This window comes from Anolis carolinensis, chromosome 6 (assembly GCF_035594765.1).
Source record: "Anolis carolinensis isolate JA03-04 chromosome 6, rAnoCar3.1.pri, whole genome shotgun sequence".
Classification (NCBI taxonomy): Eukaryota; Metazoa; Chordata; class Lepidosauria; order Squamata; family Dactyloidae; genus Anolis; species Anolis carolinensis.
Genome location: NC_085846.1, coordinates 39600710 through 39703754, shown reverse-complemented (window position 1 = coordinate 39703754; position 103045 = coordinate 39600710). Strand labels below are relative to the sequence as shown.

At 41.5% G+C, this 103045-nt stretch overlaps 1 protein-coding gene across 1 annotated transcript; it reads left to right on the top strand.

The window, feature by feature from the left end:
- Window positions 1–40740: 40740 nt before the first annotated feature.
- rnd2 (Rho family GTPase 2) lies at window positions 40741–102624 on the top strand. Its single transcript, XM_003222472.3, has 5 exons — window positions 40741–40950; window positions 44776–44863; window positions 89304–89413; window positions 93222–93356; window positions 95226–102624. The coding sequence occupies exons 1-5, from the start codon at window positions 40849–40851 to the stop codon at window positions 95472–95474; spliced, it is 684 nt and encodes a 227-aa protein (XP_003222520.1). The 5' UTR covers window positions 40741–40848; the 3' UTR covers window positions 95475–102624.
- Window positions 102625–103045: the final 421 nt, after the last annotated feature.

Below are 103045 nucleotides of genomic sequence, written 5' to 3'. Positions count from 1 at the left end.
CTTCCTTTTCTGAGCCCAACTTGGAATCTAGTATTCAGTGCTCTGCATATGATAAAGCCTTTCTTGTGAAGTCTTGAGATCACTTTACTTGTGTAGAAGAGCAGTGTAGTAGTCCAATGTTTGCTACAGTCCCTGATGTCCACTTTCTTGGGGATTGGAATGTACATTGTGCCCTTTCTGTGGACCACTATTTTTGTTGTCTTATTTGTTGGTAGATTTTTTTCTAGAATTTGAAAGGATACTGACTATGTAGTCTGAAATAGTACTATTAAAATAATTTAAAAATGTAAAAAGCACCCCCTTTAAGTAAGAATGTAACTTGTTTACCAATATATGTAGTGTAAGGTTGTAGTACTTTTGTTTTTGTTTATTGTAAATAATTTTTATTAGTTTTGCTGTTGTGAGTACATCGAAAGTGGGAGAACAACTATTCTTATAGAAAGAAAAAAGCAAAGAAAAAGAGAGAGAAGAGAAAAAGAGAAAAAGGATGGGAAAAAATAAAATAAAAATAAAAATTGGTTGACTTCCTTTCTACGTTTTAGGATCTTTTTAATTCTTTCCTTTATTGTTTTTATGGTTCTCCGAGCTCTCTGTTTTTAATAGTTATTTTTATAGAAAAGGCAGATCTGTTGTAAAGTCCATTCCTTTTTTTAACAAATTCTTTCAAGTTTGACAAGTCTGTTTTGTTTTTTCCCTCTCTTATTTTTTGTGTTAAACTGTCCATTTGTATTATGTCCATTATTTTGAGTATCAATTCTTCTGCAGTTGGAGTTTTCCTTTCTTTCCATACTCTTGCCAATGCCAGTCTGGCCACCGTGCTTATATGAAAAATATCCTATCCTGGTTATTGTTTAATTTAGAGTTTGTGAAGCCTAATAAATACATTTCTGGTTCCATCCTAAAATTGGTTTTCAAGATATCCTGTGTCATTTGGTGTATTATTGTCCAATATCTTTTGACTTTTCTACAGGTCCACCATTGATGATAAAATGTCCCCACTTTATTTCCACATTTCCAACATAATTTTGAATTTCTCTTATTAAATGTTGCGATCTTGTCTGGGGTGTAATACCACCTATACTGCATTTTATACCAATTTTCTCGAATAAAAATTGCTGCCATGTATTTTAACTTTTTCTTCCAAATTTCTTCCCATTGATCTATTTTTAAACTGTGTCCTACATCCTTGGCCCATTTTACCATGCACTCTTTAATTTGTTCTTCTTCCATTGACCATTGTAATAATTAAAAAAGACAACAGAGAATTAATAATTAAAAGACACACAGAAATTAAACAAGTACATAAAGACATAACTTAGTATCAATACTACCAAATAAAACTATGCTATAAGGAGGATGCTAAAAGAGGATTTAATCAAGAACAGGGGAGCTGGGATTTAATATTGCAAAGAGAAAAAAAGTAATAAAAGGGTAGTAGTACTTTTGGACTATTCTTCTTTTTACTCCTCTAACACAAACATAAGCACTTTGTTGTTGGACTCCCCTAAGCCAAATACTTTACAGGACTGGGACATCCTCTATAAATGCAGGAAAATTAGATTAAAATATTTGTGTATGTGCTACAATTTAGTCTCAATTTTTCCCTGCATCATAATGGGTTTATAATTAATGGTGATAATGACCTAAGTCAAGTGTTTTCTTCTCCTCCTCTCATGCTCAAATTTCGCCAGGAGGGGAAATATGTCATATATACATGTCATATATACAGCAAATGAAGCTTTCAGAATATATTGACCTCACAGCCTGCTTCATTTATGTTGTTCTTGGCTTTTAGGCTGCTTCTTCATCTTGCAACAACTGCCTCCTCTCACAAACCCAAATCATTACATTTAAGACCTTTTTAAAACCGTGCAAGTTGCTTGCATGTGGGGACACAGAATAACACCCTTTCAGCATCACTGCTCAGAACACAGACCGGATATCTCTTAAACAGCTATTCTAAATCAGAAGAATGAGGAGGCGGAGATAGAGAGAGACAGAGAGAGATTTGTTTGCAAACGCTGTGTGCTGTAGCCATGTGGAGCTTGGCGAGTGTATGAGTTCATTTACTAAACACTTCCCTCAGGCTGCAAATGGAGACATCTGTGATAATGATAAACCAGACATGCAAAATGTGGGACACAATCCACAGGGAATTTTTATCTGGATCAAGTCAGGCCCCAAGGAATAGCCCTCCTGGTTTGGCCACCTGGTACCTCTGAGTCAGAAAGACTATCCTGTTCCTAAGGGAACAGTCATGTGGTTAATCCTCAGGACATTGCAAACCAGGAGGAAAACACACAAACATCTGCATAAGTGACTGAAGCTTGACATTTTCAGTGGTAATGGTATAGTTTTAGGATAATTTTTTTTGCACTTTGCAGGCTAATTGTACCCAAAGCCATTCTCATTGAATAGTTTGCCCCAGAGGGCCAGTGCCGTGGTTTATAGGAGCTGCTAAAAAACAGTGCAGAATTGGGTAGCATGTGGATTGAGAGCAGAGTTTGGAAAGTTCCTTTTTAAAATAGTCATAGTTACCATTACAAGTTCCCCATAAATAAAGCAGTTGATTCAGATTAAGTAACTCTGCTTTCATATTTCCAAGCAGAAATTATTATTTTTTAGTTGGGAGTGTAACTATTACTCATATATTTCCCTTAACAATGGAAACCAGGTCAAGAACACTCTATGGGAATGAATAATCCCCCTCTCAAATTTCCTGCCAAAATTAAAAGAATGTGCACTCGCTCATTCTCTTTCTTTAAAAAAATCTAGTGGGAAACAGTACAGCGTAGGTGTCAGGAAAACTACACAGATTACTTAACTGTGGAAGCAACATTATTCATATCGAGTACAGAGAAAGTATATCAGTAGCAGGAATCACAGAGCCTTCCTTTCATTGTGTGTTAGGAACACTACACAATCAGAAAAATGAAAGGCAAAGCTCTTTGTCCAGAGATATTTTCCTTTTGAAGCTGAGTTCCTTCTGAGCAGGGGAATGTCAGAGGAGGAGAATGGGAGATATGAAGAGGGCACCAGCTTCTCAGAGGGAGCATTCCATGCTGCCGGTATCCAATTCAGTGCCAAATAAAATAAAATCCAAGCAGATCTTAAGGTTATGTACATGGATCTTAAGTATATACAGATCTGGCAGACCTCGCTCGGTGGGGGAGAGGAAACCATGCCAAGGTGAAATGTTTCCTTTCTTCCTCCACTTTTCCTAGTTGTTACATGTTTTAATGTTACTGATTTGTTGTACTGGACTTTTATCCACAGCCTGTGAGTGGGATGTAGAATTATCCCAGGTGGCCTGTGGGTTGCAAATTACACTTTTCAGTATGTTTAGTAGTTAGTAGTTCAAGGTTTGATGTACTTCTGTCTTTTTAATAATTCTTACTCTTTTTCTCCCACCCCAGCCCAATTTTATGCAGTATTTAGACCATTTTCTTTGGTATATTTTTAATGACGGCAACACAGCAATGGCAGGAATAAAATAGCTGTTGGATGCTGTGGGTAGAGGGTGAATGCTATCATTACCAGAGGTAAAAGGATACCCCATCAGAACCCAATAACCAGCAAGGGAACTTTCCTCATGACTTTTAGGGTATTTAGACCTTTTGCAATATACTACATTGGCCTAATAGATTGTTACACTAGCATAACGCACCAAGGCATTAGACTTATGAGACAAAAAGAGTAACTATGAGCACATTGCTCTAAATCAGTGTGGTCCAACTTGCGGGCACGGGCTGCATGCGGCCCACCTATTCATTTTTGTTGGCCCTTGCCTTTCTTACTGGAAAAATATTTTAATTTAACATTTGGGAAAATATTGTTTACCCTTCTTACTGCTTTAAGTTTTTAGAAACATTTCTTTCTGGAATGTCTCTGGCCCTCACATTCCTATACTAAAGTTTGGCCCTCGGGTAACTAAAGGTTGCTTCTTAAACTGTGGGACCTGACCCCAAATGTTGTCTCCATTGTTCCATGCTGGGGTCCTGAAAAATGCTGAATGCCACCTAGTGGCTGTTGTAGACATTTACACGGACAATAGGTGCAGTGTTTACAGTAGACTCTGCAGAAGATACTTCAGCTGTACTTCAAGAAAAATCAGTCTGTTTAGCAAGTCCTGTTTGATTTTAATACCTATTTTTATGCTTATATACCTGGGGTTATGTAAAAATTCTTGAGAGGAAAGGAGTCACGACTGGAAATGTTTAAGAAACCCTGCTCTAAATCATCCATGACCATATTAGCCACAGAGCTAAGCAACTGCTCATAGGACTGCCACAGATACAACAATGGATTTTATTGCTGACCCTCATCTACAATGCTTAAAGGAGGAATTGGACAAAGCAGCAGAGTTTGAAAGGTGTGCTGGAATTTATTTGTAATAGATATATCAATAATATTCCTGATGGCTTGTAGCCCATCTTTGTGGGGTGTGTTAATGTAAAGGATTTCTACCTCTGAGATATTCTGGAACATCAAGACATCAGTGGTGAGCTTTAAGTGCCTAATGCTGCTTATATGGCACATGGACAGGGGACAAAAGGCAGGGAGGAAAGTTCCACAAATGTATAAGCAGCTCTCTATGCATTCTGATGTTTTTAAGAGTATCATTACTGAACTTAAGGGTGCTAAAGAGGTCAGTTGGTGGGGCCAAGTTCATTTCTCACAGCCATGTAAGAGTAGTAGATAAAGCAGAGCTGGTTATAAACGGCTAGTTACCCATAATGTAATTCCATCTTCCATGTAACAAAAATATAGTTCCATAACACTATGACTGTGGCCCCTTTTTCATATAATCCACATTATCTATTTTGAACTGGATTATATGAGCCGACAGTGTCATAATCCAGTTTAAAGCAGATAATCTGGATTTTTTATTGCAGTGTAGAAGGGGCCTGTAATTTAATAAGAGATAATACTTTTAAAAATGTATCTACAGAAGCAGTGGCTAACGTACATAGTAGCTTCTCTCTCTCTCTCTCTCTCTCTCTCTCTCTCTCTCTCTCTCTCTCTCTCTCTCTCTCTCTCTCTCTCGCATCAAAGAGCAGAATACTTTGACTGACCTTTTGTTATTAGAGATGAGATTTTGTGTAGCCAGTGAGGAATGGGAAGGGCTGATCAGGAGAAATAAACAACCTTTTGCCAGTTTGACCCAACCCTCTTCCCCCTGGCTTTCCCCCTTTTCATCTTCCTTGTCATGTTTTCATATTTTATAAGACTTTTAAATGACAATTCAGCAGATGAAACGCTAAAAATTATGAAGGCCTTGTTCTCTTGGGGACAGGCTGGAATGTCTCTATTGTTTAAATGACTGTGGACTTTTAGGGCTGCGCATTTATGGCTTAGAAGATTAATGTGCAGAAATCAACAGATTTCCCCTTTATATTATGCCACAGAAACATAATAATTTTAAAACTGTCCACATGCTATTGACTGTGGTTAATGTTATTATCCTTCAGCATTTCACAGATGAAAACCAGGACAAATGTTGCTCAGCACATCTGGGTGTGGTCAAAATAGCAAATGTTATCAATGAGGAAGAATAGGCAAGCAAGTAGAGATTGCAGCAATTTCTTTTTGCCCCAAAGGGCAAGATTCTGTGTCCTTTTCTCGTCCCATTGAGACCAATGAATGCAAGCAGCTTTGTACTTTGAACTCAGTTTGCAACAATTGAAGTATAGTAGAGTCTCGCTTATCCAATGTTCTGTATTATCCAACGCAGTCTGCCTTTTAGTAGTCAGTGGTTTTGTAGTTAATGTTTTCAATACATTGTGATGTTTTGGTGCTAAATATGTAAATATAGTAATTACTACATAACGTTACCATGCATTGAACTGCTTTTTCTTTCGTTTTGTTGTAAAACATGATGTTTTGGTGCTTAATTTGTAAAATCATAACGTAATTTGACGTTTAATCTCTCCTTATTATCCAACATTTTTACTTATCCAACGTTCTGCCGGCCCATTTATGTTGAATAAGCGAGACTCTGTAAGTAGAAGGCTAAAGGCACATCTACACTGTATACTTAACATAGCTGACACCACGATAACTGCCATGGCTCAATGCTATGGAGTACTGAGGTGAGGCTACAGCCATAGCAATTGAAGTAATGTCAGACTGAATTCTACTGTGTAGATGCACCCAAAGAGGCAAAGTGGGAGTAGGAGAGAGAAACCTGGACATTTTAAAAGCAGCTGAAAAAAGTGGAGCTGACCCTAGCAATTCAGAAGGATATGACATATATAGAATTAGTATAAAGATAACTCCCTGACCAACCATTTCTACTGTTGCAAGTTGTTCTGATTTTTATTTTCCGCTGGGCAGCTTTCCTGAGAAATATTACATACTATAGAACTTCATTGATCCCATGACCATTGGCTGCTCTTTACCAAATAGTTTTATTCTGCATCCTTGCATCAGTCAGCTGAGAACATTTCATTCACCTAACATAGACTCTGATCCACACAAGCTTATGCAACAATAGGTCTGTTCATCTTAAAGTGTCACAAGATAGTTGTTTATTTCAGCACTAGAGAAAATCTGTTTTATGATCCCTTTGCATTTTCACTCTGATTTTGGCAACTCTTGTGTTACTCCGGAGCGCTAAAAGACCCAAACGGCAGGGGGCAAAGTTGGTTGGAGGAACTGATTACAGACCTAGCATCAACCCCACTGAGCAGGAAATGCCTGGATTTAAGTCATCCTTCTGTACACAGACAGATAGACACACACATTCAGGCACAAAGTGAAATTTGATCTTGAAATAGATGGCTTTGTTCTAATCAGGTTCAGCTTCTCTGAGGCTTCGTGCACTATATAACTGTCATTTCAAGTGTATTTTCTAATGGCTGAATTTGATCATACTTAGCAAGACAGTATCTGCAGGCAGATTATCCAACTTGTACAAAATCCTTTCTGTAAAATTGCTTTGTTTCCTTCCTGTTCAGATGGAAGGAGCTCAAGTCTCTAAAATTACCATGAAAGGGGTTATTTTAATCTGTTGACAACAAAACCAGTGAAGAATCTGGAAGTAACAAAGTACCACAATGCAACAACAACACCAAATCCACTTCTTTATCATATTTATCAACATTCCCCAAACCCAGTGCACACACATATTCCCCAGCTAAATTGCTCTCCATACCCACTAATCCTTGGCAATCTCCCACTCCTGTTTTAGAATCAGAGAATCATACCATTGGAAGAGACCAAAAGAGCCATCTAGTCCAACCCCCTGCCATGCAAAACACACAATCAAAGCACTCCCGACAGATGGCCATCCAGTCTCTATTTAAAAAATCACCAGAGAAGGAAATTTCAGTCTACTTCAAGGCAGAATATTCCACTATCGAACAGCTCTTGTCAGTGATACTTAAAATGGTATTTTCTGGACCAGAACTGATCTCTGGTAAATTTCCAGGAAAGGAAGAAACAGTTGTATGAAGTGGACATAAGCATAATGCCTGTCTCTGGCACATTGGGGGAAAAATAGATGGTTGTCCTCATTAGTCTGAAAAGCACTGCTTTAACCCTCCATGAAGGAATGCGCAATAATAAAAAAAATCTCTTACTCTTTACAACATTTTTAGAAATGTTGTAACCCACCTTGAGTTGTGAGGAGAGGCAGGTAAGAAATATCATCATCATCATCATCATCATCATCATCATCATCATCACTGCCATGCCTTGATTTTATACAACCACTGACATGTGGTTGTATACAATCAACATTATAATATGGGAAATGGCTGAAACTACAGCCATTGCCATTGCTTAACTCTCAGATATAGATGATCACCCCTTATCTGGAAATCCAAAATACTCCAAAATCCAAAATCTTCCCCAAAGATGGCTGAGAAAGTAGCATCTTTGTTTTCTGGTAGTTTATTATATGCAGTTTTTGTGTTCTGCACAAAATATTATACAGAATTACTTTTAAGCTATATTAGAAGGTACGTGTGAGACATTAAACGGATTTCATGTTGATATGTGGGTCCCGTCTTCAAAATATGTCATTACGTACATGCAAATACAGGTATTCAAAAATCCAAAAAGAAATCCAGAATTGAAAACATTTCAGGTCCCAAGTATTTCGGACACGGGATATTCAATTTGTATTCAGTAGGGTTTAAGCAGCTTCTCTTTATACCGATTGGCTACCTTAGCTATGCATGTACACATGCCTATGTCACACATAGTAAAAGAACTTCACTTGCATAAGTCTAATCTGATGAGCCCTAGCTGATCTTGATATGCTGTTTGCAACATTAAAAAATATTCCGTGACGCCACTGCTTTTCTGTTTCTCCTGTACTTGGCAAATTCGGCGTCTACTTCTTATTTGGAGGAAGAGAGCCAAGCTGTCTTTCTGGATCTAAAAGAGCTGTTAAAACAAATTCCACTGGCTTGGATGCCTTCCAGCTGAGGGCCTCCTAACCTACAGCTGGAGATGGACTGGAGGGGTGTTTTCTTCCTCTCCTTGTGTTTAGGGGATTGGTGGCCTGCAAGGTTATAGAAGGGGGAATGCTGCCCAAAGGGACTGGAGAAGGGTGGAGCCACTCTTAAGAAAGCACAGTGTTGGCCTGGCCTGCTTGGAGTCTCAGAGAGAAACCAAAGCTTCTCAAGTGCCAGAGTTTTGAGCCGGGCAGGGAGTGGTGTGGATAATAAGTAAGCCAAGAAATGGGGAACAAAATGCCTAAAGCGCTGGACCCAAAGCCTGTTAGCAAACAACACTGTCTGACCCCAAAGCCCTTCCTTCTCATCCTAGGTATGTGAAGGCTAGTTGCGGTTACTCCATCTGCGGTAGCCAAACATCTCCACCCAGCATTATGTGACCATTGGAATGTGTATAACATGGTTTTCTATGTCTTAAGGTTTTAACCCTAGATTTGGAAACGGATCCCTAGGAATGATTTATGTATGCGCTGAACTCTGAGTGGCTTCTAGAGTATTCCGAGGAATTTTTATGTTTACTCAGGTGCTCATCGGAGTTTTTTCAATTAAAGGTCAATAATCCACACCCCACAGATAGGTTTGCCTTAGGGTCACAATAACTGACACGATACACAATAACAGCAATCTGATTTTCTATGCTTTCTTGAAAGGCCTCCTGCTCTCCAATGCATCTATTACCTGCATAATGCATAATTCCAGGAGAGTTTGAAATGTATCCTACCTAGAATGCTACATGGAAATATAGTCAATCACCCACATTCACTGAGGTTGAAGGCACACCATAAAAGTCAAAAACCATGGGGCTCATGAAACATCAGGATACAGATAATTTGTCATAACTCTATGTGTGTAATAATGGATGTATTTATGAGAGCCAGTGTGATTTAATAGTCTGAGCATTGGACGATGATTCTGGAGATCGGGGTTCAATTTCTCCTTGCCTAAGAAAACCCACTGGGTAATGGGGGTTGAGTCATACACTCTTTCCCATAGAAAACACTGTGATAGTTCTGCCATAAATCAAAAGCAAATTGAAAGCATACAACAAAATTAATCTATACTACACGAAAGCAGGAGAAATGCTGGTATGATTTCATCCTGTTTCACATACCAAAATATCTTGATTGGCTTTGAAAATTTTGCTCCTTGACTTGGTTGCCATTTGCTACCTCTGCTTCGGGGACCCAAGTGTTTCAATCTGCCCTGAAATGTCAGAATGGGTTTTCAATCTGTCAGTCCCAGCCAATTAAGCAGCAACACATTTGGCAATGCCAGAATTTTATGTCAGGAGTGGAGCAGGTTCTGAAAGCAGGGCAAGGGGCTGGCATGGGATCATTGTCAACCTGCCATTCCAACAGGGCTCCCATGCTTTTGATAGTTGCTTGACAGGCAGCAGAGAGGGCAGGTATATCATCCCTCGTGGCTCAATTTCCATGTTAAGTACACCCAACAATAAAAGAAATCCAATAAGCTTTTCAGAGCAATATTATGAATTGCAAAAATTAGATTTCCTCTGAAATTTGAAACCACAGAAAGCAAATTAGATTTTCAAAAACCACTAATATAGTGGAAGACGTATTCCTTCTCTATAAAAGAAAAACATGAATTGAGTTTGCAAGACTGAAAATAATTTGAGAAGTTGAGACCTCATCAGAAACAAAATAAAATATGAACCTGTGCTAGAATTTACTCCCCTTTTCCTTTAGCTGAAACAATGGTTTTAATTGTGTAGATGAGGATTTCATATTTTATGAATGACTAGCATATATACCTGGCGTTGCCCAGGTTAGGCATTTTGTAATGCTATTTATTAGAAATACTTGTTCACTTTTCAATTGTATGCATGGTCCTATTACAAAATGCATATCTGTATTATGGGATTGTGTATAAAATTGCACAACTAATGGACAGCAACTCCCATCAGCCCCAGATCTGGCTGGGCTGTATCCTCAGATGTAGACTCCAACTCCCATCATCCTCTATTCGTTTTCCCCAACACCTGCCAGTATTTTAAGTTGAATCATGATGGGTATTTGTACCGTGTTTGGTCCAGGTCCATTAAGCCATGTAGGAGCCTTTGAAAATTAAACAGACATACATATTTTGAGTTTTATATGGATAGATAATAATCCATATATCTAATTTTGTTGTTGTGTGCTTTCAAATCAATTTAGGGTAACCTTAATGTGATCCAGGAGCCCCCGATGGCGCAGTGTGTTAAAGCGCTGAACTGCTGAACTTGCAGACCGAAAGGTTGCAGGTTCGAATCCGGGGAGCAGAGTGAGCTCCTGCTGTTAGCCCCAGCTTCTGCCAACCTAGCAGTTCGAAAACATGCCAATGTGAGTAGATCAATAGGTAAGCGGGAAGGTAACGGCGCTCCATGCAGTCATGCCGGCCACATGACCTTGGAGGTGTCTACGGACAATGCCGGCTCTTTGGCTTAGAAATGGAGATGAGCACCAACCACCAGAGTCAGACATGACTGGACTTAACGTCATGGGAAACCTTTACTTTACCTTAATGTGATCCTATCATGGGGTTTTCTGAGATTGAGTGTGACTTGCCCAATATGACCCAGTGGATTTCTGTGGTCAAGAGGAAAATCAAACCCTGGTCTCCAGCATCTCAGTCTAACACTCAAACCATTACACTATGCTGGTGTTTCATATCTACAATACTTAATTCAATACACAGGGATTGCATATTTCCGAAAGAACCTTGGCTTGAAGCTCAGATCTGGCTTTCCAAAACTCACACCACAGTTGGCCCCCTTGTGGCTATGACTGGTAATTGCTTGAACTCAGGCTCTAGAAGAGCTTTCCCTGCTCTGGCTGATTGCTTTCCAATTGACTGCATTGGAAACAATGATTAATTCACCCTTGTCAGTAAACCCACAAAAGATGTTAGTCTGCACACACACGCACACAAATGCACTGCTAGCTTGTCAGAGCAGAACCTTTTATTAGGCTGAGTGAAGTGGGTGCCTCAGGCAGCTGATTGTAGGTATCGTCAAAGAGAAAAATGTTAGGTAAATATGTTGCTGTTTATTATTGAGTTATTGTTGTCATTACCCCTGTCACAGAATAGGAAGGCATCCTCGTGGAAGCCCAAATAGTCTTGTTAGTTCTCACAGACTTCTTCATGGGCTTTAATGTCACTGACCATAGCCTCTTCCACACAGCTGAATAAAATCCCACATTATCTGCTTTGAACTGGAATATATGGCTGTGTGGCCTCAGATAACCCAGTTCAAAGCAGATATTGTGGGATTTTCTCCCTTGATATTCTGGGTTATATGGCTGTGTGGAAGGGCCCCATGATATCCACCTGAGATCAGCTCTTTCTGAAATTACTAAAGGTTTACTTTGGGGTGGTGGGATGGGATTTAAGCTGTGACTGATGGCATATATTGAAGCAGAAATTATGAATATGGAGAGCTGACTGCAAATATATGTGTGTTTCAGATTGCATTGCTAAATTATTTTATTTTAATTGTTATTGTTACCCCTAGATAATATTTTATATTATAATATTATTTATATTTTTTTTATTTGAGATGTTTTTGGTTAATATTTTTGTTTTTTTCTCTATTAATTTTCAATCCCGCTACTTCCCCAAACTTTTTTATTACAGTAGAGTCTCACTTATCCAACATAAACGGGCCAGCAGAATGTTGGATAAGCGAATATGTTGGATAATAAGGAGAGATTAAGGAGAAGCCTATTAAACATCAAATTAGGTTATGATTTTACAAATTAAGGACCAAAATATCATGTTATTCAACAAATTTGACAGAAAAAGTAGTTCAATATGCAGTAATGCTACATAGTAATTACTGTATTTACGAATTTAGCACCAAAATATCACAATGTATTGAAAACATTGACTACAAAAATGCGTTGGATAATCCAGAACGTTGGATAAGTGAATGTTGGATAAGTGAGACTCTACTGTACCTCCCACCATTTATCAAATTGATTTAATGGGTCTTCTATGATGCCAACCAGGTCATCCGCAAATACGCATACTTTATAGCTCTGTTTTTTACAAAGTATTAGTATGCTCATCTTGCCTCTCTTTTTCCTCCTTGTTTTCTCTTTATATGAAGCTTTTTTTAGGCTGGATCTACATTGCCATATAATCCAGATTATCGAAGCAGATCATCCAATAATAATAATAATAATAATAATAATAATAATAATAATAATAATAATAATAATTTCTTATAACCTGCCTCCATCTCCCCAAAGGGACTCGGGGTGGCTTACATGGGGACAGAGCCCTGAAAAACAACAATCGATATACACATTAAAACACAATACAAATTACAAGATTAAAATGCATAACAAAACAATTATTACAAACCTCTAAAATGCACAATGTATCATTTACAACAGAAGTGTGGGACTATTTAGGTTGCAAACATGGATAATAGAACCAGAGTGGGATAAAGTGCTAGGAACCAGCAGGGACAATTTAGGACTGTGTGATTAAATTACATGCTGGTTTATTCAAAGGCACATTGAAACAACCATGTTTTCAAGTCTTTTCGGAATATGGTCAGGGTGGGTGCTAATCTGATCTCCCTGGGGAGAGAGTTCCAGAGCTGGAGGGCCATCACCGAGATGCGCCTCTCCCTTATTATCTGTTTTGAACTGAATTATCTGAGTTTACACTGTCATATAATCCAGATCAAAGCAGTGTAGATCCAGCCTTAGAAGCATCTACATGTGGAGGAAGGTGAAAGACGGTTGGGAACACCTAGACTTTTGGCTTTGGGTTGCAACAGCTTGTCCATAATAAGCTGTGGAAAGGAACAGGACTCTACACCAGCTGGTCCTATTGAAGCTGTATATCCCTTCCTATAACAGGGAAGGTACGAGGGTTGAAAAGTAACGCCTCCACCTTCATAACACCTCAACAGATGGCAGTATTGGTATGCGACAGGTACTGGCTTGTTCAGTAGACTCTTCTCTACAGTTCAGTTTGGCAAGAAGTCTTAGCATTGAATGGTTGTGTTGTTAAAGTGCAAAGTATGGAATCCTGCACAGACAGCTGGTCAATGCAACTTAAGCAACGTGCAGTCCTTGAATTCTTGACAGCAGAAGGTGTCACCCCAAAGGAGATTCATCAGAGAATGCAAGCTGTTTATGGTGATTATGTTGATGTGAGTACTGTGCGTCGTTGGGTGAGTAAGTTTGAAGATGTTGAGGTGGGAACATCTGACTTGCATGACAAATAAAGTGTTGGACATCCTGTAACAGCAACCACCGAGTTTCACAAGCAAAAGGTTGACAGATTGATTCAGGAAAATCGTTGTATCACTCAGAGAGAAATTTCAAGCATAATCGTCATTTCACAAGAATGTGTGGGTCACATTATTGCTTTGCTTGGCTATCGGGAGATCTGTGAACGATGGGTACGGTGAGACGCTGGTTGTGGAAACAGAATGTCGATTTCTTCTGTGATGGCTTCAGAAAACGTTGGCAGAAATGTATCCAATTGTCTGGTGATTATGTGGAAAAGTGAATAATGGCAGTTAAAGAGGATTATTTCTGCATTTGATTTATTAAAATATTCCCATACAAACCCAAGTAACAAAGGTGGAGGCATTACTGTTCATTCAGCCCTCGTAAATAGAAGCTGTCCCCAGAATCCCTGAATAAGTGTGCATGAACTAAAAAGCAAAAAAGGAAAGAACCAAGGAAGCATATTAGCCTGTTTCACAAGCAAAACAAATCAAAATGCATAGATGTATAAATGTGCCTATCGATATGGAAGTCATAACAAATGTGGAGGCTGATAAAAGGGGGAAAAATCACCCGTGAATGCATCTTGGAAAAAGTATCCATCTTGACTCCTGAAGGTTCAAAATATTTCTCTTTACTTATGCGGGGTTCAGCTGACGTGGTTGTTTCCCTTCACAATGTATATATCATTACTTCTGAATAAAAGGTTTGCTGAAATATGTTGAAGTGTTCTTGTTTCTATGGTGTAGGACCTTATCCTTATTTATTCTATGTTGTTTTTGCCTCTGGTAATAAATTTTTCTGTTAAAGAAGTAATGCCCAGAAACATAACTACTCTGTTAATTGAAGTACAGTGCTCTTGTTTTTAAAGGTGTATATGTGTACTTTGAACCATGGGTGCACCAGTCCAGATAATACTGAAATGCCATTCCTGGCGGCTGGAAGAAACACGTACTCTCCTTCACTCTTTCTCGTGTTGGTCCTTGGATCTTAGAGAAGAAGAGAAATGAAACACTTCAAACAAAGAAATAAACCTGGCCAGTTTTTTGGCAGCCAAATCACAATCTTCACATATCGAAGTCACTATAAAATGTACCCTCTGGCACAAAAAGAGATGTTTTCCCTCTGCATTGAGTGAAAGAAGAAATGTGTTGGCATGGAAAGGTTGCACATGACTTAAAATTACTGCAAAGGCAAGAAGCTTTTAAGTATTTTGAGCAGCGCAAGGAACACCATCACCTGATGCTGTAATGCCGAAATTCTCCCTAGCAGCCTCCTTGGCATGCTAGACATGAAACAGCAAGCAAATGAGACAAGAGACTGCATTTGGCATGAATCAGTGCTAGCAGAATGCTTTCAAGGCAAGCTCAAGGTCCAAAATCAGTACCAGGAAAGGGTCTCTTGGTCTTAAAACAACAAAACCCTTTAAAATACAAAGTAATATACTATTGGATTCCAGCACGATGTGGTGGTTTGAGCGTTGGACAGGCTGGATTTACACTGCTATACAAAATCCAGGTTATCTGCTTTGAAATGGATTATATGGCAGTGTAAACACATATAATAGGGACTCCTTTTATACTCCTATATAAAACCCATATTACCTGTTTTGAACTGGATTATATGGCAGTGTAGACACATATAATAGGGACTCCTTTTATACTGCTATATAAAACCCATATTACCTGTTTTGAACTGGATTATATGGCAGTGTAGACACATATAATAGGGACTCCTTTTATACTGCTATATAAAACCCATATTACCTGTTTTGAACTGGATTATATGGCAGTGTAGACACATATAATCCAATTCAAAGCCGATAAAGTGGATTATCTGCTTTGATAATCTAGATTATATGGCTGTGTAGAAGGGGCCTCAGTTCAAGCAGATAATGTGGATTATCTGATTTGATAATCCGGATTATATGACATTGTAGTGCCAGCCTACAACTATGGGGCAGCACAGTTTGAATCCCTGCTCAGTTATGGAAATCCACTGGATGACTTTGGGCAAGCCACACTCTCTCAGCCTTAGAGGAAGCGATGACAAACTTTCTCTGAAATTATCTTCCCAAAATAAGCCTATTGCTGGATCTACACTGCAGCATAATCCAGATTATCAAGGTTATGATGGCAAACACGGAACCCTCTGCTTTTAATTTGATTTTGTCATGAATACTTTTAAAACAAAGGTTGAGATATGATGCTCAGACTGAACAGAATATCCCACTTCTGACACCAAAAATGTTATGAATAACTTTTCAATAACTTTAAAGCATAGGTTCTTTTTATTGCAATTTCAGTGTGAGAGGTATATCATAACTTTTACAGAACAACAAAGAATGACATTAGACATACAGACATACTGATTCTATTCAACTACATTGGATTTACAAACAACCTATGGTTACATTGGCTAACAAACAAACAAAGGGGGGTTACATTTTCACTCAGCATTCACACACAACATGCATCCATCTTCATGCATACAAATATTACCATATCCTTTCTCCCTCCTTGGAGAAGCACCTGCTTAGGCCAGACCTAGCTTCCACTGAAGCCTGCCAACACACAGTTCCAAAACGCCAAAACATCTTTCTCTAAGAACAATGACAAGGATCAGACCCTGTTTCCATACAGTAGAACTGACTCCCTGCAACACATCATGACTCCAAAATGCACTCCTTCCTCTTCCCTTGAGAAAAGGAGGCCCAAAAGTGACCAGATTGCTTCCCTGCAAATCTGCCACTTTCCAACTTTTAATTACAATTCAGCAAGCAGATAGTTAGTTTACAGACTGGTGTCTTCAAAATTATTAGCTCTTATTCATTCCTCTTCCATTCATACCCACACATATTATATTCATATTTTTGTCACAATTTGACCCAACTGGCCTGCAGCAGGGAGTTCCAAAGGCACGGGAGCAACCCACAACATGACATCGGCTCAGAATCTCTCCAGAGGCGCTTGCACCAACCGCAGCACCAGTAGAAGCTTTTTTTTCTTTCCCTCTGGCTCCCTCTTGCCACCTTGTAACAAGATCCCTTAATAAGAATGTATCCACTTCCTATCTTTCTGCTTACAGCAATGGTATTCGTAGATTTTTTTTCCAGCACCACATTTTGAATGAGTTGATTGGCTTCTTTCCAGCTTTCATCACTGTCCAGCTTCCAGAAATGAGCAATACATTGGCACAGGCCATCTTAACTTTAGTATTATATCTTTTATGTTATATCTTTACACTTCAGGATCTGGTTTGGTTTCTTCATAACTTCCCTTCCAAATCCGAGTCTTCTTATGCTTTTTTTTTTTACTGCAGTCTCTGATCTGGATAATGACTAAGAGTGCGTCTCTGCTGTAGAGTTAATGTAGTTTGGAAGTACTTTAACTGTCATGGCTCAGTGCTATGGGATCATGGGAGCTGTTGTTTACAAGTTCTTTGGTTTTCTCTGCCAAGGACAGCTGATGCCTCACCAAACTAAACTCCCAGAATTCCATAGCAATGAGCCAAGGGAGTTACATAGTGTCAAACTGCACGAATTCTACAATGTAGCTGCATCCTGGCTCAATTAGCCTTAACAGTGTAAATCTATTTTTATATTATCTTCACATTCTATGGGAATGTTCTATCAGTTGAATTTTGGCATGTTGGTTGGTTTAAGGCTCATCTTTAATGTTATTATTTTTTCTATTAGTGGTTTATGATCTATACCAAAATCTGCTCCTGCTCTTCTTTTTGCAGAGAGAATCAAACTTTTCAATATTCTAATTCCAAAGATGAAGTCTATTTGATTTCTGTATTGATCATCAGGGCCGGTTGTTACTAGGCGGCCGCGGACGCGGACGCCTCGGGCGCTGGCTGCTAGGGGCGCCATTCGGGCCTGACTTCCTGGTCGCGGCCGGCGATCGCCCGGGCGGTCGCCGGCCGCGACCAGGAAGTCAGGCCCGAATGGCCTAGCTGTGCTGTGCGCGTGCGCACAGCACAGCTAGGCCATTTTGCCCTTAGTAACAAACTAAGGGCAAAAATGGCTTCTCTGGCTGTGCGCACAGCCAGAGAAGCCATTTTTGCCCTTAGTTTGTTACTAAGGGCAAAATGGCCTAGCTGTGCTGTGCGCACGCGCACAGCACAGCTAGGCCATTCGGGCCTGACTTCCTGGTCGCGGCCGGCGACCGCCCGGGCGATCGCCGGCCGCGACCAGGAAGTTCCTGGTCGCGGCCGGCGATCGCCCGGGCGGTCGCCGGCCGCGACCAGGAAGTCAGGCCCGAATGGCCTAGCTGTGCTGTGCGCGTGCGCACAGCACACCTAGGCCATTTTGCCCTTAGTAACAAACTAAGGGCAAAAATGGCTTCTCTGGCTGTGCGCATGCGCACAGCCAGAGAAGCCATTTTTGCCCTTAGTTTGTTACTAAGGGCAAAATGGCCTAGCTGTGCTGTGCGCACGCGCACAGCACACCTAGGCCATTCGGGCCTGACTTCCTGGTCGCGGCCGGCGACCGCCCGGGCGATCGCCGGCCGCGACCAGGAAGTCAGGCCCGAATGGGCTATCTGCGCTGTGCCCGTGCGCACAGCGCAGATAGCCCATTCGGGCCTGACTTCCTGGTCGCGGCCGGCGATCGCCCGGGCGGTCGCCGGCCGCGACCAGGAAGTCAGGCCCGAATGGCCTAGGTGTGCTGTGCGCGTGCGCACAGCACACCTAGGCCATTTTGCCCTTAGTAACAAACTAAGGGCAAAAATGGCTTATCTGGCTGTGCGCATGCGCACAGCCAGATAAGCCATTTTTGCCCTTAGTTTGTTACTAAGGGCAAAATGGCCACGCTGGGCGGGGGCGGGGCCAACTGTGGCCCCGCCCCCCTCACTAATCGCCCTGGCCCCGCCTCCCACGCAGCGTGGGAGGCGGGGCCAGGGCACGCTGGGCGGGGCCAGGGCGCGGGTGGCGGGGGCGCTTTTCAGCACCCCCGCTTCCCATTAAAAAATATCTCCGGCCGGCCCTGTTGATCATTAAGTAACATTCATGCTTACAGTTGTCTCTTTGGCTGCCTGAAGAATGTGTTTGTGATGAACAAATGGTTGGCCTTGCAAAATTTACTCTTTTGCTTCATTTCTTGATCTAGGCCAGATTCTCCTATAGTTTTTGAAGGCTGCTCTGTTTCTTGTGGCTTTTCATAGAATCATAGAATAATAGAGTTGGAAGAGACCACATGGGCCATCCAGTCCAACCCCCTGCTAAGAAGCAGGAAATCGCATTCAAAGCACCCCCGACAGATGGCCATCCAGCCTCTGCTTAAAAGCCTCCAAAGAAGGAGCCTCCACCACGGCCCCGGGGAGAGAGTTCCACTGTCGAACAGCCCTCACAGTGAGGAAGTTCTTCCTGATGTTCAGGTGGAATCTCCTTTCCTGTAGTTTGAAGCCATTGTTCCGTGTCCTAGTCTGCAGGGCAGCAGAAAACAAGCTTGCTCCCTCCTTCCTATGACTTCCCTTCACGTATTTGTACATGGCTATCATGTCTCCTCTCAGCCTTCTCTTCTGCAGGCTAAACATGCCCAGCTCTTTAAGCCGCTCCTCATAGGGCTTGTTCTCCAGACCCTTAATCATTTTAGTTGCCCTCCTCTGGACGCTTTCCAGCTTGTCAACATCTCCCTTCAACTGTGGTGCCCAAAATTGGACACAGTATTCCAGGTGTGGTCTGACCAAGGCAGAATAGAGGGGGAGCATAACTTCCCTGGATCTAGACGCTATTCCCCTATTGATGCAGGCCAGAATCCCATTGGCTTTTTTAGCAGCCGCATCACATTGTTGGCTCATGTTTAACTTGTTGTCCACAAGGACTCCAAGGTCTTTTTCGCACACACTGCTGTCAAGCCAGGCGTCCCCCATTCTGTATCTTTGCATTCCATTTTTTCTGCCGAAGTGAAGTATCTTGCATTTGTCCCTGTTGAACTTCATTTTGTTAGTTTCGGCCCATTTCTCTAGTCTGTCAAGATCGTTTTGAATTCTGCTCCTGTCTTCTGGAGTGTTAGCTATCCCTCCCAGTTTTGTGTCGTCTGCAAACTTGATGATCGTGCCTTCTAACCCTTCGTCTAAGTCGTTAATAAAGATGTTGAACAGAACCGGGCCCAGGACAGAGCCCTGCGGCACTCCACTTGTCACTTCTTTCCATGATGAAGACGACGCATTGGTGAGCACCCTTTGGGTTCGTTCCCTTAGCCAATTACAGATCCACCTAACCGTAGTTTTGTCTAGCCCACATTTTACTAGTTTGTTTGCCAGAAGGTCATGGGGGACTTTGTCGAAGGCCTTACTGAAATCCAGGTACGCTACATCCACAGCATTCCCTGTATCGACCCAACTTGTAACTCTATCGAAAAAAGAGATCAGATTAGTCTGGCATGACTTGTTTTTGGTAAATCCGTGTTGACTATTAGCAATGACCGCATTTGTTTCTAAGTGTTCGCAGACCACTTCCTTAATGATCTTTTCCAGAATTTTGCCTGGTATTGATGTGAGGCTGACCGGACGGTAATTGTTTGGGTCGTTCTTTTTTCCCTTCTTGAAGATAGGGACCACATTCGCCCTCCTCCAATCTGCTGGGACTTCTCCCGTTCTCCAAGAACTCTCGAAGATAATTACCAGTGGTTCTGAAATAACTTCTGCTAGTTCCTTCAGTACTCTTGGATGTAGCTGATCTGGCCCTGGGGACTTGAATTCGTTTAGAGTGGCCAGGTGTTCCTGGACAACTTGTTTCCCTATTTGGGGTTGGATTTCCCCCAATCCTTCGTCCATTCCATGTTGCTGAGGTTGAAGATGGCTTTCTTTTTGTGAGAAGACCGAGGCAAAGAAGGCATTAAGTAGTTCTGCCTTTTCCCTGTCCCCTGTCGCCATCACCCCATCTTCTCCTTGCAATGGCCCTATCGCCTCCTTTTTCTTCCTTTTTCTACCAACGTAAGCAAAAAAGCCTTTTTTGTTGTTTTTTATGTCCCTGGCAAGCCTGAGCTCATTTTGTGCTTTAGCCTTGCGAACCTTTTCCCTACAGGTGTTGGCTATACGTTTGAATTCTTCTTTGGTGATTTCTCCCCTTTTCCACTTCTTGTGCATGTCACTTTTGAGCTTTAGCTCAGTTAGAAGTTCTTTGGACATCCATTCTGGCTTCTTTGCACTTGTCTTATTTTTCTTCTTTGTTGGCACTGTTTGCATTTGCGCCTTGAGTATTTCACTTTTGAAAAACTCCCATCCATCCTTAGCTCCCTTGTTTTTTAATATCGACGTCCATGGAATGCCGCTCAGTAATTCCTTCATTTTTTGGAAGTCAGCTCTCTTAAAGTCCAGAATGCGTGTTTGACTTGTCTTAGTTTCAGCATTCCTTTGTATTGCAAACTGCAGGAGCACATGGTCACTTGCCCCTAAGGAAGGACAAAGAGCAGGGATTTAAGAGTCTAAGGAAGATTAAAACATGTTATCCGCCCAAAGGCAACACATACTTGACCATAATCTCTACTTTTCATCATTGTTCCAACCCCTAATCCTGGGCACCTTGTTTCCTTATAAATTGTGTTTTATGCTGGGTTTACAAGAATAAAAGCAGCAAGCAACCATTTCTCAATTATTCTAAATTATGGTTTGCTTAATTCCTTTCAGAGTTAGCATTATGACAGGTTAAGATGAGGTGGGCTTCTCAGGTCCCATCTACACTGCCAGATTTATTTATCGTGTCCAAAGTAAATTGAAGGTACAGTTATAAGGTATTTATAAACACAAACAAAGTTAAACTTGGCATTATACTAAATGTCCTTTGACCAGAAGCTGGCCATTTAGAGTGCCTCTGGTGTCGCTGTGAGCAGGTCCTCCATTGTGCGTATGGCAGGACTCAAACTTCATTATAGTAAGTGGTCTGTGGTTTGTTCTTCTCTGTACTCACATGTCGTGGACTCCACTTTGTAGCCTCGTTTCTTAAGGTTAGCTCTATACCTCGTGGTCCCGAAGTGCAGCCTGTTCAGCGTCTTCCAAGTTGCCCAGTCTTCTATGTGCCCAGGGGGGAGTTTCTCATCTGGTATCAGCCACTAATTGAGGTTCCGGGTTCTAGCCTGCCACTTTTGGACTCTGAGGTTTTCCAGCAAGTATTTCTGTAAGTCTAAGAAAGCTATTTTTTTTTGTTTATTTAAGGCATTGGCTTGCTGGCTGATATCCAAACAGAGAATGGGCCGGAGATTTCAATGCCTTGGTCCTTTCATTACAGGCTGCTATTTCCTGGCAGATGTCAGGTGGTGTAATACTGGCTAAACAGATTATCTGCTTTGAACTGGATTATATGGCAGACTAATATAATTCGGTTCAAAGCAGATAATCCAGGATTTATCTGGCAGTGTAGATGGGGCCTCAGGTGCAAAGCTGGTGATATTTTATCCAGTTGTTGTGATAGTCCCTTCATATTTGTATTATAACTAGCTGTGCCTGGCCACGCGTTGCTGTGGCAAAGTATGGTGGTATGGGAAATAAAGTATTGAGGAACTGGTGGTAGTTAAGGTAAAGGGTAAGGGTTTTCCCCTGACATTAAGTTCAGTCGCAGCAATTGGATAAAAACAATTATTCCTCTCCCTCTAATTAGGACTTTATTTTTCTTTTCTTTTTGTTGTATCAACCTAGAGGCGTAGATGATGGGTTGTGTTGTCAATTTTTGAGGTTGTGGGGTGTTTAGTTTTGTTGTTTTGTCGGTCGCCGGGATTCCATCACTCTTTTATATATATAGATAGGGGACACACAAGCACACATAGCATGCTTCAAGGGAAGCCAAGGATTACATTGCCACTTCTCCTGCCCATTGCAACCCAATGAAAACAGGAAGCTGGAACCTTGTCTTGGTCCCTTCCAGTCAGGCCCTATGTCCCAGGACCTGATCCCAGATTTTCTGTTTTAAACTGAGTCCTCACTGCTTGATAATCTGGAATAAACAAAAAACCTGGTATCAGATCCTGGGATATAGGGCCTGTCTGGAAGGGCCCTTGGATTGTCCCAAAACATTTTAGTTCCCCAAGTAGAAAATCCAAATAGTACTCCAAACCCTCACAAATGTAGTCTGTGATGTGCCAGAGCCATCTGTCTCCCATTCAGCTCCTTTCAGTGATGCCCAATCCATTTGAGCAGAGTTTGAAAACATTATTGTTTTGGATGGCAACCCAGAATTCTCCAGTTATCATGTCCAACGACCGTTCTGGCGGAGAGTTTCTGAGAGCTGTCATCCAAAAAAGCAATACTTCCATTCCAAGCTCTCTATCTGTGCAGTATTGCCAACTGGAGGGGGAAACCAGCATGTCATGTTCCTATGTATTTATCTTGGCTTTATATAAGCATTATCATTCATATTGTCTATAGATCAAATCACATTTCTGTTTTGTTTAGTCATGTATAAACATAGTAAACAATAGATGCACAGAGTTTGGTCAAGCCAGGTAACTTCTTCCAAGGTCCATGTCATTTATAATAGTCCAAATTATTTGTTACATAGGTGGATATAATAAAGGTTGTAACAATACTCCAGTTTCATATCAGTGTCCAACTCTTTATTGTTAGTGCAGGTTTTCCTAGGGGGCAGCTCTTGCTTAGTTGTTTCCTTCTGGCCAGAAAGGTACTGACATTTATTCGTGAAAGATGAACCTGCTTTTAGAAATAAGGAACTGGATTCATCACCTCATCCATTATTAAATGTCCCAGGGCCAGCAGTACTGCCAAAAACATTTTAATCTTCACTCCATCAACACTGTGTATGCTTTAGATCTCTCAGTGTGTGTATTTTGTCCCATTCCTAACAAATTAAGGTTTTCCATTACGGTAAATCTCCAGAGTTCTCTCTCTATGCTTCATGACTCAGTCTGCCAGATATTAGCTCAGAGCTGACCCTCCCATCCCTCTCTCAATAAAGCAGCAACTCTACTAATTAAAATAGTGAGGTGTCATTTATAGACATTTGAGTGCATCTGATCAAGGAGGGCCAGAACTGCCATTAAGCGACATTAGATTATTCACTTTGGAGAAGAACAACAGAATTTAGCAAAGGCATTCAACCATTTAAGAGAGAAAGGGAAAGAGAAAAAACAAATGGTTGTCCTCAATCCTGATCAAACTTATGTAAAGGAGCTCAGAGTACTTCCGGCATGTCTGGAGTGGAAATAAATATGAACCTGCCTTCATAAGAGGAGTTTTTTTTTAATGTCAGGAGTGACTTGAGAAGCTGCAAGTTGCTTCTGCTGTGAGAGAATTGGCCATCTGCAAGGATGTTGCATGGAGCTGGAGCTGACAGAGGGAGCTCATCTGCATTATCCCCGGGTTGGATTCAAACTGGCAACCTTCAGGTCAGAAATCCAACCTTCAAGTCATCAGTCCTGCTGGCACATGACTTTAATCTATTATGCCACTGTGGGCTCCCATAAGAGGAGTGATCCTTCTCTATAGGCAAATGATACATTTCCTGTAGTGTAGCTTAGAAGAGAATGCAGGCATTATGCCCCTAAGAAGAATCCCCTGAAGACTTAACAACTTCTAGTGTTTCAGTAATTTAAACATTTACTTCAATATTTAGAACTTGAAATATTTAGTAGGTTTAGCCATCTAAAAAAAGGTACCAAGGGAATTCAATCACAGGAAACCTAAGAGCTCAGTCAATGAACAATTTTTAAAATTATATCTTCTGCTCAAGGTAGAAATGTGGAGACTAAAGGAAAATGTTATGAATGGTAGAATTTTCATTTAGAGGGCAAGACCAGCAGGAATGGAGGGACTAGATTTTGCCGTATCAGGGGTAGGCAACTGCAGTTGTTCCTGGGGCTACATGAAATAAACACACACCAAAACATGCCAAGGGTAACCAAGTCAGAACTATTCTAGATGAGAGATTTTAATGGCAAAAACTGAGCTCTAAGATGACCTTTTACTATATCTTGGGAAGCAAGGGTTGCATTACAAGGCGCAGCTCCTGATGACACAATTAAGAAATGCAAAATGCAGAAATCATACTACAGTAGAGTCTCACTTATCCAAGCTAAACGGGCCAACAGAAGCTTGGATAAGCGAATATCTTGGATTATAAGGACGGATTAAGGAAAAGCCTATTAAACATCAAATTAGGTTATGATTTTACAAATTAAGCACCAAAACATCATATTATACAACAAATTTGACAGAAAAACTAGTTCAATACACAGTAATGTTGTGTTGTAATTACTGTATTTATGAATTTAGCACCAAAATATCACGATATATTGAAAGCATTGACTACAAAAATGGCTTGGATTATCCAGAGGCTTGGATAAGCGAGGCTTGGATTAGTGAGACTCTACTGTATTTAAATACAAAACATCAAGATTAACAAATGAGGACAATACACTAACACACACTTTTTAAGACACTGCTCTTGCCCTAAGAGTCCTTCCAGGCCCTGAAACTCTAGGGCTGGGTCTATATTGTCCTATATCCCAGGATCTGATCCCAGATTATTTTTCTTACCTGGCAGTATAGACTCATATAATCCAGTTCAAAGCAGATAATCTGGGATCAGATCCTGGGATATAGGGCAGTGTAGATCCGTCTTAGGTCATGCTAAGAGCACAAGGGGGTAGGGGATAGAAACAGGGGAGGTGGGAATGCACACTTAGAAGCCACATCTGGCTTTGAAAAATAGGTATAGCTTATATATACAGGGTGTTTGAAAAAGAACTCCCTATTCACCATTTAAATTAAGTTATATATACATATACAGTAGAGTCTCACTTATCCAATACTCGTTTATCCAACGTTCTGGATTATCCAATGCATTTTTGTAGTCAATGTTTTCAATATATCGTGATATTTTGATGCTAAATTCATAAATATGGTAATTACTACATAGCATTACTGCGTATAGAACTACTTTTTCTGCCCAATTTGTTATCTAACATGATGTTTTGGTGCTTCATTTGTAAAATCATAACCTAATTTGATGTTTAATAGGCTTTTCCTTAATGCCTCCTTATTATCCAGCATATTCGCTTATCCAACATTCTGCCGGCCCGTTTATGTTGAATAAGTGAGACTCTACTGTACATATATATATATATATATAAACTACCTGTAAGCTATTTCAACATTGTTGGATGGGTTGCTAATTGTATCCTTGTCTGCTTTTGTGGTGAGGCATTGAATGTTTGCCTCTGTGTTTTTAGTGTGTTGTAATGCGCCCTGAGTCAACTGCCCTTTGCTCTGGTAACCCCACCCTCCCATTCACTAACATAGGCTGGATCTACACTGCCATATAATTCAGTTCAAAGTAGATAATCTGGGATCAGATACTGGATTATAAAGCAGGGAAGAAGTGGTCAAAGTAAAGATTGTGAGTGTCTTATATTGAGTCTCGCACCTCTCATTATCTGCAGTGGATAGGTTCCTTGGGCACGAAGCAGGAGTCTGTTAGGAGTCTGTGGTCCCATCTATACTGCCATGCTTAACAGCAGCGACACTGCAGTTATACTGCATTCTGAAACTGCATTATATGGCAGTATAGGCTCGGGCTGTGGCGCAGGCTGGAGAGCAGCTGCAATGAATCACTGCAATGAATCACTCTGACCAGGAGGTCATGAGTTCGAGGCCCACTCGGAGCCTATGTTTGTCTTGTCTTTGTTCTATGTTAAAAGGCATTGAATGTTTGCCTATATGTGTAATGTGATCCGCCCTGAGTCCCCTTCGGGGTGAGAAGGGCGGAATATAAATGCTGTAAATAAATAAATATAGATGAGGCCTTTGTTAGTATCAAGGCCAAACATTAAAAACCAACCAGTGACATGGAAGGGTTCAACTATATTAGTGACCTTGTAAGATACCTTTTGGGATTTGCTTGGCAGTTTGAATATGGGAAAAGATATAAAAGCAGAGAATAGACTAAGGGCCCTTCCAGACAGGCCCTTTATCCCAGGATCTGATCCCAGATTTTCTGCTTTAAACTGAATTATATGAGTCTACAGTGCCAGATAATCCCAGAAAACCTGGGATCAGGTCCTGGGATAAAAGGCCTGTCTGGAAGGGCCCTAAGGCAGTGAATTTTCCTTGTTGCTAACCTACTTACATAATTCCCTCAGCTATTGAAGGTGGAGTGGGTGGGGGAGTGATGGGTCTCATGTCTGCATTTTGGTTTTGTTTAATTTTGGACTATGTGGAGCTCCGTCTTCCATTGGCCTTGCCTGGGGGTGATACACCTCAGTCCAAAGGCTACATATATGTCTAGTAATGAAGATTTAATTTCCAGCCAAGGAATATGCCTGGGTAGAATTGGCTTGGGGGCCCATTGGCTGTGGGACCTGATCAGTAAATAGGCTGGAATGCTTCTCTGCTGTGTGCCATCTGTTGTATCATTTACTGTCAATAAAGCTTATGCTATAGCAGTAACGTGTGTCGGTGCTTGGCACCAAAAAAACCCTTGGAGGGCTTGTAAGTACACCCAATTCCAGAACAAGACATTGTCTAAATGGGCTATGTTTTGCAAGTGGATGATATTTCTCCATAATCCCTTATTGGAAAGGGCAAAAGATTTTTCCAGATACATTCAAGGAGATAATAGGGCCATTGCTCAGTAAGAATGGCAAAATGCAAACAGGGCACAGTATAAAAACTAGCAACACAGTACCCATTCTACTTCAGCTTTTTCTCCAAAAAACAGAACTGGATACTACTCCTCTATTGGAGCAGAAACCTTGGTAAGGGACCTGGATTGCAAATCAGTATTGAGAAGGTGTTAGTTAGGAATTGCCTAGCTAACCTTAAGGAGTTCAAATCTGCAAGTTTAGATGGACTGCAATCCAAAGTATTGAAGGAATTTTCAGATATATTCCCTGAATCCCTTGACCATATTTTTGAGAAATTGGGAAGGAACATCTTGATGGCAAGAGCAATTTGGAAATGGAATTAAGTCTCCTTTTCAAAAAAGACATTGCTGAAAATGCCATAACTGAAGATCTTACATTGTGTAGATGGCCCATGGGACCCCTAGAAATCGATGATGTTTAACCAGTGCTGCAGTGGAGCCTGGGTTCACAGGGTCAATGCATTGGTTTGGTTTTATTAGATGAACTCTGTTTCCTGAGATCAGCAGCTATGCTGAGAGTAGCTGAGCAGGTAGATGAGTTCGTCAACAATAATATATTTTGAGTTTCTCTAATCATGCAAAAAATGTGCTTTTTGTCATGATACAAATAATAATAATAATAATAATAATAATTTATTTATATTCCGCCCTTCTCCCTGAAGGCACTCAGAATGGATTATAGTATATATAAAACAGACTGAGACAAACATTCAATGCCTTAGTTATAATCATATACAATGAGACACACAACACAGACAAGGCAAAGGCTTCTCCTTTCATTTCCAGCTTTGGAGGCGGTGCTCATATCTGGCTCTGTCTTCTCCATTTTCAAGTCAAGGAGCCTGTGTTGTTACCTCCTGGTTGCGTGGCCGGCATAATTCCCTGGAGCATCTTTTGCCTTTCCCGCCAAAGTGGTACCTATTTATCTACTCACATTTGCATGTTTTCAAACTGCTAGGTTGGCAGGAGTTAGGGCTGACAGTGGGAGCTCACTCTGTCTCATGGAGTCAAACTACCAACCTTCAGGTCAGCAATTCAGCAGCACAAGGGTTTAACCTATTGCACCACCGCAGCTCCTATATATGTATGTATGCATACATAAACACTGAAATAAACTCAGATTATTGTAGTTCTCAGTATATTTGGACTCTTCTTGGGACCATGGCTACAGGGACTGCTATAATAAGTGGCAGTCCCTAGTTCAAAACATATCAGTATACCCACTGTACACAATAAATTAAAAAATGGGAAGACAGAAGATAGGTCTGGTTCTACTGGTAGATATCTGGATGACTTTCAGTAGGCTACAAGCTTAAGCAGGACCTTAACGTGGTTCGGGACTCCTTTGGGTTCTACATTTATCTGCTTCTCCAAAGAAACCGGACAATATGCATGTATCAAGAAGCAACTAATCAGTAATGTAATTATGATGTATTAATGTATGTGCTTTCCATACATAAATATATACCGCTGTCTTGGTCAGGGTTTCTGTCTATTTTGTGGTTTTGAGAACCCAGCAGCTTTTCATTGAAACTAAAATAAGTGTTTGTGATCTTTAAATCAGTGTTCATATCTGGTTGAAGCAGGCCAAGGACTTGACCCCAATTTTGAGGATAACAGTATGATTTATAAAGGAGGAGAAGATAAGGAAGAAGTGACAAACGGTTTTAACCCTTTGCACCCCACTGCAGACTCTGCCTGTATGCCCATGAAAGTTTCCTTGTGCAATGCAAATATTGATTTACTTATTGTTTAACTTTATATATCACTTTTCTCCTAAAACTGGACACAGAGTAGGAATGAGCCTAACACTCCCGATATGGATCAGGATGGAAAGAGGAAGCAAAGATTTAAGTCCTCCCTTAAGCCTTTTTGTTGTGGTCCCCTTGCCGGTGAGGATCTGCACCTGCTATTTAGTCTTCAAAAGCCAATCGTGCTATTGCTAATTGTCTAAATTGTGACTTATCTAGTTTGGCATTGTGAATTGTTTCTCTTTTTGCAAGCAAAATACAGGTGACAATTTAGTTGATGTAGAAGATGTCAGAGGTGAGAATACTGAATTTCACAAGATGCCTTAGGGATGGGGTGGAATTAATATATACTTTAATTTGAAAGAGACCATGTCTAAACTGCTGTTTGAACCTTCTTTGAACGATATTAAATTGTTATAAAGTCTTCTGCATAACTATTGAAACTGTTTCTTAGCTTTGTATACTGAGATTTAACAACGAGAATAGGGCTGTTTCCTTGGTTATAGTTTTGTCTCTGTGTGGTGCATTATAGGTAGCTAATTTCCTCTGGTTAATTTTTGGGCTGTTTTCCATTTTATTTGTAGCAATGAGGACAGTGAGACTAGCCTGAGCACAAGGCAGTGGAAAGAGTGAGAACAATAGACACTTATTCTGTTATTCTCACTGTGCATTGAAAAGCACTGGATAAATGAAAGGAAATAAATGGTGACAGGAACAGTTCTCCAGCTCCTCCTCCTCATATTCCAGTGGGAATTTGTTATTTGCTGCAGATGAAAAAGGCAATTCTTAGCATTGATAATGGATCCAGGCTGCACTTAAAGTGCTTTTAAGGCATGCGATCAGCAATAAATGCTGCACTTCCCTAATAAACATCATTACCAGGCACTAAAATGGGGCCAATCATAGCAGACACAGGGGTTTAAGTCTGCTCTGGTATAGTTACTGTTGAGTTCAGTAGAGTCAAGGAGAATCGGGGGGGGGGGGGGGGGGTAAAGAAACATGATGGTCCCTTCTACACTGCCATATAATCCAGATTATCTACACTGCCATATAATTCAATTCAAATGAGATAATCTGGATTTTGTATGGCAGTGTACATGGGACCTGTGATGAAAAATATTTTGTCAATGGCAATTGAGGTGAAGAGTATGGAAAGCTACTTTTTGAAAAATAATTTGGTTCTTTTACTCATTGTAGTGTCTAAAATTCGTCTATTCCTGTTACTAATCGCCATGTTGAAAAAAACCCAATTGCGTTAATTCTTATAATCATTTTTTCTACTAATTTCCATTACTTTTTGCAGAAGAGGGGCACCTAAGAATTGGTAGGAGAATGGCATAAATCGTGGGGGAAATCTTGTCTTAATGTCTCTATAAATGCTCTTTGAAAGTAACTTTTAGAAGCTGCTGGGAATTGTAGCTTGCTACACTAACAATGTGGCTTTGTTTGTATTCACTGAATAGGTTTTCAAATGTAATTTTGTTATACCCTTATTAACAATAAATGTAACTCAGCACTTGCAACTTCTGTTTGGGTGTAAGTATCCCTCAGAGACCCCTTCTACACTGCTATATAAAATCCAATCTGCTTTGAACTGGTTTATATGACTGTGTGGATTCATATAACCCAGTTCAAAGCAGATAATGATTGGATTATATGGCAGTGTAGAGGGGCTGAAAGGGCCAGCTTGATAACAATTACTTTTGGACTACAGGTCCCAGAATCCTCAGCTAGTTATAGTACAAATGTTGCTTTCCCAATTTTGAATAATTGCATTTATAACCTTTTGGAAAACACCTTTTGAGATCATAACTTATTAGAAAAGCATAACCTTTCAGAGAAGAGCCAAAAGCCCTTTAGAGTAGAATCTTCTCTTGTAGTATACAACAAGATATAATTATGCAAGGCAATGGTTTCAATTGTTAGAATGAATAGCCTGTTATCTCTGATCTGTTAGGAAAACAAAAATGAAGTAGACTTCGATAAAAATAACATATTGGTTTACTCACAACCTTAATGTGTTCAGCATATACAGGCACAAAACTTATCTGTTCATTTCAGATATGTTTGAGATAATTCCACACCTGGAATTTTGTGTCCAATTCTGGGCACCGCAATTGAAGGGAGATGTTGACAAGCTGGAATGTATCCAGAGGAGGGCGGCTAAAATGATCAAGGGTCTGGAGAACAAGCCCTATGAGGAGCAGTTTAAAGAGCTGGGCATGTTTAGTCTGCAGAAGAGAAGGCTTGGAGGAGACATGATAGCCATGTATAAATATGTGAGGGGAAGTCATAGGGAGGAGGGAGCAAGCTTGTTTTCTGCTGCCCTGCAGACTAGGACGCAGAACAATGGCTTCAAACTACAGGAAAGGAGATTCCACCTGAATATCAGGAAGAACTTCCTCACTGTGAGGGCTGTTCGGCAGTGGAACTCTCTGCCCCGGTGTGTGGTGGAGGCTCCTTCTTTGGAGGCTTTTAAGCAGAGGCTGGATGGCCATCTGTCGGGGGTGCTTTGAATGCGATTTCCTGCTTCTTGGCAGGGGGTTGGACTGGATAGCCCATGAAGTCTCTTCCAACTCTATGATTCTATGATTCTACTCTGTCATCCGGCCAGGACATCTCTTATAGCAAAACAGCAAGCAAGTAACCCCTCTGGTACTAATGTTGGAAAGTGGTTCCTGGGCAAAGTTGCCCCTGGTCAAAAAAAGATTGGGAACCATTGTTGTACATTGTAAAGACATGGGGCTGGTTAATTGATTTCAGGCAGCAAAATAAAAATCAATCTACTTTGGAAAACCAAAGTTAAAATCTAAGACATATAAAATATTAAGAATGCTTTCATGCATGTGCAGAGTACAGAACATTATTAATGTTTATATTAATTTGTTTTTATTGAATCTATGCTTGAGTAATATTTGGGCAGAGAGAATGGGATTGTGAAAATGTGTCACCTCTGAGAATGTTGAGAATATTGAGAAAACAACCTCTTCTGACAACAGGTTATATATCTTAGGCCATGTCTACTGCCATATAACCCAGTTTCTGAATCCAGATTTTTTTGCTTTGATCTGGATTATATAGCAGTGTAGACTCAAATAATCCAAAGCAGATAATCTGAATTCTGAAACTGGATTATATGACAGGATATATCCAGCCTTAGTCATTTTGACAGAACATGCTATCCACAACCTAACTGAAATAGGGAAACTGTAACAGAGTAATTAATCATAATGTGATACAATTAGGGACCCTTCCACACAGCCATATAACCCAGAATATCAAGGCAGAAAATCCTACAATATCTGTTTTGAACTGGGTTAGCTGAGTCCACACTGCCATATATTCCAGTTCAAAGTAGATAATGTGAAATTTTATTCAGCTGTGTGGAAGGGGCCAAAGAGTCTTGTTGCACTTAGAGTTCTGGAATACCTTTACTGGACCACTAAAATATAGAAGTGAGACCTTTTGAGTCCATAAGAATTCGTATCAGGCTGAGTGTTACAAAATTCAGGACAAGGTGGCAGAAACAGCAAACAGCAAAGACCAAACATTCAGGACAGATATTATAATTAAAGGGTGTGGAGTTATATTGACATTTCAAGATAGAAGTTGGCGATATTAAGTAACATCTTGAGTTAGAATGGTATCATTGTCTTTTCCCATAGCTGTCGACAGAGCACCAGCAGGCATACAATTAATTACTCAGTGGTTTTAGTCAAAGCACTTGGTTTCTTAGGCCCCCCTCTACACTGTCCTTATATCCCAGGATCTGATCCCACATTATCTGCTTTGAACTGGGTTATATGCATCTCCACTGCCATATAATCTGGGATAAGTAGATAATCTGGGATCAGATCCTGAGATATAAAGGCTATATACCCTGTTTCCCCAAAAATAAGACATCCCCGAAAAATAAGACCTAGTAGAAGTTTTGCTGAATTGCTAAATATAAGGCCTCCCCTGAAAGTAAGACCTAGCAACGTATTTGTTTGGAAGCATGCCCAGCGCCTCCCAAACAGAACACCAGAGCATGCAATATTGGTAAATGTATATACCAGTTGTACATGGAAATAATGGTAGTAACAAGAAATTCTTGATAGGATTCACAGTTTGTCTGGTTATGCTGATTTGTGATGACAACTACTGTACAGTATATACAGTTCATTTTTTGTTAAACAATAAATGTGAATTCTTCTTCATGGAAAAATAAGACATCCCCTGAAAATAAGACCTAGCACATCTTTGGGAGCAAAAATTAATATAAGACACTGCCTTATTTTCGGGGAAACACGGTAGAAGAGGCCTATATCGACTTGGAGGAGAAGCACCAGGTGACATGGCAATCCTTGTTTCAACAAATGAGAGGGGTTGGGTTTAGCCAGTAACCTTCAATGTATAAAGCATAGTCTTAAAGTGACAATTTTATCTGCATGTATTTTGGGAAAGAAGGAATACAGAACAACAAGGCCAAGTGTACAAAAAGCAGAGACTGTCCCATGTAAAATTAAAATAATTACAGTAGCTGTAAACAAAGCAGTTTGGTAATGATGCAAAACATCATGTTATTACTAACCAAATTACCACATATAAAAATAATAATTCCAATTTAAAATGCAGAGGATAGAAATTAATTTCTTGATAAATTGTAAGCATAAGTTGGAATTTTCCTTTTGAATTCCTTCTTTTAAGGACAGCAACATTAATATCAGTTACAGAGTGTGCTGGGAGGCTAAAATGTTCTCCTTACTGGTTTTTGCATCCGGCCTTTTCTGCTGCCAGATTTGTGTCTATTAATTCTTTTGTGTGCAGAGGCTAATCTGTTTAGAATGCAGAAGGGCATTGCTGGCAGATGATGGCATGTATCACACTGGAAGATGAGCAGCTGAATGAACCCCTGATGCTGCGTGTGACATATTAGCTGCAGTAACAGAATGCAACCCGATTAGCCAAGGGGATGCAAAAACTGGCATCTGAGCTCGCTGCAGAGTTTGCTTCCTGTGTTTATGTCTCTGTTATGTAGCTTTTGTGTTGTTTTTCTTAGATAACAACTTTTAAAAAACTTTCATAGCCATGTCCTTTCCATTTGAAAAAAAAGTGTTTGAGTTTCAAAAACAAATACAAACTAACAGTAATATACAAACAGGCTCAAGTTGTAGAGAAGGCACAAGTAACTCTCTTCATTTTTGACATTGATTAAATTGATGTGTTATCTCTAATTTCATGTTTAATGTGCAATGTATTATGACAAGCATTAAGTACTAGAAGCATTAATACTAGTTTCGATGGAAAGACAGGAATTGAATAAAGAAAGAAAACACATATAGTGGGTAGGCTATATTCTTTTTATTCATATATTTCCAGCAGCAGAGTTTTGGGAATTTCTTTATTTCAGTGTTTATAACATGCAAAGAGGGAGCCAGGCTGGTTTGTTTTAACAGCAGAAGACATAAAGGAGGTTCGATAGCACCTTTGAGTCTAACTAGGAAGAAGACATTTCTAGCATAAGCCTTTGTAAACTCTATCCATATATCAGTTGCATTTGATGAAAGAGACCATAAAAACTCTTTCTAAATCTTTCTTCCTCCTCCTTAGGGCCCTTCCACACAGCCCTATATCCCAGAATATCAAGGCAGAAAATCCCACATCATCTTAGTGTGGACTCAAATAACCCAGTTCAAAGCACATATTGTGGGATTTTCTGCCTTGATATTCTGGGATGTAGGGCTGTGTGGAAGGGCCCTTAGTCTCAAAGGTGCTGCTGGGTTCCTTTATTTATTTATTTTTATTTATTTCCAATATTTCTATCCCACCCTTCTCACCCGCAGGGACTCAGGGCGGCATACAATTGGCAACAATTCGATGCCAACATATAATTAAAAACAAACAGCATATAAAATCTATTACAAACAGTTAAATACAGTATAAAATATAAAACATATGGTTAAGATCCATTCATCCGATATCCTTGTGCTTTATGAGTTTTAATATTTCTAAGTTATGTTGCTTATTTTTATGATTGTCTTCAATGCTACAATAAAAAGCAGGCTGTAACTTTTTAAAAAACAAAAAAGGTAACAATAGATTAAATGAAAAAAATCATAATCATATATGGAAAATAGTCAATTTTAGAATTTTGTGGAGCCTGTGAAGCAAAACTATTACAATATGATGGAATTAGGGTTAAAATCATATGCCTACCTATGTAGGAACCCAATGGGATGTATTTACTTAGGTGATCCCTCATTATCCGAGTATGATGGCCTTTCAAGTGTAGAGTCACGGCGGTGGATACATAGGTGACTGTGGAGCCCTATTCTTGATCCACATGTTCCTCCACAGTGAGGACATTGGTTTCCAGGGGAAAGGCGGTCCTGGTCAGGGTTGGCTCAGCACACCTTCCTCTTGGTATGTTTCTCCCTTTCGCCTTCCAATCGTGCCTCTTCAAATTCCACAGCACTGCTAGTCACAGCTGACCTCCAGTCCAAAGGCCAGGGCTTCTTAGTTCTTGGTGCCTATGCCACAGTTTTTAAGGTTAGCTTTAAACCCATCTTTCCTGTCTACCAACATTCCATTTTCTCTTCTTGAGTTGGGAGTACAGTAACTGCTTTAGGAGACGGTGATCAGATAACGTGGCCAGGCCAGTGGAGTTGATGGCATAGGTGCATCGCTTTAATGCTGGTGGTCTTTGCTTCTTCCAGCACACTGACATTTGTATGCTTATCTATTTTTTTGTCTAATTTTTCAGGGTTTTTTTCAATCTGGTACCTTTTGTAAACAAAACCCCACAAATTAAAAGGAGAAGTGGTAGTGGTTTGACTATTGACTGCTTCTGGGGGCTGGATCTCTACTGCTGTACAATCCAGTTTCAGAAAGTGGATTAACTGCATTGATCTTGATTATAGGGCAGTGTAGACCAATATAAATCCCATTCAATGCAGATACAGTAGAGTCTCACTTATCCAACACTCACTTATCCAACGTTCTGGATTATCCAACACATTTTTCTAGTCAATGTTTTCAATATATCATGATATTTTGGTGCTAAATTCATAAATACAGTAATTACTACATAGCATTAATGTGTAATGAACTACTTTTTCTGTCAAATTTGTTGTATAACATGATGTTTTGGTGCTTAATTTGTAAAATCATAACCTATTTTGATGTTTAATAGGCGTTTTCTTAATCCCTCCTTATTATCCAACATATTCCCTTATCCAACATTCTGCCCGTTTATGTTGGATAAGTGAGACTCTACTATAATCCACATTCTGAGACTAGATTAGAGGGCAGTGCCAGGGCCTGTCCAGACAGTATCTTTATCGCAGGAGCTCCCGCAGCAATCAGGAGGGTGGCCAGATGCCGTTCCCTGTAAACCTGGAAGCAGTCGCTACAAAAGGCAAAAAACTTGAGATTTCCAGGTGAGGGAATATTACGGTTTTTAGCCGAATATACGGATCTTTGCATGTCTGTATGTCCCTGCAATTGGAAATCACATAATTTTTTATCTGGGTTTATTCCCAGATTTTAGATGTTTGTTCCTGATGGGTCAGTCCCTAAAAAGAAGGTGGGAAGAGGAACTTGAATCATAGAATAGTAGAGTTGGAAGAGACCTCATGGGCCATCCAGTCCAACCCCCTGCCAAGAAGCACCCTCAACAGATGGCCATCCAGCCTCTGCTTAAAAGACTCCAAAGAAGGAGCCTCCACCACACTCTGGGGCAGAGAGTTCCACTGCTGAACAGCTTTCACAGTGAGGAAGTTCTTCCTGATGTTCAGGTGGAATCTCCTTTCCTGTAGTTTGAAGCCGTTGTTCCACGTCCTAGTTTGCAGGGCAGAAGAAAACAAGCTTGCTCCCTCCTCCCTATGACTTCCCTTCACGTATTTGTACATGGCTATCATGTCTCCTCTCAGCCTTCTTTTCTGCAGGCTAAACATGCCTAGTTCTTTAAGCCGCTCCTCATAGGGCTTGTTCTCCAGACACTTGATCATTTTAGTTGCCCTCCTCTGGACACATTCCAGCTTGTCAATATCTCCCTTCAGTTGCGGTGCCCAGAATTGGACACAGTATTCCAGGTGTGGTCTGACCAAGGCAGAGTAGAGGGGAGCATGACTTCCCTGGAATAGAAGGCAAAAACTTTGTCCTGGGAAGAGGAACTTCATTCTTCACCTGTTTAATGAAGTTTGTGGCAGAAAAATGAAGCTCCTGGGATGCAACAAGTACTTTCACACTAAGTAGTACACAATGGAACAGGAACAGACACTCTCAAACCAGGAACAGAATGTCATCATTACTGTAGCTAATCAGACCTTGTTGTATGGCCATCTGTGCAGACAGGTTTCATGGTGTACTTGTGCTAGGGAACAACAGTATGATGTTGCTGGGTTATACATGTCAGTTCCTCATTGGGTGTATGCTGGCAACATGGGTACAGTTTAGTAAATGGCAAAAACTTACTACTGGCTGTTGGGACATGGATGTGCTGGAGAGGAATGTAAATAGTGAGAGCCAAGGTCATGCAGGTGGCTAATAGAAAAAGCCATGTATAACCCAGGATCAGCACCCTATTGTTCGATGCCACAAGTACACAACCAAATCTGTCTGGACAGATAACCAAGCAGCCAGGCTCTAAAAAGTGTCAATAATGACACAGCTCTGTTCCTGGCTTGAAAGTGTGTGTTCCTGTTTCATTGTGCAATGCTGACTTGGGCAGAAGTAGTCCTACCCCATTAGGTTTATTTGTGTGGCAGATATGTCATGAAACGTTTAGAGGGCACAATTTTTCTGGCCAGGACAAAGAACAGAACTTTTGCAGAGATCTGCATATCTGCATATCCGTATATCCACATCCTGGGCTTAAAAAAAAAGCTGCTGAGGTTTCCGGCGGAAGTCCCACAGTGGCCATCTTGGGAGCCTCTAAATCTCGGAACAAAGCAACAAGTGTGGACAACGGAAGGAGAAATCCCAGGACTAACAGGTCTGTATGTGGACCTCTTCTGAAGTCCTGGGATTTTTTGCCCCTGTTTAAAACTCGCAATTTAGTGCTGTCTGGAAGTGCCCCCAATCCAGCCAGAGACCAGGGTTTGAACCCTTGCGTCTTTGGGTGCACTCTCTCAGCCTCAGAAGAAGGCAAAGGCAAACCCTCTCTGAAAAAATCTTCTCCAGAAAATGCTGAGATTGGTTCACTTTTGACTTGAAGGCAGACCGCATTGAATGGGGAAAAAAGAGGATAGAAATGTTTGCGTTTGCTAATACATTTCACATTGATTAGTGCCAAATAAGAGGTTTGCTGAAAGATGTAGAGTTGTTCTTTTGTGGTATTGCCGCTTCTTCTTTCCAGGCCTGTCTCTCCCTCTGGTACGTCATGTTTCTGTTTTTAAAAAGCAATGCTCAAGGACACATTTATATTGTTAATTGTAACTGCATGAATTTTATCTCTTTCCAAAATCCTGGGAGAAGAGCCGTGGTACTCCCTCAGGTGGCCATAGGAGAAAAACACTACCATTCACAATAGGAAAGAGCGATGCTCGATCAATAATACCAGCTTCCTTTTTCCTTCCAAGGCTTTTAAGGCGCTCTCAAGTCTCTCCCGGGCATCCATTTCCCAGAGAGAAAGAAAAATATCCCAAATTGAGTGACAAAGAAAAGGGGGAGAAGCTGCCAGTCTTGACGACAGTTTATGGATTCCTTATTCGAGGGAAGCGTTCTCTGAGGGATAATTATTTAACTAGAGAAGTGTGAATAATCATTATAATGTTTTAAAAAGGCGAGGAAGAAATGCTTCCTATTCCCTCAGAATTCTGGGCGGGAAATAATTTGCGTGTGAAGAAAAAGAGAGAGGGTGAAAAAAAGCCTTCAGATAAGGTTTCCTTTGTGCTGCTTTATGAGGCTGTGGCCCCTTCCACACAGCTGACTAAAATCCCACATTATCTGCTTTGAACTGGAATATATGTCAGTGTGGATTCAGATAACCCAGTTCAAAGCACATATTGTGGGATTTTCTGCATTGATATTCTGGGACATAGGGCTGTGTGGAAGAGCCCTGAATCCACACAATGACTGCCTTCCATTTTGAAAGACATTGGGCCTTTCTACACAGCCATATTACCCAGGCCTCTTCTACAGAGTTGAATAAAATCTCACATTATCTGCTTTGAACTGGATTATATGGCAGTGTGGATTCTTCCACACAGCCATGTAACCCAGAATATCGAGGCAGTTAACCCACAATATCTGCTTTGAACTGGGTTATTTGCATCCACGCTGTGGTATATTCCAGTTCAAAGCAGATAATGTGGGATTTTATTCAGCTGTGTGGAAGGGGCCTCAGATATTCCAGTTCAAAGCAGATACAGTAGAATCTCACTTATCCAAGCCTCTGGATTATCCAAGCCATTTTTGTAGTCAATGTTTTCAATATATCGTGATATTTTGGTGCTAAATTCGTAAATACAGTATTTACAACATAACATTACTGCGTATTGAACTACTTTTTCTGTCAAATTTGTTGTATAACATGTTTTGGTGCTTAAAATCATAACCTAATTTGATGTTTAATAGGCTTTTCCTTAACCCCTCCTTATTATCCAAGATATTCGCTTATCCAAGTTTCTGTGGGCCCATTTAGCTTAGATAAGTGAGACTACTGTATTGTGGTTTATTCTGCCTTAATATTCTGGGTTATGTGGCTGTGTGGAAGGACCCCCAGAATATCCAGGCAGATAATCCACAACATCTGCTTTGAACTGGGTTAATGGAATCCACACTGCCGTATATTCCAGTTCAAAGCAGATAATGTGGGTTTTTATTCAGCTGTGTGGACGGGGGCTCAGATATTCCAGTTCAAAGCAGATACTGTGGCTTATTCTGCCTTAATATTCCGGGTTATATGGCTGTGTGGAAGGACCCCCAGACTATCACGGCAGATAAGCCCCAATATCTGCTTTAAACTGGATTATATGAGTCCACACTGCCAAATAAACCAATTAAATGTGGATTTTATACAGCTGTGTGGAAGGGGGCATTGTCCTCTATTTAAGTACAGTAGAGTCTCACTCATCCAGCACTCATTTATCCAACATTCTGGATTATCCAGCACATTTTTGTAGTCAATATTTTCAATACATCGTGATATTTTGGTGCTAAATTTGTAAGTATAGTAATTACTACATAGCATTACTGAGTATTGAACTTTTTCTGTCAAATTTGTTGTAGAACATGATGTTTTGGTGCTTCATTTGTAAAATCATAACCTAATTTGATGTTTAATAGGCTTTTCCTTAATGCCTCCTTATTATCCAACATATTCGCTTATCCAACATTCTGCCAGCCGGTTTATGTTGGATAAGTGAGACTCTACTGTAGATATCTGCTTCTGGCTATCTGAGAACCGCTTGAAGTGGTTGAGGAAACCCTTGAGGGGAAGCGAAAGCGGGCTGCTGTAAAGAACTCCCCTTGGAGTTTAAAGTGGGGTCAGAATGGGTTAATTGTACAGCGTAGATGCATTTGATCCTGAACCCCATCTACACTGTACAATTAACTCACTTTGACCCCAGTTTGATTCGCCAGGCCGAGAGACAAAGGGACACGCCCCCTGGCGGCCATCTATAGAGCCGCGCGCGAGGGGGCGGGGCCAGGGCGCGAGGGCGGGGCCAGTGAGCGAGGGGCGGGGCCAGGCGAGCCGGCAGAGGAAAGAGAGCCGGCAGCGGCCAGTTGCGATGCGGTGGCTCTGGAGGTAGCTGCTGGTTTCCGCGCCCGTCTATCTCGCTCTCTCGATCCCTCGCCATGGAGAACCAGCTGGCGCGCTGCAAGATCGTGGTGGTGGGCGACAGCCAGTGCGGCAAGACGGCGCTGCTCCACGTCTTCGCCAAGGACGCCTATCCCGAGGTATAAAGGGGCCAGGGCTAGGTGACGCCTAGGCGGATAGAGATGAGTTGGGAGATGGAGCCCAAAGGGGAGTCTCGGCGGGCTTCAAGGGATTTGAGGGTCTTCGACGGGAATAGGGAAGGCTTCAAGGGGGATAGTAGGGTTTCAAGGGAGAGAGGAGGGCTCCAAGCGAAACCAAAGGGGATCTGAAGGCTCCAAGAGATATAGAATGGTTTCAAGGGAAATAGTAGGGCTTATATGGGTTATCCAAGGGGAGTAGGAGGGCTGTCAGGGTCATATGGCGGCTCCAAGGGAGCTTTCAAGGAGGTTAGAGAGCTCCAAGTGGGACAGGAGGGCTCCAAGGGTAATAAGTGGAATCCAAGGTGGACCTGAGAGCTTAAAGGGGGGTATGGGGGGTCTTCAAGGGGTTAGGAAGGGCTTCAAGGGGGATAGGAGGGTTTGAAGGGAGAAAGAAGGGCTCCAAGCAGAACCTGAGGGTTTCAAGGGGGACCTGAGGGCTCCAAGGGATGTAGAAGGGTTTCAGGGAAGATAGTAGGGCTTCAAGGGGGCTTCCAAGGGGAGTAGAAGGGTTTCAAGGGGTTAAGAGAGCTTCCAGGGGGAATCTGACCTCTCGAAAGGAAATAGAAGGGTTCCAAAGGGGATAAAGGAGTTTTGGGGGGTGGGGGGATAGGAAGACTTCAAGAGGATCTGGAGGCTCCCAAGCAGCACCTGAGGACTCCAAGGGAAAAGGGAAGGCTTCAAGGGGGAACTGAGGACTCCAACGAGAATATTGGGAATAGGAGGGCTGTAAGGGTCATACGGCGGCTCCAAGGGAGCTTTCAAGGGGACTAGAGAGCTCCAGCTGGAACAGGAGGGCTCAAAGGGAAATAGGAGGACTTCAAGGCGAATCTGAGAGCTTAAAGGGGGGCATGGAAGGTTTTCAAGGGGTTAGGAAGGTCTTCAAGTGGGATAGGAGGGTTTCAAGGGAGAGATGAGGGTTCCAAGCAGGTCCTGAGGGTTTCAAAGGGGATCTGAGGGCTCCAAGAGATATAAGAGGGTTTCAGGGGAGTAGAAGGGTTTTAAGGGAGATTGTAGGGCTTCAAAGGGCTTTCAAGGGGTTAAGGAGGGCTTCAAGGGGGAATCTGAAATCTCGTAAGAGAAATTGGAGGGTTCCAAAGGGGAGTAGAGGGTTTGGGGAGGGGGGATAGGAAGGCTTCAAGAGGATCTGGAGGCTCCCAAGCAGCACCTGAGGACTCCAAGGGAAAAGGGAAGGCTTCAAGGGGGAACTGAGGACTCCAACGAGAATATTGGGAACAGGAGGGCTGTAAGGGTCATACGGCAGCTCCAAGGGAGCTTTCAAGGGGACTAGAGAGCTCCAGCTGGAACAGGAGGGCTCAAAGGGAAATAGGAGGACTTCAAGGCGAATCTGAGAGCTTAAAGGGGGGCATGGAAGGTTTTCAAGGGGTTAGGAAGGTCTTCAAGTGGGATAGGAGGGTTTCAAGGGAGAGATGAGGGTTCCAAGCAGGTCCTGAGGGTTTCAAAGGGGATCTGAGGGCTCCAAGAGATATAAGAGGGTTTCAGGGGAGTAGAAGGGTTTTAAGGGAGATTGTAGGGCTTCAAAGGGCTTTCAAGGGGTTAAGGAGGGCTTCAAGGGGGAATCTGAAATCTCGTAAGAGAAATTGGAGGGTTCCAAAGGGGAGTAGAGGGTTTGGGGAGGGGGGATAGGAAGGCTTCAAGAGGATCTGGAGGCTCCCAAGTGGCACCTGAGGGCTCCAAGGGAAAAAGGAAGACTTCAAGGGGGAACTGGGGGCTTCAAAGGGAATATGGGGTATCCAAGAAAAATGGAGCCCCAGTGGCAAAGTGTGTTAAAGCGCTGAGCTGCTGAACTTGCAGACCGAAAGGTCCCAGGTTTAAATCCCGGGAGCGGAATAAGCGCCCGCTGTTAGCCCCAGCTCCTGCCAACCTAGCAGTTCGAAAACATGCAAATATGAGTAGATCAATAGGTACCACTCCGTTGGGAAGGTAACAGCGCTCCACATGCTGGCCACATGACCTTGGAGGTGTCTACGGACAGCTCTGGCTCTTCAGCTTAGAAATGGAGATGAGCACCAACCCCCAGAGTCAGACATGACTGGACTTAACATCAGGGGAAAACCTTTACCTTTACCTTTTTACAAGGGAAATAGTGGGGCTTTAAGGGGCATATGGGGCTCCAAGGGAGCTTCCAAGGGAGATCTGAGAGTTTAAAGGGGGTTAAGAGGAATTTAGGAGGGACAGGAAGGTTCCAAGAGAAATAGGAGGGCTTCAAGGGGGAACCGATGACTTCAAGGGGGAATTGATGCCTCCAAAGGGGACAGGAGGGGCTAGTGGGCAAATCCAGACCGGCCTCCCAAGAGACTAAGGGCTCTATTTGAAGGGCACAGGCAGAGACTGCAGAGTAAGGAATACAGAACTGGGGAGGGGGGGGGGGGTAGGAAGAAGGCGAGACAAGTGTGTTTCCTTTGCTTTCTGGGGAAACCTGGGATAAAGGTGCGGCAGCTTTGAATGAAGCCCAGGTGCCGCAGGCTGTGTTCCAGAGGAAGGAACTGGCAAAACCACTTCTAAGCATTCCTTGCCCGAGAAACCATTATGAAATTCCTTGGGGTCACCATAAGGCGACTTGAGGGCACAAGGATAGAGGTGAGGAGCCTTAGTGTAAACGGATCTGCGGTTGGGGAGCTAGGAGGAGAAACCTGGAAGGCACACAGTGGAGAGAGTGATAGGCACTTTCTGTTTAGAGGGATCGTATGGGACCATGGAGCTGGGGTTCAGGGAGCCTGATTCAGACAAACTGGGATCCTGCTTTGGAAGTAGGTTTTGGAGATGGGGAGCTGGATCATGAAACAGAATATCCAAACAGTGAAATGTGATTGGTAGGAGGCACATGGATAGTTGCCTGCATCTTTATGTAGCTGGTACCAAAGACTGAAAATCACCATGAAGCATCGAATCCTCCCCCAACTATACATTCTTATTCTCAATTCCTGGGCTCAGCCGTCAGATGTTTATTTCATTTGTTGCATTTGTGTCCTGTCCCCCAGTCAGCACAAGGCAATATATGTGCCCCCACCCTTATCCTCACAGTACCTTATGAAGCAGGTCAGTTAGGGTGAAAGCGACAAGTCCAAGGTTACTCAATGTGTTTCATGGCTCAGCAGAGATATGAATCTGGATCCCCCAAGTCCAGGTCCAGCACTGAACCTTAGAAGTGATTTTTCCAAGAGCATATATGAGGCACTCCTAACTTGTCTCATAATTAAACACATCCAGAACTGTCAGACCTTGCATTTATGATAGGAAGCTGAGAATTGTTGGATGATGCTCCAGCTGCAAGAGCGACTGAAAGCAATGGGCATCAGAGGGACGTGTGAAATCACAAGCCCTGGAACAGGGTGTGAGAGGGTTCAAGTCCCCCTCCTCGGATAATAGGCTGAACCCCCCCCCCCAAAATCATAAGGTGTAGAATACACTCCTATACCATTGAACCCCTTAGAAATTATCCATTTAAAGTGTACCAAATGACCATGATTTTGCTATTACTTTCATGCCACCTTCATTTGGATAAATATAGAGACAATTTTAATGCAACGTGTTGTGCATTCATGGTTTTGTGAAAACAACTCTACAAGCAGTCAGCACTGAGAACAACCTGCTTGCCAATATTGAACTTAAAAACTGTGCTGGGGCCCCTCTGTGAATTCATGGGTTGGTAGCAGCAATGTAGGCTGGGTGGGGGAGATTGTATGCTTCTCAGCCATTAACTGCATCTGGCTCTGGTTTCATGCATTCCCTTGCTTTCCTCCTCAGAACTATGTTCCCACCGTGTTTGAGAACTACACTGCCAGCTTTGAGATCGAAAAGCAGCGCATTGAACTCAACATGTGGGACACATCGGGTGAGTGCAGAGCAAGGGGGAGCTTGTATTGGGAAAAACCTGGCTTATGGGTCTGGTGGGTGTATGTGTTTGTGTGGGTGTAACTAGCAGGGCACTCACTTCCTGTGTCTACAGGGAATGGGGAAAGAAGAGAATTGTATCTGTATTGAGTGAATTTGCCTCAAGACCTACTGTGAGGTTTTCGTGATTTATTGGTTTGTTTGTTGTTGTGTACCTTCCTGTCACTTCTGACTAATTCTAAAGTGAACCCATCACAAGATTTTCTTAGTAATACTGTATTTACTCGAATAAAATGCTCACCTTTTTTGGCTAAATGACCTTGCCAAAATTAGGGTCACTTTAGATTCATATCATGTGGTAATCGGAACCAAAGCAAAAGGGAAGACTTCTTCAGAGGCACCTGGAGCTCCTATTTGAGGGATGCCATCTCTAAATTCATGGCCATGGCTCAATGCTATGCAACTATGGGATTTGTAATTTGGTGAGGCATTAGCATTCTTTGACAGAAAAGGCTCAAGATCGTGTAAAACTACATCCCCAGTGATTCCATAGCATCGAACCAAGACAATTAAAGTAGATTCATTCTACAGCAAAGATATACCCCAAGGTTTTCTTTTCCATAGCTGGAAGCTTTGGTGTTCTGAATTACAAAGAGTGCACTTTTTGCTGCTGTGCATGACATTTAGCAGCAAATACTTTTTTCGGTTTCGGGGTTTTTAAAATTGAGGTGCGCATTAGATTCAATGGTGCATTAGACTTGAGTAACAAGCATGTGTTCAGATTGGGTTTGCCTTTACCTTCTTCTGAGGCTAGAAGAATGTGACTTGCCCAAGCTCACCCAATTGGTTTCATGGCTGAGCTGCAGTTTCAAAACCCTTTTCTCCAGAATTGACTCCTGCACTGCACCCCACACAGTTGTTTGTTCCGATATAGAAGGCATTCTGGCTTCTCCCTTGCCCCACTTTTTTCCTTTCTCGTGATCCCCTATTTTCTCTAACTCAGCTTCTACACACATGTTTTAAAAGCTTTTCTCACTAGTCAGAATGACTAGATTAAGCCAAAATTAACTTTGTATGTCACCAATACTTGCTTTTCTTGTTGTTACAAAGAGCATTAGCTATTTACTCGTTAGACTTTTTATCTCGCCGCCACTGCTGCTAAGTAGTCTAAGATCTTCCTTGGGATCAGTACTTGACTTACATTTCCTAGCAGTTTCCTTGTATAGGTTTCCTTGGACATTTTGCTACCTCACTCTTATATGTACTCTGCTCTGGACCTCCCCCTCTCCAATTCCTCTGTAATATCAAATACAGAAAGGAAAAGGTATTATACCTATACTGAAAAACATTCTTGTTTCCTGTGATGAAAGTTGTTTCAGAATTTAGTATGTACGTAGATTCTGGAACTAAATTACTGTAAATTCCAATACAAAGTGAAGCTTTTGTTTTGGTTATTATTTGTTGGTGGTTAGGTTATAATTTCTTGGTAGTTATCATTATTTATTTGTGAGTCAGGGAGACTTCTTGTATATATATATTCTCAGAATTCACTTATCAACACATAGCCTTTATGATGAGATATGCTACTTCCTGCCTCATATCCTATATAAAATATCCCTTGTATAAAGCCGTTTAGCTTCTGTATAATGGGACAGACAAATCTCTGTACTCTTCAATAGCTGAACAGAGGGTGGGTTGCCCCCCTTACATTTTTTTTCTGACGCCCTTTGTTATTGTTCTTTAATAAGACTATAGATTGGGCTAAAACAGCAGGGGCAGGAAGGAAGTCATTATGGCTGGAATTTGCCTTTTAAAAAAAAGATGATTCCACCCCACTTTGCCCCATAATTCAAACACTTCTCTAATTTCTCTGATTTGTAATCTTTCTGATGGGTGCTTTGTTTCCTCCTAGCACCTGATTACCTTTCAGAGGTAGATCTGAGATTCAGGGTTTTGGCCAAGTGAGAAGGAAATAGAAAACTGAGCTGTGGGTGCATTTGGAGGCCTCACCCCTGGGAGGAATGCATTGGCAGGAGGAAGCCCGATTCCACATTTTCTTGCCTGCAAAAAGGAAGGCTTAGACCTGTACACAATTTTGAATTACAGCTGGAGGAGATCTACTTTATTTAATGCTGACAGCTACGTCAACATTTAGGTAAATCTCATTGATTCAACAGCTCTACTCTAGTTTGAACTAACAATTATGGAGCCATTCAATTCTCTTGCTGAATATTAATCTCACAAATTCAGTGGGTCTATCCTAGCTTGAATTTAGGTATTTCTCAGGATTTTACCAGCAGCTATTATAAGGCAATTCCTGAGTTCATCATGGTAGCCCTTTTCACGTTTTGCTTAATATTCTTTCAAGCTTGTTTTCGGCTGCACTGGAGATTAAGAGGCGGAACAATGGCTTCAAATTACAGGAAAGGAAATTCCACCTAAACCTTAGGAAGAACTTCCTAATGGTGAGAGCTATTCAGCAGTGGAACTCCCTGCCTCGGAGTGTAGTGGAGGCTCCTTCTTTGGAGGCTTTTAAACAAAGGCTGGATGGCCATCTGTTAGAGGTGCTTTGAGATTTTCCTGCTTCTTTCCAGGGGGTTGAACTGGATGGCCCACAAGGTCTCTTCCAACTCTATCATTCTAGGAGACTAGACTGAACATTAGAAGATACTCCTTGGTGGCGAGAGGGGGTTTGGTGATGGAGTCAGTTACCTTGTAGAGGTGTCTCTTAAGCTGAACAGTTTATAAAGAGACATTACAGCTACCTGAAGAGATGCAGTAGTTCAGGGATGTCAAACTCATTTTTATCGACGGCCACGTCAGACTTGTGGTTGTCTTCCACAAGCCATTTAATCTACGGATAGAGAATCTGTGGATGCAGAGGCCCAACTATAACTTTTATTATATGGTGGTTGGTGCTCTTTAGTTTTTACCCAGTTTGGATCCCCAAATGTTATTGAACAAAATCTCTCATAACTTTTGATTATCCACCATACGGACTGGGGATAATGGGAACTCCAACCAAACTTGTAGCTCTGAGGTTGAGGAAGGTTAGTCAGACATCATATCCACAAGTGTTGTATTTGATCCATACTCCATGATCCTGACTGAACAGAACAAAATGTAAACTCCAGATGTTACTGTATAACAACTCTATCAGCGCTGGTCATGTCTAATGATGAGAAATACAGGAATTGTAGTCCATCGGGGAGGGGGGCACATAAAATGATATGGTGGTCTGGATTTGTTTCATGGCCTTGAGTTTGTCACATGTGAAATAGCTGGAATTCCTGTATTGAGCTTGAAGTGATTGGACTCAATGGCATGTGGGACTCCATGATTCTACGCATGGGGTAAATGTGTCTGATTTTTGTGTGATACAGGTAAAGAGTGTTCGGCATTCCAAACTTTCCTTCTCTGGTCCTAACTGCATTAGCTTTCCAGCATCGTGATTGGCATGGTACAACTCTTCCCTTAGTACAGTATCTCTCATCTGCTTTGTTGGGTTGTGTAAAGGGCTCTGTTGTGTGTCGCGCAGCTGTGGCACAATTGCTGGTGACTTCTTGGGAGACTGCAGAAAGACTCTTCTGTCTGGGTAAAGAAAAGTACTTCTCTTCCTTTTTAGCTGCAGAAGGATGAAGCAAGCAAACAATTCTCCTGCTGTGATAGGCCAGAGTGGTGTACAAAACAATAACAAAGGTTCAGCAGCTTCTAGTGTTGAACAAGAAAACGTGAGCATTGTCCAAAGCTGGGATATGTTCAGTGACAAGCTCGGCTAGCAAACGGCAGCCAAAGACTTTTGTAGTCTGGCTGGTTTTCCCCCCTCCCCCCTTTAAATAACAAATACCAGACCCATAGAATTGCTTAGTAATGATTGCAGATTCTGCTAGACTTGTAACAAATTAATGGGAGATGGGTCGATCAGAGTATATAAGTTAATGACTGAAAACTTCTTGGAGGAAGAGAGGGAGATGCCTCTGATTACCACATGTTAGCAATGAACAAGAAAGTGTAGCGGTGTCTGTTAATGTCATGTATTACGGCATCTGGTTGGCAGCAATTAGAGATTGGATAGCTGTTCAAGCTCATTTTAAGGGGCTTGTACAGGTCTGGTGGAGTTACTGACTGGGAATATGCACTGTGTGCACACACATACCTATATATACACATGCTGTGCCAGGCTGTGCTTTCTAAACCGAACTCTCTTTCAAATACAATGTAGAAGTGGCTGCTTGAGATAAAAATAGTGGGTCAGTTCAGATGAAACAATAACCCAGAATTCTATTTTCATAAACAAGCTGTTACTCATGCCTCAATTGCTCTCATTTGGCTTCTTTTGCTGTCAGGAGCAGCTAAATAAATCAGAAAGCCTCTATATTTTGGTTGGTTTAATATAAGAATAGGCAAGCTCAGGTTGAAAATACAAAAAAAAAAGTGGAAAGGAAAGGGAGGAAACCAATTTGGAAGTACAGTAGAGTCTCGCTTATCCAACCTTCGCTTATCCAAACGTTCTGTATTATCCAACACAGTCTGCCTTTTAGTAGTCAGTGTTTTTGTAGTCAATGTTTCCAATATATTGTGATATTTTGGTGCTAAATTCATAAATACAGTAATTACGACATAACATTACTGTATATTGAAATGCTTTTTCTGTCAGTTTGTTCCAAAACATGTTTTGGTGCTTAATTTGTAAAATCATAATGTAATTTGATATTTAATAGGTTTTTCCTTAATCCCTCCTTATTATCCAACATTTTCACTTATCCAATGTTCTGCTGGCCCATTTATGTTGGATAAGCGAGACTCTACTGTAATCAAAACCCCACTTGTCTGAGAGGTTGCTGGATTGTTTAGCTATTCACATTGGCAGAAGAGCCCAATAGGAATTATTAAGTATCATGGACTATAAAAATAAAAATAAGAGTTTATTTATTTATTACCTGCCTCTCCTTAGGCTTGAGGTGAGGCACAACATAGTTAAAATACATCATAATACTAAAATACATTCCATAAAAAGCATACATTAAAACACGTTTCTATAAAATACACATATTAAAATATATGGAGCAAAAATTAATTTTTTGTTCCATATATTTTAGCATGCTCAATTGTTCCTGATGTCAGAATTATATATGGTGGGCCAAAAGTCACAAAGGGCTTTCAGTATTTAACTCCTTCATTTTTTGTTTTTAATTTACAAGACCATAGCATCATGTACAGTATATATAAGATATAACTTTACATTACGTGTGAAAAATCAAATCTCGTAAATGGCATCCAGTATATACAGGGTGTTTGAAAAAGAACTCCCTATTCACCATTTAATTTAAATGAATAGGGAGTTCTTTTTCAAACATCCTGTATAGAACTCCTTCATGACTTTTGGCCTACCGTGTATAAATCGATAAGTCAGAGTATACCACAAACTTACAACACATTCATTAATGTTACTGTTCCCGCCATGTATGATAGAGTTCTAGCTTAGTTGGGATTTTAGTCTGATCTGGCAAGTCAATTCTAATACTCTTAGCTTGCAAGGACATGCCCTTGCAGTATCCTGAGACCTTTTTGTGGGGTTAATCAGGTCAAAATAATTTATTGAAGGTATATTTTAGCACATGTGGAGTGAGAGATGCCAGATGTTCAAGCTGGAACATATTGCAGATGACACCATAGTACTAGAAAATGGCAGATCAGTGAAGGAAGATAATAATGTTAGGCATGTAGAAGGCAATAGGAAAAAAAAGACTGCAGATAGCCATGTCCCTGAGTCTGCAAGACTTGAACACAGCTGTTGAAGATGATAATAATAATAATAATAATAATAATAATAATAATAATAATAATAATACAGTCCTAGACACTTGGGAAGTGTTCGACTTGTGATTTTGTGAAGCAAAATCCAGCATATCTATCTTGTTTGCTGCATTATACAATAAAATAACAACTTTATTTTTGTATCCTGCCTCCGTCTTCTCAAAGGGACTCGGTGTGGCTTAGTTAGAGTGATTTGAAGGTCTCTCATTCATGGGGTCACCATATGTCAAAATTCACTTGGTGGCAGTTAACAACAACAAATAATCTAAGTGATACCAAGAAATCAGATCCCAAATTATGAAATGTATAAAAGTATATAAAATATGGGACATGGCTCCAGGGGGATATGTAGTGAGTGCAGGTGCCCATGCCTTATGAATTGCCTTTGGGCTGTCTGAACTCACCCAGCTTCTTCCTTTAATTTCCATAATCCCTTCACAATGAACTGGGAGACATGAAGGTAGCTCATAATGAAGTGGCACCAGAACCCCTGGATCCCTTTTCCTGTGTTTCTTGATATGGTCAGGGCTATTGATGTGAAAGATCTCTCTCCCATGCCTCAAGCGAGCCTCACCCTCGCTTCACCCATTGAAATGGTTATCACCTTCAAGCACCCATTGTGTACTCTGAGTTAACTCCATTGTGCCCACCGGTGTCAAACTATTCAGCCCATCATAGATTCATTAACAATTGCCACACTGTATTTCTTCCTCACTGCACTCCTTTTCAGAGGTGGATCAATAAACGAATGGACACTTCAAATGCTCCAATGACAGTTTATCAAATTTTCCGCCATCATGAAGAGTCAACCAACGATGATGTCGGACAGAGCCCTGAGGGCACTCAGGGCATGGATCCTAGCCGGACAGTTTTCCAGCCAATCAGGCGGGTGTGGATTTATTGAATAGCTGTCAAAATGGAAAAAAATGCTTTGCATTCCCTGGTGTGGGATGTCGGTACTTTGGAGTGCTTTCTCCACTGACAACCTCTTTCGCTGTTGAGAATAAACCTCTGATTCTGCCTTTTGCCCATCTGTTTACGACCTTCTGGAAAGCTGGGTACACCGTACAACTGTGGCTTCCAAACCCACAGTTCTTGCAATAGCTGAAATCACTTGGCATAAGCATGGAAAGTGCAAAGTAGACTATTATTAACTGCTTAATAGACTGCTTTAAGAGTACTAGTGATCTCAAGTGGGAAGTGTGAAAACTGGAGGAAGAAACATCATTACTAGAAAATGGCAAAGACATGGCACAATTTCTGAAACTAGATAATAATGCTTGACAAGGTAGAAGGCAATAGGAAAAAATGAAGATTGCAGACTCATGCAGTCAAGCAAGATAGCTATGTTCCTGAATGTGCAAAGCCTGAACAAGACTGTTGAGGATAGGGTGATGGAAGGTCTCTCATTCATTACGTTGCCATAAGTCAAAGTCGACTTGGCAGCAGTTAACAACAAGAAACATCTTAAGTACAGAAACAGCAAAGTATACTAGTGTTAAATGCTTTATAGAATGCCTTAAAGGTATTAGCGATCTCAAGTTCAAAGTGATGCGTGTGTTAGGGGATGTTATCTTGCTCTTGAATTTACAGTAGCTGTTCCAATTCTCCATTGCTTGGAAATATATCCAGTTATTTGTTTTGTGAACATTTTAAAACAAACAGTGTTGAAGTAGGTGTTAACAGTGTATATCTGGTGAATTTAGTTTGATACCCTTCATTGCAAGTACTCATTTTCTGAAAGAATCAATGTTTGTATTTTGAACTGAAAAGTGCTGGAACTAAATAACTTTCTCTTGAATCCCAGATAATAAAGGAGTTGGGTGCTTTTATCGGCCAGAGAAAGAGCCTCTGTTCTAATATTGTTTCTTTTTTTAATCATTGCAGTCAAGATTCAGGGCTCAACTGAGAGAAGCTGTGCTTCACCTTGAAATGTTGATGTTATTTTCCACTTCTGAGCCTGCAAAGTGCTAGTAGGGCCTTCATAAACTCTGTAATTTTCACCTGCCAAGAAAGAGATTGTGTCCCAATGGTTTGTTCCAAAATTTGGGGGGGGGGGGGGGGGAAATCAGAGCACTTAGAAAGCAGTTCCAGTGCTAAGCCCAGGAAAAAGTGTACGTACCACAAATGAGGTCTTTCCAAATATCTCCCCAACACCACAATTCCTATAAAGTAGTTTTCATCCCCTGGCAAAACACAAGCCTGTGCATCTTTGGCTTTTAGATGACTGCTCTGCAGGTTGAAAGAAGAAGCAGGCTGTAATTCAGTTCTTAATTGAAATTCTCCCAAATTTCTTCCTGCTTTTAACTCCTAGCACTGGCTCATTAATGAAATGGCATGCAGTAGTTTGTCTTTTTCCGCCTCTCTTCCACTGTACCATCCTTTTAGTCCAAATGAAGTATTAATGAGTGTATACTGTTTCCATGTATTTTCTTCCCACGCACCAAATGAGCAATGCCATCTACACTACTGTGCTGTTTGTTTTTGTGATACTGCCTTTAGATCCTCCTTTCTCAACACAGGTCTCTTTAGAGACATTTTAGCAATAAGGGTTCAAATTTTCGACCATTGACATATGCATTTCTAAGGTTACAAAAACACTTGTAAAAAGAATTGAAAAAGTAAGTGGTGCCTCATATAATTCAAGAAGTTACTTTTTCAAGATGGTAAAGAGTTCATAACAGCGGATTACCTCAATAACATTGTGACACATAAAAGAAAATAATTACTTTAAAAAAAGTAATTTTGCAAGTTCTGTTCTTTTCACACAACATGATATGGAACAGTCATTCAAGAAGTGTTATTCAAGAAGTGTATTTAAGTGAAATAACTAGGAAAGCTTGCATCAAAGTTGCATTGCTGGACTAATGAGGAAATTAAGATGGAGGTAAATGAAGGAAGACAATTCCATAAGAGATTCTCGGACACTAAGTGGAGGAAAATTAAGTAGCCACAAAAGTTAGTGATTTACTCAATCACTGCCAATTTTGAAAAAGTTTTAAGCAGAAAACAGCAGAGTTTATGTTTTCCACGTTAGAGAAGTGTTCAGATGTTTTCAGAGGAACCAGAAGAGATCTCAACTGTTGATTCCAAGAGAGCTTGGCTGGGGTGAATTGGCTCGACAGTAGGCAACAGATCAGATGAGCACAAAGAGAGAGAAAGAGCAAGCATCAGGTTAAAACCACAGTCATCTGTTGTACCTTTCTCCAATAGACTTCCTAGGCCAGGAATGCCAAAAGGCTTTTTAATCAATGGATGGAGAATCTGGATACAGCAGGCCAACTATGATATTTTTACATAGTGATCGGTACTCTTTAGTTTTTACACAGTTGCTTCCCCAGATATCTCCATGCAGGCTGGAGATAATGGGAACTGCAGTTCAACAGCACTTGTGGCTCTGAGGTTGGAAAAAGGTTAAAGGACATGTTAAAATCAGACATCATATCCACAAATCTTGTATCTAAATTCAAACCGCACTCTCCTGACTAAACAGAATAAACTGCAACCTTCTGAATGTTACTGTATCACAACTCATCTGTTTTGGAAAACCAGAATAGCCATTTAGAAGCATGGCCCTTTTTGGAGATCAATTGGCATACACACTGTTTGGAATAATCATAACCTTTTTGTAAAGTCTGATCTTCCTGGGGAGAGTTAAAAACTCTCTTGAGTCAATCTTCTTAGTGGTAAATATCCACTAGTTCATGCAAGGCAATTTAAATATATCAGTTGTTAGAATGATATTCCCGGTTTTCTCTTTGAACTGTTAGGAACAATGCATAAAATATATAGCAGATCTTCAGACATGTTGTTTCAGTTGCCCAAAAAAACCTACTCTCCCATAAAGCATATTGCTTTTAAATCATGCTCTCAAGAAACCAAAAAATAAGTAGTCTTTGTTAAAAGTTAACATAGTTGATTTACTTACAAAACTTCATGTATTCAGCATACGGTTATGTTGCTTATTGGTTCAAAGTTTAAACAGTCTGATCTTTAAACATTCTGTTTTGATCTCTTCTCTGTTGCATACAGACTAACACTTCCTTTTGATACATACTGTACACGACTAACTTCAAATGCATACTGACTGACCTTTGTAGCATACTTGTCTCAACTGCATATTGTACAGACTGATGCATACTGATTTCTATACTGTACTCAACTGTACTAACTTCTAAAATGGAGTCTTAGTCTGAATAGTCCCAGATCTGGTCACATGGTCTGTAGTCCCTCCCACAACTTCAAACAACTTAGAGTTAAGGGAAAAACTGCATGCCAATACAGTAGAGTCTCGCTTATCCAACATAAACGGGCCAGCAGAACATTAGATAAGTGAAAATGTTGGATAATAAGGAGGGATTAAGGAAAAGCCTATTAAACGTCAAATTACTTTAAAATTTTACAAGTTAAGCACCAAAACATCATGTTTTACAACAGATCGACAGAAAAAGCAGTTCAACACACGATAACGTTATGTAGTAATTACGGTATTTACACATTTAGCACCAAAACATTGACTACAAAAACACTGACTACTAATAGGCAGACTGCATTGGATAATCCAGAATGTTGGATAAGCGAAACTCTACTGTATATATATACAATACAGTAAGCAATCACAATTATATACATAACAAATAACTAGTATGGGAGGCTTGTAGAAGGTTGTTATTTCCAACAATCTATACTATATTATCAGCTCTAATCATGATGTTGAATTATGAGGAATACAGGAGTGGTAGTCCAGTATTTGGAGGGCCACATAAAATGACATGGTGGGCTCGATTTGGACCACGGGCCTTGGTTTGATACATGTGTCCTAGGTGAAGAAAGCACATCAGGAGAGAGAATAGCAGCACATCTTTTACTATTCCCTCTCCAGCAAGCTTGCTAAGTGAAGAAAGCAGGTCCAGTTGCTCACATTGCACTTAATCAAGCAGAAGAATCTGCTTATAGCCACACCAAAACTCACAAGATTCCAATTTTGTTCTTCCCTTCCTGCCCCCTCTTCTAAGCAGTCAATTGGATCTCCTTGCAAATAACAGCATGATTCAAAGTTTCTTCCTCCTCCTAATACTCTTGCTTGTAAACAGACAAAGGAAACCCTTCCTTCCTTCCATCCATCCATCCAGACCAAGTTTACAATTGCCTTCTTCTCCCCATTCCCCCAACACATTGGATTAAAATAAATGCAGTCAAAACTCCAAACATCTTCGCAGTATTTTTTCTAGTGACTTCACCTCAATTTCTAGATTTCTCCATGAATTAATTCATTATAATTTACTAGGATGGATGCCTTTCTCTTTGTCACATTCAGGAAAATGGAGAGACCTGCTTTTCAGACTTGACATTTAGAAATCTTCCCTTGCCCTCAGCTCAGTATAGAAGGGAAGTGTTTGGGATCTTTCTGGCAGGTAGAAGTGAATTGTGAATCTCGTCAATAATGTTTTGATTATATACTGGAGAGGTTTCTATGATATTTTAATGTATAACATGAAATTATTAAATAATATTACTGAATTAGTTGGGTAATGCCTGGCCATGTATAGACAGAAAGTGTTTGGAATCTTTCAAGGGATGTGGATACATTATGTCTCTCTTCGGTGACTTTTCTCTCTATTGATTATTCCCTTGACTATTTCTATTTCTAGTATTAGTGAGGTAAACTGCAATGAACACCTTTGTAAATCATCACAATCTGAGGCTTGAACAATAAAACATTCCCCTCTGGCCCATTCTCCCTTTCTTTTTATTTTGGCTTCTCCTTGTTTTCTTTATCTCTACTCTTCTCATTTTCATTTTTATCCCCTTTCCCTCCTCCTCCTCTTCTTATCCTCCCCAATATACAATTAAGGTAAAATAGGTGTAGAGAATAGTGGGAGGTAACTGCTTATTACAACTGCAAATGCTGCAGATTGTGTTTGTGATCCTGCATGTAAAATGTGTGCTCTGCTAACTTATCCTTTTAGACTACATTTCTTAACTGGAAATGGGAGGCAGAAAAAAAGAAGAAATAATTAGCTGTACAGAATAAAATGTTCTGCATGTGCTCAGAGATTGAAATAAATCAGATTAAGAATTTTCTGCTTGTGATTCACTGACCAGTGTCGTTCTCTTATTGCTTTACTTGTGGTTTATCAGTATTTCTAATTCAAATAATCTCCCCTTATTATACTTTAACAAATAAGGTATTAGAAGAGTGAATGAAGTGTACATGTTGGGAGGGATAGAAAGAAAGAAGAATTGCAGATGAGTTACCAACTAAACTAAAGTGGTTGTAATATAAAATCCTTGGGACAGTCTTCCTCAACTTAACAGTTCCCAGATATGCTGGAGAGAGCCCAGTTGTGCATAATTTCATTTTTAATTTGTATTTTGGATCAAATTCGTTAAATTTGTGCATACAAATCGATATTAAAAACATGCAGGAAAAGTGGGGAGGATTTAGAAATTGAAACACTCACCAATAATTTTCATTGAGATTCTGTAACATTCGGATGCCTCCCAAGGTCAGTTTAATTTTCAGTGTAAGCATTAAGCAACATTGGGAAAGAACATAAAGACTTTAGCCAGTCATTTAGAGTCAGTCTAATAATAATAAATAAAATTATTGAATCTGCAAAGAGGACTTACTGTAAGTAAGTCAGTAATAGTATAGATCTGTGCTAAGTTGAAGTTATGTGGTTGTGTGTCATAAAGACAAATGCTGTTGTCGCATTTTGGGGGATAAATTGTTTTTGTCTAAACTTTTTAAAATCCCCAAAAGTCTATAAATGTGTGACTCTTTCTGAAACTTCTGTGGAGTAATGCCCTGATTATCTTTTGCATTGTATATAAAATTCAAGTAGATAGCTCTTGGTAGTTTTTTTTTAAAATGTTGTTTTTAAAAACTTTGAAAATTCCCCAAAAATCCATGGATAAGTGCAACGTTCTGAAATTTGGTGGGTTAACAGCAGTCAGTGTGTTCTACCACTGTAGCAAGTTTTACTCCAATAGCTTTAAAAATGAGGGAGAAATGAGCCCTTGAAGTTTTCCCAATTATAGCAATTATGCACAATTACTATGGGTATAACAAAATAGTAACAAGATTTTGTTACTCTCGCTATAGCAATGAATTTGTCACAAACTATACTTTAGAAACACTTTAGAAATGAAGCGTTAGCACCCCCCAGTTTGACATGACTTTTGAACCATTTTTTATGGATCGCACACGCCTGTTGCATCGCAGGCCTGGAAACCCCTATGACCACAGCACCACACAAGAGTATAGCATAAGTCCGCAAGCAAAGGTTTATGTAGTAAAACTTGAGCAATATAAAACAAGAACATAGAAAGCTTCCATGATACTTCAATGCAAAACCAAGGCTTGATTTGAAACAAGAACCAGATAACTCCGGCCTAACTTCTCCCTTGAATGCTACATTGCCTGAACCAGGGGTCCCCAAACTATGGCCTGCGGGTCACATGCGGCCCATTTATCTGGCCCCCGCGTGCACATTTCTCTCCTCCCTTGCCGGGCACACACCTTTCCTGCTGCCTCCACTGAGAAAGGCATGCATGGGGCAAGGAAAAGGTTTGCGCCTTTCCTCCCTCGCCCCACGGGCAGCTTTCCCGCCTCCATCGCCAAGGAAGGCAGCGGGAAACGTGCGTGCCGGGAGAGGGAGGAGAAAAAAGTGTACACCTTTTCCTTGCTCCACATGCACCTTTCCCGCCACCACCAAGGAAGATGTCCATGGGGCAAGGAAAAGGCCTGCACCTTTCTTCCCTCGCCCCGCGGGCAGCTTTCCCGCCACTGCCACTGAGGAAGGCAGTGGGAAAGATGCGCACCCAGCGAGGGAGGAGAGAAAGGTACGCTCCTTTTCCTCATCCCGCAAGCACCTTTCCCGCCGCCACTGTCGAGGAGACAAGCAGGGAGACAAACAGAGAGACAAGGCAAGACAAGCAGGGAGTCCGCTTCAGTGAATGACTGAAAGAATACTCTGCAGCCCTGTTGTGGATTCATTTTTCTTGAAGGCTAGCAATCTCTTCCAACCATGATTATTACAGTATTGTTGTTGTTGCTGTTGGTCAGGGGTGCTTTATGTTTTGGTGCACAAAGGTAGAAGGGGGTTGGACTAGATGGCCAAAGGAGTCTCTTCCAATCATGTTTATTAGGGTGGTATTATTATTATTTTATTGTATGACACAGCAAACAAGATAGATATGCTGGATTTCGTTTCACAAAATCACAAGTCAAACACTTCCCAAGTGTCAAGGACTGTGTGATGTATTTTCGGATGATGCCCGCAGATCCCAGTAGGGTGGCCTTTTGCAGTTGGCAGATTGTTGTTGTTGTTGTTGTTGTTGTTGTTGTTGTTGTTGTTGTTATTGGATGGCTATCTGTCAGGGGTGCTTTGATTATGGTGTGGTGCACAAAAACAGAAGGGGGTTGGAGTAGATGGCCCAAGGGGTCTCTTCCAACCCTCTTTATTATTTTTATGATGATGATGATTAACATTGAGGCTGTATTTGTTCCCTTTTTGTTTGTTTTTTACTTCAAAATAAGATATGTGCACTGTGCATAGGAATTTGTTCATAGTTTTTAAGAAATCATAATCTGGTCCTCCAATGGTCTGAGGGACCGGAACTGGCCCCCTGTTTAAAAAGTTTGGGGGCCCCTGGCCTGAACTAACTCTTAGGTAAACAACTTGCCAATTAATAGATACCCATGTAGTCATTTCATTTCCATGAAATCTCTCCCCAACTTTCCCACGTAGGCACTCTGACCGGAGCTGCCTATTTTCTGCTATAATCTGTGATGACTCATGGGCCATGTAGTCCCGTTCCTAGCGCTGTGGTGACAGATGAAGAGGAAAACTTGGGTTTTCCACCGTTTCAGCCAGAATTGGAATTTTCCCAGCCAGAATTGGAGCCCTTGCACCTGCAGGAGGTTTGTCTTCCAGAAAGCTGCCAAACAAGCCCTGAGTCAAAATCTCCCCCATTTTCTCGCCGTAACTATTATCAACAACAGAAAGGAGTTCAGCAGGCTAATCGCAGAAGCCTGAGAATCGCAGCCAGGCATTCAGCTGATTAAGACTGCTTTCATGAGAAATTTTAGGGAGTCATGCATCTGCACACAGAGATTGACTTTCGGTTCTGGTTCCCCAGAGAAGTGTTCTTTGGTGGGAAAACGAGACCCTATTTAGGTTCTTTGCCCTGAAGGGTTTTTGCGGAGTCAACTCGTCAGCAACTGGAGTAGGTTGTGTGTGGACAGCGCTACTCCGCTTCCAAGCCTTCGTTCCTGTTTCCAAGCCTTCGTTCCCGTTCCCAGCCTTGTTTACCTCCACGGACCTTGCCTTGCTTCCTAGGACTCAGCCTTGTCTTCCAGGACCTTGCCAAGTATTTTACCACGGATTTTGTCCCTGTTCCTCGTTCCTTGCTGCCTTGTATCAAGCCTTGTGTTCCAAGAATCAAGTTTACTTCCTAGCCTTTGCCTCAAGTTCCTTGGACTAAGAACCTTGTTATCTCCCCTCACTTTGCTTGGCAAAGTGAGAGTTTCGGTTATTGGATTACAACTTTGGACCTTAATATTTTATATTGGACATTGTTTTTCTGGACTATAATTGACCTTTCCTGAAAGGTCTTCTTCTGAACTACATTCTACACTTATTTTTATTGACTTTATATATTTCCTTAATAAAGATATTAGATAGATTCTGGCCTCTGTGTATGGTTATTGGTGCTCTGCAGCCTGGGTTGTGACATAATCTGTAAACGAAGACTTTTGTTGACCTCCATAGCTTCAGGTGTCTTTCCCTGGGAGCCTTCTGTATCACTTGACTGTCCAATTCCCTATCTAATGTTGCAGTTTCTGGCTTCTCTAACTGACCTTGAAGTCCTGTACTTTCTGAGTCAGGTTCTTCCCAGAGAGAGCCATCATTTTTCTGACTTGAATCTTGCTCACTTTGTGCTCCAGGAAATTTCACAGGAAATCCCACCATTCTCTCTAAGCCATCAGTGAACCCATCAGCCTCAGGCTGTACAACAACAATCCCTAGGAGAGAGACTCACTTTCAAACATTACATTCCTATTATGGGATTTGTAGTCAATGTTGGAAGCAGTTCCAGGTTACAGGCAGGCGATGTTCAAGGACAAGAGGAGACTTTTTGAATGAGCCAGGTCCTAATGACATTGCAGTGAGTCTCAATTACTAGCAGTTACGCTAGCAAATTAATGTTATGCTTGCGAATTAAAATCTAATGCTTTGCTTTATTGAATTAATTCTCTAACCTAATGTTGCAAGCTTTGTTCAGAACTGCTAGGTACATTTTCCTAACTGCAGTCCAAGTGCCCTTAAAAAAGTTATTTTTGGATGAAAAGTTTTGGGGGTTGTTAAAGGAGTTCTTTTCTAAAGCAGCAATTTTCCAGACTCGGAGCTTGAAGGCGTAGTACCATTTAAATATTTCATACCAAATATTATGGTTTAGGTCTGTGTCAGTGCTGACATGTTTTGGAGGATTGTCACATGATCACTGAGGAACATGGCATGTGGTACTCCAATATTAGTAGGGGCAAGTAAATACCTATTACTGTGTCAAATTGAGGATTTCAGAACCAGTTTTGGTCCATTCTACCACACTGGAATTATAAAGAGAGCAGCATATGACAAATGAAATAAGCTTTGATGCAATCCAAGAAGACAGAGAGAAGTTGGAACTGTGAATACACCGATTCATTCTCCACCTCCTAAGACCATATTTTGTATTTTAGTCAATTCTTCTTGTTTATATGGTTCTGTTATGGTACATGGTGCTTTACAGAACAAAATAAGCTTGAAAAGACTAGTATTTCCCCCAAGGTTCTTTCAGAAAATTGGACAGCACAAAGGGCAAAGGAGAAGTAATGCGAAGAATGAGTAAATGCAGCCTGGTTTGTTTTGGCTTGGGGACAGGTTGAGACGAAGGATTTAAGCTAAAGGCATCACAGAAGAAGTGAGTTTTAAGGTAAGATCTGAAAAAAACACTACAGATGTAGCATTTCTGGAAACAAATGAAGCATGAAAGGGAGAAAACAGGTATTGTAAGGGGGGGAAACTATTTTTTTCAGGGAGAATTGCAAATTATCTATATTTATTTTACTATTCTAATAACATAATTGTATATTGAATAACAGCATATAAAATTGTGCCACTTGCTACTTTTATGAAATTTGCAGGGTTGTTTTTATTTATTGAAACATTTTCCATGATTTCCTTTTAAGTTAAGAATGCATTTAAAGCAGTTGGTGTAAAATTATCTCAAACTCTGTTTCGTGACATATATACTAGTATATTTGGGCTGCAGTTTTAGCAGTAGAGTTGCTTTATAGTACAATTTTGGGCATGCCTGCTCAGAATTCACTGAATTCAATTATATTACTCCAAAGGAAGTGGCTGTGTATATATTTACGGCATTATGCCATTACTAGATGAGAAGCAGAGGTCAGGGGAACTGAAAATTAAAACTAGACTTTTTTGGAAAACTAAAAGGAGGGTGTTGTCGAAGGCTTCATGGCCAGAATCACTGGGTTGCTGTGAGTTTTCCGGGCTGTACGGCCATGTTCTAGAAGCATTCTCCCCTGACGTTTAACCTGCATCTGCGGCAGGCATCCTCAGAGGTTGTGAGGTCTGTTGAAAACTAGGCAAGTGAAAATTTGCTGCAAACAGACAAGAGTTCTTTCTCCCACCTGGTTATTCCACAGATATACAAACCCCATTTGCCTAGTTTCCAACCTCACAACCTCTGAGGATGCCGCCATAGATGCAGGCGAAACGTCAGGGGAGAATGCTTCCGGAACATGGCCATACAGCCTGGAAAACACACAGCAATCCAAAAAGAAGGGTGATATTTATCTAGAAACAATTTCATATTGCCACAATACTAACACTAACATCATATTTAGATATCAAGCTATGTTTTTTAAGAAATTGAAAACACTGAACTCAAGGGCATGTGTTTTCCCTGATTTTTTAGTTGTTTTTTTCTGTCTTCACCTGCAGGTCTTCACATTCCTAAGGAAAAAAGAACTGAATGAGATATGATATTACATGCATGATTGCATTTAATGTATCAATTTTGTTCATTTTTTATAACAGCCAGCAGAATGGTTTTTTTAAAAAAACATTCCTCTCTGATGAAAATTGCTGTTAGCCCCCTATAATTGCTATTGAGTTTGTGAAGGAAACTTAAGGGAGCAGAGGTTTAATCCATCATCACGCACTGGGTATAAATTGATCATGAATCTCACCTTTCCTCCAGCTGCTGTTTAGAAGAGCGGAGAAAACCAGCTAGACGCATTATGCAATTGTCTGTTTTGGCTCAGAGAGGTGACAATTCTGATGTGTTCATGATTGATTTGTCCCAAAGGATAGGTGACACAAAGTGAGTAAGATACACACACACACACACACACACACATATTATTGCAACAACATTACTTGACATTTTTGTAGATTGTTTTATATGAATTGTTGTCTTTACATTGTTTTTAGGCATTGAATTTTTGCATATTTACTGTAAGCTGCTTTGAGTCTCCTCGGAGAGAAAGGCGGGGTAAAAGTGATGTGTGTGTGTGTGTGTGTGTGTATATATATATATTTAAAAAAACTATGCAAGCTTTCAAGTGTGACTAAACACTTCCTCCAGCATGAATTGATAAGGTTGTTTTCTAGGCTTGTGCATTTCGACTGAACCTCAATCTGTTTCTGCTGGCTGGATACTAGTAGACACCCATATGCATTTTTACGTGCCTCCCAAAAACGGGCGTGCAGCCGAATGGTTGTTTTCAGACTGCAGCCGAAAAATACAGTGAGATTCGGCCCATTGGTGGCAATTGGAGGGAGGGAGTTCCCAGGCTCCCTTTCCTGTCATTTTTAGGGATATCAGGATGAAAATGACCACACTTGGAGGACACAACTACTACTGTTAGCTCACCAAGTTTCATAAGGTTTGGGTCATCCTCTTATTTTTAAGAATTTATTTTCTTTCTAGAAATAAAATCTTTAAACATTCCCCAAAGGGTATCCCCCACCCCCGGGGCTGGTCCCGCTGTGTAACTTCTCTAGGAGCAGCAGCAGGGCATCATTCCTGCCTGCCAAATGTCAAGCACTTCCACATCACACAGCCCAGTGCCGCACTATTACACTTTCTTCTTTACGAATAAAAAACAACAGCAAGCTAAGCAACTTCTTCTAAAGCTTTTGCATTTCTTGTTCTCATAAAACATACTGGAAGATGTTAGCAGCAGCAAGCAAGCATGTCCTCTTATTAGAAAAAAATACTCCTGTATGATCCACTGGAGGAAAACATTTTCAAAATGTATTGTGGGAAATCTAGCCATGTTTAGGAAAAAACATGTTTTGGGGGCATATTATTTTAGGTCTTAGCAGATCCCCAAATGCGCACGCACACCCCACCTACCCGTCCCGCACTTTCCCAACTCCCAGTCCCACTAAATAAAATCAAGAAAATAAAGGAAAATAAAAGAAAATCAAAAGATTCAATGCTAGAGAGGCCAAGCCAAGTAAAAAAATAAAGCTGACAGTGAGTGGCAAGACAATCGGATTGAAGCACCTCTCTAGAGCCAGGACGCAACTGAGAGCAATGAAGGTGGTCACCCAATTAAATAGATACAGCTTGCGTAAGACATGCCAGGGCGTTGTTCTATTCCAATTGGCCCAACAGGCAGGCCTCACAGGGAAACCCTGTGTGAGGAGGAGCAAGTAGCGGCAGCCTCTTTGTGCGCCACATGCTCTCGAAAAGGAGAGGAGGAGTCATGATTGGCGGCCACGTGATCCCCTTACAGATGAAAAACTGTGACAGCTGGGTCCTTGCCGTTACGGCCATTTGACCAAACCGAAGAAGCCAGATTGGCCGAAGGAAAATGGCTAAAACAGATCCGTGCACAAGCCTACTGCTTTCCTCTGGCATGAATGGATAAGGCTGTGTTTCCTCTGTTCTGTTTTCTTTTTGCTCCTTTATGAAGGGTACAGGAAAAAGTGTCTTTTTGGTGGCATCTTTGACTTGCATAGTAATTTGAGTTGACTTTCATAAGGGGTTCTGTGACACCCCCACATTCCCATATCCTTCCCCCACCCATTAGTCCAATACCATGTTCATTCTTGTTCCTTTCTGTTTTCTTATCAAGCCCTCCTCGAGCTGCTGCTTTATTAAGGCATAAAAATTGCTGGGCTCTGTCATTCTTGTTGACCTTCAAAAGATAGGTGAAGGAACCAAGCGGGGGAAACAGCGCAATTGATTCTCACCTCTCTTTTTGATCTCCCTAGAGAATGTATATAGTTGCTGAAATTGCTTAGATAAGGTCTGGGCTGATGGATGGATGCAAATCATGGTGTGCACAGAGCAGAAGGGAAGGTTGCCATTTCTCTTGGAAGGAGCAGTGAACTTGAAAAGGGCTTTATAGGAATAGGGCTGGAGTGGCAAATGTCAGAAAAACAGAGAAAACTCTACTGTAATTCGTCCTCGGCCAAGCAGGCCCAATGCAGAGTCTGATCTGAGGTCCAAAATTGAGTTTGGACGCATGTGAAGCATTAATAGAGAATAGTCTCTGGGTGCACCTACACTATAGAATTAATGCTGTTTGACATTGCTTTCATCGCTATGGTTGAATGCTATGGAATTTAGGATTTTAATTTGAGGCAGCAGCACTTATTGAAAGAGAAGGCTAAGCTCCTTGTAGAACTGCAACTCCCATGATTCCATCACATTGAACCGTAACAGTTAAAGTGGCTTTAAACTGTATTAATTCTATAATGTAGATGTACATTTTAAAGACCTACATAATGCAGGTGTAGACAAATGCTTTGGCATCATAGGGTGCTTCCAGGCAGCTTCAAAATGCAGGACGAAGAAGTGGGGGAAAAATCAAGGTACCGCACAGCAAGTCCAAGCACAGAGCTATAAATCTGGTAAATGCTCCCTCAGCATCCTGACATGTTAGTTTCTAGTGGATTTTAGAAATACGCAAGATGGACATGGGACATCTAGATGGAAGTTTATTTTTAATTTTTTAAATTGACTCTGCAAGATGCACTGGACTTCCTAAGTGCTGATGCAGATATCTAAATGTGCACATAAGCAGATTTCTAACACTCCTGACCCTCTTGCTGCCTTTACTTTTTCCCTCGTGAACCCTGTTTTCCTATGGGTCACTTGCTTCCCATGCTGGTGCCCACTGCATAAATTCAATATCTGTTTAATTTCATGAACATCAGAACAAAGGAATGGTTGCAGAGAGTTCTCATGGGAATTGCTTTCCAATTGTGCTTCCATTTAGCCACCTGTGTCCATAGCTTCATTGATTTACAGCCCTCATCAGTTGTTTCAGGATTTTTGCGCACATGCACTGGAGCAGTCCACACCAGCATAGGAATGAAGTCATGTGTTTTTCTTGAGTGCAGGGATATACAGTCATGTGAATAAGCACATTTTTCAGCCAAAATCTGGTTTTAAGTGCAGCTTTTTAACATTGTTTTTCAGCCATTAATGCAATCCAGTGTGCATTTTCAGCAAACATAATTTAATCACCCCTCCTTTTATCCCAGTTCCTTCGGCATTTTAGTGCCTGTGTGCCTGTGTAGAAGGGCTCATGGAGTGCAGCTATACTAGCAAGTGGATTACAGTGGCAATGGTGTCAAGAGGTTGTCCAGTCGTAATGTAACACCCAAAGGTTTCCATGAAGGGATCCAGATCACAGGGAGTTGCTTATCTCGGCATGTAGGGATTTAAAATATGATCAGATATGATCATTACATCACACTGGTTATGTAGGGTCAAGGCTCTTTTCCATGCTGGAAAGGATTGGAAGCCCGGCCACTAGTATGCTGACCCAACTGTGTTTCCCCTTTCCATCAAACTCCAAGAAAACTGTTTCAGTTCTGAGCCAACATCTGTCATCAGTAATAGATTGGACAAGGGAGAACTTATTGAAACCTGAACTAGGCAGAAGAAGGCCCAGTCAGTTACAAAGTGCAGTGTATGCCGAACAACACTTTCTTAGAAGATACACATTTGTTAGTTCAGTGCATTTCTAGACTCAACCTTGAGCCTGGCAGACCAGCTTTCTACAGGGGGCCCATTATGCTCATTCCTTGAGAGACCTGATCTGACTACTATGAACCATGCCTTAACTATATCCCATTTGCATTACTGTACTATGCTTTACATGGAGCTGTCTTTGAAGAGTGTATATAAACTTTAGTTGCCAGGACTGTAGCCAGGCTGGAACTGGTTGCTGGGACCCTTGCTTCAACCGTTCCCCTGTCTGTCAATTTGTCTTCAAAATGCTAGTTATAACCTATAAAGTCCTATATGGCTTGTGTCCAGGTTGCATTGACTCAGAGGATGGGAGGGATGCAAACTTAATCAGGTGACACCATCAGATAGGATGAAAACAAAATCACTGCAATTTTTTGTACAGTGTTTTATTAGAAATGTATTTTTTAAATAAAAATATATCCCTGCAGTTAGTTTATAACCACAAACACATTTTTATAAGCATATCTTATATGTGCTGGCTCAGTATATGTACCTACAAGGCTATAATTCTATGATAATATAACTTTTCAACCTTCTAATGCCTGTGTGTTCCAGTTAGCGATGTCATTATTACATACTTACAGTGATACTTTGAGTCATGTGATTTTCTCTGTACACAATATAAGCAACCACTGTTTTTTTTTATTGTTGCTGGGTTTGTTATAGTCACTGATTTTGTCTAATTTTCGGGTATTTTAGCAACAATATATTTTTATGGCCTGGTACAGTGGGAGGTCCATGCATGTGACACCATGAGTTACCGCACTGGGTGACACCAACCCTAGGGATGCCACTGCTAGGTTGTTATTCATTTTGACTGCTTGCAAGTATATATATTTTTTTACAAAAAAATGAAAACACAGTGTGGGCCTTCAACTTGCCTGTCACAATAAGTTCCATTAAAACAATTCTTCCCTCCAACTGAAGTTGGTAACACACTGAGTACTATGAATGCAATAGCAAAATTATGAACAGTATAATTCCAGTTAATAATTCCTAAGAAGACCTATCTATATAGGAGTCTTGGTATTCCAATTTCAGAGGAGTTGAACTGCTCAGCCTAATCTTAGGCAGTCTTGGACCTACTCCTTATTCTGGGTCAAGGTTAAGAACTGGAAGTTTTTAAAGAAAGGGCTTGGATAGGAGGCTGCCATCAAATAGCTAGTGCTGTAGGCAAATTTTCAAAGAAATATAGCCTACAGCACCTATGAGTATATTTCAAAGGAATACAGTCTACCTAAGAAAGCCCTCTGAAATTTCTGAGATTGCTTCAGCAGGCAGGTTGAATGCCCATAACTTACACCAGATTTAATTCCATTTTAAGGTTGATTGTTTTTACATTTTACAAACATTGTATTTTAATTTGTAAGGTGACTCTAGTCCCAGATTTGGTGAAAGGCATAGTGTAGACGATGATGTTGAGGATGGTGGTAATGATGATACACCTGCGTGAAAAATGTGAAGTGGAATTCTGATTTGGGCAGAAGATATTAAAAGTGCGGAGTTCTGATTTGGGCAGAATAAGATTGTGCAATCCGGGTAAACCTAGACCCATTTTGTGTCCTGGCTTTTGGTGGGGGGCCTGATTCGTGTTTTGGGAGTCTCTCAAAATCAGGAGGGCAGATATCTGTTTTTGCTCTGGGGTGCCCATAATAGGGGAAGAGCTTCCCAGACTCCCCTTTCCATTATTTTAGACATTTAAGCTCTACTCTAGAGGAGAGGTGCTCAGCTACAGGCATGCACATGCTTTAAGGAGGCATCTTTTCTATTTCTTACTCTAGAGAAGGTGCTTGGATGCATGCAGACACGCCCGCTTTCTGTGTCTGTACTCCACACACACTTTCCAAGGGAAGCAGGTAAATTTACTCCAGAGCAGGCACTTGGCTACAGGCAAATGCATACACTTTCTGGGTCTGCACACCACACGCACTTTCCAAGGTAAGGAGACAAGTTCTCCAGAGGAGGCCCTTGGCTGCAGGCAGGCACATGCGCTTTCTGGGCCTGCACGCTACACACGCACTCTTTCCAAGGCAAGGAGGCTGCTCACGAAAAGCAGGCGAGGAGTTGGGATCAGCTCCCGCTTGCTTTCGTGTCAAACTGATTTTTGTACCAGGAGGGGGCTTCCCGTTACGTGCTCCCGAAGGTAACGAAAGTACAGATGTATTGAAGGAAAACAATTTCGTGCACAACCCTAGGACATAAGATATTAAAAGCCAAGTCTTTGCTTTGGATGTGCTGCAAACAGGTGAACTTCAGTGAACAATTTGCCAGTCACAGGCAGAAGCCAACAACTGCATTACTGTTTTGAGAGCTTTTATTCAGGTAAAGGTGGATGGTTAGTTTATTAAATCTAACTCTCTTCAGCTCCAAAATGCTACATTTTAAAAAATGTGACTTTTCAAATCCAGGCCATGTGAAGCTGTCCCATGAAGTTAATTCTTCCTATGGATAATGTCCAGCATGCTCTCCCACACTTATAGGGACACAAAAATAACCATATCTGTGTGAGCTTAAGTGAAGTTAGATTAGTGAAGCATGGTTCCCAGGCAGAGTTGAACCTCAAACTTTTCTCTGTGGAATCTAATCTCTGGCTAAAGCAGCTTTATTTAGAAAGGCATCTCATATCCTTTTTTAAAAAAAATCTAACTCCAAACATGGAGAAAAGTCTGTGACTCTAGAATTCTTCCTGCCTCTCAGCCCTTTCTCTTGCATTAAGCATTTAGCCTGAAGAGGAGTGTGGGAACCTGCTGCTTCTGATAAAGGATCCCCCTACTTTTGGAAAGGGGGGGGGGTATAAGGAATGTTGAGGAATGCTGATGAGTTTAAGGAGACAAATAGAGACAGGGTGCTGGTAGCAGAGGAGGTGGCATATCTATGTGGCTCCCCAAGCATTCAGAATGGAGTGGTAGTACCACTGTTATCATGGAACAGAGGGACAGAAAAGGGCCCTGACCTTATATGCAACTCTGCCACAGAGAATGTAAATGGCACAAATGTGTGTCCTCTCAGTGCTGGATTTTGAAACAATAGTTACTATCAGTTGTACAGGTTGAGCACCCATAACTGGAAGTCCAAAATGCAAAATCGTCCCCATGAAGGGCTAAAATAGTGATACCTTTTCTTTCTGATGGTACACAGTACAAAACTTTGTTTCACAAATAAAATTATTATAAAATGACCTTTAGGCTATGTGTGTATTGTGTACATTAAGTTTGTGTTTAAACTTGTGTCCAAACTCCAAAATATCTTATTATGTATGTATAAACTTACAAGTATTCCAAAACTGAAATCCAAAACACTTCTGGTTCAAAGTATTTCAGATAAAGAAGACTCAACCTATAACATTAAAATAAGATAATTGTACAAGCTGGACACATACGGGATATCCAACTATCACTTCCTTCCTTGTCCTATGTTTGTCTTTTGCTTCTGTCAGTGAAAACTGGTGTCTCAAATTCATTCTGGTGTTGCATTTTCCATAACCCAGGAAATAACAGCACCTTTGTGGTTGAACAAGGTAAGGTGATAGATGGCTGCTCAGCTGAAGTGCGTGCAAAGCAATACCAAATTTTGCAGCAGGATTTGATTTGTGGTTTGCTTTCATGAAGGGGAAGCTGCCCTCTAAAATACCCTTGGTACTGTGGTGTGTCCATATATCAGCGTTTGGGGGGCGGGGAGAAAATCCTTTGGGTTGCTTGGCTCGGGAGATAAATGGTTGTCCTCCCTGCTAGACATTTGCATGTGGGGTTGCCATGACATCACTAAGGAAAGCCAGGAATGGCACAACCGACCAGATTGTTTCCTGTGGGAAAAGCACTGATCCTGCCACAATGCATCCTCTGTGGGTCCCACAGGGACCTTAAATATAGCCTTGGTTTCATTCTTTAGGGTCAACACTTCCTTTGACTAGACTGGGGCTTTGAGCCTTTAATAGATGGCACATATAACTACAGGACAAGTGTTCCCACCATTCCTCCATGCTGGCAAAATCTTACCTGTAGATTTCTCCCTGTTAAGAAATGGGTAAAGGCAGAGGATTCTAAGGATGCTCTGACTATAAACAATACAATTGAAGCCAGCAAGATAATATGGTATTTACTGTTGCTTCTCCTCTGACTTTATGGTTCTCACTTGGATGCTAGATTTTCCAACGCCCTCTAAGGCTGGATACACTGCCCTATTTCCCAGAATCTGATCCCAGATTATCTGCTTTGAACTGGGTTATATGAGTCTACACTGCCATATAATCTGGAATAAATAAATAATCTGGGATCAAATTCTGAGATATAGGGCAGTGTAGATCCATCCTAAGTAGTCACTTACATAGCATAAAAATGATAGTTTACCTTCACTCTTGCTGAGAGCCAGGTCCCTAAAAGCAACCGGTTATAATTCTGTATACCCTTTCCTTCTGCAAATGCACTTAATCAGATGATGGGGCAGAATTCAGCATCCTGGAACTCTTAATCTTTTGCTGTTTTGGAAACAGAGAAAGTAGCAGAGAAAACTTTAAAGACATATGACCCTGACCTGCACAAAGCGTGAACTGGTCTATTGCAAAAGAGTTTCATTATCCCCTGCTTTTGCACATGGTTACCAGAAGTGGAAATTCAAACTATACTAAATACAGCCAGCTCTCTTTGTCCACAGATTCATCCATCTATGCATACAACCCCCCCCCCCCCCAAAAAAACAGAAAACGTCATGCTTTGCAATGTACATGTATTTTATGGTGTTGTATTTTAATTTTGTTGCACTGGGCTTGGTCCCAATGTAAGCCACCCGAGTCCCTTTGGGGAGATGGGACAGGATATAAGAATAAAGTTATTATTATATTATTAAAATCCCAAAGAAAACCTTGATTTTGCCATTTTATATAAGGGATACCATTTTACTGTGTCATTGTGTAGAATAGGACTTGAGCATCCACAGGTCCTGGAACTTAGCCCCAAAAGATACCAAAGGCCCACTATATATATCACATTTGGAACAATGTATTCTAATTGGAGGCTTTGGCTTTTTATGCGGTAGCATATAAATATCCTTATTCATTAATTTTTTAATCAATGAACACATGGTACCCATTGGGGTACTAGTGAATTTGTTACCTAAAAAATAAATGTATACCAGGTAAGAAGTTCTAAACACCACATTTTAAGAATATAAGAGCACAAAAATGACTCTGGACCTTATTTTTCGGTGTAAAATCCTCAGTCACATATTTTCAACAATGGCCTGAGGGTATCGTATGTTGAAATATTTTGCATTAAACTTCACACTTTGATCAAAAAGAATGTTTGTCCTTTCAGGGAGACCCAATCTTCTAGCCATGAAGGCGCATAATATAGCTGAGCTCAAAGCATATGTTGAATTGCAAAGCAATGTGCACATCACTTTTATTAGATTTCGTGTCCATTCGTTGGAATGATTCTCATCAGGCAGTATGGTGGTAAAATGGGAGCCTTCTGTATGAAAACTCTGGGCATCTGAACAGTTCTTGTTCTCGTTGCTTTAAAAATCCCTGTTAGGATGGAGCAATCCAAATCTTTCAGGGGACTTGTGGCTTGGTAGGCTTTATATGGGGCCACAGTTGCGCAACGGGTTAAACGGTTGAACTGTTGAATCTGCTGACCTAAAGGTTGGCAGTTTGAGGCTGTGGGTCAGGGTGAGCTCCCATTGTCAGCCCTAGCTCCTGCCAACCTAGCAGTTCAAAAACATGCAAATGTGAGTAGATCAATAGGTACTGCTTTGGTGGGAAGGTAATAAAAGGCGCCCATACAGCTATGTCGGCAACACGATCAGGAGATGTCTAAGGACAACAGGCTCCTCAGCTGTTTGTACCGGGCCATGGCCAGAGTTGAGCACCACCTTTAGAAAGCCGGAAATGCAAAGAGAAGCCTTTACCTTTGTTCTGTATATTTGTATGTCATTGTTACTCCTGCTGTATTAAAGGCATTGAATTATTGCCTGTAAATGTATGTTGTAATCTGCTCTGTGTTTCCTCGGGGAGATAGAGCGGAATATAAATAATGTGTTGTTATTATTATTATTATTATCACAATTCTGCAGCTGAGGAAATAGATTTTGTTTAGAAAGCTTATGCTACCCCCTTCATTTGCTCATTTAGGTTCTAGGATACTACAAGAGCCTTTTGTATACTAATATGTCTTTGCACTCTGCCCCAGTTCTGCCGTAATTAACATCTTTGCAGCGAAACAGATTTTTGGTCCTTATGGCTTCAGAGAAGAGCTTCCACTTGTGAGAAAAAGATCTGGTAAGGGGGAGGGCCGGCAAAAGTTTATTTTCAAGCTGATGAACAGAGTTGTATGGAGGGAAACCCAAGTCAAAATAAAAATGCAAGATAGTAATATCTGTCATAACCATTACAGGTGAGGGGGCAGGAAAAGGCTATTTTAAAAAGGGAAGATAATAATTTCATTGCCATCTTTGTGGAGGGCATCAAGAGTTGTGGTGCCATCACAAAAAGAACTGGCAACAATCTGCTAATCTCCCAGGTCCCCAAGAAAGTGTAATTACAGTAGAGTCTCACTTATCCAACATAAACGGGCTGGCAGAATGTTGGATAAGCGAATATGTTGGATAATAAGGAGGGATTAAGGAAAAGACTATTAAATATCAAATTAGGTTATGATTTTACAAATTAAGCACCAAAACATCATGTTATACAACAAATTTGACAGAAAAAGTAGTTCAATACGTAGTAATGCTATGTAGTAATTACTGTATTTACGAGTTTAGCACCAAAATATCACAATGTATTGAAAACATTGACTACAAAAATGTGTTGGATAATCCAGAACGTTGGATAAGTGAGACTCTACTGTAACCATTACTATACTGAGTTTCTTTTTTGAAGATTCCATTGTGGGTTGTGCAATCTTCGCAAGACTTGCTCAAAGTGGGGGATTGCTTTTGCCAAGCTCATCCAGTGTGTTACCATGTCAGTACAGGACTTTCAACCTGGGCTCTAGAGTGGTAGTTCAGCAGTCAAACCACTATTACACACTGGTTTTTCATAAATAATACCATTAACAAATGTACATTATTCCTGCTTTAACTGCCTTTTTTAAAAACAAAGTTGATTTATGTGATCTACATTTGTATTAGAGCCCCCAGTGGTGCAGCGGATTAAACCACTGAGCTGCTGAACTTGCTGACTGAAAGGTTGGCAGTTCTAATCTGGTGAGTGGAGTGAGCTCTCGCTATTAGCCCCAGCTTCTGCCAACCTAGCAGTTTGAAAACATACAAATGTGAGTAGATCAATAGGTACTGCTTCTTCAGGAAGGTAATGGCAGTCCATGCAGTCATGCTGGCCACATGACCTAGGAGGTGTCTATGGACAACACCGGCTCTTCAGCTTAGAAATGGATATGAGCACCAACCCCCAGAGTCAGACACAACTGGATTTAATGTCAGGGGAAACCTTTATCTTTACCTTTACTACCTTTGTATCTTGTAAGAAGGTTCTTTACTGATATTCAGAAGGGTACTGTATGCAGTGCAAGCAAAAAACAGAGCTTGGGAGATTATTATTAATGGCAATCCTTTCTATAACCATGTTTTGTAATGGTGTAACTCTTGCTCATTGCAGTGATGAAAAGCAAAGACACTCATTATGTTCCTCATTGCATACACTACTCATTACTTTTCCATTACCTGGGATAGGGAAAAAAATCTTAGGCAGAAAACTTGAAAAGGTCTTTAACAATATCCTTTGCAATAGTTATAGAGGAGTGCAGTGCTTATAACTCAGGAGAATAACTAGCTGGAAGGGAATATCTTTTGAATCAGCATCCATATAACCCTACTATAGTGTGCTGTCTCTGTTAAATGGGCCAGACCTTTGCAGCAGTTTTAATTGGATTGTGTTTGGTATCACCACCCAGGTCACTTCCGAGAAATCCAGACATTGTGCACAATGGGAGGGAGGGACGTCCTTTCTCTGGCTACTGCTGGAGTCCAAGCAAGATTCTATTGACCAAAAGCCTTTGGCAAAACTGCCTTCTCCTTTCTTTGTGTTCACTGGTGTCTTTTCAGGCAGTATTTTTTTAAAATCCTCTGAAAATGCCTGTTGCCTTTACTTCCCCCTTGGCAGGTCTTGTTGTTCAGTACAATAGCATGGCTGTTTTGTATTTTGAGCTTGCAAGAGGGTGTGCTGTCTCCCTTTTACCTAGAAGGATGCTGCTGGCACTGAAAGTTGCGGAAACAGCTGTTAGTTGTGAAATTATGCAGTGTTATATGGTGGCTAGGTTGTAAGATGGAGTTGAAGCAAAAAAGTAAGCTCAGCATGAGTCCTTATTTCATTTTTAGTAGCTGATCTCTCCTGGAACCTGGAAAAGTTATTTATTGCAAGTTCTGTCTAGGCCAGGCATGGGCAAACTTTTTTGCCTTGAGGCCACATTGTGGGCCAGGCTGGGAGGGCCAGGCCAGGGTGGGATGGACCTAGGAGGGAGAGGGCCAAGAGGAGATGGGGCATGGCCCGGGTCATCCTTAGGTTGTCCTCCTGGCTGCTCACTCCATCCTTATACCGGGAGGAAAAAACGAGACATGTGGCAACTACCCCAATCCTCCCCCCCAGTACTCCTCCCTTGATCTTCGGGCTGTCCTCTCAGCATTATGCCGGGAGGAGGATGACAGGCGATGTCCGAGAGTGCTCTGAAGAACTCACAACTGCTTGTGGGCCTTCCTTGAACTGTCCTCACAGCATAAGGACAGGGCTGTTCGCTTGCGGTGGCTGAGAGCACTCCAGAGGGCTCTCAGCTGCTGCGTACCTTCCTCCCCGTCTTTTCTGCATAAGGATGTGGCGGACCACCACATCCTTATGCCAAGAGGACAGGAAAAATGAGGAGGACCTGAAGTAAGTGCCCAGGGAGCCACATCCACTCCCGGGCCTTAGTTTGCCCATGCCTGGTCTAGGCAGAGGACAGCATCAAATCTCAAAGGTCAAACAAGTTAGCCATTATGCCATTCCACTTTCCCCAAATTAGGAAATTCAGGGTTTTTAAGGGCTCAAGTCAGTTGTGCACCATTGTGGCTCATCTGAATATCTGTGGACATGGGATCAAATGTAAAAGAGTGTTGCACCCTAGCACTGGAACACCCTTTCCCCAGCACCACATCAGAGTCCAGTGATCCAATATAGGTAAAGGTAAAGGTTTCCCCTGACGTTAAGTCCAGTCATGTCTGACTCTTGGGGTTGGTGCTTATCTCCATTTCTAAGCCGAAGAGCTGGCGTTGTCCGTAGACACCTCCAAGGTCATGTGGCCGGCATGACTGCATGGAGTGCCGTTACCTTCCCGCCAGAGCGATACCTATTGATCTACTCACATTGGTATGTTTTCGAACTGCTAGGTTGGCAGGAGCTGGAGCTAACAGCGGCCGCTCCCGCGGCTCCCGGGGGATTGAAGCTGGGACCAATATAAGAATGTTTATTAAAGAAAGAATATAAAAGGGAAAAAGGGACAAATCCACCAAAGTCAGTACAGATATAAAATGCGAATCTCAAAAGACACTAGAGTTCAATAGCAGAAATCCAAAAATGCCAAGATAGAACACAAAGCCAAGGAATCCCAAAAACACAGAATTAATCCAAAGGTATATCTATGAGCATGAAAACAGGAACTTCTCCAACTTAAATTCGCCAAAGAAACAGGCATAAAACAGCAACATGGGACAGGAATCTTGACAATACAGGAACCATGATCAAGAGACTGATCTACTATAGCAGCATTGTCTCCTCTGAAAGACCTGAAATCAAACCACTTAATTTAAGTCCTCTAAGACACCCATGACATCCATGACATCTGCCCCAAAGTGTGGTGGAGGCTACTTCTTTGGAGGCTTTTAAGCAGAGGCTGGATGGCCATCTGTCAGGGGTGCTTTGAATGCGATTTTCCTGCTTCTTGACAGGGGGTTGGACTGGATGGCCCTTGAGGTCTCTTCCAACTCTATGATTCTATGATCATGCTTGATACATCTAGACTTCAGGGTCTTATCTCTGATCCTCTGAGAATATCTAGTTTGTTGGCTTTTCACTTTCTGCATTCTAATCTGTTCTCCCTTGAAAACTCCCCATCTTCCCAAGGCCTTTTCTCAAGGGAACTGTAACTTTCACTTTCCCCTGTTACCCGGGAATTCAAAACATTAGACCTGCAATTCTCTCCAATCACTAATAGACTCCTCACTTTGAAACCCATTATCCGCCTCATCCTCTGAATATTCAGAAAAATCCTCTAATGCTTGCCAGACTACAACAGAGACTTTTAGTGATGCACAACAAAAGCCAAAGATCCAGGGAACAATTGATAAAAGAGTGACAATTGTATTTATCACACAAAGTTTGGCATGACTTTATGGCTCTTCTGGAGCCCTGTCCATTAATTATCTCATATCCCACACTTGATAAGCTAGTATTTTTGCTGTGACTGTCCCACACCACTTTGAGGCAGGCATTATGAAGTAGTCTGACAGTGTTCTGGGCCTATGGTTTGATTGGTCCTTCCTAGGACTTTTCTATAGAGCAACCTCAGTCTATTTCCAATGAGGGGGCAAAAAGGACACCAACCACAGTCATGACTGAAGAGTGTTTACAAGAAAACAGTTCTGATAATTCTTTTCATTCTTTGTCCACTAGTATAGTATAGATGCCAGGAGCCCTGGTGGCGAAGTGTGTTAAAGCACTGAGCTGCTGAACTTGCAGACCGAAAGGTCCCAGGTTCAAATCCTGGGAGCAGAGTGAGTGCCTGCTGTTAGCTCTAGCTTCTGCCAACCTAGCAGTTCGAAAACATGCCAATGTGAGTAGATCAATAGGTACTGCTCCGGCGGGAAGATAACAGCGCTCCATGCAGTCATGCCGGCCACATGACCTTGGAGGTGTCTACGAACAACGCCAGCTCTTCGGCTTAGAAATGGAGATGAGCACCAACCCCCAGAGTCAGACATGACTGGACTTAACATCACGGGAAACCTTTATTTATTTATTTATTTATTTACAGCATTTACATTCCGCCCTTCTCACCCCAAGGGGACTCAGGGCGGATCACATTACACATATAGGCAAACATTCAATGCCTTTTAACACAGAACAAAGACAAACAAACATAGGCTCTGAGCGGGGCTCAAACTCATGACCTCCTGGTCAGAGTGATTCATTGCAGTTAATTGCACTGGCTTGCTCTCCCACCTGCGCCACAGCCCAGGCCCTTTACCTTTACCTATAGTATAGATAGATCTGTTTATTTATTAGTCTATGGACCATATCAAAAATATGGAGACAAATAGACACTAATCACTATGCTAAAACCCCTGTAATAGTTAACTAAAATAACTTGATTAAATAATAAGTTTGGTAAAATGGGATTAAATTACAAGATGAAAGCAGGGGGAATAGAGTGAGGGGTATAAAAGAATCAGTTGGAGAATAGATAAGTTCATCACCATGACAAGGGACCGCATTTTGTGCGATAAAGTGATCTCTCTGGTGGGTGGCTTTTATAATGCATTTTTCTATCCAACAAGCTAAGTGTAGATTCTCCCCAGAAAGAAAATAAGACAGTTTGGCAATTGGATCCCAGCTGATTATTCTAACTAAAAGCGGTTGTAAATATTGGGATCTCATCTTGGCATATATACAACAATCAAACAGAATATGCAGAATGTCCTCTATGGATGGTGCACCACAGATGCATGTTATTTTGTGTTAAAGTATTTTTTGAAATCGTCCTGTTCCTACCTTAGAATTAAGTTACTCAAATCTAGCTCTGGTAAAAGCTTTCTCTGTATCTCCATGACATTCATTCTATGGTACTTTTCTGTGCCAAATGTTGCTTTGTTTTTCGCTAACCGGTTTAGAGATTTGAAGCCGGCCAGCAAAACTATATCTGTTTGTGCACTGATATCCAGAACTCTTTGTTTGAATGTTTCCTGGGCCAAATGTCCTAAGGAAAGTAGATGGGAGGATGGAAAGCCTAGCATTGTAGTTGGTAAACCTGGAATGCCCAGAGGCTCTTCAACCAATTTAAACCTACTCAAACCACATAATGGGGACTAGGAAAAGAGCCAGTGAGGCGTTTGTAATTTTCAGAAACAATATAAAGTATATGCAGGGGTTAAATGAGGTTTTGAACAGGAATATTTGCAATTATTGTTGTTGTTGTTGTTATTATTATTATTATTATTTTATTCTTACCCGCCTGTCCTCACGGCTCAAGGTGGGTTGCAACATTGTTACAATACACAATAAAAACACATAATCATTTTAAAAATCTGTAAAATACACATACTAAAACATATTTACATAAAATATTTATTAAAATGCACAAAAAATAGACATAAAATTGGAGTTTAAAATTTGTCATTAAAACTATCTGGATAGGCCTGTCAGAAGAGACAGGTCTTCACTTGTGTCTTACATTCTGACAGCTGATTTAGCTGCCAGAGCTCTACCAGCAGGTCATTCTACAGTCTTGAGGTGGTCGATGAAAATGTCTTCTGGGTGGTGGTCACCAGTAGGGTTCTGCCTGGTTGGAGCAGACAGGCCCCCACAAGACCAAAGTGTTTGAAGCGGATTGTATGGGAGAAGGCGATCCTTTAGGTAGCCTGGACCCAAATCATGTAGGGCATTAAAAGTCAAAAACATCACCTTGGTCTTTGCCCAGAACTAATTGGCAGCCAGTGGAGTGACTTTAGGATAGATGTGATATGTTCATTCCTGGATATTCCCATAACCAATCTGGCTGCCATATTTTGAACCGGCTGGAGTTTCCAAATTTGGTACAAAGGTAGCCCAATGTAAAGCGTATTGCAGAAATCCAATCTTGAGGTTACCGGCGTGTGCACTACCATCTTCCGGTCCTCCAAATCTAGGAAAAGGCCCAGCTGATGAATCAACCGAAGCTGATAGTAAGCACTCCTGACCATTGCATCTATCTGGGTTGACATTTGGAGAGACAGATCCAGGAGCACTCCCAAGCTGAGGACACAGTCTTTCAGGGGGAGTGTAACTCCATCCAGAACTGGTTGTCACACCTCCATCCCCTTGATGGCAAGCACCTCTGTTTTGTTTTTTCCTCTTCCAGCCCATTACCTCCTCCAGACATTCATTCAGAGGCATTGCCCTCCCCGCTCTTTCTGTGTGAAGAGAAAATACTTTTCATAAAGGATAGTTGCAGTATTTAATTTCACCTTTGAGTCTGAGTTTTCTTTTTAATACAGAGATACATCAGAGTAGTATGTTCTCTTCCTTCTCCTTTTTTATAATTAGTTACACTGCTATGATGAAATAGCACTTTTGCACTATAGTTTTGGTGTACAACAGCCCTGTAACTATTTAAGTTATCTTAAAATTTAGTGGGAGAAAATTCCCCTTATAAATATTGGATAATTTCAGTCAAACTATTCTCCAATTTTTTAATATATTTTTTTGGAAAATTACCATTGCAAATCCATGAGATCACTACAAACATCTCTCCAAAACAATGAAACAAGGCAATGCAGAAATGACAACAATGACAACATTCACAAGAACTCCTGCTTCTTTAGATCAGGTTGGAACAGCCCCAGGTCTTTCTTTTATATCTGATTTCTGCTTTTCTCTGCAGGAAAGCTCACCTCTGACATCCTATGTCTGTGACAGTTGTTGCAGATAAGAATTATAAGCCAGGTTTGGGGAACCCGAAGGTATTTTGAAATACGTTTGGACCATATCTCTCTTTCTCTCACATCACTGGCCATGCAAGTTAGGTCTCTTGGGAGTTGATGTGCAAAACATCTGTGGGGTCAAAGGTTCCGCAGCCCTGCTGTCTGCTAACAAGTGTCATTGAAAAAAGGACAGCAAAGATTTGTGTTACTCCTTGCTTTTTAAAGGCTAATACAGTTATTCTAGCTTCAACTTTCGTGAATTATAACTCACTTTCTCAGATATAACATGACTGACACAGTGATCAAAAACCAATTTGAGAACATTTCAGCCTCCCAGAGGGACACTGTCACCGACCTTGAAGTAACTACTCCAGAGTGGAGAAACTTCAAAGAGAGCTCAGAGTGAGAGGTTGTCTGTTTAACAGTTCTGTCGCCAGAAGTTTGAACTGAGATGCTCCTTTCTTATCATAAAACATGTGGAATGTTTGGTGAATAATCGGTATTAAGAATGTAAATGTCATTGTGTTTTCTGCATATCATTTCCCTTCTGGCTTCAATGTTTACACCACTCCTGTCCATGCATACTATCCATGTCCATGAAATACTAGCTTTTGCTTCTTGCATTGATGAAATGGTCTTTTATCATGGGATGTTACATTTGTTAGTCCTCAAGGCCTCACAAGATTGTGTGTGTGTGTGGTTTCTGTACAGCAGACTTCAGTATTCACTTGGAACTATTTCTAAGAATTATTTGGGGCTTACATTGATGCCCTCCTTGCTATCCTTTTGTAGTTCTTTCTATTTCAACATGCCTTTGAGGGCTGACTGCTTAGGCGGAAAGGATTTTTCATGTCCTATGTTTTTTTTTTATATCTGTCATTCTTCCTTTTAATTCTCCTTCTTTAAGCTGTTTTAAATTTTATTGGCAGTGTAATTATGTTTTTAACTTTTTAATGATGTAATCTTTTTTTTTTACCACATAGTGGGTCCTTACTACCCACTGGAGTTTAGTCCCCATGGATACCAAAATCCATGGATTTCAATTTATGCATCCTGAAGATGTGGATAAGATCCTTGGAGAAGTGAAAGCTACCACATGTATTCTAGATCCTTGCCCTTCCTGGCTGATCGAGCAGGGCAGAGAGGGACTGGCAGAGTGGATGAAGGTGGTGGTCAATGCCTCCTTGGAACAAGGCAAAGTTCCAGCTTGCCTAAAAGAGGCGGTTTGTTAGATCTATATTTAAAAAGCCTTCCCCAAACCCCTATATAATGGACAACTATCTGCCAGTGTCCAACCTTCTCTTTCTGAGCAAGGTCTAGAAGCGTGTGGTGGCCTCCCAACTCCAGGGATTTCTGGATGAAACCAATTATCTAGATCCATTTCAGTCTGGTTTCAGGCCTGACTATGGAACAGAGACAGCTTTGATTGTCCTGGTGGATGGCCTCCACAGAGAGCTAGATATGGGGAATGTGTCCCTGTTGGTTCTCCTGGACCTATCAGAAGCTTTCAGTACCATTAATCATGGTATCCTTTTGGGTCATCTCACTGGAGTGGGACTGGGAGGCACTGTCTTGCAGTGGCTCCATTCCTTTCTGGAGGGGTGTACCCAAAAAGTGGTGTTAGGGGACTCCTGTTTTAACCCCTGGCCATTGTCCTGTGGGGTTTTTTGGGGTTCCATTTTGTCCCCTATGCTGTTTAACATATACATGAAATTGCCAGGAGAGGTCATCCAGAGTTTTGAAGTTCGGTATCACCTATATGCGGATGACACCCACCTCTACTACTCCTTTCCATTTAAAGCCAAATAAGCTGTCCTGATCCTAAACCAGTTCCTGTCATCAGTAATGGATTGGAAGAGGGCAAACAAATTGAAACATAACCCAGACAAGACAGAGGAACTCCTGGTCAGTCATAAGGCAGATCAGGAAATAGGGATTCAGCCTGTGCTGCATGGGGTTACACTCCTCCTGAAGACACAGGTCCACAGATTGGGGGTCCTCCTGGACTCGGCATGAACTTGGAGGCTCAGGTATCGGTGGTAGCCAGGAGGGCCTTTGCACAATTAAAACTTGTGCACCAACTGCGCCCATTCCTTGAGAAGCTAGATCTGGCCATGGTTCTACATGCCTTAGTTACATCCCACCTGGATTACTGTTAACACATTCTACATGGGACTGCTTCTGAAGAGTGCTCAGAAACTTCAGCTGGTCCAAAGGGAGCAGACAGCTCCCCTGTTTCAGCAGCTTCACTAGCTGTCAGTCTGTTTCCGGGTACAATTCAAAGTGCTGATTATGACCTTTAAAGCCCTAGATGGTTCAGGTCTAGGCTATTTGGCCGACCGCATAACCTTGTATGAACCTGCCTAGGCCCAGAGATCTTTAGGAGAGGCCCTTCTCTTGGTCCCACCTTCATCTCAAGCTCAGTTGGTGGGAACAAGAGAGCAGGCCTTCCTTCTCGGTGGGTGCCCTTGACTGTGAAACTCCCTTCTTCCCAGGGAAGCCAGAATGGCCCCCTCCCTGCTATCCTTCTGGCGGCAGGCTAAACCCTTTTCATTCAGGCAGGCTTTTAAAGAAGAAGGCTTCTAAGATCAAATCAAGGGGTGCTGTAGGTTTTTGTTTTCAATATGTTTTTATGGATTTTAACTGATTTTTTAAAACACTAATGATATTTAATCCTGTTTTGATGTTTGTATATTTGTGTATTTTAAATTGTATTGAAATGCTTTTAATGTAAGCTGCTCTGAGTCTCCTTCTGGAGAGAAAAAGCAGGATATAAGCAGAAATAAAAACAACAACAACAGATGCTCAAGTCTCTTTATATAGTAAAATTGTGTCCGTTATACAAAATGGCATATTGGATTTTTTTTTTTGGGGGGGGAGATATTCAAACCACAGATGGTTGAATCCATAGGTGCAGAATTCATGGATACAGAGTGCTGGCTATTATATAGAGACTGAGGAGAAAGAAGGATCTAGTAGCAGCTGCCTTCTTGTCCTTGCTTTTGTTCTTATGCATTGTGCTGCAGAGGTGACTCTTTGTGAAGATAGTTGGGTTTCTGATTTAAACTGTTCTTCCATTTCATTCCTGTGTGTGAGTGTCAGACATGCTCTCTGTAGCTTGCTTTAACAGAACTATAGAGTCTTGTTTCTGTATCTGCTTCCCTCTCTGGCCTTGGGATATTAGATATAAACTGAAAAAATACAGCAAAACATCTATCCCCGAGAAGCACATCAGCAAAGCCCCCTTTCTTCTAGTGACATACAAAGATCTTATCTCTCTATATGGAGCTGGTTCCTGTTCCTGAACATGAGAGTGAGAATAGATGGCTTCTTGCACATACACTCTCCCCATATTACTAGATTTTGTGAACTTGGCTGAGCCTGTGTGGCAGGCTGTAGTGTGTTTTTCGCATTTTGTTCCCCCTTGGCTGCTCTGATCAGGCCTTGGCATTGCTAATCCCAACACCGTGCCAAGAAAGGGAAGGTTGGGCATCCCATTTCCCCCACTTTGGAGACAGCCATTGTCCCTGTGCTATCTTCTAGAACAGAGAAGCAATAGAGACCATTCTGGGTTGTAAAGGGCAGCTGTTTGTTGCAGTCCTCAGCTTAGCAGGAGAGCGGTAATTGGGCAAACTGGGAGAGTAGTGCGGCAGCCAGCTTCGGGAAAGGAGCACTGTCCAAATTCTGGAACGTGTTACAAGTTGGGGGCAAAAAGAGGCATAACAACAAAGACACGGGTTTCTCTTCAAAGGCTTCTCCATGTCTGCTTCCCCCCTAGCTTTCCTGTAATGCTACATGCAGTGATCCATATACTGAAGCCACAACATTCTCTATTTACCTGCCTTGCCATTGACAGCCAGCGCTAATGAGAGGAATTGAGGAAATGCAAACAACTGTTCTGGCATCTGGACCTGAGCCGAGCATGCTAGGCTTTATAGAAAGGGATCTGGCTTTCAGTGGGTGCCACATGTTTTGTATTAATATCTACTTTCACCCCAAATAATTCTTCTGAATTTGATACTAAGTCACAGTATCACACCACTGACAATTTTGGAGGGATCCAACTCATGTTATTCCTATAATGGAAATAAAGGCTCCCCTCTCTTTTTTGTTTTTTGTTTTGTTTTGTTTTTGCGTATCAGGAGTGACTTGAGAAACTGCCAAGTCTCTTCTGGTGTGAGAATATTGGCCATTTGCAAGGATGTTGCCCAGGGGATGTCCAGATGTTTGATGTTTTACTATCCTGTGGGAGGCTTCTCTCATGTCCCTGCATGGGAAGATAGAGCTGATAGACGGGAGCCAGCAGGCCTGCCAGCACAAGGGTTTAACCCATTGCGCCACTGGGGGCTCCTCTCTGGGTGAGAGCACTACAAACTCCAGAATGTTTATCACAAATAAGGTGCCTTTTGTGTTGTCGAAGGCTTTCATGGCTGCAATAACTGGGTTGTTGTGAATTTTCCGGGCTGTATGGCCGTGTTCCAGAAGCAGCATCTCCTGACATTTCACCCACATCTGTGGCAGGCATCCTCAGAGGTTGTGACCTCACAACCTCTGGTATGCCTGTCATAGATGTGGGCGAAACATCAGGAGAGAATGTTTCTGGAACATGGCCATACAGCCCGGAAAATTCACAGCAACCCAAGGTGTCTTTTTCTCATCATTCGTTTCCCGATGCAAGCAAACACAAATTGGAGCTCATTTATATCCAAGAACTTTGTGTCCTCAACATGTCATACATTAGAAAGGAACAAATTAATCATTGCTCTCTATTATGATGATAGTATATGATACCCGGCAATGGAGAGCACTTTCCCACTGTGAGACAGCTGGCAAGCATTTCTACCCCAAGAAAATATCCAGAAAAGAACATTTCCTAATAGTATAAGGGAAGATGTATAACAATTGCAATCTGCCCTGCTAGAGATTATCTCTCTTTTAGCCCCTTCCTCACCTCATAAGCAAGCATGTTTATTTTCATCCCTCCAGGAAAATGAACTCTGCTTATGCAGCTGAGCTGAAATCTGCAAAGAAGTTGTAGTGTCAGTGCACTATTGCTGTTTACTGAGGCATTTACAATTTGCCCTCGAAATGTGCCTCAATTCAAAACGTTTGCAGGTCAAAACACTTAATGCTTCCATCTGTGTTTGAGAGGAGTAGATGGTAGGTATTGTTGCCGAATCCCGCCTCGGCCGGATAAATAATTGCAGCCTGTTAATTTATGGCCTCTGCTCTGCATTCTGGCACCTCTTCTGTGCAATGAAAAGGAGGTGGGTGAATCTGCTTCAGGCTGCCTGTCAGCCTTTCCCAACAGAAGGACTGTTTTTTTCCAGGCTTCCCAGTCTATTGCCATTATGAATTATTTCATAAAAGTTTGCAATTGCAACACACTTTACTGTCTCTTTTATCCTTGGCTTCATGATACTTCAGGGCCAGTAGCTGTACTCATTTTCCATTCTCCCTCAAGACTGATATTTACTTCCACGTACAGATGAGAACTTGGCCAAAGTCACCCAGAATTGAAGCTGGAGATGGAAGCAGACAAAGTTTCCAAGTATCTTGCAGATTGTAGGATCTGAAAGACCTTCTCACTCTCAGATGTGGTTCTTTCACAGGGCAAATATATATAAAATATCAGAAGCATGTCAGAAATGAATTGAGAATACAGTTATAATATATAAAAAACCACATAGTTTAAATCTTGGAATTATACTAAATTTCCTTTGACCAGAAGCTGGCCACTTCGAGTGCCTCTGGTGTTGTTATAAGAAGGTTTTCCATTGTGCTTGTGGCTGGACTCAGACTGCATTGTAGTCTGGGTTCTGTGGTTTGCTCTTCTCCACACTTGCATGTCGTGGACTCTACTTTATAGTCCTATTTCTTAATGTTGACTCTGCATCTTGTGATGTCAGAGCAAGTCGCCCAGACTTCTGTGTGCCCAGGAGGGAGTTTCTCACTGATTCAGCCACTGATTGAGATTCTGGGGTTTAACCTGCCACTTTTGGATTCTTGCTTGCTGAGGTGTTCCTGTGAGTATCTCTGTAGAGTTTAGGAAGCTATTTCTTAATTTTAAGGTGTTGGATTGCTGGCTGATATCGTAACAGAGAATGGGCCGGAGATGTCAATGACTTGGTCCTTTCATCACTGGCTGCTACTTCCCGACAGATGTCAGGTGGTGCAATACTGGCTAAACAGTATAATTTCTCCAGTGGTGTAGGGCGTAGATATGAATAAGAAGTGTTGGTGTCCTTTCTTCATAGCTTTGGAAAACCTAAGGGGGAAGGCAAACTGTGTGTAGTTATCATCATATGCGTCTGTGTGTTCGCAAAAATCTTAATTTATTATTTAACCAAAGAGTGAGAGCTACATATAATCAAAAATAGGAGCCACTGCCAGGTCTATATATCTGAGTTTTTTTAGTTCCTCAGCCTGTATCTCCCGATGAGACCATCCAGAATTATAGCAGTTTGGGACCAGGGTAAAGGGTAAATAGCTCACAAATCTACACCCCCCCCCCCGAGTTACATAGCATTGAGCCATGGCAATTAATGTGGTGTCAAACTGCCAGAATTCTGTAGTGTGGCTGTAGTTAATTACAGGACTTCTCTTTGAGCATTCCAAAACTATCAATTAAACAAGCAAGGAGGTTGAGCATGGCAGCTGTACTCACTCAAGCCCCTTCCACACAGCTGAATAAAATCCCACATTATCTGCTTTGAACTGTATTATATATCACATTGTGGACTCAGATGACCCAGTTCAAAGCAGATATTATGGAATATCTGCTTTGATATTCTGGGTTATATGGCTTTGTGGAAGTGTCCATTGTTTCACTCTACTTGTGGATCGTCGGTTATTTAAATTTGATGAAGAGCCTCCATTAATTGAAGAGGCTCTCCTTTTCAGAAAGCATCTCTCCACATGCTCAGGGTGAGGAAAACTGCCATGTTTGATACAAGAAAAATGGATGGTTAGCGCTAATATGCTCCAATGGTGTCTGTATTGTGTATTTAAGAATGCCTAAACAGAACACAGCGGGTTAAACCGTTACACTGCAGAACTTGCTGACCAGAAGGTCAGTGGTTCAGATATGCAGGACGGGATGTGCTCCCGCTGTTAGCCCCAGCTTCTGCCAACCTAGCAGTTCAAAAACATGCAAATGTGAGTAGATCAATAGGTACCGCTCCGGCAGGAAGGTAACGGTGCTCCATGCAGTCATGCTAGCCACATGACCTTGGACATGGACAACGCTGGCTCTTCAGCTTAGAAATGGAGATGAGCAGCACCCCCTATAGTCGGACTCAACTAGACTTAATGTCAAGGGGTAACCTTTACTTTTAAACAGAACACATGAGACATGTCTACCTCAGAGATGAGAAAAGTAGATTTTCCTGAATATTATGTTCAAAATCCACTAGCCAGAATGACCATTAGCCGTGGTGACTGGGGAATCCTGAAAGTTGTACTCCAAATAGGTCATCTCTTCTAAGCTTTGTGTCACTCACTGGACCATGGTGCTTGCAGTGCTTGTTGTTTGGAAGCAAAATGCTTCTACTTCAGTAGCAAGGTGTGTAGAACTAAGACTTAGGGGCATGTCTGTATCAACCACTTACGTTGGTTTGGAACCAGATTAAATTTACCACCTAACCTCAAACTCTATGACAGTGGTTCTCAACCTGTTGGTATCCAGGTGTTTTGGCCTACAACTCCCAGAACTCCCAGCCACTTTGACACTTTACCAAAACATCTGGGGTCCCACAGGTAGAGAACCACTGCTCTATGAGCTTTTTTCCCTGGAGAGAATTGCACCAGCACTCCGGAGGCATCGCAGAGAGAAAATCAAAGGGAAAGTGATAGCAGTGGTGGTAATACATTATCCATGCCAGAGGGGTCAATAGCTCCCTGCTAACCAGTCATGCACTTCTGGTATTTTGGGCAGCACCCCAGTCTCCGAAGTGCTCCAGTGTGAACAGGTGTCTACAAAGCAATTCGCATTCTGCTGAGCTGATTTTGCCATGCAGTCATTTACATTTGTGTATTGCTGAAGCGCATTAAAGGGTTTAACTCAGTTTGCTTAATGTATTTTTCTGGCCTTGATTCATGCTGCAGTGTGCTTTGGCGGCATGTGTTTTATAGCCACCGCAGTTCCAAGTTGGCTTGAAAATGTATGGTCAGTGTACATGTGCCCCTAGCTCAATAGCCCCATCTAGAAAGGCAGAAATATTCAAGCAAAGCTATGTGCAAAAGAATAATGTTTAAACATCTGCATAGTTTTAAAACAACTTTCTCTGCAATAACTCTGTTGAATGTAGAAGCTTTTAAAAAATATTTATTCATTTGGAAGTTTAAAGTATTTCTTTATTGTCTCCCAGCCCACAAGGGTTCCCAAGGCAATGAGCAAATTAGAAAAATGCAAAGATGGAAAAAAATTTAAGAGAACAATAAAATGATCTTTATAAACTCCTAAGAACAATAATAAAACCCAGTTTTTAAAAAGTGAAAACAAAGCATTTTGAAACATTAAATGCCATACAGAATAGCACTGATTTGATTGCCTGCTGGAAGTTTAAAAGAGATGGAGCCATCCTAGCTTCATTGGGCAGAGAAAACAAAATCAAAGTAAATGATTAAACTTGTCACCTTAAAACCTACAATGTATGATTTTTATGGAAAATCCTTTAAGGTTTAAGTTCCAGAAGCTCATATTTAGAAATTCAGACTGTTCAGATTATGACTTGGAAGGTGTTTCAGTTTTGTGTGAACTAATCTAAATTGCAAGCTTATGTTGGAATTGCCTCTGCATATATGAATAGGATAAAGTAAGTCTTGAGTTAAAGATTAGAAGCGATGTTTAGTCCAAAGGCTAAGCTACAGTGTATGTCTTTTTCCTGCAGGCTCAACCTACTATGACAATGTCCGCCCACTGGCCTATCCGGATTCAGATGCTGTCCTGATCTGTTTTGACATCAGCCGTCCTGAGACCCTGGACAGTGTCCTTAAAAAGGTAATCTTGTTAAAATCCATTGGTGAAGATGGGATATGTTGTATGGATTGGGTGTAATTTTGCTATTGAGGAGGAAAAAGAATGATTTTATAGCCATCATCTTGTAGAGCAAGCAGGAACCTTTGTTTGCTCAAAAATGGTAATTGTGCCAAAGCTTGCACTATCAGTGGTGTCCCTTGTACAACCTGTGTTCCTGACTTGTGACTGAGTAAACCAGAGATGGATGACACACTGCCTGAATGTGCCTCTGACAACTTGCAGAAGAGTGCAAGCAGGAAGTTGCATGCAATTGTGAACTCAACAGCCACACAATGTGCACATCTGCAGAGGGATAAGACACATTGTTCTTGCATGCTGTACTTTGTACATCTGTTTGTGGGGCATTGGCTCTTCTCCACTAGTCTACTGAAGCATGTGTTCTTGTGATAAAGCCTCCTTGGGACATGCTGCTTGCTGACATGTCAGCCTGTTCTATTCTTTTAAAGGGCTGCTTGTAACCATTTCTTAGATTTGCACGAATGCTCTTCCAGATCTTTTTTTAAAAGCCAGGGCATGGTTTGCAGAGGTGGCTTTATTACCTGCAATACAATTTTTCTCCCCTTTGGGTTCTGATGCTATAATACAAAGTGCCATTGCAGTGATGCACTACCATTTCAAAAACGTTTTTAGAAAAGATAAAAAGGAGAAAAATATACTATTTTGTTTCAGTATGATTCTTCACTTGAACAGACACTATTGTAAATCAGTACTAAGAATTGCCAGAAATAGTTTTAGACAACTGAAATTTTGTTTGAATTTTTAAAAACCACTAAACTACAGCAAACCATACAGCAACCCCCCAGACACATTTGCCTCATCTAATAAAGCATTATATGCTAAACCAAAGGTTATGACTGGCATAGTCCAAAACCTCCAAAGCATGGCAAGATGGCAGGTGTAGGTTATCTCTCTTTAGATCAGAAACACCAGTGTCCATTGTCTTTCAGCTGTATGATTATGTGAGCGTTGTATTCTTTAGCTTCTTGAAGATTTGTGTTTGCATTAGTCATGGGCCCAGTATATGTATCATTTGATTAATCCATGTTTCTATTTCGTTCCGTTCATTCGGATGGCACAAAACGGTACACCCCTTTCCTGTATGGAAAAAAAAACAGTGAAACAAAATGAAAAGTAGGAACAGAAGCTGTTTGGTCGCCTGTTTTTCACACCATTGAGCCCTGCCTTTTGGGTCAATCAGTGGAGGAGAAGAATGCCATCCGCCTCGCCTGCTGCCTGCCTTGCCTCGCCTCGACCTCCACCGCTCTGCAGACTGAGGGGAAAGCATCACATGTGGTATCTTAAGCCCTGCCTTTACTCTCACTTCTCTTCTGCAGATCGAGAGTTAAACTTCTCAGAATTGGTGGAATCTTAAGTACCTCTGATGCTTTTAATCCAGGTCATAATGAAGAATATAAGTACAAACCGTGCCATGTTTTTAAGGAGATTTTATGTATAGAAAGAAAAAAATCCCTAAAAATTGGGGTATGACCCAAACATTATAAAACTTGGTGAGCAAAGAGTGGTAGATGTGCCCTCCATGTGTGACAATTTTTACCCCTCTAGCACTAAAACTAAGGAACGGGGAGCCTGGAAAGGATGCCCATGTTGGCCAGTGGTCCCAAAATTGTCATTCTTTTGGACCCAGAATAAAAAAAGCTCATTTGGAAAGGCACCCGTTTTCAGGAGAGGTGCCTGAAAATGAAAATGGGGCCTTGCGAATGAAACAAACCAAAACGGATAGTGATTCTATACAAATGCTCAAGACTAGTTTGCATACAAGTTGTGCCTTTGGGCCTGGAACCTCTCCAGCAAAGAAGGCAGCGCTTAGTCCTGACTGTAAGCTCAGTGACCTTGACTTCCAGAAATTGAAAGAGAGCTTTCAACAATGTATGCCACCCCTGATTATTCCAGCAAACCGTTTCTCTCATTATCTTTCCCTTGTGCTGTTCGCCTTCAGTACCTCTGTGCTTCAGTCTTTCCAACAGCTTTTGTGTGTGTGTCTTTATGGAGAGGGATGTTGATGCAGTGCTTAAAATAAATGGGTGTCCCTCAGGACTTCTCTTCTGAGCAGTCTTTTGCTTCCCTCCAGTGCATATTCCGTAGGCTTCTGTGGGCGAGGAGGGTTCCTTTGGCACTGTGAAGGGAAACCAAGGATATGGCTTTTTGATACAGAGAGAAAAACAGCTGTGTGTTTGTCCTCACTCATCCACCCCCGGCTGCCTTGCAAGCCTACCCGGGGTTGGGAGCCCTCATAATCGCAGCTTGTCGGATGCAAAATAGGAACCAGCTTTTGATTTCCACGGAGCTTCACACAGCTTGTAAGGCCAGAGGGAAGGAGGGAGTCTCGTGGGGCTCTTGAATAAACAGCTTTATATAAACTGAATTATTATTGAGCTAGAACTCAATGGAGCCAGCAAGGTGACCCAAATTTGGTGCCAAGAAAGCTGAATTCGGAAATCTGTGTAAACTATGCAAATAATCTGATCTTCCTGTATTTGCTTTTATGTATTTATTCATTCATGGTTTGTTCTGCTTCCGTGAGTCATGGGTGAGGAAGGCAAACAGTTATTCCATGTTGTGAAGCTACTCTCCGACCACTTGATTGTTGCTCATTCTCACCGCCTTGGTGTTGAAGATTTTCCTACACTTTCTAATGTTGGCAGCCTTCCGCAGATTGGGAAAGCTCTGGCTCTCCAGATGTCACAGGACTCCAAGTCCAATCAGCCTAAACAGTGGTCCAGTGTGATGGGAGTTGGCATCCAACAGTCTTTGGAGGGCACGGGTTTTCAACCCTTGTCTTAAGGGCTTACTTTGTCAAATTGTGAATAACTGTAACAGACATCTTCAGCCTATTGATCTATGCTATCGAGAAGTTATTTCTGTCTGCCTTTGTATAATACAGCAGTGGTATCATGGAATTAATCTGGTGGTAATGGAAAAAGACTGTTTCTGTGGGTATGCAGAAAGCTGAGCCAACCTTCTCACAGGGCAAATAAACCATCTTCCCTATATCTATCATTTAGGTACCTAAGCAGCTTTGGAAGCGGTGCAACATCTTTTTATAAAAGGAACTAGCTGTGCCCAGCCACGCGTTGCTGTGGCGAAGTATGGTGGTATGGGAAATAAAGTATTGAGGAATTAGTGGTAGTTAAGGTAAAGGGTCCCCTGGACTGAGTGGGTTGCTAGGAGACCAAGTGAGTGGAGCTTAGCCTTCTAACTGGCAGCAATTGGATAAAAACAATTATTCCTCTCCCTCTAATTAGGACTTTATTTTTCTTTTCTTTTTGTTGTATCAACCTAGAGGCATGGATGAGGGGTTGTGATGTCAATTTTGGAGGTTGTGGGGTGTTTACTTTTGTTGTTTTGTCCGCTGCCGTGATGCCATCACTCTTTTATATATATAGATATATCCCTGCCTGAAAGCTTACAATCTAAATTTTGTAGAGCATAGCATCTCATTTTTATGCGCTACATATTGGCAAGCGATGCCTCCCTGCTGTCTGGAATACTGACTGTCTGCGCCGCCGGTGATGTATGGAATCTGGCATCAGATAGCAAACAGTGCCAATTGTACCCTGTTGCACTTTTAAAAACGAGATAGTAGCCATCAGCATTGCAGAAGAAAAGCAGTTTTTTTAAAAGGTGAATGTGGAAGGCAATAAGGGCAATCAGGTTAGAAATCTGCGAAGGCAGGACTATTGGGCTAAACTTGTTGCCAACTGTTTTAACCCCATTTAAAAAACCTTGTCTATTTTTGTTCCTCTTGCAGTGGCAGGGAGAGACACAGGAGTTCTGCCCAGGTGCCAAGGTGGTGCTAGTTGGTTGCAAACTGGATATGCGCACTGATCTAAACACTTTACGAGAACTCTCCAAACAGCGCCTTATACCCGTCACACATGAACAGGTGGTTTGTTGTATTGTATTTTTAGTTTAGTGGCCAGAATCCTGTTGAACAACTGTGCATATGTAACCTACAGTTACATTTGTGGGTCCTAGTTTGAAAGCTGTGTAGAGACTATCAAAGTTTCCTAAACCCTACTTACTGGTAAGCAGCCCCTGTGATCGATAGGGATCCATTCCCCTGTAGATCTGAAAGCAAGCAATCTAGTTCAGTCTTGCAACAAGGATTTTTTTTCTGCCTGTTACCAGATCTGTAGCCAAGGGAGGAAGGTTAGGGGTTCAACCCCCCCGAAATGTTTTAGGTTTTTTAAAAAACCTGGTTTACTCATGAATTTTAACTGATTAACCAAATTCCCATGAGTTTCTACTGATGTTTATCTGTCTTGAGTGTCCACTGAAGTTTATCGATGGAGCCTGATTTCTAAATTATTTTGCGTTAGGGAACTACTCTTCATGATTCACTAAAAAAAAGTTTCAAACCCCCTCCAAAAAATTTTCCGACTATAGTCCTGACTGTTACACTGCAGATTGGTCACAGGAGGGGATGGGAATGTCAGGCATCTGCTTCTCAGTTGATAGGAAATGGATCCCTGTCAATCCCAGCAAACTGCTTACTGGTACGTGGTGTTGCCAGGGAGTTGGGGGGGGGGGGGTATTCACTATATGGCAATGTCATTATGGTGGTTTGTAGTATGGAGTAATAATATAGGACATACCAGTATTCCATTGATATGGAATAATCCTGTTCCTTCATAATTTCCAACCTTCAGCTAAACTAAGAAAACTTTATCACTGAGTTTTCTTGGCAAGATTTGTTCAGAGGAGGATTGCCCTCATCTTCCTCTGCGAATGAGAGTATATTTCTTCTCTGTGACCAAGCAGGGATTTGAACCCTTGTCTCTCAGTATCCCAGTCCAACACTCAAACCATTATACCATGAGGGCTCTACTGCAAAGATATATAGCACTGCATTTGAGCATAGTTTCTTGGCTTCTTTAGGTGAAATAGGAGAAGGTTAATCCCATCTAATTCTTTATCTCAAGCAGCAAAATGTTTTGAACCAACCCTGCCACTATGCTCCGCTGGTGCCAGCTGTGAGTGTTGGGCCCTGAGGATTGCCAATACAGCACGGCAGTTCTTTTTAGTTTTTCAGCGTAGCAAATGCAAATGCATTTTTCTCGCTTCTTCCTGTTTCTCACACCCTATCCCCCTCTTGCTTCACTTAAAAAAAGAAATTATTGTATTTCCACCTTTAACGGAAAAAGCTAAAATTAAATTGCTAACTGTGATGTTGAAGAAACATATGGAGTTGGGGTGTCTGGGGGAGATGATGGGTGGAGAATGTCTCACAGGGAGTGAAAAGATGGTGCTCTGTTTGGGAAGTTCTGCGAGATTGGCTCAAGTACTTTAGAGTAGAGCTTCTTAAACTTTTACTTTGCACAACCCCTTTCCTTTTGATCAATCCTTACGTGTCCCCAGATATAAAAGAATATAAAATACGGTAGGTACTGAATCAAACATTTACTGATAATAAATTAGCATTTACAAGGCTTGCTAAACAAGCTGATTTTCCTTTTTGTGGAGTACAGCTGATGCATTTTATCTAGAGTTCACAGAAAACTCTGCATATTGTTGCTACCAGACTTGTGTAAACGGGTGATGTCCAGAAACCTTTCAGTAGTCAAATTTTTGTGAAACAACATTGAGCTAAGAGGACCACATTTGGGGTTGGGATCAACAGTTTAAGAAGCAGTATCAAGGAGAGGGTCCTTTGGAAAAACTGAAGGGAGAGGTGAGCAAAATGGGCAAAGAAAAGAAAGAAAGCCAGTGACGACTATGGCCCTAATGTGTTGATGCCTTTTCCTCTCCTCAGGGCAGTATGCTGGCCCGGCAACTGGGCGCAGTGGCCTACGTGGAATGTTCTTCCAAGTCATCTGAGAACAGCGTGCGGGACGTTTTCCACGTGACCACCCTGGCCTCTGTCAACCGCGTTCACAAACACCTCAAGCGCAGCAATTCAAAGCGAGGGCTGAAGCGGGTGGCGCAGCTGCCCGGGCGGACGGACTTGTTGACTGACTCTGAGATCCGCAAAGACCGGGCCAAGAGCTGCTCGGTGATGTGAGAGAGGAGGTTGAAATATAATGTTGCCTGTCTTGTTCATATCTCTTTGTACAGTAACTGGTCCCAGAGAGGTCTCTGCCCTGCAGACCACATTCCCGAGGATGCAGGTCTGAGAAAACTAAGCCCTCCTTGAAACCATCAGGTTGGATAGGGAGGGATCTGCCTGAGGTTGCTGTGCATAGAGGGAGGGCTTCTGAATGGGCCAGTGTTGCACAGGACATAGAAATGCTCAGGTAGCAGATGTATATTCTCCAAAGAAATGAGCACATCCGTGTATGTGGCACAGCAGGGGGGAAATTCTTCAAATCCTCCAAAGAGTTCATTATTTTGGAGCTAATTTTGCAAGCATAGGTGTCCAGGCAACTGGGTGTCTGGTATTTTTGCAGCCATTGTGTGTGGCAGTTGGGCTGCACACATAGCATGTGTGTGCCTCTGTTTGTGTGTGTGTTTGTGAAATGTATGCACAGGCAAGGCTTGGGAATACAGGAGCTACAGAACGTTTATCGGAGAGATTAATCATTTGAGTAGACAAAATGGGGTTGATGATTTGGCAGGGCAGGATGAGGGCATGTGGCTATTTTGTGTTGTGTCAAACAGAAAAATGCACTTAAGACTTTCAGGTGACAGAAGAGGGCCATTTTAAGAGTTTGGAAAGTTTTTTGTCATTGTACTTCCTAGAATCACCCCAGCCAGCATTGCCATTAGTCATGCTGACTGTAGAATCATTGGAGTTGCAATCCAAGAATAACATTTGTGAACTCTGGCCATTTTACTATCCTAGAGACACTATACATTGGGCAGTGTCAGGTGAGGAGTTAGCCTTTTTTCCTGCAAACAGGTTGTGTTTCTAATTGTCGTTGTGTCCTCCACTCCCATGACAGCTAGAAAGCTGAGAAGCCATGTCTGCAAGAGCCATTCCTTCTTCCCCCATTCCATGGCAGTCTCACACTCTGATGCCTTAAGTTTGGTTGCATGGCACCTATGTGTGCCTTGCTGGCTTCCTATGAAGCAAAAGGAAGCCATATACTTTGCTGCACACACTCTGATATCACTGCAGGAAGACCGTATCCCTCATTCCTATTTCCTTGTTCCTCTCAAACACGGTGCTGGTGATGCGGAGATGCAAAGCTGTTGTGAAGGATTGCTCCACAGTCACTGACCCAGGTAGTAAATTGACCATGAAATCACCAAGTCAAGAAAGTGTTGATGACGTATTGCTGTTTCATCTTTCTGTTCACAGTGCTGCTTTCTGTATGTGCATTGTGTTTTCTTTGTACCAAAGAATACTCCTTTGGGGATTTAGGCAAAATTTATTTCACCCCTCAAACTCACATCTGAAGTCCACTAATAACTGGGCATGATGCTGGTAACTGGCCCTACATCTCTGGAACCTCAGGAGCCAGGAGATAAATCTGGGTGTGTGTGGCAATACAGCCATGTAAATGCCTCTTGAGAGGATTTGGAGAAATGAGCTGGTAGACAGTTGCACAATTGTGTGTGTATATATGTGCATGTGTGTCTGTGTTAGATAGAAACTAGGGAGTAATAAGTCATCTTAATGTCTATTAAATATCCTGGCAGTTCAGTGAGGTCAAGTCAGTAACTATGGTCAATGGACAAATCTGTGATGAGTGGAACAGGCAAAGATAGCTGTTGGTTATCAGCACAGGGCATGAGAAATGAGCTGGCAGAATCAAGTAGTCTTATGCTTAGTGAGAAAGAAGCTTTCAAAGAAATGTGACAAGGCATCTGAAAAGATCTGAGTTCAAGGAAAGATACAGGATGGGTGATGCCTGGTCCGACAATAGTCCATGAGAAAAAGATCTAGGAGTCTTTGTGGACAACAAGTTGAATATGACCAAGCAGTGTGATGCAGCAACTAAAAAAGCCAATGGGATTTTGGGCTGCGTCAGAAGGAGTATAGTGTCTAGATCAAGGGAAGTCATAGTGCCTTTGTATTCTGCTTTGTTTAGACCTCACCTGGAATAATGTGTCCAATTCTGGGCATCACAGTTCAAAAGGGATATTGACAAGCTGGAAGGTGTCCAGAGGAGGACAACTAAAATGATCAAAGGTCTGGAGACCATGCCCTATGCGGAGCAGCTTAAAGAGCTGGGTATGTTTAACCTGCAGGAGAGAGGGTTGAGAGAATACATGATATTAATATGTGAAAAGATATAAGGGAGAGGGAGCAGGGTTGTTTTCTGTTGCCCTGGAAACTAGGACTCAGAGCAGTGGGTTCAAATGCCAGGAAAGATGATTCCACCTGAACATTAGGAAGAACTTCCTGACTCCAAGAGCTGTTCAACAATGGAACTCTGCCTCGGAGTGTGGTAGAAGCTCCATCTTTGGAAACTTTGAAACAGGCTGGATGCCTCTGTCAGGGATACTTTGACTCTGCTTTTCCTGAATGGCAGGGGTTGGACTAGATGGTCCATATGGTCTCTTCCAAATTTATTATTCTATTATTCATGGAAGGACTTCCACCATAAAATTGATTGCCATCATTAGGAACAGATGAATGCAGGTAAAGGTTATTTTTTCTAGAAAGACAAGCTGGTTACCTTTCACCACTATTCCTTATTCTCTTTTCTCTCTTGATGCTGCCTTAACAACTCTTCTGTGAGGCCAGTACATTTGGTAAAATACTAATAGGTGGTAAGTGGTTCTCATTTTTGGCCTTTGGTTCTATTCTCCATGTGTTACGATTTGAGCTGATGCTGAGCCAAGGCTTAGCATGAAAAAGAGATCTTGGCACATAAATCTGCTCTCAAATAAGCTCTGAACACAGAAGGAGTGTGAAAGCTTTTGGCAGTCAAAGACCCTCACGTCAAATCGGGAATTACATCTTGTGTGCGAAGTGCAGTAGCTTTAGATCAGCTTTCCCCAACCTAGTGCCTCTCGGATGTGTTGACCTCAAGCTCCCACCTTCCCACCCTTCACATTTCTGCAATTGCAGCCGAAGACTCTGACTGCCCGACAGAGGATGGCTGGTTTGGTGCCACTGCTTCCCTGGCTTCACACGCCGGATTATAAGAGGCTGCCTATTCCACCCGTCTGACCAAAATGGCCTGATTGTTCATGTGCTGGGTCTGAGCACAGCGACTTCATTGTCCCGGCTTGTAAGCCAGAGCTGAGCAGCAGCTGGTGTTCCGGCATTCTTCTTCTTAAAGCTTGAACTCTGTCTGGGATTTGGACACAGGTTATCTCAGGCTACATTCAAGTGCCATCCAAGTTGACAGCAAGAGTGTAAAACTATGTCCTTCCCTATCTGGCCTTTCTTTATAACAACAGAATGTGAAAGATTATGCAGGAGGGAACTTGGAATCATAGTCTCTCTGGCATGGAAGACTTAATTTCCTGAATGTTTGTAAGGAAAAAAGCTGCCGGGGAATTTTGTGGATCACTGAAATGATGGGGAATCTATGACTGCCCTCCCAAACAGCTGCATCCATCATCTGTCATTTCTGACCACGTTGCCTGTGGCCAATGGAAGCTGGAGTCCTTCAACTACTTCTAGTTGAACTGCTGCTCTGTTCTGAAAAAAAAACTGAGTTTGATGGTATTTAAAAAACATTGCCTGAGAGATGGGAGAGTTTCTCTCTCTATGCTTGTGCTTTCGCGCACGCTCACTTCTCCCCGCAGTGCACATTGTTAATACTAATTTGGTAGGTGTTGGCAGTTATAAAGTATTGCGCTGTGTGAGGGAGAAAAACAGGTCATTCACTTGGCATGATTTGCCTGCTAAGCCAAATAGTTCCTCAGAGTTTAGCTATTTCGTCACAAGCATTGCAGTATTATTATTGAGCTTCTAATACATAAATTACCTTCCCTGCTGAGATTGAAAAAAACCTTATTAAGGGAACAATTCTTCCTTATTGAGTTGTATGTTCCCTCCCCATCCCTCAATAGCTTCTTAATTCTGTTTTATATTCAGTCTGCATTCTGAAGCTGGATGCAATGGAGACAGAAAGAGTTTCACGTTTGCCAGATCTTTCCTTTTCTCGCCTCGCTTTTGGTCTCTAGATTACCGAAAGCATCTTTGTGTATAGTCTGTTAAAACAAGTCCTAATTCCAAGGATTGATTGAAGGCAGGAGTGGGAAATGAGAGTCATATCCCCATGATAAGATTTTGGTTGTTGCGTACTGGTAGTGGATTGCAGCTTCAAAGCCTGACTTCCTCCTGCCTGGGGGAATTCTTTGTTGAGAGGTGTTAGCTGGCCCTGATTGTTTCCTGTCTGGAATTCCCCTGTTTTCTGAGTGTTGTTCTTTATTTACTGTCCTCATTTTGGTGTTTTTTAAAACTGTTAGCCAGATTTTGTTCATTTTCATGGTTTCCTCCTTTCTGTTGAAATTGTCCACATGCTTGTGGATTTCAGTGGCTTCTCTGTGTAGTCTTACATTATGGTTATTCGAGTGGTCCAGCATTTCTGTGTTCTCAAATAATATTCTGTGTCCAGGTTGATTCATCAATTCCAGACAGGCAGCAATCAGGGCCAGCTAACACCTCCCAACAAAGGATTCCCCCAGGCAAGAAGCAGCCAGGCTTTGAAGCTGCAAGGCTATTAAATGCTGTCAAACTGAACAATTGCAACATTCACACTTGCCTCAAACAGACAAGAGTTCATTCTCCCACCCTTGTCATTCCACAGATATATAAACCCCACTTGCCTAGTTTCCAACAGACCTCACAACCTCTGAGGATGCCTGCCATAAATGTGGGCGAAACACCAGAAGAGAATGCTTCTGGAACATGGCTATACATCTCAGAAAAGTAACAGTAAACCCATACCTGTTCTTGTGTGCAAAACTCTAGTATCAAGGGTTGTTGCACATCCCAGAGAAAATTAATCTTTACCTAGTGTAGCAACCCACCTATTCTTTATGAATGAAATAAAGGGATGTGAATCATGTGTGACCGAGTAACACAACTGTGTTGTGCTTTCCTGGCTGAGAAGAGAGCCTTTGATGCTTGTTATTTCTGGTTAAGTGCAATAGAGCTCACCACGAATGACCCTCACTGGGGCAAGTTTCAAATAGTCTTAATCATTAACTACACCTTCCCAGTGTGCTGCTTTAGTAAAAGCTGCATAAATTCCAAAAAATCAACTAGCAGGGGGACCCAGGACCCAGGGAATAAATCAAAGGTTCCTTTTTGCAGAAACAACACGAGAAAGTCATGCTTTCTCATTTACAAAGGCTACAAGGGCATTTATAGCCTGTGAGGTTCGATCTCATCATCCTTTGATGGCTTCCTAAATATGTGCATGTTTGTGAGTGTGTAAGGGAGGGAGAGGGGATGGATGAGGAATTTATAAGATATTCTCAAAAATAATGGTATATTGCTTGACAGAGCTCCTGGAGATGTTCAAAGCCATCTAGTCCAACCTCATGTTCAATTCAGGATGCATTTGCTATATCCCTGACAGATGGATACCCAGCCTCTTCTTAAACGCCTCCAGCAAAGGAGATCCAACACTTCCTGAAGCAGTCTGTTTCACTGTCAGACCGTCCTTATCATTAGGAAATGGCTCTGAATATTAACTCTACATCTTCCTTATCATATTTTCCATTCATTTGGTTCCTGTCCTTTAGAAGTGTGTAGTGTTTTTTGCGTGACAACATCTCAGATACTTGAAGGCAGCTATTGTGTTTCTCTCTAACCTTCTTTTGGGTTAGGTCGATGTGCCCTTTCATTGTAGGATTACGTTTTCAGATGCTTAGTTAGCCTAGTCACTTGCTTCTGGACATAGCATTTGTTTATTGATGTCCTCCTTAAAATGTACTAGCTAGAACTGGGCACGGTTTTCCAGATACAACATCACCAAAATAGTAGAATGATTTTCTGTGACCTGGACGAAATAGCCTGAATCCCAGCGTCAGTCTCATTGAATTAGTAAAATTAATCTACATGATGAGTCACCATTTTACAACTGATTCAGTGGGTTTTCTGTTGCTGGGATTAACCAAGAGAACTCAGACCTATTCTTAGAGGAGTTTGATACCACTGTATCTATCACAGCAGTTATAGTTTGGTAAGGTATTTAGTTTTTGTTGTTTATTTTGCTACGCTCCTTCGAATTGCAGCACTAGTGATCTCCAGCAGAGGATTTGAAATAGCTCACCAATATTCAAATCCCAGGATTCTGTGTGATGTAGTTTAAGATTACAGAAGTGTTTACATTACATTAGATATGACATTAGTTATTGTTGTGTGCCTTCAAATCATTTCCAACTTATGATGACCCTACATTGGGGTTGACATTACATTGCACTGGTTCATGTTCAATGTATAGTCTACTGAGATACCTAGATCCATTCCACATGTTCTCCTGTCAGCCCATGGTTCCTCCGTTATATATTTACTTGTATTTTCTTTCTTCCTGTTGAATTTCTCTTATTCATTCTAATGGTGCACAGTCCCGCATAGATCCTTTAGCATTGTGATTCTGTCTGCTATGTTGTTGACTTTTCTTCTAACTTTCTGTCATTGCTAAGCTGATCAGCATTCCCATGATACCCTTATTTAAATCTTTTTTAGAAAGCAGCCGAGGGTCTATAATAGATCCCTTATAGCATCTCTCTCCTTGCTACCACAGAGCACAGTAAAGAGCACATTGGGTTCAATTTACTATGAAGGTGCGCCTCTTAAATCTTGTTAATTTGGAAACATGTCCTTTGAATGACTGAGTGTTACGGCTGTAGAGTATGGTTGTGCAACTGTGATTTTTGGACCACAACTCCCACAATCCAACCTTTGGTATTCTGGCCAGGGCTGGTGGGAGGGAGATGTAGGCCAAGCATACCTTGAGGTCCATAGATGCTCATTTCTGTTGTATGTATTGTTTCCCTGTGTCTCACTATCTAGGTTGTAAGAATTTGCAAAAGTGGACGAAGAACTCTGGAGTGAGTAAGAGGGAGGGGTCTGGTATTCTTGCTTCTGCCTCTGAACTGAATGTGTTTAATGTGTAAAGATAAGGCAGCCCTGCCTGCTAATCCCCAAGAGTGTGAGTGTTGGCAGTTGTAACTCAACAGATGGTGAAGGGAAAGTATTCTTTCCATGGTATTCTTTGCAAGCATCCTTGCAGGGTTCAAGCTTGTCACAGAAAAAAGAGCCCTGCTCCAATAAAGTGCCAGAGTTGAAGAAGTAACTGAGCGTATTCATTAGTCTTTGCTTTTTTTTGGGTTTGTTACTCCTTGAATGATACACCGCATCCTGCACGTATGTCTGTCGGCCTGTTGTTGCTAGGCATTTCCACGAGGTGTTGAAAGGGCTGGCTGTAGATCAGGTGACATCCAACTCAGCTCAACAATCAACAACAGAGAAGTGCTGTGGAATCAGTGCTGGATGGAAGAGTTTGCCTAGCTACCAAGTCCAGTCTTTGGCTTCAAAGTCCAGTGAAATTTGTTGCATCTACAAACATATAAATGCAGAGTACGGATTATGTGAAACAACACTAATAGTTCCAGAATCAATTATATTGAAAGCATAGATAGATGCTTACCTAAATAAAAATAAGTCAACTTCATTGCCAGATGGTCAAGATACTGCACCATCACGACATAGTGCAG

Excerpts from the sequence above, each read along its gene's own strand:
- rnd2 (XM_003222472.3), top strand. The coding sequence starts at position 40,849 with ATGGAGAACCAGCTGGCGCGCTGCAAGATCGTGGTGGTGGGCGACAGC. Across the intron at positions 44,864-89,303 it reads CAACATGTGGGACACATCGG|GCTCAACCTACTATGACAAT; the intron begins GTGAGTGCAGAG and ends TTTTTCCTGCAG. Across the intron at positions 93,357-95,225 it reads TACCCGTCACACATGAACAG|GGCAGTATGCTGGCCCGGCA; the intron begins GTGGTTTGTTGT and ends TCCTCTCCTCAG.